The sequence below is a fragment of the Eublepharis macularius genome, chromosome 16 (genome assembly GCF_028583425.1).
Source record: "Eublepharis macularius isolate TG4126 chromosome 16, MPM_Emac_v1.0, whole genome shotgun sequence".
In the NCBI taxonomy this organism is placed as follows: Eukaryota; Metazoa; Chordata; class Lepidosauria; order Squamata; family Eublepharidae; genus Eublepharis; species Eublepharis macularius.
In genome coordinates, this window is record NC_072805.1 from 49,158,542 (window position 1) to 49,290,532 (window position 131,991).

General features: G+C 53.0%; 8 protein-coding genes across 12 annotated transcripts; 5 read left to right on the forward strand and 3 right to left on the reverse strand.

Moving 5' to 3' along the window:
* The first annotated feature begins 426 nt into the window (after positions 1–426).
* Positions 427–29,664, forward strand: PKD1L3 (polycystin 1 like 3, transient receptor potential channel interacting). The gene is made up of 31 exons (XM_055000285.1): positions 427–508; positions 6,251–6,349; positions 6,601–6,641; positions 6,756–7,160; positions 7,606–7,737; positions 8,345–8,521; positions 8,837–8,964; positions 9,073–9,205; positions 9,385–9,510; positions 10,567–10,792; positions 11,012–11,202; positions 14,144–14,374; positions 14,502–14,603; positions 14,846–15,024; positions 15,846–15,992; positions 16,349–16,545; positions 16,952–17,169; positions 17,564–17,732; positions 17,924–18,107; positions 21,597–21,871; positions 21,913–22,062; positions 22,320–22,466; positions 25,691–25,876; positions 26,056–26,371; positions 27,236–27,369; positions 27,517–27,641; positions 27,813–27,973; positions 28,148–28,358; positions 28,952–29,053; positions 29,227–29,358; positions 29,491–29,664. Exons 4-31 carry the CDS (start codon positions 6,927–6,929, stop codon positions 29,662–29,664), a joined length of 4,887 nt encoding a protein of 1,628 aa, XP_054856260.1. The 5' UTR covers positions 427–508; positions 6,251–6,349; positions 6,601–6,641; positions 6,756–6,926.
* Positions 29,522–35,064, reverse strand: IST1 (IST1 factor associated with ESCRT-III). Its single transcript, XM_055000299.1, has 9 exons — positions 34,910–35,064; positions 34,433–34,613; positions 34,244–34,331; positions 33,874–33,957; positions 33,586–33,696; positions 33,237–33,431; positions 32,984–33,076; positions 32,300–32,348; positions 29,522–31,660 (listed from the first exon to the last, which is right to left on the reverse strand). Exons 1-9 carry the CDS (start codon positions 34,995–34,997, stop codon positions 31,470–31,472), a joined length of 1,080 nt encoding a protein of 359 aa, XP_054856274.1. The 5' UTR covers positions 34,998–35,064; the 3' UTR covers positions 29,522–31,469.
* A 5-nt stretch (positions 35,065–35,069) lies between these two features.
* Positions 35,070–41,349, forward strand: ZNF821 (zinc finger protein 821). 3 transcript variants are annotated; one of them, XM_055000297.1, is made up of 7 exons: positions 35,246–35,318; positions 36,172–36,297; positions 36,390–36,506; positions 36,604–36,731; positions 37,225–37,329; positions 37,945–38,111; positions 38,343–41,349. In XM_055000297.1, the coding sequence occupies exons 3-7, from the start codon at positions 36,434–36,436 to the stop codon at positions 38,995–38,997; spliced, it is 1,128 nt and encodes a 375-aa protein (XP_054856272.1). In that variant the 5' UTR covers positions 35,246–35,318; positions 36,172–36,297; positions 36,390–36,433; the 3' UTR covers positions 38,998–41,349. The 3 variants fall into 3 exon arrangements, with proteins under 3 accessions (XP_054856270.1, XP_054856272.1, XP_054856271.1); XM_055000296.1 differs by lacking the exon at positions 35,246–35,318 and adding an exon at positions 35,805–35,891; XM_055000295.1 differs by lacking the exon at positions 36,172–36,297 and having other exon boundaries at positions 35,070–35,891.
* A 46-nt stretch (positions 41,350–41,395) lies between these two features.
* ATXN1L (ataxin 1 like) lies at positions 41,396–46,315 on the reverse strand. The gene has a single exon (XM_055000294.1). It carries the CDS (start codon positions 46,256–46,258, stop codon positions 44,312–44,314), a length of 1,947 nt encoding a protein of 648 aa, XP_054856269.1. The 5' UTR covers positions 46,259–46,315; the 3' UTR covers positions 41,396–44,311.
* Positions 46,316–47,370: 1,055 nt separating this feature from the next.
* Positions 47,371–81,091, forward strand: AP1G1 (adaptor related protein complex 1 subunit gamma 1). 2 transcript variants are annotated; one of them, XM_055000210.1, is made up of 23 exons: positions 47,371–47,516; positions 57,213–57,416; positions 62,233–62,357; positions 63,021–63,162; positions 64,436–64,532; positions 66,113–66,189; positions 67,847–67,942; positions 68,088–68,168; positions 68,295–68,393; positions 69,139–69,194; positions 69,667–69,780; positions 71,263–71,403; positions 72,162–72,216; positions 76,297–76,419; positions 76,551–76,640; positions 76,790–76,917; positions 77,252–77,356; positions 77,849–77,990; positions 78,188–78,314; positions 78,487–78,576; positions 78,710–78,870; positions 79,241–79,339; positions 80,009–81,091. In XM_055000210.1, exons 2-23 carry the CDS (start codon positions 57,216–57,218, stop codon positions 80,105–80,107), a joined length of 2,448 nt encoding a protein of 815 aa, XP_054856185.1. In that variant the 5' UTR covers positions 47,371–47,516; positions 57,213–57,215; the 3' UTR covers positions 80,108–81,091. The 2 variants fall into 2 exon arrangements, with proteins under 2 accessions (XP_054856185.1, XP_054856183.1); XM_055000208.1 differs by having other exon boundaries at positions 47,372–47,516; positions 80,006–81,091.
* A 3,490-nt stretch (positions 81,092–84,581) lies between these two features.
* On the reverse strand, positions 84,582–86,520 carry MARVELD3 (MARVEL domain containing 3). 2 transcript variants are annotated; one of them, XM_055000611.1, is made up of 3 exons: positions 86,286–86,520; positions 86,094–86,176; positions 84,582–85,576 (listed from the first exon to the last, which is right to left on the reverse strand). In XM_055000611.1, exons 1-3 carry the CDS (start codon positions 86,330–86,332, stop codon positions 84,966–84,968), a joined length of 741 nt encoding a protein of 246 aa, XP_054856586.1. In that variant the 5' UTR covers positions 86,333–86,520; the 3' UTR covers positions 84,582–84,965. The 2 variants fall into 2 exon arrangements, with proteins under 2 accessions (XP_054856586.1, XP_054856585.1); XM_055000610.1 differs by having other exon boundaries at positions 86,094–86,179; positions 86,286–86,515.
* Positions 86,521–108,450: 21,930 nt separating this feature from the next.
* TAT (tyrosine aminotransferase) lies at positions 108,451–117,506 on the forward strand. The gene is made up of 12 exons (XM_055000366.1): positions 108,451–108,697; positions 110,916–111,176; positions 111,275–111,379; positions 111,780–111,847; positions 112,054–112,212; positions 112,589–112,727; positions 113,049–113,101; positions 113,303–113,455; positions 113,902–114,030; positions 115,661–115,744; positions 115,941–116,039; positions 116,860–117,506. Exons 2-12 carry the CDS (start codon positions 110,942–110,944, stop codon positions 117,001–117,003), a joined length of 1,368 nt encoding a protein of 455 aa, XP_054856341.1. The 5' UTR covers positions 108,451–108,697; positions 110,916–110,941; the 3' UTR covers positions 117,004–117,506.
* A 7,530-nt stretch (positions 117,507–125,036) lies between these two features.
* On the forward strand, positions 125,037–128,688 carry CHST4 (carbohydrate sulfotransferase 4). The gene is made up of 2 exons (XM_055000367.1): positions 125,037–125,162; positions 127,184–128,688. Exon 2 carries the CDS (start codon positions 127,197–127,199, stop codon positions 128,436–128,438), a length of 1,242 nt encoding a protein of 413 aa, XP_054856342.1. The 5' UTR covers positions 125,037–125,162; positions 127,184–127,196; the 3' UTR covers positions 128,439–128,688.
* Positions 128,689–131,991: the final 3,303 nt, after the last annotated feature.

Here is a 131,991-nt window from a genome sequence, read left to right on the forward strand (position 1 = left end):
TTTACAAAGACGACTCCACAGGGCTATTGCCAAACAAAACTCAACACAACCCCCAAGCGCATCTGCCTGAGCTTTCCAAGAACCCCCAACAGCCCTAGGCAGGGACACTTGCAACAGCATTCACAGGTGAGGATGCAGAGGGCCACATCAGTGTGTGTGTGTGTGTTTCTCTCCAGACCAGTGTGGTTAGGAAACTCCACGGGGGGGGGGGGGGCGCTAGGCCCCTGGCCTTCCTCCCAGGGGGTGGCTTTCTGAATAATTCCTAATGCTTTTGACAGGTGGGCCACAGAGCAGCTTGGTGCAAGCCCACTGCCTGTGCAGCCACCTCTCCTTTTTCGGCAGCTCCTTCTGGGTGCCACCTGTCCTGGTAGATGTGGCGTGCTCAGCTGAGTACTTTGGACATGTGACCAAGAATCCTATCCTGGCGCTGCTGCTGGGAGCCCTCTGCACCCTCTGCCTGGTGGGGGTGGCTTGGGCCTGGTGGAGGCACAGGCACGGCCAGCCCCGGGTAAGTGGCTTAGGAGAGCTGGCACGAAGAAGAGGCTGCGGAGGGGGTTGCACCAGACACTGGAAGATTGCCAAGGGGGGAAGGGAGTGCTGTCAGAAATGGGGCTTGGGAGATGTGGCTCCATTTGTGGTCCTTAAGGGGCAGGCTGCCCTATAGGGCCCCGTTAACAACAGATAGGACCCTCGCTCCCTGGAATCAGTTCCCCCAACTGGGGGGGGCAGTGGGCTGGATCCCAATAGTTTTTTTCTATTGGGGAAAAAGGAAGCGGGGGTATCCTTTGACCACCTCAAAGGGCTATGCTGGGGAGCCTGGGACCTGCAGGTATAAAAGCATTGGGCCCATAGTAAGGGGGAGAATTGGGGAGATTGCGTGAAAAAGCTGGCTGGATCTAACCCCATGGGGGGGAGGCCCTCAAGGAGATCTACGCCGTACTTCCAAGGGCTACTGGGTCCAGGGCCAAGAGGTGTCTCTGATGCAGCCAATGACCATCTCCCTTTGTGGGCCCCACCCCTTAGGCACACAGCCAGAGGAGGCCCCCTGTGCCCAGTATGGCTCTCTGCTTCGCTTCTCTCTGCGTGGCTCCCGAAGCCCCGGCTGCTGGCCCAGTGTGAGTGTTCTGGCCAGCAAGGAAATGGGTGGGGTGGGTGAGGCCTGGTCTCTGGACAGCCGCTCATCCAGTCGCTGCCCGCAGGTCTGCTTCGGCTCCAGGGATTAGCCGCAGACAGCAGGACCTGATGTCTGCCTTCAGGCACCAGCATCTTCCTTCTGGATGAGCCCTTCCCTCTGGGGGAGCTGCAGAGCATCTGCTTGTGGCAGGAGAGCCCCCCCACCCCCCCAAGCACGGAGCCCCGTCAGTGCTGGGTGCTGCCTTTGGGTCTTGCCTTTTGCTGCTGGGCCAAGCAGTGTGTAAAAGAGGCAGAGGAGAGATCTGAGTTTGCAGGGATGGCTGCTAGGGGCTACTGCTTGTTGCCTAAGCAGCTGTTGGGAGGCTTGAGGGCTACCTGTGAGCCAGGGCTCATTGCCCTGGGACATCTGCCGGGTCCTTTTTCCAGAGTATCTGGAGAAATACTCAAGAAGAGAGCCCCTCTAGCCCAGGCAGAGAGTGTCCACCTCTTTCTTGCACACCTCTCCTCCCACTGCAGGGAGGACCTTTCCCATGGTGTGAATTCCATGCCTGCCTTGAGCTTGTGACTTGCAGGCACAGGGACTTCTGCAGTGCTGAGGGAGGGGCGCTTGGAGGAGCAGCCTCCTGCCTGACACACCACTCTTGCACCTCCCTCCCTCTCAGCTAGCTAGCCATTCATTCATTCATTCATTCATTCATTCATTCATTCATAGTCTGCCTTTCTCACTGAGACTCAAGATGGATTACATCGTGTGAGATTAGAACAATCAGTATCAAGGATATTTCCAAAAACAATGCTAAAGGGTAAATGAATACAAGTTTTCAAAGACAGAGCATTAGCAAGGATCCAATACAGAGTTGAAGAATTGCTGAAACAGAACATAAGCAATTCTAGGGCTGACATTAGACAGCATGAAGCACAGGTATTATATAGGAGTACATATTTAAAGCAACAGATAATATGTAAGGCAACGTAGTGGTGAAGTCTATGGCCCCTAACTCATTAGCAAAGCATCTGAGACCCCTCCCTACAATACCGCTATGTCACTCATGCTACCGTGCAAGACCTTTAGTGGAGGAGCTGCACCCATTTCTCTTGCAAAGCGTGGCTGCCCCCCCGGCAGAAGATGGGCCCTGCATCCCCCAGTACTTCCCAGCAGCTCCACTGCACCAACAGCCCACGTTCTGGTAGGCCCTGACGTAGTGCAGTAGCTCTGCTTGCAAGCAGGTCCGATGCAGCCACTAAGTCCACCCCAGAAGCTGGGAGTTCTGGCTGCGTCGGATCCTGCCCTGGAGACCAGGGCTCCTCTGACCTTGCGCTGGCTCCACCTTCCCCGCAAAAGTGACTTGGCCTGGCCCCTGGCCTTGGGAACCGCCTGTCCCTCTCTTTGCGGGAGCATCTTTCGGCAAAGAACGCCGCATGGCCTGCGAGATGTGCACACCTTCCTGGTAGCGCTGAGGTCCCGTCCCACATGCCCTTCCCCCGAGGGCCGCCTGCCTCCCGCGGTGCTCGGCCCTGGTCGGCCTTGTGTTTTGGGAGGGGCCACACAATGACCCTCCCCCGCTCATGTGGGTTGGTACAGCTGGGGGAGAAGGGCCATGTGGTCTGCGTGGTGGGGCTGGCCAGCTGGGCAGTGACTGGGTGGGAACTGCTGGCCGAGCCTGCTCCTGGTCTTCCAGCACACCGAGCTCTGCAGGGGCCAGGAGGCTGGCCACGCCCTCCGCAAACCCACGGCCCCTTCCAGCTCCACCAGTCTGGAGGCTGGCGTGGAGGTGAGCAGAGGAGCCACTCAAAGCCCAAGGCATCCCACTGCGGGACGGCGTCCCTCCCTGGCAACTTGGACTCAACAAGGGAGGGAGGGAGAGAGAAGGCGCGCACACACACACAGGCACTGGCCAGGACACTCCCCCTTTGACTCCTCCTGCCTCCCCAGGTGGTCACCTTGTGCATGCACTCAGCTGACACACTCGTGCTCCCTTCATACCCCCCTCAGGCAAGAGCTGGGGCAGGTCCCACTGGGCCACCTTTGTCTCCCCATCCTGCCTGCCTCTTCCCTGGCTGGCACTGGGCATCTTTGGGGCACAGCTCCTGTCTTGTCTCTCACCCGACTTTGCGCAGCATGATAGCGACTCTTGAGTAGAGCCGCAAAGCCAGCCACACCTCCAGAGCTCCTCCCGGGTCAAGTCCTGATGTGGACGTCGTCCAGCTTGTGCAGCTGGTGGCTCCTTTTATCCCTCCTGATCCAGAGGCAGAGGAGAGCCCCTCAGCAGTGGCTGTCTCCATGCAGCCCACCTGGGCATCCATGTGCCCTGACGGTGTCTCACGCTGCTGCTGCTGCTGCTGCCACTGCCTGCACGGTGCAGGAGCCCCCAGGATACCTGGCCCTGGCTTGCTGCACCAAGCCTGCCTTGCCTGAAGCTGCCATGTGTGGAGCACCTCCTAGCAGAGGCTCCTGCCAATGGGCAGTTTCATCAGTTTGAAGGGCTGAGCTTGGAGGCAGCCATTGGATCCCCCCAGCCTGGCTCATATTGGGGCCTTCCCTCAGCAGCCGTCGTGGCATCCCTCCAGGCCAGGCCTTCCGGCAGAGAGTGTGGTGGCCCAAAGGAGACTGGGTCAGTGGCTCTTCCCTAAAGGTGGAGGCCTGTAGAGGAAAGCTTTAGAAGGCCTTGCCTGATGTCCCAGGCTCAAGTTCCCCCAGGCTCAACGGCCAGCAGCCAGGGCGGCTCTTCTAGCAGACGGTCAGTCCTTGCAGCAGTCAACAACTTATGCCGCTTTCTTTCACACTGACTGAAGGTTCTGAACAAAGGCAGCACCACGTCCAGCACACTGGAGTCCTGACTGTGGCCAGATCCCCTTTTTTCATGGAGGGAGGCAGCCGGTGAATCGACCAAAGTGGCTTAAAAGCGCCACCTGCAGAATCGGTCTAATCAACCCCCAAGCAGCAAACCGGGGTCTTCCTGAGAAGGGTGCAACTCGTCTGGGGGGGAAATCAAGACTCATTAACAGTATGAAGAGGAGAGAAATTATTCTGGTAGATGCCAAAGGCCACATGCCGCACAGAGACAGCACGGCCTCTTGCCTCTGCCTGGCCACCCCACAGGCCGGGGGCTACACGGTCCCCTGCCCCTCTTGTGTGAGCCATCTTCCAGTGGCCACTGCATACTTCTGCTGCCTTGCTCACATTGCTGCAAGACTGACAAAAGTGAGGGGGGATGGAGGGGGGTTCCTACCAAAGAGCTGCGCCATCAGCCACCCCGTGGAGGAGACCCAGGGGAGAGATGATGGTCTCTGAGAGCGAGACATCAGCACAGTGTGCGACTGCCATAAAAAAAGCTAATGCTATGCTAGGGGTTATTAGGAAAGGGATTGAAAACAAATCAGCCGGTATCATAATGCCTCTGTATAAATCGATGGTGAGGCCTCATTTGGAGTACTGTGTACAGTTCTGGTCGCCACACCTTAAAAAAGATATCATAGCACTGGAAAAAGTACAGAGAAGGGCAACTAAAATGATTAAAGGGTTGGAACACTTTCCCTATGAGGAAAGATTGAGGCGCTTGGGGCTCTTTAGCCTGGAGAAAAGACGACTGAGGGGAGACATGATAGAGGTTTACAAGATAATGCACGGGTTAGAGAAGGTAGAGAAAGATGTGTTTTTCTCCCTTTCTCACAATACAAGAACTCGTGGGCACTCTATGAAATTATTGAGCAGTCGGGTTAGAACAGATAGAAGAAAATACTACTTTACACAAAGGGTGATAAACACATGGAATTCGTTGCCACAGGAGGTGGTGGCAGCTACAAGCATTGCCAGCTTCAAGAGGGGACTGGACAAATATATGGAGCAGAGGTCCATCAGTGGCTATTAGCCACAGGAGATAGATGGTATTCTCTTTGTGGGGAGGTGGTGCTCTGTTGTCTTGGTGCTGGAAGGAAGGCAGTGGGAGGGCTTCTGGTGTCCTGGCCTCACTGACAGTCCTTTAGATGGCACTGGATTTCTAGCCACTGTGTGTGACAGAATGTTGGACTGGATGGGCCACTGGCCTGATCCAACATGGCTTTGCTTATGTTCTTATGTTCTTATGACAGGAGGATTCAGGCAGGACCCAGGCATGGAGAGCTCCCCAAAGAGCCCGAGGGGGTGCGTGCCTTAACCGTGCACCCCCCCTCCTCATTGGCAGCAGCTCTGCAGGGCCCCTTTATTAAAAGGGCTTTATGCTGCCAACCTCTGCCAGGACCCCCACTGCTAGCGAGCTCTAAAGCAGTCTTTGGGGCAGGCCCCACCCCAGCCAGCCCATGACGGAACCTCCTGGCCATCACAGTGCTGGCAAGGTGACTGTCAGTGAGCACTAACAATGCCCCCAGCTGTACAAACAGGGCTCCACCCTAGCGACCTGTTCAGTCCCCATCAGCCAGCAGTTGTCTTGGCCTCCGTTCCACCTCCTTGTTTTGCAGGTTGTGGGGCCAGGCCTTGTGGTGCTGGGCGTGGGAAGGGGGAATATTAGGAGGTGGCTCAGGGCCATCATGCTCTGAAGAGCAGGGACCATGGAGCTGCACCTACGTCTCTGGCTCTGGCTCTGGGTTGCCCAGAGGGGATCAGCATGCGCAGGCCTGCCACACCCGCCCCTGACGGGAGAGGCCAACTACCAGCTGGTCAGACGGCCCCAGGGCTTCCCAGCAGCAGAGGTCTGGTGCTGGCTGCACGGGGGCTCCCTCCTCCGCTCGTGGGACGAGCATGCCAAAGGCTTCCTGCTGCGCAACCTGGACAGTGGGAGCAAGAGCTGGATTGGACCCACTGCACAGGTGCCTCGAGAGCAAGAGGAAGCCAGAAGCCAGGGTGAGCGCAAGCGTGCATGTCCTGGTTGGGCCAGGAAGAAGGCAAGTTCCCCATCTATTCTGCCACTCCGCTCCAGGCACCTCTGACCCACTCCTAATCAGCAGCCTTCGGCGGAAAGCTGGGTCCAGCTCGGACCCAGGACCAGTCTCTCCCTGCGGGGCTGTGGCTGCATTTACTCCAGGATCGGGGCAGAATGGGAACCAAGGAGGTGGGCAGAATCCTCTCCTGGAGTGCCCAGCCAGACAGACTGTTCTCTCCACCAAAACCTCCTTCCAACAGGGCAGCCGTCCGACTGCAACAGCATCATCCGGATTGGGGACCAGTTCTGGGCTCGGAAGGAGGCATGTTCAGAGAAGCTTTCCTTCATTTGCCAGCCCAGTGAGTGATCATCCCCTGGTGGTGTGCGGTCCCCCTGTGGGCAAGTCCCCAAGCAGGAGGACAGGTTGCTGTGGACAGCTGCAGGCCGCTGCACAAGGGGTGTCCCGGTGGGGGTCTTTTCCACCTCTTGCCCTCTGCCTGCTTGTGGCCCAGGAGGGAGGGCTACACTCTCTGTGCCTCAGCAGAGCTTCTTGCCCATCCCTCTGGCTGATCTCAGCCTCCTGGGTTTGCTCTCTTCCCCTCCTGCTCAGGCCTCCGTAGGCTGCGCAGAGAGATTTCCACGTCACAGCAGGTAAGTTGCAGCCAATTGCTCCCTGCCCTGGGTGCTACCCAGTGAGAGGCTGTGGCCACGCAGCACTGCTCGCTGGGTCGGAGGGGTCCTGTCATGCTCTGCCTGTCCTCCTAGCGACGCCATCCCTGCACAGTGAGGTGTGGCCCAAGAGGGAGGGCCAGGACAACCCCTGGGCTCACCAGAGAGCCAGTGACTGCCCCTCGCAGCTTTCAGCCAGGAGCCGTGAGCCATCGGCAAGCCAACAGCCCAGCAGACGCCAGCAGTGCACCCTGGCCACCCACTGGCATGCAGGATACTCCCTGGACCAGGCTGGAGCTCAGCCCCTATCCTCCGCTGGCCCCTTGTGGTGGAACCTCTGCTGTGCCAGAAGCCACTGTTCCCTCTGGCCCAGGACCTAGCACCCAGGCACAGCCCACCAGCAAGTCCACTTCCGAGGGAACAGAAAGCCTCCAGCCACCACCAGCCGAGGGATTGGCCACACTCAGCCCCCAGGATGTCCTGCCTGAGGACAGGGGACAGGTAGGGCAGCGTCTGTGCCAGCAGGCCGCAGTCCCAGGGGGCCCTTGCCAGCTTATGCTGATTCTGGCATCTGCCACTGCCTACTCTGCTCCCCGTCCCCGGGGGGGGGGGGCGCGCGGGGGGTACCAGCGGGATATGGGTGTGGCTGGGGCAGCCCTGCAGCAAGGCATCGGCGTCCCTGCTGGGGATGAAAGGCAAGCCACAGGAACGCAAGTGCTGTGTTGGGAAGCTTGGTCGGAGCCGCAGCTTTTCAGGAGCTATGAGGTCCCTTCAAAGGAAGGACTTGCCAAAGAGTCCCGCATCTCAGCCTTCTCGCCCCGGTGGCCTGAGGAGCCCAGAGAAGGGAAGGCTCCACTCTCCCCTGCTGGGTCCCTGCACGGGATGGGCAGGGGAGGCCTTCCCAAGAGCCAGACTTTCTCTCCCAGTCCCGGCTCTGCCCCAACAGGCCCTGGAGCAGCTGCTGGGCCAGTTCAACCAGATGGTGCAGACACTGGGACAGCCACTGGCAGTGGAGAGGGCAAGCCAGGCCCTGCAAGATTTAACCAGCTTCCCTGCCGTGCTCTCGGGGAACGACCAGGTACTGACTTGCTGCAAGCAGAAGGCCAACAGCTGTGTGTCCCAGATCAGCCCTAGACGGGCTTTCCATCAGCCCCCCTCCCCCCCGATGGACGCAGGGGATCCCCCGCCCCCCGCCTCCGCCCTCTGCCACTTCCCACCTGGTAGGCGGGGTGGGGGTGGGGTGGGGTGGATGGGAACGGGGCTGGGAACTGCAGAGCCCGTGGTCCGGACCACTACCTGTGCTGCGCTGGGAATGATGTCTTTCCCACATGACTCAGGAGCCAGGGGCCAAGTCCATAAAAATTGTCCCCAAACACTAAATCTGGGGGCAATTTTGACTGAATCAGCTCCCATCACAACCAATGGCTTCTGCATTGTGCCTGGAATGCTGTCATTTGCCACTCAACACGTGAGTTTCCAGAGCACACAGACACACAGTGTGCTCACAAGGCAAGGCCCCACCAGTGCACACCCCCCCCCATGAACCCCCATCTCCCAGTTTCAGCCCTGGGAAGTCTGGCAGCCCCAGTCCGGGAGGGCCCACAGCCCCTCTTCAGCCCAGAGGTCTCCCATATCCCGGCTGAGCCGGGGCAGCCCTCTTTGCACAGACTGTCTTGTTCCTGCAGGCTCAGGCCAGCCAGGCCCTCCTGTTCTTGAGCTCTCAGTTATGGATGGAGCCAATGGCAAGCAACCGCTCCTCTGCGGGCACAGCAACAGCAGCCTTGGCGCTCTTCCAGTCTCTCAGCAACCTACTCATGGCCATGGGTACTAATGCCTCCAGCACCAGTGGAAGCGAGCAACAGGTGGGAGGGGGCAGAGACTCTGCCACGCCCATCACCAGGGGATGATACCCACCTTCCCATGCCCCTTGATCACCTGGCCAGGTGGGCCAGACATTGAAGCAGACCAGCTTAGGTAGGGCTGGCGCCCAAGAGTTTTCCTTCATTGCCAGCGGGGTAGGCAGCCCAGGCCTTGGGCTCCCCTCCCACAACAGGCTCTGGGGATGGGACTCAGCCACGCCTGACTCGGGCAGTGCCTGTAGAGGCACCACCCCCTGAGGCAGCCCTCTGGCTGGCTCCAGTCCCTGCCCACCACTAACCCCGAACAACTTGTTGCAGCAAAGGGCAGCCTTGGTTGAGACACTGGCAGCCCTGCCTCTGGTCCAGTCGGGCCTTCTCCTGGGCAGTTCCTCCAGCAAGCCCTGTGTGACTGTGGACTCTCCGGCACTCAGCACCACTCTCAGCAGGTACTCCTCCCCTCCCCTTCCTCCTCCAGCATGGAAAAGGGAGCTGGGGGGGAGCAGGGGGAGGCAAGAATGAGCACATGTCCTTCTTCTCTCTCCTCTTGCTGGCAGCCTCGGGGCGACCTCCCTGCCTCACAGTTCCTTCCACCTGCCTCAGCCGAAGCCCCTGACGGTCACCTTCCCGTCCACTTCCTCTCTGTCACCGCTTCTGCACCAGCACTCCCAGAGCCTGCTGCAGGTCCAGGTAAGCGGCACGGGGCAGTCCCAGGACTCCAGATTCAGGCAGGGCGCTGCTGGTGCTGTCGGGTCGGGGGCTGATGGACTTCTCTCCTTCTCTGCAGGCGAAGATGGGAGGGGGGGGTAGAGGCACCAGCAGCTCACACACACACACACACACACCCTGCCTCCACATTCTTCTTGCAGGTGGCCTCTTTTGCACTGGACCCTTTCAGGCCCCTGGGTGGGAAGCCCATGGCAAGTGTGGCCAGCATCGCTCTCCGTGCCAATGAGGGGCCTATCAACATGCATGGCCTCTCCGAGGAGATTGAGGTAAGAATGGGGCTGCCTGTCTCAGGGCTGCCTACGCTGGAATGAATGCACTGATCCTGCACCTGAGGTCAACAGGAGCAGCCGCTAAGGAGGTGCTGCGCCAAGCCCAAGAACTGCAGGCAGAACCGTAGCTTGCCTTTTTTGAACAAGGGGCTAGTTTTGCCAGTATAATAACCCAACCTGCAGAGGAAGGGGGCGGAATTTCTTCTAGAATAATGATCTGACTATTTCTGCAGCCACAAAGAAGTTAGCTGCCATTTCCAAATCTCTCTGATCTACAAAACAATGCTGAGAGCCCACCAAATTACACAAACACACATACAGAGTGGCTTAGCAAGGTCCACACCACCCATCTGTTGAATCCAAAATAAGATGAACTTCCAAGATAATTTTTGAAAAATTTCCCTTGATTTCCTAAGATAATTTTCTTGGGATATGCTTCCAATCAGAGTACAAAAATTGTCAAGCAATAACTGCTCCCAGATCTTTTGGCCTCTCCCAAACAAAGAGTGGCTTAGGGAGAAAGCCCCCAAAGAAATGACCTCGCGGAGCCTTAAGGCCTTACTGTGGGAACACCAAGGGAGGGGGCTTTCCTGGGAGTTTCAGCTCCAGCTGGCCTAGAACCTCAAAAGCTGCCCAGATAGATCCCTGATTGCTCTGAAATGCCTAATTCTACTTGGTGGAGTCCAGCTGGGAGCCACTTTGGGTCCCTGTTTGGATAGAAATTCTGGGCACGACAGGGTTCATTGTCTTCCGCAAACACCCGCTCCTTCTCATCCCCTCTCCTTGGTTCCTCTGTCTCTGGTGGAGAAACACACACAGGCTGCTCTGAGGCCTGTGTGCAACATGGCCGGCAGCAGGGCCTTTTGCCCACGGAGGATGCCTCCCCAGGAGTTATCCCTCCAGGCTGTCGCTCTCAGAGGTGAGGGCCAGCCAGCTGAGCACACGTTCTCTGGCTGGAGACAGGGAGACCAGAGGTGAGGGGGCTGCCAAGGCTGTAGGAGGGGGAGGCCTGGTGGTTGTCTCTTAGCCGCCCCCCCCCCTTTCTCCTTTGAGATTGTTCTCGAGGGAGAAGAGGAAGCAGAGGACTCTGCCACCCAGCTGAATGGCGCCAGGCACTTCGGCGTGGAGGCAAACATCACATCCTCGGAGGATGCCCTGCTGGTCAGCGTGAGGCCTGCTGCACCACTCCAGATCACCCTGTGCCTGGAGTCCCCCCTGCAACGCCAGGGCAACAGCTGCCTCCTCAATACCACACTGCCCAAAGGCAGATGGCAAGAGGGTACGGGGCAGAGGGAGTTAACGGGGAGGGGCACGCAGAAGGGACAGTGGGGCAAAGGGCATTTGGGGTGAAGGCAGTCATTGGGGAGGGGTCAGTATAAGAAGCAAGGGCAGCACCGGGTTTCTGAACTGCAGAGGGCCTGGGAGGGGGGGGTCAGCAGGCAGGCCCTGCAGCTGCACATGACTGCTTGCCCCCTTTGACTCTTTGCTGTTCCTCCAGAGGGTGCGTACGTGTGGGTGGTACCCCCGGAGAACCTGTGCCACGGTCAGGGCACCTACTTCCTCTCTGCAGAGGTGGCACCACATCCACAGGGGGACCACATCCAGGAGGACCTCTCCATCTCCATTGCCAGCACGGGATGCTACTACTGGGCCAGCCAACACCAGGCCTGGAGAAGCGATGGGTGCCGGGTATGTAAAGGGCTCAGCAACTCCAGCTGGTGGCTGCAGGGCAGAGCGGGCTTCCATGCCCGAACAAAAGCATGACCAAAGACGATACGGTGCCACAGGAGAGGGGCTCAGTGGCAGAGCACAGGCTTGGCATGCAGAAGGCCTTGGGTTCCGGCTCCGGCGGCAGCATCTCCAGTTGCAGGACCCTAAGGGCCAAATAGGGCTGCCCTCTCTGCGCAGGAAATCCCTGCGGACTTGGGAGCGGAGCCTGGGGAGGGCAGGGCTGGGGAAGGGGTGGGATCTCTGTTGGGTATAATGCCATAGAGCCCCCCCTTCTGTTTCCTCTAGGGAACTGATCCCTGTCCTCTGGAAAGCAGTTGTAATTCTGGGGTCTCTTCAATCCTTACTGTTACAGATATTGATATGAATCAAATACACCCAAGTTGGACTTGTGTTTTTTTGTAAACTTCGTATGATCTTTAAGGCAGTTCACTAGCAGTCTATGGGAAAACACAGGTGCTTTTTTATCTTTGACAAAAATTAAAAATAGCTGGATTTTTTTTATTACTAGGAAAGACAATCTACCTTTTAGTAGCTTCCAAGCTTTATAAGCAATTAGTCAGCACAGTTTCAGGTGGCAGCCATGTTGGTCTGCAGTAGACTAGCAAGATTTGAGTCCAGTGGCCCCTTGAAGAGGCACAAGATTTCCAGAGTGAGAGCTTCCGAAAGGCAAAGCTCTCTGACAAAGGGAGTTTTGACTCTCAAAGTCAGAATGGGAATGATCTTGTGGGGCTCCACAAGACACAATCTCCCCCCCCCTCCCCCCATGTTATTCACCCTCTCTGTAAAGCCTTTAGGAGAACTTATTCGTCGCTATGGAATTGGAGGCCATCAATATGCAACTGGCACCCAGCTCTCTTTCTCACTATCCAAATTCCCTGGTGATGCTGTGGAGGTCCTGCATCACTGCCTGACTGCTGTTAATTGGCTGAAAGCAAACAGATTGAAACTGAACCCAAACAAGACAGAAGTGGTGCCGGTTGGAAAAACAGAGATCTCGGAGAACATTGTGCTTCCAGCCTTTGATGGGATTGAGCTGACCATGGCTGGCTCAGTGGAAAGCCTGGGGGTCATGCTACACTCAGCACTGCTGCTGAAGAAGCAAGTGAATACAGCTGCAAAAAAGGCCTCCTCCCAACTCAGGCGAGCCTGGAAGACGGCCCCCTACCTTGACGCGGCCCACCTGGCTACCTGGATTCATGGCACAGTAGCGTCGAGACTAGACTACTGTCACGCACTCTACATGGATCTCCCCTGAGAGTCAGAGACTCCCGCTCTGGTGCAGAGTGCTGCAGCTCCTTCACTCTCAGGAGCTAGAGGGGACCAGCGCATCACTCCCATTCTGCAGCCCCTCCATTGGCTTCCCAGCAGTTACCAGGCTCAATTCAAGGTCATGACGACCCTCACATTCGTGGCGCTTGGCCCCTCCTATCTGTGCTACGGCCTCTCCCCTTCTGTTCCACCATGGCAGCTTTACTCCTCTGGTCAGGGCCTTCTGCAGATACCACCCCATAGTTGGGCAAAATCAACGGGTACTTGCACAAATGCTTTCGCTGTGATTGTCTCCGCCTTAGGGAACGGCCTGCCTGAGGAGGTCAGGAAAGCCCCCACTCTCCTGGCTTTCCAGAAACTATGTAAAACTGAATTATTCAGGAGGGCTTTCTACCCAGATTACACGACTGTATCATAAGAAATAGCTCAGAGAAATGCCTTGGTAGGGACGGGGACTAAATGCTATGTGGTTGGGTACTGGCTGCTGATGTAAATATGTGCCTTCCAGGGAGTTTCCACACTGCTCAATGTGCCATGGAAATTAGTTCCGCTTTCTTTCAAATAGATTTCCACCTCTGTGCTAGGCCTTATGGTTGCTTAAATGTTTTCTGCTCCCATTCCCCGTTTTATCTGCTTCCCTGAATGCCCTGACTGTGGTTCATTATTGTACTTTGTTCAGTGAATCTTCTCATGGTTGATTATATTGTATTTTCATTCGCATTGTGTAATCTACCTCAGATCTCAATGAGAAAGGTGGACTATAAAGAATATTAATATTACTCTGAAAATCTTGTGGTCTTTAAGGCACCGCTAGACTCAAATCTTGCTAATCAGCCCAGATGGGCAATGATGTCGTAAGTCAACTTTCACAAAACATCATAGGATGAAAAATATGAAGAATCAGCTAAGACCAATGATATTTATATAACATAGTTACATGTTAAAGACTATAGAGATTTATTTATAAATAGCAAATATCAATGATTATGAATAGATGCCACATACATAAGGAATTAGGGTTTTGATGAAAGAAATTTTACACACAAATTGTTTGGTGAGAAATGTATGTGTGTGTATCTATAGAAATTCCAATGCATTTCATAGTTTATTAATTATGATTTGATTTTAGCATCACTTATATTTAGCTATGGTGGACAAAAATTAAGAGATTAAATTCTCATTGCTTGCACAGTTTCATTACTAGTAGGATTCTGTTTAACCTGTTGGGGGCTCTTTCTCATAGTCTCTCTACACAATACTTTTGACACGTGTTCTTCACATATTGGGAGAGCTGGGAAGACAGAGCCGGTGGAGATGGATGCTCTCACAGCCCTCGTCTGCCCCTAGCATGCCGGACTGCCTCCCCTTCCGGAGCTTTTACCCTGCCCTCCTCGCTACTTAAAACTTTGAATTAACTGAGCTTTGGCAGGGCAAAGGCTCCAGAAAGGAAGATGCCAGAGGCGGCTGAGGGGTGTGAGAGAATCCACCCCCTCCGGAGTGGCCTCTGCCAGCTCTGCCTTTCAAAACCGCTCTTCCCAACTCACATTGCATTTCCTGACACTCGACGAACACACGCCCAGGATTCTTGTGTAGAGAGACTATCAGGCAGTGGGCCATCCTTTTCTTCCAGGTGGGACTCAACAGCACCTTGCGCAGCACTCAGTGCCTGTGTGGCCACCTCAGTTTCTTTGGCCGCTTCCTCCTGATCCTTCCACACACGATAAACCTCCAGCGCACAGGACAGCTTCTCAGCAAAGTTGGACAGAACCCAGCCGGACTGGCCCTGCTGTGTAGCCTCTTGCTGGCCTATGGGGCCCTCCTGTTTTGGGCCCGCCAGAGGCAGAAACAGGATCGTGCAAAGGTGAGGCTGGAGGAGCCCAGCACTGCTACAGTGGCTATATATGGGGGTAAGCTTGGGGGGAGACTTGGCTCTCCAACTTGACCTTCCCGCCCAGGGCATGACACTGCTGCGTACTCTTCTGTCCCAGGTGAGGGTCACAGTCTTGGTGGACAACGATGCCAGCGCCCACTTCTACTACCTGGTTCAAGTCTTCACAGGCTACCGGCGAGGAGCAGCCACATCTGCTAAGGTAGGGAGCTGCTCAATTGCAGCCCGGCCCAGCGCTACAGGAGCAGCACACGCACACACACACACACACACACACACACACACACTCGCCGCTTCCCCCAGTCTGGGATGAGTCCCGCCATGCCTGCTTGAAAGAGGCCTGCTTAGGCAAGGGGCAGAGGGAGGGCCGTGTCCTGGAGAGCTGTCCTGCTTTCCTTTCTGGGCCCCGGGACATCTCAACTAATCTCCTGCTTTGGGCTCCAGGTTCTTCTGACCCTGTATGGGGCAGAGGGCCGGAGTGAGCCGCACCTCTTGCAGCAGCCACAAGCGCCTAGCTTTGAACAGGGCAGCATGGACTCTTTCCTCCTCGCCACTCAGAAGCATTTGGGCAACCTGCATGCCGCCCGTCTCTGGCACAACAACTCTGGAACAAACCCCAGCTGGTAAATTGTCGGGCTGGCCAGCACAGGGGCCCCATTCAAAAAGGGGAAGGGAGAGAGAGCTGACCAGACGGGGTGGGGCTGGCTGAATGGTGCTGGGATTCTGGGGGTGCTTAGCCTTGGGATTAGCAGCTGCTGGATGTCGGCAATTCCGCCCACCCTGGCACACCTGACGGCATGCATGAGCCCGTCCACAGCAGCAACCAGCAGGGATTTGCACCAGCTTCATAGCAGCTACAAAAAGAGAAATGTAACAGGTACGCCTCACCCTCAAACCTGTAAGGGCACACCTCCATAGCGCCTGGGCCTGCAACGGGACACTTCCAGATTCTCAGTTTCCCCAGTGACACCTCCCTCTTCAGTGCTCTGAGAAGCACATGGCACGTTCACTCCAGGATGGCAATGGGGAGGAGTGCCAGGTGACCGAAGGCACTGCGCCAATCCGTTCCAGCAGGACAGAGCAGGCACGGCACCGCTTGTCAAGAAAGCCCTAAGGGGGTGGGGGCATGCTCAGGCTCGAGAGGGCAGCCGTGGTCTGAAACTCAGTTGACCTCCTTCCAACAGCCAATCCTCCTATTCCTCCAAAGCAGCTGTGCAGGCAGTGGAGGAAATCTATAGGGGAATTCAGAAGGAAGCCCTTGCAGCTCCTGCGCTCAGGGTGGGGAGCTGTGGGTCTCGTTTGGGCCTCCAGTTAGTGAGCCCTGGGGCAGGGCACCGCCGGGGCGATGGGAGGGGACCTGATTCCTCGGCTGCTGCTGCAGCTGATGGGCATTGCACCGTGCCACTGTGTGGCAGTGCCCGCATCTGACATGAGTTGTCTGCAGGTTTGTGAGTCGGCTGGTTGTCAGTGACCTGACTGCCAGGAAGAAATGGTACTTCTTGTGTGACTGCTGGCTGGCGGTGGACATGGATGATGGCCAAGTGGACAAGGTCTTCATACCCGCCTCTGACCAGGAGCTGCTGTCATTTGGGTACCTCCTGAGCACCCTTCCTCCCCCAGGGACATGCATGGGCGTGTCTGCGCCACAGACCTGAATGTGACATGTGTAAGCACATTTGGGAGCAGCAGGCTTTGGCCCTAGAGCCTATTTGGAATGCTAAAGCTCAGCCACAGAACATTTGGAACATTCTCTGAGCATGTGCCAAGTGTTTTACTTTTAGGCCATTCAAGGCAACGCCGTCCAGAGCCTCCACTTCCCAAGCAGCCATGGCAGCAGCAGGGCAGGGGCCCCCAAAGGAAGCAGGGGGCCATCCCCTCCCCCCGCTTGGCCCCAGCTCCTCAGCAGCAGCAGCAGCCTGCCCCACACCTCCCCCCCCTTGCCTGCAGGAATCTCTTCTGGGGCGGGCTGGTGAACAAACTGACGCAGGAGCACCTGTGGCTGTCGGTGGTGACCTGTTCTCCATGGAGCCCCTTCACCCGAACGCAAAGGCTCTCCTGCTGCCTGGCACTCCTGCTGTGCTCCATGCTGGTCAACATCATGTTCTGGAAAGGGCCGGAGGAGGAAGGGCGTGACCCAGAGCCAGGTGAGGTCCTCCCGGCCGCCTGGGGCAGAACAGAGGCTGCCTTCCCATCATTTTCTGTGGGGTTCCCAAAGCAGAGCATGGGAGAGGAGGCGCCAGCCCCTCCCCTCCCGTATGTTTGGCCCACCTCACCCCAGGGTGCCTGTGCTTTAAGCACACGGGTAGCACATGGGCCTCGGAGGGATGCCAGCCCTTTGGGAGAGCAGAGGCAGGCAATGAGGAGGGATGCCCAGGGGGGTCACCAGCCCAAAAGCCTGGGGGGGGGGCTGCCTTCCTGAGCACCTGTCAACCCGAGGGATCTCTTTACTGGACCCTCCCTCCCAGGAGCCTTCTGCTCACACGGGGTGGTGGGATGGCTGGCAGCTACCGTGGGGGGTCTCAAGGGCTGGATCTGTGTCGCCTGCTGCAGGACCCTTTGTGGTGACGTGGCAGGAGGTGGTGGTGAGCGTGGAGGCAGCCCTCCTTCTGATGCCCCTTCACCTGCTGATCGTGCACATCTCCCAGGTGGTCCAGCCGCCTGCCCAAGAGCCGCCGCCGCCACCACCGCCTCCTCCTGTGGGCACCGCCCTCCCACAGCCAGAAAGAACTCTCTCCCAGCACCTGCCCACAATGACCCCCATTCGGCAGGTGAGGGCATCTGAGCAGCCTTTCCTGGCCCGTCCCTTGGCCCCTGAATCCAGCGTTAGCAGGAACTGGCTTGTTCCCTTCCTCCCCCGTGCTCACAGTGGGCAGTCAAGAGCAGTGGCCTGCCATTCTCTGCAAACCCTCCCCAGACGAAACATGTCAAATGTGGTGAAATTATGAATATTGCACTTTCATTTGTGCCTGTCTAGAAGACATCATGCATCATGTGTAGAACCGGGCCTTGGTGGGTGGTGAATCTCTTGGAGCAGCTGCCAAGTGGCACAGCCCTAAACAGGGCATGCCTGAGGAGGAGGAGGAGGCATCGCCAGCCTTGCCCACCCCTGCCCTGGGCAGGCAGCACAGCCACTGGGTGCCTTCCTGCTGACTCCTCTTGCAGCTGCTGACCGAGACCGTAGGCTTCTTGTACAAGAACCCCCAGTGCTACCGCCGGGAGCCAGCAGAATTCCCTGGGGCTTGGAAGCAAACGCCAGAGCTGGTGGTTGGCCTCTGCAGTCTCATCTGCTCCTATCTTCAGCAGCTGGAGGAGCCAGAAACATCTGCACAAGGTAACAGGGGGTGTCCATAGGGCATACACACACCCTTTGGTCCCGGTGAGACAGAGTGGGAAGCACCAACCCTGGGTCCAGCCCCTCACACACTTCAGCCCGAGTTCCGTCATCATAGGGGTGGAAAGCAAGGTCTGCCCCGCTGTGAGCTGAACCGATCAGGGCCTGACTCCCCTTTGCCCCCCTTTCAGAGCCATCCTGCAGCCTCCTCAGTTACCTGGGCCATGTTGTGCGCGACTTAGAGGCTCAGCTCCACCGCCGGGACTGGCACCGCCTCCAGAGCCCTTCTGGCCTCCGCCAGGCCATGGGCCAGCTGCAGCAACTCCGGCAGCAGCTGGAGCAGCAGAACCCCTGCCCTGGTGTGGAGCCACCCAGGTACTTGGGCCCTGCTCTCAACTCCCCAGTTCCCAAGGACATTTGTCGAAACAGAAAAGCAGGGCTGGGCCATTTGTTCCCCAGATGTTGAACTCAAGGCAGTGAAGATCCAGGTCCCTCCACCCCTTGCATGCCAACATGTGCCTTATGGTCAGAATGTCACCTAAACTGGAGCTTCTGGGAACAAGCCAGCAGGCTATGCACGATGGTGGCTATGCCGCTGCTCGCTCTTACAGGCCTGTTCCCTTGCATGGGGAGTCCAAGAAAAAGGCGAGAAGGAAAAACACGGAGCTCAGGCAGGGGGGGGGGTGCGCTTGGGACTCTTGGAGGCCGCAGAAGAATCCAAGTGGGAGACTGCAGAGAGGTCAAAGCACCAAAACTGAAGGGAGGAGTCTGTAGGCACTGAAAGGCAGGCGGCATTATGCCCACTTGCCGCTGAGCACGAGACTCCAGCGACCTACCCAAGGTCTTCCCGAGTGAAAGGAAGGGCCGTGGGGGTAGGCACGTTGTTACTCTTCAGGCATGTGGCCCATGATAAGTTGTGTCAGCCCTGTAAAATGGTGGGTGGCCTTGGATGAGGAGGAAGTGGAGCTATCCGAGTAGGGGCTGTAGAGAAGCTGGATGTTGTTGGCAGGAAGGAGGGGAGAACCACAGCTGATCCAAGAATATGGCAGGTTCCATTTCTCCCAACAGCCACAAAAAGAGAAAAGGGTCCCAACAAAGCCAATTACCACCAAGGGCAAGATGCCCTAGGAACCCAATAAATCAATAAATTATTTACTCAAAATCTTATTATTCGTGTCTTGCTCACCATGTGAATAAAAGATATACAATCAGTCAAATATTTACAATGTGTACATATACAATTACATAAATACACACATATGTCCCATAATAGCTGCAAAGAGACAATGATAATTCTATAACTTCCTATACAAATTTGCTGGAGTAATGACAGTTCTTGGAATGATTCTTCCTCGTGTCCTCACACTCCAACTGTGTGGTGATGCCAATAGGATGGTCAGTATAAGGTAAGTGTTCAAACACAGCAATGTCAGAAGAGCCTGATAGGATCCCTCTGGATCTCCAGGTAGGTGGCAACGAGCCCGCCAGCTTAGAGTTGCTCGTTTCGGTTTCCCTTCATCCTGGCCTCCTCTCTAACATAAAAGCATTAACAAATATAAACCACCCTTGCTTAGTATATTGAACATTGAATAGTATTCCTTACACACAGTGTAAAAACCTTGTATAAAATTCTTACGTACATTGCATAACATACTTACATGCACATAATAGTCCTAGTCACACTCTCCAGATAGAAACTTTCCAATTCCAATCAATGCTAATTTACAGCAGGTGCTTGTCTGTAGTAACGTGCTTTTTTTGTAATCCTGGCTACATGCCTGCATTCACTTCTCTTAAAGGTACCATACCTCAATAAATCTGTTAATTACAAAAATACTGCAAAATTGATCTCACTGTTTAATCCATATGGGGTTGTACAGTTCATTCTGAAAATCCATTTGGCTTCACTCTGTAATAGCCTCCTATTGTCATTATAATCAAATTGCACCACTTCTAAAACAGAGTATCTTAGTTCCCTTTCGTTGTTATGATTTTTAGCAAAATGATCCACTAAAGGGGCTTCCAGGTTTCCTGTGCGGATCTTGGAAAGATGTTCTCTTATTCTCACTTTTACTGGTCGCTTTGTGCTTCCCACATATACCAAAGGGCAGGGGCATTGGATTATATATACCACTCGTGGTGTAGAGCACGTGGAAAACGATTTAGAAGAGTGGTCTCCCTGTTTGAAGCGCAATTCCACTAGTAGTATAGATTTTGAGCAGGAAGCAAGGGATACGTGTGGAGCGTTTACATCTAGGGGCTACCCGAGGGATGTTGTGAACAGTGCCCTGAAACGAGCCGAAATTAGGTCACGGCAAGACCTTTTGCACCCTCAGAACACGCAGAGACATGAAGATCGAGGCACAGCCTGGGGATTAGAGTTCTCACATCTAGCGGGGGATACAGCCAGTGCTATTAGGAGGCACTGGCATATCATCAAAGATGTGCCTGGATGTGACATACCTCTGAGGGTTGGATTCAGACGTACTAAAAGTCTCCGAGATTCGTTAGTGCACTCTGATTTTAGACCAGTAGTAAAACAACCACATTTGCCTTTGGGACATCATACATGCGGGCACTGCAATGTTTGTGCCCTGAGTGTACCACTTGAATCTATAAAACACCCCACAACAGGTAGACCACTCTATTCTACCTTACAAAAAAAGCCCGTTACTACAGACAAGCACCTGCTGTAAATTAGCATTGATTGGACTTGGAAAGTTTCTATCTGGAGAGTGTGACTAGGACTATTATGTGCATGTAAGTATGTTATGCAATGTATGTAAGAATTTTATACAAGGTTTTTACACTGTGTGTAAGGAATACTATTCAATGTTCAATATACTAAGCAAGGGTGGTTTATATTTGTTAATGCTTTTATGTTAGAGAGGAGGCCAGGATGAAGGGAAACCGAAACGAGCAACTCTAAGCTGGCGGGCTCGTTGCCACCTACCTGGAGATCCAGAGGGATCCTATCAGGCTCTTCTGACATTGCTGTGTTTGAACACTTACCTTATACTGACCATCCTATTGGCATCACCACACATTTGGAGTGTGAGGACACGAGGAAGAATCATTCCAAGAACTGTCATTACTCCAGCAAATTTGTATAGGAAGTTATAGAATTATCATTGTCTCTTTGCAGCTATTATGGGACATATGTGTGTATTTATGTAATTGTATATGTACACATTGTAAATATTTGACTGATTGTATATCTTTTATTCACATGGTGAGCAGGACACGAATAATAAGATTTTGAGTAAATAATTTATTGATTTATTGGGTTCCTAGGTTCCATTTCTCCACAAGTCTTCCTTGCATGGTCTGTTAACGAGAGGACATTTGGGAGGTCTCTCATTCATAGGATTGCCACAGGTCGGAGGCAGCTTGATGGCACATCACACACACATTTCCTCGGAGGTCCGCTGAGAAGATGCTGGGCCTCCTCCTCACTGGCTGTCAAAAGAGGCTCAGGGGATTGGAAGGGGCCAAGGAGATGCCCTTGCTGCCGGGGAGGGAGGACTTGCCCCTCTTGCGAATTACCATGCGAAGGCAGGAGCTGGTGACGGGCCCCGTAACTAGCAGCGGTTCTCCAGTGTCCAGGGCAAGGAAGAGTTTGCTCATCCCAGAGGACCGTGACCTGCGGCTACTGGGGATGAAGCCCGGTGGGGCCTTCTGCATGTAAATCTTGAGTCGGTCTCTGCAGAGGCAGTGCAGATACCATGTCCTCAGTCCCTCCCTCCAAGCGTGTGCTCGCTTTCCCGGACAGCCAGCTGGCCACGGCCCTTCCCCAGCCTTTCCCACCTTGGCCTGCCATGTCCCATGTTACAGCCCCCCTTTCCCTTCCTCTTCTCCTGGCAGGCAGCCCAGCAGCTTCCCCACTGAGGCCTCTGTGGAAAAAAGAGGCCGCTGCTCCTTTGGAGGCCTGCCGAGGCGCTTCCAGTTCGTCTGCTGGCTCACTTTGGGCACCGTGAGCCTGGCCTCGGGCTTCTTCACCGTGCTATACAGCCTGCAGCTGAGCAGGGTCCAGGCTACCCATTGGGTCACCAGCATGGTCCTCTCCGTGCTGCAGGGCATCTTCTTCATGCAGCCACTGAAGGCAACATGCTCTGCACCGGCAGAAAGGGCAGGGGTGGGTGGGTGGGGGCCTCTCCTTCCCCACGTGAACCCCACACAGGGCCGGCTGCCCAGAGGCTTGCTGGTTTACTTCCCCTCCTCTCCCCTCAGGTGGTGGCCCTCACCTTGATCTTCTCTCTGATGCGGAGGAGGGAGCTGTGGCAGGACAGGGGTCAGGAGCGGGAGCTACAGCGGGCACTAGCCCTTGTGGGTGGGTAATTCAAGCGTCAAACCCCAGCAGCTCCACACCGGCCGACTCGCACCTCTGGGCTCATCCAGGGGTGGGGGGAGTGGGGCTGCTAGACGCCAAGCATTTTACAGAACTTTGGTGGCCTCCACCCCCAAAGACTCTCTTCTCTTGGGACTCTCTTCTTCTGCTGTACCTCGCCCTGAGCCTGCTTGAGGGAAGGGTGGGTTAGAAATGTAATAAATGATGATGATGATGCCAGGGCCTCCCGTTTCCTCCAGAAGGGCACCTGCACTCTGCACCCCCAAGCGCAAAAGGCCGGGCCACCGACGGCATCTACAGGCCACCCCCTCTCAAGCCGGCAGTGCAGCCCAAGGGAAGAGCCCTGAGAGAAAAAAGGCTGTACTCCTTGGCCCGAGAAATTGCGGGTAAGAAGCAGTCGGTGCCTGGGAAATCAGCTGCTCCCAGAACTGGCCCAAGAGGTTCTGGGCATATCTCAGTGTGGGGCGAAGGCGCCCAGACTGGAGCAGGGAGGAGCTCAAGCAATGGGCACTGCAGATTAGGAAGGGAAAACACCAAATCCCAGGGGAGACCCCCCCCCCACCCTTGACAAGCGCCGTCGAGGAAGCGTAAGAAGCAAGATGACTTCCTTGGAAAAGTGGAAGTTTCGCTGAAATGAGGCGAATGAGAAAGAGGAGAGGCTTTGGCAAGACAAATGTACGCTGAGAGTAAGGAAAGTAGGGAAAGAATACGAGGAGCATATTGTTAAAAACCCCAAGGCAAGAATTTCTCTAGAGACCATCTGAAGCAAGGAAATGGCCCGGGTGGCAGTGAGGCTGCTGGAGAGCAAAAGGGCGAAAGGATTGCTGCAGGATGAGGCCAGACGGAGCCCAGAGGAACTGAACCAATTCTCGGCATTGGTCTCCATAGCAGAGCCCTTCCCAATGGGGCTGCTGTTTCCAGGCCAGGAAGGCCCGAATTAGATAAAGGGGGTGAGAAAGTTCTAGGGCTGATGGACAGCTTCCTTTTACTTCATTTATACTCCACCTTTCTCTCCAAATCAGTTTACATTATTCTCCTCTCATCCGTGTTTTCCTCACACCAAACCCTGCGAGTAGGTTAGGCTGAGAGTTTGTGAGTGGCCCAGGGTCACCAAGTAAACTCCCATGGCAAAGTGGGGAATCGAACCCGGGTCTCCTAGCTCCTGCCCTGTCACTCTGGCCACTACAGTACATTGACTCCTAGGGTGGATGGGCATTTACATTAAAATTGAGACATCCCAGATGGAACTTGGCGTGTGAAATTGTTCACCTCTTAACCATGTGCTGCTGGTTGCCAAATTCAGCCTCCCTTCTAGAGGACGGGAAGGCCGTCAATGCGGCACCAGCAGTCCGGCGGCACCTTAGATCATCTTGGTCTCTAAGGTGATGCCGGACTCAAATCCTGCTGTTCTGCTGCAGACTAACACAGCTAACCACCTAAATGTAACACCCATTTTTCGTAGCGGAGATCCAGGAAATTAAAGGCCCATTAGTCTAATAGCTGCTCCAGGTAAATTGTTGGGGATTCCTAGTAAGGATAATGTTTAAGTAGATATAGGAACAAGTAGGTATAGCAATCAGCCCCACTGAGAAAGACTCAGCATGGCTCTGGTAAAGGGAAGTCCTGCCTCACCAACCTTTTGGAGCTGACGGAGCTAGCTAGCTTGCTAGCACACTAACAAGGATGGCCCCGTGGGTGTGATAGGCTTGGACTATCAGACTTTTTGGTAAGATCCCTCACCAAAGGCTCCTGGAGTAGACATGGGATGAAAGAATGTAGAGACTTGTGGCTTAGGAACCGGGTCCAGGACAGACAGCAGGAATCAATGCAGAGTAGGGAGAGGGACTCCCCTGGGGACCGGCATTGGGACTGGAGGTTTTTAACTTGTTCACAAACGATCTGGCATTGGGAGTGATCAGCACGGTGGCCAGGGTGGTCTTAGCCATGGGGCAACCAGGGCTGCTGCCCTGGGCCCAAGACTGGGGAAGGAGCCCCCGCTGCCTAACTACTGTGGGGTCACCACTGACCTCTTCTCTGGAGCTGTGGTGGCCAGCACGGGCACTAAGCTGTGTAGATGGCACGAAGTTATTCTGATGCTGAGGCCCATAGCAGATTGTGAAGAGCTCCGAGGGATCTCTCAGAAGTCAGTGGCAACGCAGCAGAGGAAGGGCACAGTCGGTGTGTAAACGGAGGCCTGTTTGGTCTCAAAACCGTAACTTGCCATGTGCACAAACAGGGCCTGAAGTGGAAGTGACTGAGCAGGAATAAGATCATGGACTTGTAAAGGATAGCGAGGTGAAAAGGCCTACTCGTTTACTTACTTCATTTAGACCCCCCTTTTCTCCTGAATGGGAAATCAGAGTGGCTTGCAATATTCTCCCCTACAGCAAGGGTGAAGAAAAGAGAGAAACTCCACACTAAAGATGACTAGGAAGAACATCGAGGGAATGGTTGGTTTTTCCTCCTCTCGAAATACTAGAACTTGTGGTTGAGGCTGTTGGGCAACAGATTCAGGGCAGACAAAAGGAAGGCTTCTTAACGGGCCTTGACTTGAGGGCTCTACTGCCACAGACTCTACTGGTGGCTACTAACTGAGCTGGAGATTAGACAAGTTCTTGGAGGAAAGGTCGGCACGAGGCACGAAAGCAGCCGAAGGATGACTCGGTGGAACCTGAGAGGCAGAAACGGGGGCTGCTGGCAGGCCCTCTTAGGGTAGTGGGTCAGTATCTGAAACACGATGCTGAGTTCAATGGACCTTTGGTGGTCTAATCCAGTACAGTGGCTCTTAATAACATTTGATTTATATACTGCCCTTCAGGACAGCTTAACACCCACTCAGAGCGGTTTACAAAGTATGTTATTATCATCCCCACAACAATCACCCTGTGAGGTGGGTGCAGCTGAGAGAGCACTGAAAGAGCTGTGGCTGACTCAAGGTCACCCATTGGCTTCAAGCAGAGGAGTGGGGAATCAAACCCGGTTCTCCAGATTAGAGTCCCGTGCTCTTAACATACTGGCTCTTGTGTTTCAAGGCTGGTCAAAATAGGAGGGGGAAAGAGGAGACCAACTATGTATACATGAGACACTTTTTTTAAAGCCTTTGCACTTCTCTCAGGGATGTTACATGTGTATATGTATTTTATTCCATGTATAAACAGAAATAGAACAGAAATAGAAAAAATGGGGAACCCACAAGGACTTGCCGGGAGTGGGGGTGTCACATCATTTCCCGCTAGCGGGGTAGATCCTATCCTAGCCCGTACCCTTACAATCTCTGTTTTGGTGCCCATTGAAAGCAGAAAGCCTGCAAGCAGCCAGCCCTTTGCTCTCAGATGAGCATGCCCTCTGCTCAGCTACCAGAGAAGCAATGGAAAGCGCAGCCCTGCTGCATTCATGCTGCATCTGCCAGCAAACCTTGGTCGAACATGCACATCTGTTTCTGCACTCCTGGCAGATTTGGCCCCCTCGCCTGCAATGCAGAGTCACCTGGGTTTGTCATCCAATGGTTCTGTTGGAACTGGCAGCTTTCAGAACCCCCCAGCACAGGACTGGTGGAAGATGGAGTCCTGATTTCTCCCTTCTGACACTTTTGCCACCCCCACCCCCCCAGTGCAGCTTGTGTTCCTGGCCGTGCTGATGGTCCTTTGTTATGCTGAGAGGAGCCCCAACGAGTTCTATCTGAATGAGGCCCTTCAAAAAAGCTTTGCACGCCAAGCGGGCAACATCCAGACTCTTGAGCATCTGTACGCCTGGGCCAAGCGCACCCTGCTGCCTGGCATCTATCGTGATTCTGAAGGTGAGAGAAGACAGGAACCTGGATGCAGCTGGCGGGGGAGGGGGTGTCAAAGGAAAGCCCGCCCCAGAGCGCCAGCCTTCTAGTCTCGTTCCCGCCCTCCAGCTTTTCAGGTAGGCATGAATGGCTTCTCTGCACTCGTGTGCCCATCCGAACAGCCCCTCCTTCTCTTGCTCTTCCAGGTTTTGCCACAGATGGGAACTCTTTCCTTGTCGGGAGTGTGCGGCTGCGGCAGGTCCGGGCCAAGGGAGGCCCAAACAAGTCTGGGCCAGCTTTCCTTTGGCCCCCAGAGGAACCCTGTGCAGCCAGTCAGGAAGACAGAGGGTGCTTTGGCCCCAACTGGGGCCCTGCTGACCCAGATGACAGAGCCCAGGCGAGAGCCTGGGTCTACCAGACTGGAACTGCCCTGCAAGAGTTCCCTGTCTGGGGGAAGCTGGCCATCTATCCAGGAGGCGGCTACCTGGCAGACCTTGGACCAAACGCAACGCATGCCAACAGGTAGGTGGACCAGGAGACAGACAGACAGCAGGTAGCGTCCAGCACTTGTCTCTCAGCCCTTCTGCTCACAGGGACTCTGTTCTCCCGTATCTCCTGTGGTTTCTCACGCACAGGACAGAGATTTTGTGGCTGGTGGCTGTGGGTGGAGGGAGCAGAGATGAGCAGCAGCTGACTCTCCCCTCTGGTTGGGTAAACTAGCATGTGTTCCCTCTGCCCACTTTGTAGCCCTGCAGAATCATCTTACTTTGCATTTCAAAGTTGTTCACTGGCACCACATACACCTTGAGGGCAACAAGAACCATGAAACTCTTTGCCTTCCAATCTGTACAAAATTCACAAGAGACATAGGGGCGCATAAGGACGTGCAATTGGCCGCGAGTGTAGCATTCTATTGGTCCATGCACAGCCACCTCTTTCCCTCTGGGGCAAATCCGATGCCTGGAACAGAATACGTTTTTTCCTGTCGTTTGGCCTGATATCTGGTATTCGGTGGTACCCTAATCTTGGATTTGAATTCCTCTTGGCTAATCTGGCTGTTGATAAATCTGCCCCCCCCCCTCGTGAATTTTTCTAACAGGCCCTCAAGAAAGCCAGTCCTTTGAAGCGTAATCTAGACTTTGCTTATTAGGCTAGCATTTGCCACCCAGAGCAGAGGAGGCGTCAGAAGGAAGCCAGCCAGTGAAACTCACAAGAGGGAGCTGGTGCTGGCAGACTGCAGAGTTGCCCCACCGTGGCTCCTTGTGCATCAAGCCCACACACCAAACAGCAGGGGCTTCTGTGCTCACTCTTCTGTTCGGCAACTCCCCTTCCCCTGCACCTGTCAATCCTGCAGTAAAGCAGGCGGCTCTCCTCTGTCTCCTCTAGCATCCTTCATGCTCTGGCACAGGACAAGTGGCTGGACAGGTGCACACGGGCCATCTTCATAGAATTCACCGTCTACAATGCCAACGTCGACCTCTTCTGTGCGGTCACAGTGATGCTCGAGACCAGCGGAATAGGCAAGAAGGGATGGGGAAGAGGGCAAGCTGGTGCCCTAGGACCCTATGGCTGGTGGGCACATGCCTTCCCAGGGAACCCCTGAACCCCAGCCAAGGACTGAATGGGGGAGGGGCCTGGCCCTGCCCTGATGGCTCTTTCCACTGCAGGGGCCTTTACCAGCTCAACTGCCCTGCAGATTCTTCGGCTCTATCCCAACAGCCAGATGCTTGTTCAGCTGGCCTGTGCCCAGATTGTATTCTTGCTCCTGCTCTTGTACTACATCGTGGTGCAGGTGAGTGGAGGGCTTCCTGGGGGAGTTAAGCCAAATCCAGTACGCTATTGGAGTCAGGGCTTCAGCCTGTTGGGCACCTCTGTGAAGTGAGGGGGGGGGATTCCTGCAGTAGCAGTGCCGGACCACTTAGGCAGTCCAAAGCTGCCTTTTCACAGGGCCCCTGTAATGTAGGGGCAGCGCCTGAAGGAGCAGAGGTGGAGGTACTTCAGCACCAAGAGGAACCTGCTGGATGCCCTCAGCGTCCTCATCAGCCTGACTGTAGTGGGCCTGTATGTGAAGAGGGGAGTTCTGGCAGCCAGTGTCCTGAGACGGCTCCGCCGGGACCGCAGCAGGTCAGGGTGCGCCGTGCAGTGCACGCCACGAGTGTTGGAGAAGCCCTCAGGATGGGTCCCTTGTTCTTCCTTGCCCTGCCCACGGCCACCCCGGCAAGGGCAGCCCAGCTTGGCACTGGGGCGCACGCAGTTCAACCACCGTTCCTCACCTCCACACCTGTGGCTCCATTGCAGTTTCGTCAGGTTCTCAGAGATGGCCGAAGCAGACGCAGCTCTTACCTACCTGATTGCCTTTCTGGTGGCCTTGACCACCATCCAGCTGTGGAATCTGCTTCGATTGAATCCAAGGCTGCATCTCATCACCCGGACACTGCAGGTGGCCTGGGACGAGATCCTGGGGTTCCTCCTCACACTTCTGGTGCTCCTCGTTGGCTACGCCTTTGCAGTAAGGAAGACGCATGCTCACAACTGCCCAGCCTGGGCAGCCAGCCTACCCCAGCAGGCTACAATGCACCCCAGGCAAGATGCTTGACACAGGGCCACTTGTCAGGCACCACCACCAGGGGGAACTCATGGCCACTGCAGAATACAGCCTCGGGAGCCAAGAGGATGGAGTGCTGCCACTGCCAGCCATGCCCACTCGTTGTGCCCCCACCTACTGCGCTGGGGAGCATCCCAATGGGGGGGGGGGCAGCCTGCCTGCAACCCTTCCTTCCTGCCCCTTCCCTTGCTTTAGCCCAACAAAGCACAGCCTGGGAGGAGAGCCTGGGCCACTCGCCTGTGAGGGAAAGGGGGCAGGAAAAAGCGCTACAACAGCTATGGTAGAGGCAGAGGAGGTATTTAGCAAAGGCAACCGTAGTGCTAGCAGCACTGATCGCTTTCAGGACATTCCGCAGCAGCAGCAGCAGGGGGTCTCCTCCAACTGCCTAGATGGAGACCTCGTAACGACTGCCAAGGTCAGGGCCAAAGTAGGAGGGGACTCTTGGATCCCCACACCCCCTTTTCCCTCTTCCCCTATGTGCTCCTGTCAACCAACAGTGTAACCTGATGTTCGGATGGAGCATCTTCAACTACAAGACCTTCTTTGATTCAGTGGTGACCATTGTGGGGCTGCTGGTCGGGATATTCAATTACGAAGCGGTAAGTGCCTGGCAGAGGCCCTCCAGAGGCGCTGCCCTATCATGGCACATTCTGGGCTGAGTGGGAGAGCCCGTCCCAGTTCTACTCAGCGCCAGCGGTCTTTCCGGGGCCAGCAAGGCTCAGCGTGGCAAGGCCTGCATCCCAAAAACCTTGCTCTGCTGTGCCTGGCCCAGGTCATCACCTTGGACCCAGTGCTGGGCTCCCTTCTGATTGCCACCAGCGTCCTTTCCATGGTGTTTGTGATCATCAACTTGTTTGTCTCTGCCCTTCTGACAATCTTCAGCAGGGAGATGAAGGCTGTGAAGGTAAGCGGGGCTCCGAGCGGTTCATCCCCAGCCAAGGGCGGGGGGGGGAGGCAGACTCCCTTAAAGGAAGCCGTTCCTGCCTGCTGCCTTCCGGCCAGGTTCACCCACCACTGCATTTCTCCCCTCCTGTAGGGCAGCAAAGAGGAGTCCATGATACAGTTAGTTCAACTAAAGATCTCCATTTTATTTGGAATCAAGCGGTGGGTCCCAGTACCTGCCCAGGATGAAGCTGCACAGGACTGGCTCCCGCCCCCGGGACAGCTCAGCACAGACGCTGCAAGGAGCTCGGCTTCAAGGCCTCACTGAAAAACACAACTTCGTTTTTTAAAAAAAGCTCTGCTGGATAGGGGAGCAGCTTTTCTCTCACTAAGCAGCTTGGGGTTGGCCAGTGTCACACCAGGCAGAAAAGATGCCTCTTCCCACACTGCCTGGATTCTCCTTGCAGTGCCTTAGTAACGTCACAGGGAAGTTTCACTTCCCTTGTAACAAGAACCCACCACAGCTTCTACTCTGCTCCGACCTTTGAGGCAGCAGTCCGGTCCACTCCCCAAAAAACAGCCAAGCTGCAAAAGGCGCCGTCCCCCTCCTCGTCGCGAGCTGGGAACGGGAGACACCAGCCCGCACTCCATGTAACTGTGGAAACGGGAGTTTCTTTTCTCTAGGATTTTATATGTTGCAAAATGGCGACGAAGCGGGCGTCGAGGAAAGTGGCACACGTTTCTTTACCAAATAAAACAAACCTCTCACAGCCAGGAGCTGGGACTACGAGACAAAAAGGTGGTTAAGTGACAGACAAGGAAAGGATGACCATCCTCCAACGTTTCGACTAATGTCCCGTATTTTCAGCTGACTGGACACTGTTACAGACCTTACGGAAGCACTGCCTGGCATCCAAAATAAAAGGCTAACCTCTGACTGTTCCTTTCGTTCATGGGCTTCCCCCTCACCCCAGCAAGCAGCACTGGAGTTACGCAATTTGAGCAGGGATGAAGCAACTGGGAGGTGACATTTTCCCCTTAACTCTTCAAATATTAAGCTCAGTGTTAGGTACGCTAAGAGGCACTACAGAGAACAGGAAATAAGCTGTTTGGCACCTGCACCCATATCGTGGGGTGGGTGGGGAGGAGACAGGAATCCAGCCCCCTTAATTAGCACACTTACTGCTGCCTCTGCTTCAATACCCCCCCCCAATAAACCAAAATAAACCAAGATGGGGTATGTGACCCCTGCAGCTGCCCCCAGAGACTTTTTATTGAGTTACTAGAGAAGGTACAAACCCACCAACCTAAGAAAAGCCGCTGAAAGTATTAGACAGATGTCACGAAGGAGAGCAGAGGCTGCCTCCTGCTGCCACACTGGTCCATTGCAGGAGGTGAAGTGGCAGCTGCCTGAAGTAGCTTTGGTCAGTAAGGCAGATGAATGACCAAAGAGGCGCGAGTTATGCACAAGGCAAGCGCAAGGCTCCAAGCCCAGCTAGGGCAGAGCCGCTATGGGGCCAGGCCTGCATAAAGCAGACAGGGGGCCTTACAGGAGGGAAAGAGGTCCTATTTCTCCAACAGCTGCAGGTAGGCAGGCCATTGAGCCAACCAGAACCTCGGCACAGTCTCGCTTCCCACACCAGTCCTACATTTTGTCATTGTTCTCCACCTCAAAGATAAAAGGAATGAAGGCCCCGGAGGGCTCCCTGAGAACGTAGCAGGCAAAACAAAGCAAACTAGGACCAACAGCAGCCCCTGTGAAGAGCTGGCTTTGTCACACAACTTTGTCCTGAACCTTTGAAGCTGTGCCCGGCCCCCCAACTTTTTCCAGAACCGGGGGGGGGGGGCGCTGCACATAGCAAGCCCATGCCCCTCCAATGCTCTACGCAGGAAGCACAGCTTCGCTAAAAGATCGCCCCAGATGCTCCCATCACAAAAAGGCTCCACGGTTTCCCTCCAGGAGCAGAGGACATCAGAAAAGCAGCGGCATTTGGTGTAAGGACAGCAGAAAGAAAGGCCAGGAGGAAAAAGGAGAGAGAGAGAGCATGTGTGGCCATGTGCTCCTTTCTCCATGCTAACGGGGGAAGCAGCAAGCCAGGCAGGCCGGCCGACCCCCTTCCAGGCTCCTCTTTCTTAGGTTTTCTTCTTCAGCTCCTCAAACCTTCGCGAGAGATCATCAAAGTCAATGTCTTCTGATGCAGAAGTGCTAGAGGCAGCAGGCAGCGTGTCTGGAACCGAGGGCAGCTCAGGCAGCACAAAATTATCATGTGAGCTGGATGGTCCTGTGGGCGCTTGTGCCACACCGTCTGGCTTCAACCCAGGCCCTGCAAGGGACAAAGAGCACGTTATTACAATCAAGTTCACAGGCAGGCCAACCAGATCAGAAACAGCTGTTGGGACTCTTGCGGCAAGAGAAAGCTCTAGGCTCAGAGAAGAGAGCAAAACGGCAGAGCCCTTCACAGCAGGAGACAGCAGTCATAGCAAGCTTGCCCCCCCGCCCCACTCCGCTACAGGGAGAGACACCTGGCCAGGAGGCAGAGGAACCAGCTGGTTCTAGCCTGATGGCTCTTGCACAGGAAATGAGTGACCCAGACTCTCTCACTGGAGGTCTTCAGGACAGAGGCCAGGCCTAGGCTAGTGATACCCTAAGTTGAGATTCCCTCCATGGAGCGAGGGCTTGAACTGGATGGTCTACATCTAGCTCTAATACCATGGTCTCTGGGTAAGAAGGACCCGCCGCGCCCAAATCACAGCCTTCTGGCAGCATGTGTAGGCACCCCAACCCTGAAACTACAAATGCCAGGGAGGCTGGAGCACCTCAATGGTGCACTTGCTGCACCACTGAAGCAAGGGCCCACCACATGCCTTCTTTCCCAGGAAAACCCCAGCAGCCTGGAGCTGATACCCAGTGCTCTTCTGCTAGCACCCCCCGTTCTTCCTCTCCAGCCCCTCCTTGGACTCACCAGCCACGTGGGAGGATGAGACTTCCTTGTCAGTGCTGATGTCATCAATCTGAAACAGGTATGAGCTGGTTTGGCTCAGAAACCTCCCTTCATCCCAACAGAAAACTCCCCAGGAGAACCCAGAATGGTCAAGGCAGAAAACAGGAACCAGGACTAATCTTTGGGCGCTTTGCATCTATTGGAATTGAGAGTGGAGGGGTCCCTCCTCTATTTGACCACATCACTCAAGCCAAAGAGCAGAGGGAGGGAGGAGCGTGTTCATTTTTAACCTGCTCGCCCCCAATTTTGTTTTGGGAAAGACAGCGAAGGAACTGGAGCTGGCTGTTATTGTTTTGGGCATCAACAGGTATCAAACATGCAGGCTGAACAAGCAACCTGCCAGCCAAGTGGTGTGATCTTGCTCCGAGGAAAGAGTTCAGAGTCATGAGAGATGCAACCAGGAAGAGGAGGGGGTCCTGCTCCTTTCCAGAGGCCGGGCGCTACGAACTGAACTCCCCATCAGTACCCCACCACACAGCGAAAAATTCAAGGCGGCTTCGAAATCTGTGATGAGCAAGAACCTGCTCTGACCCAGGGTTTTACTTGCTGGCCTCTGACTCAAGGGGAGGAGCAGCTCTGAGAGGCCTTGCTGGGAGCTCAATCTCTGTTCCTCGTGTGAACTCTAGGGGCAGCTCAAGAACTTACCGACTCGTATGTCGGAGGTGTGGCTGGAATCTGAGGGGGATGAAGGCCGGTGAAAGGCTGGTATGTCCCCACAGGCAGGCCATTGAAATTCTCCTGTGGGCCAGAAAGGAAAAAGAAGCTTCCCTCAGCAAGCAGCCCTGGAAGCAGCCTCTGCCCCTCACTGAAGAACCAAATGCCCCTTCCTGCACTCCCCTCCCCCAGCCCCAAAGCTACTGGGTTCTCTTCTCCCCACTAAAGAGAGACAGACACTTACCGGTCCTTTAGGAGGTGGGTATGAGAACGGGGGAGTGGGAGATGGCATCGGCATAGGCATCGGGACAACCCCATCAGGGCCAGTCAAAGGGGCCATGAAGCCGCCGCCGCCGCCACCTCCTCGCCCACCTTTCTTTGCTTCGTCCACGAATCCCACATCAATTAAGTTTGCTTCCACACCAGCAGGAGCTTCAGCCTGAGAAGACCAAGGGAGGAAGGGGAGGCGAAGAGGCTTACATCACAAGCAGGAAACAACTGGCATCAGGGGAAAGACGAACTGCTGCTGCTGCCGAGGATGCCACAGCAGGACCACCTCCCACATCCACAGCAAATCTCCCCATTCTACTCACCATAACCACAGAGTCTGGCTCATAGGGCACATTGTAGTTCTTTGCAATCTCAATGAGGTACCTCTCCACAAGGATTTTGGGAGGTGCCTCTACACTGAGTTTGTGCATCAGCTAGAAGGCAGAAAATGCTCAGAATCATTTTTTGGCCTGCGCAGACGAGGACCTCACCCAAAGCAAGGAAAACACATGTTCCTATGGGAAGGCCCCGGATCCCTCCCTTGCACACCACCCCAATGGCAACAGGTCTCCATTGTAGCACTTCCCAGGGAAAGCCCCTCCTCAACTCACCCGGTCATTGACAGTGCCAATTTGGTTACTCCTACATAGCTTGCCATATTCCTTGCTATACTTGGCACAGAGTTGGTCTGCGACCTGGTGAAGAAACAACACCCTAACACAAAGGTCCTCTCTAAGCAGCAGCAGAGCAACAGGCATGGAAATACTTGGCTTGGGCAGAGAAAGACTAAGTCCAACTTCTGGCTTAGCCAAGAAACTTCCAGGTGCCTTAAAGCAAACCCCCCCCCCCACTTCCTGGAAGAGCAGCGCCATTGACAAGCTACACTAAGCCCTGGAAAAACAGCCTGTCTCAGCAATTCAAGCATGTCCACCAGTAGCAGGAAGTGGCTCGCTTTGCCAAGGCCCAGGTAGCATTACTCACAATCTTCAGCTCAGCTACTTCAGACTGAAGCCGGGGAGCAGCCCAAATAAGGGTGGAGACAGCTTCTGCCAGTCCAGAGTCCAGCTCTCTGTAGGAACCATACAATGCTTAACCCCCGGGGAAACTCTGCCCCAGAAACCAGAGAAAGGACGAGACGCGGCGGGGGGCGGCTCCCTGACCAACACCTACTTCATAGACTGAATGAGGCCGAAGCGCGACAGAAGCAGGTCGCAGTAGAGCTCCAGGATCTCCATGGCCTCCACCAAGTAGTCCTCGCGGATGATGTGCTCCACGCGGATACGAGCCCGCTCGTCCTTGCCGGCAGCCAGATAGTCCGCGATCTCTTTCCGCGCCTTCTGGGCGAGCTCAGCTGCGGGACGAAGGGGCAGCGGGAGGGGGCCTCAGCAGCCGGCTCCAGCCCCCGGGGGGCGAGCAGGGCGCGGCCACGGCAGGAACCGAGCCAGGCCCGCTGGCCCTCGGGGCCCCCCAGCGATCCCCACCCACAGCCCCGCGCAGGCTGCCGCGGGCGGGGCTTCTCTGCGGGCCGGGCCGGGCCCCGGGAAAGCCCCCCGAGAGCCGCCGGGGCTCCAGGCCTCGGGCCCGCCCACCAACAGCCCCCTGACAAGAGGCTTCGCGGCCTCCTGGGAAAGCCCCCCCCCCGCTCACTTTTCTTCTTCTCCAGCAGCTTCAGGCGGTTGATGACGAGGCGGAGGTTCACTCGCAGGCGCTCGGCCTTGAACCCGGAGCCCAACATGGTGCGCAGGCCCTGCAGCTGCCCGAGAGACGGCGCGGAAGTCACTCAACGGCCCGGCCGCCGCCCTCCCTCCCTCCGGGCCGCCCCCGCGCAAGCCCCGCCCCGCCCCCGACCGACCCTCGCGACGGACGGACTGACGAGCAGCTGCCTCCGAGCGAGCAGCCAAGATGGCGGCGCCGGCGGGCGGGCGGAGGGATACGCGCGGCGCCGGAACGCCCTCCGCCAGCAGCGCCGCCTGCCGGGGAACAAAGCGTCCGGGAGGGAGGGAGACAGGGCGGAAGTGCGCTCTGCTGGCGGAGGGATCAGGCACTGCCGGCGGAGGTGCGATTCGACGCTTCCGGGGGCGGGAGGGACCGGCTGCTGCCCTTGCCCGTGCCCGAACGTTCCGGCCTCGGGGAGTTCCGCGCGGCGCCGGCGAGGAGGCCAAGCCCCCCCCCCCGGCCCCGCGCCCGCAGCAGCCCCGGCGGCACCAGGCCCGGCCCGGCCCGGCTCACCTGCCCTCAGGCGCGGCGCTGGGCGGGCGGGGAGCGCGCGGCCGAGGGGAGCGGAGCAGGATTGGGCTCTGCTGGGCTGCCCCGCTCGCGGCGCGGCGCATCGCGGCGCGCCCCCGTCTGCCTGCCGGTCCCGCCGTGCACGAGCCGGGCGCTCCCGCCGCGCCGCCATCTTCCGTCCGTCCGTCCATCCTGCTCGCCCTTTGTCCGCCTGCTGACACGGCCGGGCGGCGACGGGACCCCGGCAGCGGGCGGGCTGGCCGGCCTGCCGGCCGGGACAGCCCCCTCCGTCCCTCCCTCCGTCGCCCCTTGGCCGTGCGGGCTCGTGTCCTCCTGACCCGAGGCGGCCCCGGGCGGGGAACCATGTCCCGCCGGAAACAGGCCACCCCCAACAAAGTGCCCTGTGAGTAGCGGGCGGGCGCGGCCCCCTCCCCCTCCCCCTCCCCGGGCAAGGCCTCGGCCGCCGGGCCGCCTTCCCGGAGGGCAGCAGGCGGGTGGGCAGGCGGCTGTCCCGTCCCCCCTTCCTCCGGCGAAGGCCGGGCGCGCCTTGGGGGGCCCCGGCCGGGAGGCGAGGGCGTCGGCGAGGAGGGGCTGGGGGCGCAGGGCGGCCTCTCCTTCGGGGCTGGAGCGGCGCGGGGGCGGGCTGGGGGGCTCGGTGCAGCTGAAGCCCTTTGTGTTCCCAGGTCATGCTGGAAAGGCCGCGAAGGGACAGCTGGGTCGGGCCTCCGCTGCTCGGCAGGAAGGGTTTGGGGAGAGCTGTGTGGGGGCCGCGGATCCCCAGCATTAGTCCCGCCCCGGGCCTACTCCAGGTAGGGGAGAGCTTCGCCGGGCGACGCGGGGCGAGGAAGGCCTGCGCCGAAGGAGGCCGGGCTCTGAGGCCAGCCTGCCCTTGCCCTTCCAGGGAAGCAAGTCTTCGCCGGGTTGGAGGAGCAGGCTCGGCAGGCCATGAGGAGAAGGGACTTCCCGGGGCAGCCGCCGCCGCCGCCGCCGCCACGCCAAGAGAGGGACTCCAGCAGCAGTGAGTTCCGCCCCTGGTGGGTGGGGGGAGTCCCCTCCGGGGCCTTTGCGCGGCTGTGGGGTGGCCTTACTGGGGTTTCAGCCGCGTCTGTTTGCAGGCGACAGCGAAGGGGATGAAGAGACCACCCAAGATGAGGTCTCTTCGCACGCCTCTGAGGAAGACGGAGCCCCAGCAAAAGTCAAGCAGGAGCTGGAAGCTGATCAACAGCTTAGCCACCACGATCAGGTGACTGGCTGGGGGGGGGGAGGCAAGTGTGCCTCTGTGAGGGGGGCAGCCCCATCCACACCGGCACACAGGAGCCATGGTGCTGGGGCCAGGCCCTGGCCGCTGGGCCCTTCTAGCCAGGCGGTGGAGGGCAATGGGAAACAGCCAGGCACTACTTGTGCTCGAGTCCCAGCTGGGTTAGGGCTAAGGACTCGGACTGGGCTTTTGGGGAGAAGCTTGTAGCACAGTGACTCTGAGGAACCTGGGAGACAGCCACTTGCAGTCCCTTCTTCATGACCAAGTAGGCAGCCTCAGACCCTGTAATGTTGACCTTATTTGTAAGAGTTACGGTGAAAAGATACTTGAACCACTTTGAATGTTGAACACAGCTATGCAACTCCTGGGAAACAGTTCCAAATTCTCTAGCAGATGTCTAGAGGTGAGGGGTTGTACGACAAAGCCAAGATAGACCTGTCGCTGTGGCTTTCCTTACTGGGGGTTTGATTGCATTTAGATGGATTTGAATGTGAGCCCAGATGCCCTGATGGGACTCTCTCGCTGTCCTCTCTGTCAGCTGGAATGTGGAAGCAGGGAACAACTGGTCACTCATGTTTACCAGGTAATAGCTGGAGGTGGTGGTTGGGGGAAGCTGGGAGGGCAGCATACCAGAAGGCAGGCATCCTTGCCCATTTTGCACTTAAGACTGAAACCACCGTATGTTTAGAGAATGGTTATATACTTTTCTGGAGAAGTTGCTTGAGGCCAGCTCCTCATCTGGGAAGGAAAATTGCCATTTGCATCACTCCTGGTGAGTTAGACCACATCCCAGGGAAGCACGCCCTGGCGAGTATTTCGTCTTCTTTTCCTAATGGAAGAAGGAGCTTTTTGGTGTGATAACAACATAATAATCATATTTGATTTATGTATTGCCCTTCAGGACAACTTAATGCCCACTCAGAAAAGTTTACCAAGTATGTTGTTGTTATCCTCACAACCATCACCCTGTGAGGTGGGTGGGGCCAAGAGAGCTCTGAAAGAGCTGTGACAGACCCAAGGTTACCCAGCTGGCTTCAAGGGGAGGAGTGGGGAATCAAACCTGGTTCTTCAGATCAGAGTCCCGCTGCTCTTAACCACTACACCAAACTGCTTCAGTCAGGAGCTGTTAAGGACAGCTGAGAGGGAGTGGGTAGGGTAGCAGCATCCTTGCCTCACAGCATCCTTGCCTCATTTGCAGCACACAGCGGCTGTGGTTAGTGCCAAGAGCTACCTGTGTCCCGTCTGTGGCCGAGCACTCAGTTCCCCGGGCTCCCTGGGCAGGCATCTTCTCATCCATTCAGAAGACCAGCTGTCCAACTGTGCAGTATGTGGGGCACGTTTTACCAGCCATGCTACTTTCAACAGGTGAGAAACTTCTGGCCTCTGCACAGGGAGATGGCAGTGGGCCATTTGACAAGGACCTGGCCTACAATGGACTAATGAGATGATTTTGCTCCCGCGAGGTTCTAAAACAGAGTGGGAGGGGGCAGGGGACGGAGGGACTTGGGTTGCCATACAGGAAAGGCTAGTTGATTGGGAAAGGCACGTCTAAGTATGAGGACCAGGCAACTTTTCTCACCTTTGTGTCTTCCACAGCGAGAAGGTGCCAGAGGTGTTATGTGCAGATGCCCTGCCTGTTTCTCTCCCCGAGAGTTCTTCTGGCGCTGAAGAGAAGACTCCTGCTTGTAGTTCCCCTGTGTACCCTGCTGGCATTCTCCTTGTGTGTAATAGCTGTGTGGCCTACCGCAAGCTCCTGGAAGCGCAGTCTCCGGGCGTACGCAAGTGGGCCTTGCGACGGCAGAATGAGCCCCTGGAGATGAGGCTACAGCGATTGGAACGAGAGCGCACAGCCAAGAAGAGTCGCCGAGACAATGAAACAGCCGAGGAGCGAGAAGTGCGGCGCATGCGGGACCGTGAGGCCAAGCGCCTACAGCGGATGCAGGAGACAGATGAGCAACGAGCACGCCGGTTGCAACGGGACCGTGAAGCTATGCGTCTGAAACGTGCCAATGAGACACCAGAGAAACGACAAGCTCGGCTCATCCGTGAACGGGAAGCCAAGAGGCTGAAGCGGCGGCTGGAGAAAATGGACATGATGTTGCGAGCCCAGTTTGGCCAGGATCCTTCAGCAGTGGCAGCGCTTGCTGCGGAGATCAACTTCTTTCCGCTGCCTGGGGGTGGTGTGGAGCTGGACGGACAGTTGCTCAGCAAAATGGCCTTTGAGGAGCCGAGTCCCAGTGCCCTGCATTGAGGTGCTGCACCCTTAGAACCAGCCAGCCCTTGGACAACATTGCAAGCAGCCTGGGAGCGACTTGGGACCCGTGACATGGGAGCAGAGGGGAAAATAAATCAATTGCTCACACTTTGTGGGCTTGGCAGCAGCCTGAGTTATCCATGCTTCCTTGAGGGCGTTGGCAAAGACTAGCATGGACAAAGGCAGGTACAGCTGTGGCCAGCAATTCTTTCAGAGGCCTAGGCTATTTTAAAGCAGGGAGAGGGGCCCAAAATCTACCTCTGCAGCAAGGACCATGTAAGCACATGCAGCTGCTGCTCTTTTGAAGAGACCGTGGAGGGACAGCCTGGAACCAACAGCAAAACACGGGTACTGCTTGGCTAGAAGTCTTCGTCTCCCAGTCACTGGCTTTCCTCCTAGGGGGGGCCACAGAGTGATGTTCCTCTTTTGGGTCCTGCCTTTCTTCTGCAAAAGGAATTCCATATTGCCTTGTGTCTTTGCGTTGCCCTAATTGCCTCGGGATGAGTCCTCCTCCTCCTACTGATTTCTGGTGGGTAACCGTGTCGGTCTGCTGTAAGAGCAAGATTTGAGTCCAGTAGCACCTTAAAGACCAACAAGATTTCCAGGGTATATAAGATTTCCAGGAGTCAAGTTCATAGAATCATAGAGTTGGAAGGGGCCACACAGACCATCTAGTCCAACCCCCTGCCCAGTGCAGGATCAGCCTAAAGCATCTCTGACAAGTATTCATCCAGCCTCTTCTTGAAAACTGCCAGTGAAGGGGAGCTCACCACTTCCCTAGGCAGCTGATTCTTAAAAGCTCCGTACCCTGCAGTACAACCTGCTTTGGATTTTCCAAGACCAAAATGGAAACATTTGGCAATAAGCAGGGCTCCGTTCTGATGTTCCTGCAATTTCACAAAGCTTAGAGGCACTGTACACACCATGCTGTATAAGCATCAGGGGCAGTCAAGAAATTTGGACCCATGTGGGTGAAGAGCACCTCATCTGGGCACTGGTAGAAATAGTTCTGTTGGTTAGAACATCAGAGTTAACTAATCTGTTGCCATGTGTGCAAGTTCCTGCTAGGACCGAAAAGCCAGCCCTGCTTCATTTGGTCTGAAAGTGAACTTTCCACAATCTTAAAAGGACGAAGCTGTGTGAAGGGCAACTCAGGTTTGCCTCTTGATGCTTGTGTGATCTCTCCCTCGGTTACTTTACTCACCAAGCAGTCAGTGGCATTCCTGAATCACGCTGAGGATGTCTTTTCACTTTTCATTTGCTGGTAGAGCCTTCACCTGCTCCATCCTGCTGAAAAATATGTGGACTGGCTTTATACAGCCCTTTTCTCTCTTCATAGGCACATATATAAGAATGGGATTAGCGTGGGGGGGGTGTCTCTCATATTGGCACATCTGGATCCCCCTACCCACTTTGCTCTGTGTCCTCCTGTCTACTGTGGTGGAGAGGTGGGCAGTGGCAGGACAAGCTGGAGCTGCCTCCAGCTTTCCATCCTTGACAGCTCCAAGTATATGTCATTGCAAGTTACAACCACAACCCAAACTAATGCTGAAATGGCAGGATCGTCAACATCTGGAGAGGACAGTATTAACTGGGGGAGCATAACCCAATTTTTTTAAAATGTTACAAACCCGGAGGGCACCCCTGTATCATAGCTCTAGCTAGCCCAATGGTGCAGATTTGCTTAGCCCCCTGCAGGGCAGTTCTGGCCTATGAGATAGAGGGATATATTATCAGAGAAGGTGTGATTCAGCCACGAAGGGCACTGAGCAACACTGACCAGCCATTCTCAGCCTAGCCCACCTCACAAGAGTTGCAGTGAGGCTAAAATGAGAAGTGGAGAGGCACGTAGTCCTGGGACAAAAAATGAGAGATCAGAGAAGGGCCTCCTCCCTGTACTTGGTTGGGTGAAGACCACATGAGGGAGGCAATTTACTGGTGGTGTCACATTTGAAGGCCAAACACCCCAAGCTGATGGCCCACAGACAGGCCTCACGGTCTTCAGTGAAGGCCCCGTAGGACTCCGGGGGTTGCCTCACAGAGGCCAGAGGCACTTGCCAGTTTTTTCCCACCCATGGCTCCCTCATCATGACACTGCCCCCCCCCTTCCTTATCGCTATGCTGGCTGCGCAGTCAGAGCCTGCTCCCATCAGCTGCCGCAGCCAGCATGTGCCGCAAGGGAGAAGCAAGAAGCAGACACGGCAAAGGAAAAGCTATTGGTTTATAATTATATAGATATATATATATATGTGTGTATATATGTATATATACTGTGTTTACATAGTCAACCAGTTAAATGCAGTATTCATTAAGAGCATTAACAATAAAAATACAATCTGTGTTGAAAGACTTTAAATGGTAAAACAGGAAAAGGATCTCAGCCAAAGTACAAATATACAGTACAAATTGATTTATTCAAAACAGATACAAAAACACAACAAAATAGATTATCCTTAGACTCATAATGCTTCCTTAAAGATCAGACAGGAGAAAAGGGACTGGGTTAGTTCTAAGGCTTTAGATACGATGCAGTCGGTTACAGAGTAAGACAACACGCATTAACAGCTGGGTCACACATTCCGCCTTGCCAGCCACATCCAGGCCAGCTGCCCACTCTGGCTAAGGTGCTGTGCAAGGATTGCTCATGCTCCAATGGATCCCAGAGCCAGCCTGCCACCCTCCTCAGTATATCCCCTAGGTGACTGAAAGATAGGGCCTGCGTATTAGCAGGAAGTATCCCTGGGGATGGCGCTACAGAAAGGCACATGTACTCTTGTAGGCAGGGGCTAAGGAACCAAAGGAAGGGCAAAACTGAAGGGGGATGTTAGGGGGGGTGGCCAGAGGCAAGGGGCTCCCCTGTCCCTGCAGTTCAGCGTCCTCTCCCTAAAGGCTACCCCACTGCCAGGTCCCTACCCCATGGAATGGCAGTGGATGAAGGCGAGCCCCGTGGTATTGCACATCAGGGGACCCTCCTGAAAGCTTCACTAGGGCCAGGCACGAGGCTCCTCCGTAGTGTCTGCCAAATGAAGTAGCTTATTGCTCAGGGAGGTTAGGCCTCTGCGGCAGCCCTGCCAACACAGCCATGGCCCGCTGCCCATTATGTTTGCACCCAGTGTCCATACTCTGCCTAGAAACGTGTACACCAAATGCTAGTCGTCAAGAACCTAATCCTTTGGGGACTTGTTTAGCATGTTTATCATCTCCCAGAAGTTGTCCAAGGCAAAGCCATCCCCCCATCCCCTACAAGGCTCAAAAGCCAAAGTGAACTGGAGAGGAACACGCAGAGGGAAAAGGAAACAACCCCACAGGGTAGCCGGCTATATGCCCCTGCTCAGCCCCACCTCCCAGTAGCCTGCCCCGAGGGAAAAGGAGAGAGGCAGACTCGGTGGAAGGACAGCAGAACACGAAAGGCTCCAAGCCCAGGATGGAGCAATCAGAACAGGCCTAAGGTACACGTGACAGAGGATCGGGGGGGGGGAGTCAATGAAGAAAGTGGTTTGGATCCTATCACTATTAGGTGGATCTGTAACTGGTGGACAGACAGCACCCAAAAAGTGCTAGTTAATGGTTTCTCATCCTCTTGGAGAAGAGTGACAAGTGGAGTGCCTCAGGGATCAGTCCTGGGACCTGTTCTGTTCAACGTTTTGATAAATGATTTGGATGAAGGAACAGAGAAAATGCTTATTTGCAGCTGATACTAAATTGGAAGGGGTAGCAAATATAGTCAAAGACAGAGTCAGGATATAGGATGATCTTGACAGGCTGGAAAGCTGGGCTAAAACAAATAAAATGAATTCCAACAGAGGATGACGACAGCAGGACATAAAAGACTCCAGGCCCAGGGTGGGGCAATCAGAACAGGCCTGAGGCACACATGACAGAGGCCTGGGGGAGTCAATGAAGAAAGACAAGGGATGATGACTGACAAGCAGCTGGGAATAGTGTAAAGTGCTAGAGCCACTGGAAGAAGACAGCAAGAGCGGGGAGGGAGGCAGGTGAGAAAAGTAAATTCGGCTGTGCTTCATATAGAGGCGCTTGGGGCACACTGCCTCAACACAACTGTCAGTGCCACAACAAGCACCAGTCCAGTTTCCAGCCAAGGTGGAAGGCGGTTTCTAACAGCTGCTCTAGAGAAGAGTGCGTTGGGGGCACCGTCTCAATGGAGGAGGAATCAAGAAAAGTCAAGAACTTCCTTTCACCCTTCCACAGAGGTTGCAAGGCACCAAGCCGACAGAAATTCTCTAACTGGAGCCCATTCTGCTGGCATGCTATTGTAACCTTTAGTGCTCTAGACTCAAAAACGGTTGTTTTATTCTTCTGGACTCATCACTGTCTGTTATTTTGTTGTCTAAGGAACCGGAACACATCTTGTTAAGATGGCAAGTGCCACTCATACACATTGGGCTTCTCTATCCAAAGAGCTCAGAAATTATTGCAGTGGCTGCATCCTCAACTCCACAAATGTCCCTAAGAAAGACTTTAATCAGACAGGCCCCTAATGGTTGAATGTGTGGCAGGCTTGTAACCCACACAGAAAATATGTTTTCCTTGGGATGCTTCTGCCAGTCCACCATCCATAGTAGGTTTATGATATGCCCCAGGCTAAGACAAACTCCATAATTCAATGATAAACTTTTGGCCCAAACTGAGCTGCTTCAGGCAGCGAGTGGCTGAGTGGAAAAGCCAGGGAGGGAAGAGGGTGTGTATTCTTCAGCAGGGCCCTATTCCTAACTGGCTGCAGAGGCCAGAGGGCATGCAGTGTGTGGTCAGGGCTCTCGTTCAACAGGATATGAATTAACTGCTTCTTTTCAATACAACAAATGCTTATAAATACCATCCTGAGGAGAAACTCAGACTAGAAAGCCAGCCCTGCCTGCCTCGGCTCCATTTTCTCCTTGCTTGAAGAGAGCAGCTGCAGTTCCTATAGCAGCAAGGCTTTGCACCTCTCCCTAAAGCAGAGAAGCGTAACTTGTGCCTGAGCGGGGACCTCGCCTGCTTCAGCCCCCTGGCTTGGTCTCCGCGTCCCCACTCCGGGGAAAGCGCGCTCTGCTCTGTGTTTCGGCAGGTGCCTGCTTAAAGTGCTTGTGTGAAGAGAGGGGCGATGGGGTCCCGGTCCTCCCTCCACAGGAGAAGAACTCTGCTGTTAGAGATCACCCTGCAGACAGCCAACAAGCCCTGCAGGGAGTGGGAGGAGGAAGCCTCTGCCAGTGGAATGATTTCAGGCACACAGGAGGGGATGAATGGGGCACCTCTCAGGAGCCAAGCAAAAGCACAGTTCGGCATGGCCAGCAGTTCACCCACCAGCAGGGCTTCACTTCCCTGCATTTGACCGACCCTCAATGGACAGCTTGACCTCTTGGGGAATGAATGAGGGGCGAAGCAGAGGCGACTGGGGCTCCTCCCCAAACCTTTGGAAGCTGGGGCCAGCCCAGCCATGCTGAGAGGTGGGTTCAAGATGGGAGGACTCGGAGGGAGAGCCCACTGACCCCGCACCCTTCTGCAGAGGGCTTTCCTCCCCAGCCCTAGCTTGTGGCTCTCGGAGACTCTGGCTGGATCTTACAAGCCTCTCTCTAGTAGCTCCCTGGGGGCTAGCCTGAGGAGCAAGCCTACCATTCAGACTTTGTAAACTGATGGAAATACACACATCACCCACCTGCAGTCTGTGACAAGGGAGTGCAAAGAGCCGAGCTGTCCGCTCTGGGCTGCAAGACGACCAACCCTGTCCATACACAAAAAATGGGTGCTCTGGGGGGACATCAATGCTCACTTTGCTCTGCTGCTCCCCAACCACAAAATGTAGCATGACGAAGCCCTGCCAGGGGCTCTCCTGGATGTCCACAACTGTGCTGGAGTCAATCTTCAGGCCACCGCTCACCTCTGCACTGCGCACAAAGTCTTGGGTCTGCAGATCCTCCACCCGCTTCAGCTCCCCAGTGGCCAGCTGGATAATGGCGCCTTTCATGAAATGGGAGGGCAAGTGAGCCTGGGAGCGAGCATGGTCTGTATCAGGCAGCAACCCCTGCGCTGGCACCTCCGGGCTCACTCTCCCAAGGCCATCCTGAGCCGCAGGCAGAAGGGACCCTGATGCTGCCTTGCCATTGGCCATCGTCGGGCCTCTCAGGGCCGGGTTAGGGTGGTGGAGCTGTTCCTCTGCAGACAGCCTAGCAGCAGCTCGTCCTAGATTCCTCACCGATTCCTCCTCCTGCTCAGAGAGATCCCGATGCGATAGATTTAAAGGGCTTAAGCCATCCTTCTGCCCTGAGCAGGCAGGGTAGTCCTGAGAAGCAAACACACCCACCACCTGCTGCACTTCCAGGTCGGTGTCTGGGGTGCTGCGCTGAGAGATCACTGAAGCTTCTGTTCTTGCAGACTGACAGCTTGTGAAGAAGCGACTGGTGGAATCTCCTGCCGTCCTCGGAAACTGCCCTTCTGTGCTGCCGCTGTCCGTACCCAGAGCCTCACTTCGCTTGGGCCCCACAGCGGGCCTCTCCACCCCGTTGGCTGTGACAATTTTGGGGCTCGGTAGAGGGAGATCCAAGCCGGGATCCACAACGGGAATCTCAAACGCTGAATAGCCGGCTGGTACGGGAGACATCTGGTAATAAACCGGAAACCTGCTCTGCCCCGCCTCCAGCGGCTGGCCCCCACCCTGGGGCTGCACGGGGCCCGAGGGGGAAAGGGGGGCCGCAGGCTTGCCGAAGCCCGGAGCAGGCGGCGCGGCCTCTTCTGGCAGGAGAGGGGCGTAGGGCACCAAGTGGGGGATGCGAGAGGCGGCCAGGCCGGCAGACGCCGAGGTCGGCAGAAGGTGCCCAGGCAGGAAGCCCGGGGCCAGGGCGTAGGGCAGCGAGTAGTGCGAGCCCACGAAGTGCAGCGGGGCCGGGGGAAGCTGCGCGTAGTGGACGGGCGAGTAGGGGAGCCCCGGGTGCGGCAGGAGCGGCGAGGCCACGCTGAAGGCCGGCGGCAGCGGGCTGACGCTCACCACCGGCGGCACCGCCACCTTGTACAGCAACCCGTACTGGTCCACCGTCAGCCCCACCCCCGCACCCTCCGCACCCTCCCCGTAGCGCGACGGCCCGCGCGCCCACTCGGCCGGGGAGGCGGCGGCGGCGGCGGAGGAGGAGGAAGAGGTCTCGCCGCCGGGCCCCCCCGCCGCTCGCTCAGGCCCCCGGCCCGCCTCTTCGCCGCCGGCGGGGGCGACGGGCAGCTCGCGCTTCTTGGGCGGCAGGCGCTCCTGGCTGCGCTCCTGCGCTGTCCGCATGGCTCCCCCGGGCCCGGCCTCGGCCCCCGGCCTCGGCCCCGCGCCGCCTCCGGAGCGGCCTCCTCACCTGCAAAGACAGCGGGAGGGGGGAGAGGCGTCAGCGCGACAGGCAGAGGTGGGCCCCGGCCCGCCCCTCGCAGCCCCCCGCTCGCTCGCTCGCTCGCTCACCCGCCTCCGCCATGGCCCGGCTCCATCCCGCCCGCCGCCGCCGCCCACAGCTCCGCCCGACCCCGCCTGGCAGGACGCGCCGGAACGCCGCCGCCCATGACGTCACGGCGCCGCGCGGCTCCCGCTGATGACGCCACCGACGCCTGCCACGCCGTTGCCATGGCGGCGGGAGGCCGAGCCGAGCCGCCCAGCCAGGCCCCGCCCCCCACCAGACAGCGGCGTGGGCAAGGACCGGCCCCGGGCGCCCCGTTCACGGCCCCGGCCGCTCTCGAGCGCGGAACTCCAGTGCCGTAGCCGCGTGCAGGGAGGCCGCCGCGAGGGCCCAGCGGAGCCCTCGGCCTCCAGAGGTGCGCTTGGCCAGCGCACAGCCCCGCGGGGACTCACACCGGGAGGCGCCCGGCGAAGTTTGCTGCCGCTGCCGCCGCCGCCCCCCCCCCCCAAACCTCCAGTCAGAGCCACGCCGCTGAATCCCGCCGGGGCCGCCCGCACGCCCAGCTTTGACCCCCCCCCGCCCTTGGCCCAGCCGGTGGGCGGCGAATGCGGCTCCACTGCCTGCCCAGTCCTCCGCTGTGGCTCCGAGCCCCGCTTGCCCCGCCGGGGTGGCGAGAAGAAGCGCCGCTTGCAGCCCGCCCTCGGCCCCAGCGCTGCCCGCGGGAGGGGGGGCGGGACGGGCGGAACTGTCGGCAACGGGCGAGGCGCTCCGCCCGGACCCGCCGCCGGGACACCACCGCAGCGGTGACTAGGCAGGCGTCTGACGTCATCATTGTCAGTCAGATGCGTCGCGGTGGCGCTGTAATGACGCTATGAATGCCTCCGCCAGGGAAAGGAGTCCGGCGGCCAAGGCGGGCGGCCGGGAGCGTCGTGGCTTCTGGCGGGCGGTGGCGCCGGCGGGGCGTGTGGGAGAGGGGAGGAAGGTTGGTTGGCCGGCAGGCAGGCGAGGGAGGTTGGCCGGCCGGCAGGCAGTTAGTCCCCGGCCCGCGGATTCCTCCGCCTGCGGTATTGGTGCTGAGGCCGCGCCGCCGCCATTTTGGATGCCTGGCTCCTGCCGCCCTCGCCGCCGCCGCCGCCTTCGCCGCAGGGACCCGGCCCGGTGAGTGGCGCGAGGGGGGCGTGGCGTGGCGTGGCGGCTCTGCCCGGCGGGCCCCTCTCCCCGGCGCGGGCGGGCGGGCGGCCCCGGCTCTCCCCTCGCGCGGCGGCGCCGCCGCCTCCTCGGCCGGCGCCTGAGCCCGGCGGCTCTTCCTCCCCTGCCCTCGGGCTGCCCCTTGTCCTGGCCTGGCCTCCCGCGGCCAAGGAGGGCCGGCGGCCCGGACAAAGCCTCCTCCTCGCCTGGGCTGCGCGGCGGCTGCTCGGGAGGCGACGGGGGAGGCCGAGGCGCGCGGCCGGGATCGGGGTGGCCTCGGCGCGCCGCGGCCGAGCAGAAGCCCCGGGGCGGGCCGGGTGGCTGTGAGGGGCTCGCCTGGCCTCCGGCCCGCTGGCGGGCGGCTGGAGGCGAGAGGGGCCCTGGGTCCGCTGGGCAGCGCCGGCGCCGGCCTGTCCACGTCCCGGGGGGGGGGGGGCGGGGGGCGCGGAAGCAGGGGAGGGCCCCGCCCGGCTGGGAGGCTGTGCCGCCCCCGCGGAGTTCCGAGTCCGACCGGAGCGTGGCTGCGCGTAGGCCGCGGCGGCTGACGGTGCTGCCTCCTCTGCGAAGGCGTCGTGTGCTTGGGCTGCCCTGGGCGGAGGGGCGCGCTTGTCCCCTGCCCGCGGGTGCTGGCGAGAACGCCTCGTTGGGACCGTCCCTGCGGGGCTCGGTAGGGAGGAAGCGAGAGTGCGCCCAGCCAGCGCCGCCGGCTTCCTCCTCCCTGTGCTGCAAAGGAGCCGTCCGGGAAGGGAAGGGAAACGAAGGAAGGCGGCGGAGTAGAGGTGGCACCAAGGAAGGCTTGGCGATGCGGTTCCGTCTGCACTTGGTGGTGTGGGCAGCTCATGGCAGCTCCTGTGGTCCATTGGGAGCTAGCGTGGGCTTCGGCCGGGGTGCCTGGGAGCCCTGGGGGTCACATCCCCCCTCTTCCCAGAAGCTTGCTGGGCAACCTTGGGCTAGTTCCTCGCTCTCTCTCGTTTGCCTCACAGCCTTGTTCTGAGGGTAAAAAGCGGAAGGGAGAGTCATGTGCGCAACTGAGCTTCAGGAGGAAGAGCAGAATAGAAATGTGCTTGGTAAATACACAGGCATCTGCAAGGGAGGGGATGTCCCACTCCATCATTCCCGCCCCCTTACTCTGCTCCTCTGCTGCTGCCTTCTAGTACTGCCCTGTCCTCTTCCTTGTTGCCAACCACCCCCCCCCCCCGCCGCCGCGGCCTTTAACCAAACATTAATAATAATTTTTTTTAATTGTTTGGTTGACTTCTGTGTGTGCATCTTGCAGCAACCACAAGCCAGAGAACTTGCTTCACCAGACAAGTGTAACTGTTTGGATTTTTCTGCAAATTTGGAAGTTTTTTTTGGGGGGGGGGGGTTGTTGAAAAATACCTTCTATCTTTATGTGAACTTCTTCATCTTTATTCTGTGGCCATGTTTAGAGACGATATTGTGACTGTCTGGTAGCAGGAATGAGGACTTCTTTGCCTAGGGAGTTATTGTGAAAGTTAATGATTGTGCAGGAGCATGACTTTCATTCTTGCCAAGTTAGAGAGGTCAACTCAAATGTGGCTGAATTTCTCAAACACACTTGAAACCTGCATTTAATTTTTAATGAACATATTTATTTGCCTGTGACCTCTGCTCCCCTGGCCTTCTTGAAGGACTCTGTCATCTCTTTTATTTCCCTTTATGCCTGGCACACCTTCTAAGGATACTTGCATGTTTCTGCTCACTCTCCCTTCACCCTCCCATCCCCAAACTCACCTTCTCTGTGTACCTTTTGTTGAACCTTTTGGTACCCGTCCTGAATTGTAACAAAGTCTTAGGGGTCCATAACAAATACAGAACTGTATTTACCCAGAACCATCTCTGGGGATCACCCTTTATCACTCAGTTTGTCTCCTCTTCTGTCAGACTTCAGGTTGTTCCCCTGGGCATGGGCAGTTGACCAATACTGTGGGACCAGGAACCACCTGTACTGGACCTCTGACGCTGATACACAGCCGCACAGATTGTCAGTTTTCTGTGCTTGTTAAAACCTTTCTTGGAGCAGACTTGAAGGCATGGCAAAAGTGTTACAGTCAGCAGGTGGTGCTTTAGCTTAGGGTTTTTGCAGTCTAGCATTTGTTGTTTTGGGGTACACCTTAAAAGATTTGTGTTAAGGTGAGGGCAAGCTATTTCTCTTATGTCCAAACAATACTTGGTTGAACATTGCTTTAGTGTCATATAGTATATCTACATGACATTCAGAATTCCCTGTTTCAGGGCAGACCGCTTGCCTACATCTGAAATTCCACTGAGCACGTGAGGGTAAAAGATACAGATGCACAACATGTTGTTACTGCCAGGTACAGTCTACCTGTTTGTTCGTTGAAGTAAGCTGTATGCTCTTGAAGTTGGTTGAGGAATAGCTTGTGAACTCTTACCCTTGAAAGTTCAGTACAGGGCAGTAGCGGTAGTATAGTGGCTTTGACACAATTCTCTGATGTGTACTAAACATGAGGTACTTAACATGTTAAAGGGAAGTAACCCCTTTCTCTTTAACATGCTAATGAGGTATTCAGTTAGCATTTTCCCATTTGCTTGCTTGACTGTATGCATTTCTTCAGTTTTTATTATTTAGGAAGTGCTTGTGGTATTAAGTGGTCATTATGTTGGCAGTTATTATTTATCAGGGAGTGGTTTTATAGCTACTGAAGTTCTTTATCTCATTCCATTAAAGAAGGGAACAAGTTAAAAAAAAAATGCACAGATCCCTGGAAACTGCATTTTAGTTGTAAGGGATATTCAGACACCAAAAGTGCTCTTCACGGAGCCTGTTTAGTGTGGCTGTCTTCAGAGAGTTTCTGGAGCTGGCAAATCAAAATCAGTTTTTTTCTCAAAAGTTCCACAAAGCAGGTAAATCTTTGAACAAAAATGCATTCACTTTTTGCCAGGTAATACATTGTTTAGCGTAGAAGAGAGGTGGGGTCAATTAAGCACTGCAAGATAAGCCTTGAGAGTTCCAATCTGCTTAAATCACACTTGCCTGCATTGCTCATGAAATACGTGTGCTTCGTGAGCCATGCTGTGGAAGTTCTTTACTTCAGTTAACAGTGCTGCTGCATTTAACTTGTATATGTTTTGGCTTTACGCAGAAACGCATATGGGCCCCTTGCATTTCGTTGCCTTTTAACTCAGGTGTTCATAGGCTTTATATCCACTAACTGAAGACGTACTTCTTGCATCTTGTGAAATGGACTTAAGCTCTTAAAAGTTGTATCTGGAATACATCCATTATTGTTTAAGGTGTCACAGTATTTTTCTTTGCTGTTTTAATCTAACTCAACTGCCCTTCTAGAATCTGGCATTCAGAAAGAGTTAAATTTTATGCCCTCCCACCCAGTGTCACCTCTTGTCCTTCACATAGTTGCTGTAAAATGCTCATGTGCTGCCATGTTCTCTGTTTTTACATTTGCATTTATATAGCTGTAGTATATATTTTAAATTGAATGATACGTATTATTTATGCTTTTAATGGTGATGTTGATTAGTTGTGTGGTGTATTTTAAGTCTGTTGTGATCCGCCCTGAGCCCACTTGTGTGGGGAGGGCGGACTATAAATTGAAGAAAATAAATAAATAAATATAAGTACATGAAACAGCCTCATACCACAGAAGACACTGGTCGGGTTAGCTCAAGTGTTGTCTGCTGTGGCTGGTAGACTTTTAGCTTGAGCCTCAGAAGAGAAAAGTCTTCTTGCAAGTAGTAGTGGGAGAACCCTGTGCTGTCCTTGACTGAACCCACCTCCCGAAGGAGGGAGATGCGGACAGATTCAGTTTAGTGCTGGTTACATCTCAGTTGAAAGAAGTAAGGGTGCCTCACACAAGGCAACAAACGGCAATGGTGCAAATGCTTGGGCAACTTTCAAGGCAAGATAAGGTAGCAGGAACTTGATAGAATCCACATAAGGATGCATGGCTAGGCTAGAATGCGAGTGACAGGTGAATTGGGTGATCTAGTTCCCTGTCAGCACTCTTGATCAAACATTTAAGTCTGTACCAATAGGATTGTGCTTTTTACAGGGTTTTCCTTGGTCATGTATTCATTTCAGGCTAAAGGGTGTGGCTAGCAAAATTGAGTCATTCTAGTGATATTGGCAAAAAGTTGTTGATCAGATAACATGGCAAATAAGATGTCTTATCCCTCAGAATGGTCCAAAAAGAGTAGATTAAACCCATTGGTGTATCTAGGCGTATAAAAACGAGAGTTATGACACAGTAGACAATCTGTTACGAGAGTATTGGATCTTTTGATGTCTCTTTTTAAATAGATGTGTAGCTGTGTTGGTCTATGGCAGAACAGCAGGATTTGAATATAGTGGCATCTTAGAGACCCACACAATTTTCAGAGTGTAAGCTTCTGAGAGTCAAAGCTCCCTTCTTCATATACCCCTGGAGAAGGGAGCTCTGGCTCTTAAAAGCCTGTACTCTGAAAATCTTGTTGCTCTCCAAGTGTCACTGGACTCAAATCCTTTTTTTAAAATCTTTGCTTTTAGTTCATAAGGCTCAAGGAAAGTACTACTGGCCTGTTTGTTACTGAAAGACTGCAGCCTGGGAAGAAGCTCTGCTGAAGCGTCCCAGTAGAACTTACTTGGGGCTTATCCAGAGTGCTACTGGGGTAGTTGGTTCTAAAAGTCATCTGGCTGGTTTATCCATACCTCATTAGACTTACTAAGCTCTCCGGTTTGGAGATTTATATCCCCAAATCTGGATAGGTTCACAGCTTCAGATAAGGTCTGAAAATGGAGAGTTCTCTTTTTAGAGAATCTGCTTCTCAGTACAAATTATTTATGTGAGTTCTTCTCCTTTAACTCTTCCCCATCAAGGTATGCAGAGACTTTCTTTAAATTTTAAATCTTTATTGAAGTAAACCCCATCTTTTTAATTAAACAAGATGCCAAAATGTAAAGGCATATTAAAGTGAATCCAATAAGTGATGAACATATGCATGCAGTTAAAAGTAAATTGTTGTTCTACCTTTTCTCAACTACTTTTAATTATTGTCAAATAACATCTGGTTTTTTCCACAACCTGCTAACAAACTACATTAAAGATCATACAAATGTTCACCAAAATATATGCAGATAACTAGAGTATATATGATTAAAATCATAAGTAACTCTTGAATATCAGTTGCTGAGAACAGTACCAGGCTTTGATCTTTGTACCCTGCTTGTAAGCCCTGTTGGGACATCTGGTTGACTATCGTATGAAGTGGGATGCTGGACTAGATGGACCATGGGCCTGATCCAGCGCAGTTACTGCTAGGCTGAGCACCTCTTCTGGTGGGCTGTGGACTCCTCAATCTAGCAGAGGCTCAAGTTGAATATTGCAGTGGAGAACGAATGCCTGCTGCCACGCATACTGTTTTTGTCCTTCCTGAATTAATCCACCACACAGTCATCTGAAGCCGTCAAAGCCATGATGTGGCTCTGCCTGTTGTCTTCACAGTGTCTAATCATGGCAGCGGTTTCCTTTTCTGAGGGACCTGTGCAGAGTTGGAGAGCAAGTGGCTTGGAACAAGGTTCCATTGCAGGAAAGGTAAAAGACTGGGGAAAGGAGTAGTGTTACTAGAATGCTGGTCACGGGCCAGTCTCTACCAGCATACAGCAGCCATTGTCTGTGTTATGATAACTTAGTGAATCCTGTTACAGGAGGTGGCACAAACAGAACCCCTCTTCTTTTGTGAAATGAAGGAATAAATACTCCAATCTGGCATGGAGTGTACTAGTGCAGACTTGACCCCTGCCACTTCTTGGAGGCTCTAGCGTCTCTAGTGCCTTCAAAGCTAGAGGAGACTCTCCACTGGTGACAGTGTGCTGGAGCAGGGACCTCCTGTGGCTGGCTGAAGATTAGACCTCTCAAGTGTGCCTGGGATCAGTTCTGACATATTGCAGACTTTGACCATGCCCCAGCTTTGGGGAGGGACAGGGGTGGAGCCTGGTTATCAGGGAAGGCTGTCAGCAGGGCAGGCAGAGAGCTCTGTTCTGGAATGCTGGCTTCAGCCATCTCTTCTGCCTGCTGCTTTTCCATTGGCTTAGGGCAGCAAAGGCTTTCCTCCTATGGTTCTGCTGCCACCTTCTGCTTTGCAGCTCTGAGGACTAACAAGGAGCCACGTTCAGGGGCAGCACCATAAAGGCCATGACTTTGGTTAGCAGGAGTTGAGTGAAATCAGATATTTATGCAAGATATTCTGCAGCAGACAGGTCACCCTAGCAGCCTTAATTTGATTTCCTTGTGCATGCACCGTCGTCCTAATCTCTTAACGCCTGGCTCGCACCTAGGTTGGGGTATTCGACTAGCCCAAAAAATGGTTAATCATGAAACTTTATTACAGCACGTTACAAGGAAAAATATTTTGATTTAACAAGGCACTTAATAACAACAACAACGCTCAATTTATATACCGCCCTTCAGGACGACTTAACACCCACTCAGTTTACAAAGTATGTCATTATTATCTCTACAACAAAACACGGGTGGGGCTGAGAGAGCTCCTAGAAGTTGTGACTGACCCAAGGTCACCCAGCTGGCTTCAAGTGAAGGAGTGGGGAATCAAACCCGGCTCTCCAGATTAGAGTCCCGTGCTCTTAACCACTACACCAAACTGGCTCACTTACTTAAATTCACATGTTTTAGGCATCTGAAACAAAGAAATATGAAATTGAGAATACTTAACTGCAGAAGATCTGAGAATACTTAGCTGCAGAAGATCTGAACCAGGACTTATGGTGTCACCCATTCCAAACGGGGTTGTGCTCTCCTTGAAGGAAGAGGTCCGTAGCGTGGGGGTGGGAGTGGTGTTTGAATGCAGGTCTGCTGCTGTATAAGCAGGTGGCAGCTATAGGCATGAGTGTTTTTTTCTACCTTTGACTTGTTAGCTAGCTGCAGCCTTTTTGAGGCAGAAAGTATCTGGCCACTGTGGTACATGCCCTGGTTACACAGAATCAAAGAGTTGGAAGGGACATCCGGGTCATCTAGTCCAACCCCCTGCACAATGCAGGAAATTCACAACTACCCCCCCCCCACACACACACACCCCAGTGACTCCTGCTCCATGCCCAGAAGATGGGAAAACACCTCCAGGATCCCTAGCCAAACTGGCCTGAAGAAAATTGCTTCCTGACTCTGAAGTGTTGATCGGTGTTGCCATAGGTGTGTAAGAAGGGGCCACGAGAACTAAGCCTTCCTGCCCTCCCTCTCATGATCTGCCTAGGCTAACAGAATCAGCATTGCTGTCACATGGCCATCTAGCCTCTGCTTAAAAACCTGCAAAGAAGGAGACCCCACCACCTTCTGAGGAAGCCTGTTCCACTGAGTGACGACTCTTAACTGTCCTAATGTTTAGCTGAAAACTCTTTTGATTTAATTTCAACCCATTGGTTCTGGTCCAACCTTCTTGGGCAGCAGAAAACAGCTCTGTACCATCCTCTATATGACAGCCCTGCAAGTACTCGAAGATGGTTATCGTATCACCTCTCAATCGCCTCCTCTCCAGGCTAAACATTCTGAGCTCCTTCAACCTTTCCTCAGAGGACTTGGTCTCCAGACCCCTCACCATCTTCACTGCCCTCTTCTGGACATGTTCCAGCTTGCCTATATTCTTAAATTGTGGTGCTCAAAACTGAACAAATACTCTAGGTGTGTTCTAACCAGAGCAGAGTAGAGCAGTACCATCACTTTGCATGATCTGGACACGAGGCTTCTGTTGATACATGGGGCTGCCATTGAAAAGTGTTCAGAAACTTCAGTTGTATAATATGGACTGGAGTGAGTAACAGGACCTTACCAGTCCAGTCTGGGCCTGTCTACACTCGCTCCCAATCTGTTTCCAGTTAAAACTTAAGGTGCTGGTGCTGACCTTAAAAGCCCTCTCTGGTTTGAGATCAGCTTTCCTAAAGGGCAGTCTTCCTTATAAACTTACCCAACTGCTGTGGTCGTCTTCAGAGGCCTTGCTTTAGGTGCCCTGTCTTCTAAGATTGGGCAAATGGCAACTCGAGAGAGGGCCTTCTTGGTTGTGACATTGAAACGCTGGAACTCTTCGCCAGGGGGATTTGCCTGTCTGTTTACGTTGCTATCTTTCGCAAACAGATGAAAACTTTGTTTCGTTTGGGGCTCCCTCAGTGATCCCTCCTGCCGGGCCTGTGTTTTAATTGTTTTTATGTTTTTGTATGTGTTTTAGCTTGGCATTCTTTTTAATGATGTGTTTTTTTGATTGTGATGGTTTCTAAGATACGTTTTTATCATGCATGTTTTTAATCTGCTGTGGGGGGGGTACTTCTCCTCCTCCTGTTTCCCATCTCCACACTATTACTCCTTTCCCCTCTTCCTGGCAGCCTGTAAAGTTCTCCCAAGTAACTCTCAAAGACTTCACTGCGTGAGTCCAGGAACTGCGTAAGGCATCTTATGGATAAGCTGCTAGTTCATCCGCTGTTACGTTCCTTGGCAGGAATGGCCTTTCCCTACAAGCACGTAACGTATGTAGTAGGAGTCTGAGCCCAGCTCCACCCCTCTCCAGAGAACAGCTGCGTTGAATCGATGAACAGCAGACCCCAGCTGAGATGATGGGTCAGAAACTTCAGGGCCTTGCCAGGTGAATGGAAAACTGCAGACTGAGAAAGAGAGAACCGCAGGCTGCCATATTCCTGGCAGTGAACAGTTTCTGTCATCAGAGTCACACAGAACCAGACAGGCCTTGCAGAGTGCAAGCAGTTCACAGAGGCCTTGCAGAGTGTGACAGGAGACACCTTGACACAACCTTCACATGCTCACCTTTCCCTATGTCTCTCTTTCAAATTCACTAAACAACTTACCCTTTTCTGCCTCCTTCATCTTTACCTATATTTCTTCATTTACTTCATCTATATATTTCTCCATAGTGGGGACCCAACACATCTCATATTGTTCTCTTTGCCTCTATATTTTCCTCTCCTAGAACAGGCCCCCTCCTGTGCTGACACACTTCAGTACCGTATCTGAAGAAGGGGAGCTTTGACTCTTGAAAGCTTATACCCTGGAGAATCTTTCTGGTCTCTAAGGTGCCACTGGACTCAAATTCTTCTGTAAAAATGAGATTTCTTGACATAAGAGACTCTGCACTGGAACAGTTGGCCTCAGAGCTAACTGGAGGGGTAAATGAGCAAGATTTGAATCCAGTAGCACCTTAAAGATCAACAAGGAGTGGCTCGCTCTTGTCAGGCAGAGAAAGAGGGCCCTCTCATGCAAAGAAGGCACTCCTCACTGAGCATTATAGAATTATAGAGGGAGGGCTCTGGAAAGGGAGGGCAGAGAGAGATGTTCAGGGTCACCACTAGACAACGGGGCCGTTCTGACGCCCACAAACCTTGAACCGATTCATCAGCGGGAAAAGTTCATTTTGTTTTGCTAGTTTGGGTTCGGTGGCAGCAGCAAACCACGAACCACTGGTTCGTTAAATTTTTTTGGTTCGTGCCCATGACTAGTCACCACATGCAATACAGAATCGGGCAGAGATTCCAGTCAGAGGGGCACCTGCCACGGGAAATGTTTGTTTTTGAAACGGGTAAATATGCTGAAATTGGGGCTAGTTGAGATTAGGGTGTTTCACCGTAGGCAGAGACCAGCTCACTCTTTCTTTCTTGTCCCTTTTTCTCAGAACATGCCAGCCCCCATCAGACTCCGGGAGCTGATCCGGACCATCCGGACAGCACGGACACAGGCGGAAGAACGGGAGATGATCCAGAAAGAATGTGCTGCCATCCGGTCATCTTTCCGAGAAGAGGACAACACGTACCGATGCCGGAATGTAGCCAAGTTACTCTACATGCATATGCTGGGTTACCCTGCACACTTTGGACAGGTACGCTGTCTTCCTTTTGAGCAGTAGCTGGAACGGAGCACTGGTAGGGGCCTCTAGTCTAAGCAGAGCCTTTGCTCTTCTCTCAAAATCCAAAAGTCCATAGACTTGGTAGCAAACGATCCAGCGCTTTCCAAATTACAGGGCACCAAAAGTAGGTGTTAAAAACCTGCCCAGGCATTTCATGTTTTTGTGGACTGGTAAGAAAGTACTGGATATCCCTTCTAGAGGAGAGAGATTTTTCACACAAAGGAACTTGGCTTGCAGGAAGTAATGATTTATTTGTTTTATTTAGTTACTCTGGATTTCTATTCCGCCCTCCCCATGAAGGGCTCAGGGTGGATTACAACAGTTTAAAAACATATTACAATTAAAACTATAAATAGATTTAAAAGAGAATTTAAAAGAGAAATCCACTCATAAAATACCAACTAATTACAATCAGATGGCGGCAATCGATGGGCAGCGAGCACAGCTCAACAAGATAAGGTGGTGATTTCTCTGATTTAATTCCATCAAATGCAGCAAAACTCTGCAAGTGATCAGTCCCGTTTTTGTATTTTCCTAAGTGTTCTCCTGTGACAAATTTCTTCTTTGGAATTGGTAAGATTGTTGTGAATGGACCAGTATAATCGTTGTTGTAGGAAATGGCCTGTGGGAAGGCTTCCCGCGCATCTGAACCTCTTGGTCACAGGGGTGGATCTAACAAATAGTTGGCTTGTGGGCCAGTGGCTCCTCTGGCAGGTGAGTGCCTTGCAGGGGCACAGGATGGATGGATGGATGGATGGATGGATGGATGGATGGATGGATGGATGGATGGATGGATGGATGGATGGATGGGCAGGGTTTAATGTGAGTGAGCTGGGCTCTGGCTTCCCGGCATTTGTGACTTTCCCAAGAGAAGTGGGGGGGTCCTCAGCCGGCCGGGGGAAAGGCCTGCCTGTGCCCAAGGCTTGAGCTCTGCTGTCCTCTGCTGAAGCAAGAAGGCTTCAAAGAGGACACAGGGGCAGGCCTTTGTGGGCCAGACGTGCTTTAAACCAGCAGAGAATAAAAACGTTCAAATGGTGGAAACAAAATAACAGATCAAGATGGATCATGACAACGAATGGCTGCATTTTGAAGAAAGGAAATAGAAAAAGATTCTCAGACCAAAACTTCCTGGTTTAAATATTTACAAATTAAACACCTAACAGAAGATAGACAAATCAGTGAAAGTATAAAACAACCCATTACAGCCTCTGAGAAATTAATAAAAAATGAAAACAGGGACCAAAAAGGGTTAATCTCCAAATTATATTATATACGAATAGATCTCAAACAAAATAATGACTATCATCTTATCAGAAAATTTGGCAGAAGAATGCGATTTTGACACCTCTGAGGAAAATTGGAAAGAAATCTGGCGATCGTATAGCTTTACGACTAAGATGTGGGTTAAGGTTAAATTGCAAACAGTAAAGATCTGAACCCATTGGTACATGACACCTCTCAAAATACACTCTATAAATCATGCTTATTCACCTAAATGCTGGAAGCATTGTGGAGAAATAGGAAATGTTATGCATTGTTGGTGGGACTGTAGGTATATACAAAATTTGGGGGGAGGGGGGTTAATAATAAAGGCAATAAAACTCAACAGGATAACGAGGTACCTGAGACCCCAGAAATTGTACTGTTGAACTATTGGAATGATCAAACAATCCCAATGTTAGGAAAAATCTCATTATAATACTACTTTAAATAGCTAAGTCTGTTATCACTTCCAATTGGAAATCCAGCAGTCACAATATGGTACAATCATTTATTGGATTATTTTTGTTTTGGAAAAGCTAGCTAACCATATCACACAACTAGGAACTTCAACATATAACTCATCTTTCTTTGAACAATGGCTACCAGTCCTTGAATTCCTTACTGAAAATGAACCAATGAACCAAACAATACAAAATATGGAATACTGTAAAGCATTGAGATACTACTGAAACCATCAAAAGGCATATACAGCTAATATTGTGGATCATCAAAACAATATGCGTACTGACACTGAGAGATCTCTGTCTTTTGGTGCTACACCTCTGAAGATGCCAGCCACAGCTGCTGGCGAAACGTCAGGAACTACAATGCCAAGATTCGGTTTTGTTTTCTCAGCCATGTCGGACGCTCCTCTCGGCAGGTCCGAGAGGAAGCGCCCGAGCACCCTGACCGGGCGGCTGATCTGCGAAGATTAGCCCCCAAGACTCCCAGTGAGGGAGGCAGGGTCCGGGAAGCTGCGGGAAGAACCCCCCAAAACTAATGTGGGGGGTAAATTGCCCGTTTGTCCCTATGGAGGCCAGCAGACGTGCGCGGCGCCTCGAGTGCTGCCGGGCTATGGAAAACGGCAAAGAACAGAACTAGGCGGAAGCCTGCAAGTAAGCGAATCCCTTCTGTTATTACAAGCGTACGCGAAGGAGTGGTGGGATCTGAAGCTAAGAAGGCTTGTTCTTCCCCTTCGCTGAGTTTCAGAATTTGGGCTGGCGGTCCCCCCCCCCCTAAAATGGCAGCGAAAAAACAAAGTCCCGCTCTGGGTAAGTCAATCTCGGCTACCCTGCAGAAGGGAGAGTCGCTTGAGGAACTGGTACGCAGGGCGGTTGTTGAAGCCATAAAACCCTTTGTTGACAAGCTGAACGAAACAGATCAAAGGGTGGGCTTAATTGAAAGCGAAGTGAAAACCATTAAGGAAGCAGCGGGGGGGGGGCAGAGAAGGCTGCCCGGGAAAGTGCGTCACTCGTGAAGGCTACGAAAAAAGAGTTAAAGCTGGTGGAGAACCAGCTGATCGGGCTACAAGTGGAACGAACGCAGACAATTTTGCGCCTCCAGAACGTGAAAGAGGAGGAAAATGAGGATTTATGGGGTCTGGTCTGGGAACTACTGGCGACACCCGCGAGGACAACTAAAGAAGAGGTTAAAAGCGCCATTTTGGAAGTCCGCCGGGCTTCTTCAAAATATGCAACGAAGCGTCAGCTGCCTCGCGAGATCACCATCGATTTTTCATCTAAAAGGATCCGAGACACTATCCTATACAATTCATACAATGCGGATTTGGACTTTTTGGGTAACAAAGTTAAGATATTGAAGGACGTCCCATTTTTAGTTCGGAAAAGACGTTTTAAGTATAAAAAGCTCGCAGCTCTTCTGAGGGAACGTGGAATAAAGTACAAATGGTTATTTCCGGAAGGAATCTGGTTTAGTTACAAAGATCAAACCTATAAGATATTATCAGAAGATCAACTAAGGGATTTTGAGGATAAAAATCCGGAATTTCAGTGCACCAAGCAAGAAGAAAGGGAGAAGTCTGAGGAGGGGGGGGGAGGAAATGAGCACTGCGGCTGCAGTTGCTCAGAGAGAACTGCGTCCGGGACCCAGGAGGGGGAGGAAAATTTAATTTGAATTCGATTGTAATTTGTATTCTGTATGATCAACCACTCCATCATTACTTTATTAAGCTATTTCTTTATCATGGCAGTATGAAGGGAAAGCATTGAAGTGTAGTGTTTAGTGTTTGTAGGTTACCTTCCCTTTTTTTTCCCACCCCCCCTTCCCCTTTTCTTTTTTCTCCCTTCTTTTCCTTCCCTCGTGTTATTGTAATCTTTTGTAGTTACTGTTATTGTAGTTTGTATGTTAGGTATTGAAAAATAAAAAAACTTTCAAAAAAAAAAAAGGAACTACAATGCCAAGACCACGGCAATACAGCCCGGAAAACCCACAACAACCATCGTTCTCCGGCTGTGAAAGCCTTCAACAATACAATATGCGTACTGTGATTGTCTACTCCAAATGTTTAATGTTAAAGTTATAAGTTGTTGTTCAAAGGTTGCTTGTTTGTATTATTAAGAAATATATTGAAACAATAAAAAATTATAAATAGAAAAAAAAAGAGGACAGGGGCAGGCAGGTTCTGGTGCGTGTCTCTCTCTCAGTTGAAAGGGACGTGCTGGTGCCAGGGTCTGTCCTCCTTAACTAACTAGATGGAGGGATCGCGTCAGCCTGCTCAAGTCACTCTGAGTCTAAGAGGCAGAGAGACATTTGACAGCAGTGCAGGCCGGGGGCGGGGGGGGGGGGCGGGGAGCATTTCCTCCCCAGGCCAAGGATGCTGCTTCAGCATTTTCTTCTGGCGGGACAGGATGGCAGTTTATTCCATATGTTCAAAAGGCTACTGGAAAGGGGGGGGGTGTCCCTCCAGGAGGGTTTTTTTACTCAGGTAATAGACCTGTACTGCAAGAAATGGCTTGTACAAATGTCTTGATAAAGGGACAGGGACTGTTGACAATAATGCTGAATACTGTCTCTTGGTGTAGATCTGCTCCTACTGGGAATTACTGCATCGTTTAATATGTCATACCAAATTACTTCCATTTTGTTTCTGCAGTGCATTTGGATCTGTGCTTTGTTTTCAAATTTCTACAATCCATACCATATTGTATTGTTGGGTGAACGCCCCAGTGTTGATCATATTGATTTGCACTGTGATCTTCCTTGAGTCGCCGTGAGAAAGGAGGGATTATAAATAATATAAACTAAAACAGAGGGGGGGGGGCGGGAGACTCCTTGCCTTGGGTTGGAGTCTGGGGCTGAGGCCCCCACAGGGACTGCCTTCTCCAGCCTTGGGTTTGCAGCAAGCCTCAGAAATGGGAGGGCGAGGAGTCTGAGTGCATCTTGGCCCCCTCTCCTGGTGCAAGGCTCTGCCTGCTCTCGGCTCGAGGGGGGGGCGCTCATCCTCCCTCCCTCCCTCCGTGGGACTGGAAGTTGCTGTGCCGCACCATTTCTCTGTCCCTTCTTGCAGTTGGAGTGCCTCAAACTGATCGCCTCTCAGAAGTTTACGGACAAGCGGATTGGGTACCTTGGAGCCATGCTGCTGCTGGATGAGAGGCAGGACGTCCACCTTCTCATGACCAACTGCATCAAGAAGTAAAGCAACTTTCTGTGTCTTCGCTGGGGTTGTGGGGCTATTGCTTGTAGTGGAGCTAGGGAGTTTTGCAAAGGCCTTATTCAGATGGCAGCACTCAGAAGGGACCGGAGGAATTTTGAGGTGCAGCCATGTCTTAGTCATGTGTCCCCTCCAAAGATGGTGGCTGGGATGCAGAAGCTTCTAGAGAGCCAGGAAGGCATTCGTGGTCTGCCTGCCGACGGAGCAGTGAACAGGGGGATGCCTTGCTGCCGTCCGGTCCAGTCCGCGGTGCTGTATGCCTCTCGAGCCATGTTGCCTGGCCTGTGGGGTGACCATGACTGAGCTTCAGGAATTTGCTGCATGTTTGCAGGGATGCTGGGGTCCGCCGCTGTTGCGTGCTGAGTAGGACAGTCGACCCACCTCGCTCGGTGCTTTCTCCTGGGGCTGGTAGTGGCTCTCTAGGGCCTTGGGGGGGGGGTGAAAGGCTTTCCTGGCACCTCCTTTCAACTGGCAGAGCCATGTGCTGAACTTCCATGGAGGCTGTGGCAGGCAGTACAGCCCCACTTCTTGCTGGACCCTTTCCCCAACTGTTTGAAGAGCAACAAGTCTCTTCGGCTCAGAGAGCCTTGTCCTGTGTATTGCATGTGTTTGTGTTTACTTAGGCTGCTTTCTTTCTCTCCTAGCGACCTTAATCACAGTACGCAGTATGTGCAGGGCCTTGCACTCTGTACCCTGGGGTGCATGGGCTCCTCTGAGATGTGCCGTGACCTAGCTGGGGAGGTGGAGAAGCTCCTGAAAACTTCTAACTCTTACTTGAGGAAAAAGGTATCCAGCTGCTGGGCAGAAGTTCTGGTGGTCCCCTGCTTGGAGCCCACCCGGTAATAGGGGAACTGCAGAGACCCACCCAAGGACTTTTCCCCTTAGGGCTGGTGAAACGAGTACTTTCCCTCCCTTAAGGCAATCTTTGGCTTACTCCCTCACTGGTGTTGGCAGAAAGAGCCAGTATCCTAGCAAGGTGCCTCCACCTGGCTCCTAGGAGTGGGTCTTTCTCCTGCACAGCCTTAGCTCCTGAGTACTGTGCCAGGAGCCCCTCCACAGCCTCCTTGGACTCTCCTCGGCCCCATCTGGTAGAGAGCGAAGCGGAGAGCTGCCACTGTGGAGGAGCACAGCAGTGTTGAGGTTGCTTCTACCACTGTCCCCAAGAAGCAGCTGTCAAGTGAGAGCATTGGTGAAGCTGCTGGTAAGGTCCAGCCATGCCAGAGGAAAGACTTGTCCTTATGTGTACCTGGATGGAGCTGGGAATATGGGCAGGGGGGTGCTGCTGGCATGGCGGGTCCAATAAACGCAGAAACATGGAGCTGGAAGTGATCCCAAAGGTCATCTAGACCACCACCCCCTGCGCTAGGCAGGAAATTCACAGCCATCCCCCAGTGACTCCTGCTTTATGCCCAGAGGAAGGCAAAAAAACCTTCAGGATCCCTGGCCCACCTTACCTGGAGGGAAATTCTTTCCTGACCCCAGAGTGGGGATCGGCATTACCCTGGGCACCTAAGAAAGGGCCATGAGAGCCCAGCACCGGTTCAGCCCTCTCCTGATCTGCCTACATTCTTACTAAGTCAGAGAACCACCCTAGCTGTCAGTAGGGAGAAGGGATCATGGGAGAAGAAGGGAGGTGGGGTGTGGGCCGTAAGGCAGAGGAAGGGCAAGCGGGGGTGGGGGTAAGGGAGGAGGAGGAGGAGGAATGGCAGAGGCAGTGGAGAAAGAGGCTCAGGAGCACCTAGAGGGCTGTGAGAAGATGAAGGTGGGGTGGACTAGCTGGAGAGAGGCAGAAGTGCTCCCGGCTGTGTAGGACTAGCCTTGAGAAGCTGGTAAGGTCAGCCAAGAGCCTGTATGCTGTGTGTTTTATGGTCTCGCAATAAGCAGCCTCTCTTGCCTTCAGCTTGCCTTTGGAAGGGAGAACAGAGGGCCCCTCCCATTGGAGGCTCTCACCGACCCATGTTTAGATTTCCCCAAGTGAGGGGGGATGCCAATAAGGCGGCCTTTGCGGGTGTTTGAGGAGTGTTCCGACAGACTGCCTCCCACCCCTGTTCTTCTGCAGGCAGCCCTGTGTGCTGTTCATGTCATCAGGAAGGTGCCTGAGCTCATGGAGATGTTCCTACCAGCCACAAAAAATTTGCTGAATGAGAAGAATCACGGTAATGCCTGCAGTCGGGGGCAACAGGGGAGTCCCCCTCCATGTGCTGCCTCTCCTCCTTTCTGAAGGAGAGAGGGAAGAAGAGCAATGAGAGCCCCTAGCAGAGAAGCGGGACTGGTCTGGGTGGGGGCTTCTTTGTCTAGCTTACAAATAATGGGGCAGATGCATGTCGTGGGGTCCGAGTGCTGCCTTTGTAGTCTTGTGCCCTGACCGTAGGGGGGCAGGGGAGGTCTTGGTCTTGCGTAAGTAGCAGAATGAAGCCAGCCCGGAGCGCAGAGGGTGCAGCCAGCCTTAGGGCTTGCAGGCCTCTGTCATGTATGTGTGTGTGCACGCGCACGGCTGGTCTGCCATAGTGCGAATGTGAATGCGACACTCAAGTGGGCAGCACTGAAAGTGACTTCTGCCATGAGGGGAGAATGCTGCTGGCCAAAGCTGCTTTTCTCCACAAGCTTTGCTCAAAGGAAGTTGGCTGTGTCGCACCGGGTACTGGAACCCCTGGCTTCAGAGTCCTGAGGCCTTCTCAACCTGCCCAGAGCTGTTCCCTTTTATCATGGCAGAATTAAAATGCCTGGTCAGTCTAGGCCTGGCATCGCCCTACTCGAACAGCCCAGAGTGCCTTTGGACTCCTGTGAATAGGGCTGGACCCACAGAGATTCTGGTCACACATTCTGGCTGTTCAGAGGCCAGGGCGCAGACTTGGAAGTGCTGCCACCTCTGGTTTGTCTGGTTTTTTAGCCCCAATGTGCTGAAAGTGCCAAGCTTATAAAGTGTAGTAATGTAATACAATCAGATTAGTCCTATATCCTCTATGAAGTATAACACTCAGTACAACTGTTTTGTACTAAACCAGCTTGGAGATGAGAATGTAACTGCTTACTGGGCTAGACTACTTATTGAATAATATGTTCGTCTTTGAAGAAGTTTGGTTTGAAACGAGGCTGGGGCGGGGGGGGGGGGTATCAATATGCTGGCAAAACCTATTGGCTTTTTGTTACTGTCAATTTTGGCTTTTTGTTAACGTTGAATCCTTGTGACTTCTCTGGTGAAGATCCACTCATCTGGAGGACACACACTTACAGAAACAGAGAAAACAGAACAAGTCATTGAGGCATTTTTGCATCGTGAAATATACTTACCTTCTTCACTTCTCCGTCTCTTAAAGGAAACATGTCTGGTATTGAATGAACTCTCACTGGTTGAGTATGTGTTAATCTTACAGGATTTTTCTTGATTAGTCCTGTGATATTTATTCAGAGATATTTATTCATTGATTGAGCTTTTTGTATTGAGTGTTGTACTTCATAGAGGTTATAAAACTAATCTGACTGTATTATATTACTACACTTTATAAGCTTGGCACTTTTAGCACGCTTGCACTTTAAAGAAATCTATTGATTTTGTAGCATTGCCTTGTTCTTACTATCTCTGGGCGGTTTGTTCCCTTTGGTAATAGCCACGAGGCGCCCGGTGGAGCCCCTTTTTATGTTTTGCATGTTTTTTCGCCCTGGCAAGTCCCCAGGGCCTGAGTGTGGGATGGCTGCGTGAAGAGGCGGTCTCCTTGTTTCCTTTTTCTCCTGGCAGGCGTTCTCCACACCTCTGTTGTCCTCTTAACTGAAATGTGCGAGAGAAGCCCAGACATGCTTGCCCACTTTCGAAAGGTGAGTCCAGCCGCCGCCGCCGCCCCCCCCCCCCCCGCTGCCCATTGCTGTTTTCCTGTGGGCAGAGCTGTGGCCCAGCTTGGGGGCTGCTTGCTCTCATTGCCAGTGGCTTGGACTTGCAGAACAGCAGCAGGTACTTTATCTCAGCAAAGAGCAAAGCTCTCATTTGATTGACCTGTGAGCCTCGCCTTGGGAACAGAAGCCTCTTGCATGTACTGAGATCTGTCTCTTGCTTCTGCTCCTGGACTGAGTGGCATGGAAATATGCGGATGTCTTCTGCTTTCCCAGGCTCCATAAGGCCCAACAGCGAGGGGAGGGGGGCTTTGTTTCCTCCAGTCTAGACCAGTGGAGCGCTGACTCCTCTCCAGTTGCCTAGCCTCGGTGGGTCTCCTTTGCCCTCTGGCAGAGAGCAGCTGTCAGATGTGGTAGAGGAGGACGTGAAGCCATTGGGTGCAAGTGCGCCTCCGGTGTCGTCTCGGTTGCCCTTCCCGCCCAGTGCTGTGGTGGTGATGGATGCTGCAAGCAGCCTCCTCCTCGCTCTAATGCCAGCTTCATCTCTTTTGTCCCTTTTGTCTGTTCGGAACCCTGCTGTGTGTTAGAATGAAAAGGTAAGTGTTGCTCACTCTCCTCCCCCCCCCCCCTCCGGTGCATGCTAGCCTCAGGCTTTTGCTTGTGTCTCTAATGCTGTGGCTTGGCTAACGTGCTTGTGCTCCGCTCCATTAATGTCCTGGTTATGCCTCCTGCTCAGGGCAGCTGTGGACCTCATTTACCATTGTGGACTGGCTCTTTCAGGGTGGGTGTCTGTGAGGTCTCTGGCATCTCATTGCTTGAGCAGGGGAAGCTGCAGTTGGTTGATGCTTAAGCAGAACTCTGAGAAGGTCTCTTTTAGAGGGGGGCATGAAGGTGTCTCTTCCCTGGGGGGGGGGGTGAGTCTCTGGCCTTTGAGAAGACTGCCTGGCCGCCATACACTTTGCTAGTCGCCATGCACAGAGCATCGCCCCCTTTTTCCTCTCATTTCCTCTCAAAGCCCCCTGCCTGCTAGTCCACATTTTATTTATAAAGTAAAAATATTTTTATCCTACTTTTTAGGTTAAAAAAAGTTTTCAAATGGCACTGAAATATAAGACCATAATACAAAAATTAACATCCACATAAAATAATATACCCTGTTACAAGCAAAACTGAACTGCAAGATGTAGCGCGTCTTCCAGAGAACTTTAGTCACCTTTGCTCGGAAAGAGCCCAGTTGCCCTCCAGTGGTGTTCCTGGGCTCATCCCTGCCACGCACAAGAGCACTGGGGATGGGGGCGGTCCCTAGGCTGTCTGTCTGCCGGGAGAAGCAGGCAGGAGAAAGACTCAAAGCTTCATGGATGAGTCCAGCACCAGCCAAATCATTCATCATCATGCAAATTCCCCATCAAGCTGCCCATAAACTCAGCAAAATGACAGGCGAGGGGCATCTGTCTTGGGCATCTGCCCCAAATGATACTGGGATGAGAGAGGCAAGCTCTGAGAGTGCCCCCCCCCGCCTCATAGGAGGGAAGAAGCTGGGCATAGACTTTTTCCTGGTTAGATTCTCATTCTTGGACACCTCCTGCAGTCTCAGGGAACAGCCACATCACAAACTGGGCATTTGACAATACCGTGTTCTTTGCAGCTTGTCCCTCAGCTAGTTCGTATCCTAAAGAACCTCATCATGTCTGGCTATTCCCCTGAGCACGACGTCTCTGGGATCAGTGATCCTTTCCTACAGGTAAGGTCTCTGGGGCCGGGGGGAAAGGGTTCCTAGCAAGCCTGGCAGGAGAGAGGGGCTGTGGGTGCTCAGCCTCTTCTCTCAGCTACGGAGGGATTCTGTGGCCAGCTTCAGCCTCAAGTGCTGTGTGTTGTGGTCCTCACAGGTGCGAATCCTCCGGCTGCTGAGAATTCTAGGGCGAAATGATGACGACTCCAGTGAAGCCATGAATGACATCCTTGCCCAGGTGAGTGGATCTGGGGACTAGGACGTAGCCAGCCAATGCAGGTAGGTGGGTGGCTGCTGGTGCCTGGGGTGGGGGTGGGGTCAGTCTTGCAGAAGAAGAGTGGCTGACTTCCTCTGTGTTCTCTAGGTGGCCACAAACACTGAAACAAGTAAAAATGTGGGAAATGCCATTCTTTACGAAACCGTCTTAACGATAATGGACATCAAGTCTGAGAGCGGCCTGCGAGTATGTATTCTTCCCCTGTCAGATCTTCTGCTGTGTTTGTGGGATAGGAGAGTTCTGTGTTCGTGGGACAGAGAGGTGGCTGGCCCTGTGCCTGGCAGCGCTCTGGAAGCCCGGTCTCAGCAGCATTCTGGCCAGGTATTGCTAGAAGCAGCCTGGAAGGCCATGAGCCCCCCCTGGCTCAGTGCAGAAATCCAAAGCCTCCCTGAGAGGCCAGCCTAGCCAGCCTCGGCTTGAAGGCCTTAGCAAGGGAGTCTCCATCCCTGCTGTGCCACAAACCCTTGCCAAAAAGCTCTTGGAGTTAGGGCTTTTCTCCTGATCTTCGCCTGTAATCTGCCTTCACCTAATGTAAGCCCGTTGGATCTAGCCTTGCCCTCTGGAACAGCAGAAGAGTCCGTCCCCCCACCCCATCTATGTGATGGCCTTTCAGGCACTGCTTCCCCAGTTGTAGCCAAACTGTCTTCCTGGGAACCAACTGGTAATGAAGTCACCACAGGATATCTTCAGCAGGGGTTACATAAGCCAGACTGTGACCTTGGGTTTTTGTCAGGGTTAGGGTTAGGGATGTGTGGGAAATGGTTTCCTTCCCTCCAGGAGGATCCTGAGCTGCAGCGTAGTTTCGTGAGGGCAGCTAGCCAGTGTCTGCCCTGTGTTTGGTTCTAAATCAAATTATTGCTTGTTTGGCTGTGGAAAAACCATAAAAGTGCTGTGAACACATAGATGTGTACATGTTTGTCTCTCTCTTCAGGTGCTGGCCATTAACATCCTCGGCCGATTTTTACTCAATAACGACAAAAATATTAGGTGAGTCCACAGTCTGTTCCAGGGTGGGGAAACCTGTGTGGCTGGGACAGGCCTTGGTCTCCTGACAAAGACTCCAGTTCCCCAGGGCCAGCATAAACTCATTCTGAGGTTTGGTGGCCAGGCTGCATTCCTTCTAGAAGGGGCAGGTCAGTAGATCTGGCCAGACTGCCCGAACTCAGACATACCCGGACTGCTGTGGTGAAGTGTGCCATGTGGGAGCTTGGGCCACATTCCTGTGGAAGCTGCTAGTAGCACCAGAAGACTACTGAGCCAGACTCAATTCTCATAGGACTAAAGCTTTAGTTTCCCGTATGCCAAGCTTTAGATGAGTAGAACGTTAGAACACATCACCCAAAAGCTGGCAGTAGCTATTTGTGCAAGCTCCACTACCTGCTACTCCCTCCAAAGCAAAGCGGCAAAAGTCTCCCCCTCAGCTGTGAAGCAGAACAGCCGCTGTGCTCCTCTCTCTTAGATACGTAGCTTTGACTTCCTTGTTGAAGACGGTGCAGACTGACCACAATGCTGTGCAGCGGCACAGAAGCACCATAGTGGACTGCCTGAAGGATCTGGATGTCTCCATTAAACGGTGAGTAGGGCTGTCTTGGGAAAGCGGATCTTGGCATGTGCGGTGGCAGCTGTGTGAGGTCCAGGGCTGCTGGCGTGTGTTCATCTCTTGCACCCACCTCTGACTTTTCTAGTGAGCCCGAACATGCAGCAGATTCATGGCTATCCCTTATGGAAGAACTCCCCAGAAGCATTTAAAATTAGGTTGCATCTGTGTGTGTGGTGTGCCGTCAAGTCACCTCTGACCAATGAAGGAAAGACCTCCAGAATGTCCTATCATTAACAGACTTGCTCCGATCCTGCAAATTGCAGGACGTGGCTGCTGCTGTTTTTTTTTCTTTTTTTTTTGTCTGCGACTAGATGCACTAGGTTGCATCTAGTGGCAGGCATTACCTTCACAGCATGTCACGTCTTCGGGCTCATGGCCACTTGACAATATTCTTCCCGCAGCAAGAGAGCCAGTCTGCTTTGCATCACTTGATGTAGTTGCTTTTGGGTAGTCTGTGAGAGTTGGGGGTGGGTGGGCTAGGGCTCCCTGTCTAGTGACTGGAAAGGCCCTTCTCCTGGAATTCGCCCTCTGCTTGCCCTCCCTCCCACCCCCACCCCCCCTTGCTGTGACTTTTGAGCCTTGCCTAGTACGTCTGCATGTCTGCTTCTTAATTCTTGATGCCTTTCTCCTGGGATTGTATCTTTGGCCCTGCCTAACATTGCACAAGCTTGAAAACCAGGAAAGCAGAGATTATTCAAAGAGTTGTGATGCAGAACGTGATTACATTCAAATCGATGTATTGTCCCACAACGACCATACATTCAAATCAATTGTACAAATGTTCTAATTTCTGTGACTTTATTCTGGATTCAGTATTTGCTATAAAATCCAGCATTTCAGTTGTAGAATGGTGGGGAGGCATTGCACGGATGTAAGTGAGAAAGCACAGAGAAGTGACAGAGTTGGTAGGGAAGGAAACCTGCAGCCAGCATCAAGGGCCTGCAGTGTCTCCTGAGGGGTATGAGATCCAGCCCTCCAGAATTACCAGAGAGGGGCAGGTGTTTGCTTTCGGAGATTATCAGCCTAGATAGCAAGAACCACATTTTCCATAGGGGTGCCTGCAGAAGCGCCTGTCACACAGCCGCTCTTTCCTTCATGCTCTTTGGTATAAAAGAGTTTCCGAAAGTACCTTGCCTCCAACTTCCCCTTCCCAAATTCCCTTGTGTCTCTTTCTGTGGCTGCCAGGGTTCCTGAATGCAAAAAGATGATGGAAATGTCCGTCCCAGCAGCATCTCTGGTTGTTCCACAGCATCCGGGAGGGGTCTTGGCTGGTGCGGTTGTAGGACGAAGCCTGAGAGCGATCCCTCCGCAGAGCGCATGGCAGCACTCGAGCAGCTGGCCAGCGGCATCCATGCCCCCCCCCCCCCGAGAGGCTCTTGCTGCCAGGGACCAGGTCGGCTCTTGCTGCCAGGGACCAGGTCGGAATTACAGATGTCTTCCTCTCTCCCCCCCCAGGCGAGCAATGGAGCTCAGCTTTGCTCTCGTGAACGGGAACAACATCCGCGGAATGATGAAGGAGCTGCTGCACTTCCTGGATTCCTGTGAGCCGGAGTTCAGGGCAGACTGTGCATCGGGGGTATTCCTTGCGGCAGAGAAGTAAGATATCCTGAGGTCTGGGTTGTTTCATTGCTTGTGAGTCTCTCTGCTTGCTGCTGCCCAGCTTCAGATCATTTGGCCACCTTGTTTTGCTCCCACCTGCTCCAGGCTAGCTACAGTTTGGGAGGGGCTGTCAACACCCCCCCCCCCACACACACACACCTAGTGTTTTTGTGCATGGAAGTACTGCTGCTTTTGATGTGTTTGCGCATAAACTACTGCCTGGAGAAGTTGTAGGTGTTACAATAAAGGATTTGACTGGATTGTTTGGGCTGCTCCACAGAGGGGGAAGGAGGCGGCTTCCTTACTGCCAGTGCCCTTCCCACCTGCTAGGCTACCACCTTTCTGTCCACATGGTTCCCTCCAAGCCTCTTGTCTTTATGGGACAGGCAGCTGGGAGGGAGGGATCCTCACTTCCCCTGGGTTCCACTTCATTTCCCCTCCCATGCAGCAGTTGTTATCTTTAGTGATGGTACTGTTTGGACCTTGGAAGTAAGCTGCTCTACTTCGAGGCTGCTGTTTGTGGGGAAAAGCAGCGTAAAAGTTACTACATGAATGCTTGAGAATAAATGCAAATGCAGTCAGGACATGTTGCCCTTTGTTCTGAATTATTCCATAAGGCACTATGAGGAAATTAAAGGGCTATTATGTGGCCTTCCACAGCTGGGGGAGTGGGTGTCCGGCCTGTGTAGCTGCCTGGGCTGGACATTTGGGGCCGGGACGTCCTCCCTCACCAGTGCTGTCTGCTGCTTTTCCAGATACGCCCCTTCCAAGCGTTGGCACATAGACACTATCATGAGAGTCTTGACAACGGTAAGTGCTCCCGCCTGCGCCAGTCCTCTGTGTCCAGGGGGGCTGTGTCTTTCCTGGTCTGGGTGGGTTATCCTCATGCCTTTTCTGGGGCTTGGATTAGGACTGTGGGCACCCAGCTGTTCCTTGGCCCATCAGTCGATATCAAGAAAGAGTCCAGCTGAGGGCAGTCAGTGGGTTTTTGGCATAATAGGATATGTTATGTGTCCACAGGGGTCATTTCATAGAAAAAGAGCTGGAGGAACTCATTAACAACTCATTAGCAAATGCCACGCCCCTTGACATCACCGGCAGTGTGTCATTAGCATAACTGATTTGCATATGCCATGGCCCCTGACATCACCTATCCTGGCCGTTTTGGACCCAATCCTGGCCATTCAGGGCCAAAATTGGGCCCAAAATGGCAAAAGGGGGCTGAAAATGGCCCAAAAGGGGCCCAAAATGGTCAGGATCGGGCCGCTGATGAGCAGGGGAGTGATCTACCACCCGTCAGAGGCCCGATCCAGGCCGTTTCAGTCCCAATCCAGGCTGAAACGGGCCCAAAATGGCTGAGAGTCAGGTGGGCGGGGCCACCTGTCATGTGACCTCTTTGAGGAACTGCCGGAACTGCGTTCCTGCGCGTTCCCCCTCGAAATGAGCCCTGTGTGTCCATAACATAGTTGTACAGTAATATGTGTCAATAACATAGTTGTACAGTGTTGTCCAAACAATGGACTTGTGTGGGCAGTTTCTTGTTGGAGTGAAATTCTATCAGAATTCTCTCCTGAGAGCATCCTTAACATGTGTGCAGAACATGTCATTAATAAGTTAGGAGATGGGTCAGTGGGAGCTGAGAATGCATTACTATAAGTTTGCCGTTAATATATTCACTTACTATGGAGCTGTGTTGTTCTTGTCGCCGTGTCTTTAACCTGAAGGTATACACTGTTGTCAAATCTGAAATAATTACGGGCGAGTGCAACGTGGCAAGATGTATGGTAGTATTACCAGGAGTGATGTTCTTGGTGGGCTGTAGCCCATTGTTGTGGGGGATGTGGATGTATAGAGCCTCGGCTTCCATATTTTCCAGGGTCACATCCTCTAGGTCAGGGGCCCCTCCCTGACCTCTTGGGCCCTGTCAGCACCTTCGGAATGATGACTGAGTGTGCCGGGCACAACCCCACACAGGTTGCCGCAGGATGCAGAGCCAGTCGCAAAAGAGCAGCGGGTTCTGCATAACTCTTCAGTAGTAGAGCATCGTTTTAAGCAGAAGCTGTCTGAGGGGGGTGCCTGTATTTTCTCGCATACACACAATATTGAATACATTACAAAACATGTTGGAAAAAGCTAAGAAACCCCCTTGTGGCAGTATTTGTCTTCATTGTGCAGGCATCTAACACACCTAGGCCAGAGGAAGAAATCCTGCCACTCCTGGCTGTCCTCTTTACATGAGCCCTTCCCTCACGCACCCAGCCAGTTTCAACCTGTAACGACAGCTGTTGTTGAAGGGCTGGCGAGAATGCCTTGCACGTGTGTACAGTAAGAAAGATTCTGGCCAAGATCTTGATAGGAGAGTAAATGACTTTGGGAGAGTGACCAGCATTTGATGTACTGATGTCATCATCACTTTCCACCTGAGTTCTAAAAATACATTCAAACTGGAAATGTCTGACGGCTTCAGTAGAAGTTACAGTTAGGTGCCTTCAGCATTTGAGCCATGCAGTGCTATGATGTTTTGTCAGAAGCAAGTCCCACTCTGTGGACTATCACCCCACTATTTGCACAGGTAAAGTCCTTTACATAAAGCCACTCTCTGCATTATACCATGAATATCAGTAACTTAGTAAGCCCCACTTGGCCCCACCCACTTCCTGAAAACCCATGGTGGGCACCGGGAAAGGTGTTGGCAGGTGCCATGGCACCCGTGGGCGCAAGGTTGGGGACCCTTGCTCTAGACTGTAAATGGATTGTGGTTTCTCTGGGAGTTCATAGAGTCTTGCAAATAACTGGGTTGCTGCCGGCATACAGCCTAAGGGTAATCCACATAGCCGCAAACCTACACCATAATCATGTCTGCATCAGAGGCACCAGGCAGAAGGTTCCTTGCTGAAGGCCCTAGTATGTGTCCATGTTCCTCTGTTCCTGAATATACATAGGAAATGCCTTCAGTGTTTTTCTGGTATTCCTTGGTAGGTTTGTGGCTAGTGGCCTGTGAGGAGATTCTTGGCCACAGGTATGCAGTCATACTTGTCCCTGTTGGCCTCAGACCCTCCTCGTCAGCCCCTCTTAGTGTTTGGTTGTTTTGAGGTTGTTGACTGTGTCCTCTTCCACGTGGTTGAGGTATGACAATGAAAGTATACTCTAAAAGCTCAGTGAAGTTAGTTAAGCATTCTGGCAGTTGTCCAGTGGTGGTGCCCCATAAGGTTCCGCATTGTTGCCTGTGTTGCTTCACAGCTATGTGAACCCCTGGGAGGTGCTCCAGTGTGTCATGTCTGCACCCTGCATTCATGTCATTGTCTTAAGTTTTGCACCATTGCTAATACTATGCCTTTATTTCAGGTTACAAATGCTTTAATCATCACTTTCATTTCTCTCCCTCTACCAGCCTGAGAACACAGCTGTGTTATTTCTTTCTTTGAAGTTCACTGAAATGACATTGTACTGTCTGAAATGTTGCCGTTTCTCTGTATGCCTTTTTGTCCTGTCGAGATGTTTGAGTATTTAAAACTGTATTTTCCTCAAGTCTCCATTCTTATCAAGGAAACGTGTACTGCTTGGATGCTCTCTTGCTTCTGAGCAAATCTATGGACATATATATGGAAAGAACTGGATTTCTGAATAAAAGCCATTTAACCAAGAACCTGCGTCTTGCTGTGATGGCCCAGGGATCTGTCTGCCATATCCTGCCATCCATAGCCTGGCACAGAGCTCTGGAGTTGTTACCCATCTGCTGACAGCACCTGGCTCCAGTCGCCATTTAAGCTTCTAAGCCTCTGCCTGGCCACCTCAGCAACTGGCTGAGGTTAAAGACGCTAGCAATAGATCCAGATGCAATGGAGGCAGGGCTGGTGGGCGACTTGGGGCTGGGGGTGGCTCTTGGGCTGGGTGCAGTGGTGCTCAGCTTGAGGCTCTTCTGGTGAAAAGGTGGCAGCAGCAGTGGGAGCCAGGGAGCCTTTGGTAGCTGGGCTACTTGTGCAGGTTCTGCACTTTGTAGAGGAGAGGGATCTCTCCTCTTTTGACTGTGGCTGTCGTGAACAGGAACTTGGGAACTTCTGCAGCTGGTGAGTGGTGATGCTGAAATCCTAACAGGTTTGGGGTGCAATGCAGCGTAGCAGTTTTGTGGCATCCGTGCTGGCTGCCCTCCCTTCTGGGCCCAGCTTTAGGTGTTGGTGTACCTACTTCACATCCATTCATGGCCTTGGGACCAACGCACCGCGAAGGCCTGCCTCTCCCTCCCACTAGGTCCAGACCTCCTGATCAGGTCCTCTTCCAGTGGGAGAATGGCGCATATGGAGTGAGGACCAGCCTGACGGATGACGAGGCGTGCTTGTTTGCGGCGATGTGTAGAGGCTGTGCCTGCTGGCTTCTGAATTGGTGGTTTTTGTCGTCGTGTGTTCATCATGGCTGCAGTTTTATGCTAAAGCATCCACAGCCTCAAAAGCAGGATACAGATTGACTGTTTCTATTTTGCCCTCAACCAGAAGTTTGTGGAGAAAAATATAAAGCAATGTATAATAAGCTCCAAAATCTGAACGTCTTAAAACATCTGCTCTACCAAAGTAGCAAAATATAATAATACAGCTTTGAATGTCAAAAGAAGCTAGTCACAACTTTTAAAAGACTTTTCAATCCAAAAGGGTAGGAGGACAGCCTCAGGAAATGGTGATGGCAGCATGAATGCCATTAAGCGGTTGAGGGTGAGAAGAACCCTAATCAACCAAATGTCTAGAAGGCCAAACATGATTGGCGTTGGCACCAGTGTTCACGGGGAGGGCTGAGGCAGCTACTGTTGCTTCCTGCCACTAACCAGCTCTTGAGAATCATCCCCATGGCTTTTCTTGATGGCTTGTCAACCCCTTCTGTGTGTATGTTTCTTTTTTCCAGGCAGGGAGTTATGTTCGTGATGATGCTGTACCGAACCTTATCCAGCTGATCACCAATAGTGTGGAGATGCACGCTTACACTGTGCAGAAACTCTACAAAGCCATTCTGGGTGACTACTCACAAGTAAGAGCTCCGGGTGTTGCTGCCTGCATTGCCACAGAGAGCATGGTGTGAACTGTGTGGCTGCAAGAGAGTACGGACTTTGAGGGGTTGGTTGATTGGGTCGCCTGAGAGCTGTCTCTTGTCTCCTCCAGCAACCTCTGGTGCAGGTGGCTTCCTGGTGCATAGGAGAGTATGGAGACCTCTTGGTGTCTGGCCAGTGTGAGGAGGAGGAGCCAGTCCAGGTATTTTTGCAGGAGGAGGAATGGGCCCCACCTGGGGGGGGGGGGGTTCTCTGCCTACAAAAGCTGCTTGCTGGGCCCCTACCCCATAGCTCTTCTCCCAGGCTGTGGAGGATGTGCCCTTCAATGCCTTTGCCTCTTGGCTTGGTCAGGTCACAGAGGATGAAGTCCTGGATGTTTTGGAAAGTGTCCTCATCTCCAACATGTCAGCACCTGTCACACGAGGCTATGCTCTCACTGCTATTATGAAGCTGTCCACGCGGTTTGCTTGCACAGTCAAGTGAGTTTTTTTGGGGGGGGGGGCACCAGCAGGGGGCAGCTCTAGGTGTGTACCCTGGTCTTGATTGAGTACTCCTGAAGTTCACATTGTGAAGTGTGAAACCCTGCGTGCCTTCCGTGTTTCTCAGGAATCCTCCTTTCTTCCTGAGCAGATGTGCCAGTGGCTGATGGGCAGAGAGCTGTGCAAATGTGGCTCAGAACTTCTCAGGGACCCAAGAGGGAGTCCTCTCCCAGGGTGGGCTGCCCTGGGCAGGGGCTGGGATCAGGGCACTGTCCTGGCTAGAAGTCCTGTCTGGCATTTCTGTGCACAGCTCAAAGGCTGTTGTTCTCTCCAGCCGCATTAAGAAGGTGGTGTCCATATACGGCAGCAGCATTGATGTGGAGCTCCAGCAGAGGGCAGTGGAGTACAATGCCTTGTTCAAGAAGTACGATCATATGAGGTGAGTGAGGAGGGGGGTCCCTCGTCAGACCGGATGCCTGGGTCTGGTGGCCATGAAGAGGACGGACTCTGGGCCATCTTCAGCGTGGAGCCAAATCTACTCATGGCACACCTCATACTGCCCCCCCCCAGTGTTCCCTTTCCAACACGTATGTTAAAATATAAGTAAATATTCCTGGGGGAGATTGCAATCAGATCCCTTCAGAATGCGTTGGTGACTTGGAATTCAAGCCACTTGTCCCACTGAAAGGACACCCCATTAAAGGAGAACAGTGTCCTTGACTAGCCTCTGGGAATTGCCCTGGGTGCCCCGCTAGGAGAGGGTCAGTAGGTGGCTCTTGGTGTGCCATAGCTGTGCCATGGAATGCCATTCCTGATGAGGAACGTTTACGTGGAACCGGTGAGGTTGCCTGTGGCGCTGTCATGCCCAGTCCATGATCCCGTGAGGCAGCGACTTGCCTCCATGGACAGCAACCCTTTCGGTGTCTTGCAGGTCAGCACTCCTTGAAAGAATGCCCGTTATGGAGAAACTCACCACCAATGGCCCCACAGATGTCACTCAGCCCAATGGAGAGGCAGAGCCAACAAGCTTGGAGACCAAGCCTCCCCCCTCAGGCCTGCAGCCCGCCAGCCAGGTAACGGACAGGGCAACAGCCTCCTCCCCTACAGCAGGCAGAGCAGGTTGGGGGCAGGTCCTTCGAGAGGAGGGCCGTGTCAGGAATGGGGGGTAAGGAACTCCTGTGGGATTCCTTCTGCCCCTCTGGGGCACAGCGAACAGGGCCTCACAGGTGGCGCTGTTAACCAGTTGGCCTGGCTGGTTGTTTCTGCTCAGGCAAACGACTTGCTGGACCTTTTGGGAAGCAATGACATCACCCCCGTGATCTCAACGGCCCCTCCCCACAAGCCAGCTTCTGCTGGTGGGGAGCTGCTTGACCTCCTGGGAGATCTCGACCCTACAGGTGAGGTGCTGAGTTGCTTGGCCTGGGTGGCTGGAAGGGAGCCCCGCAGGGAGCAGACTCTTCTTCCCCAGCCTTAGTTGGCTGGAAGGAGGTTCTTAGCAGAGGCCTGCCTGCCTGCCTGGCCTTTGGGGGCTCAGGCTTAACCCTGCTCTTGCTTTCTCTGCTTCTGCAGGCACACCAGCCCCTGCCCCACAGATACCGCACCCCCCTTTCCTGCTGGATGGACTTTCCTCGCAGCCCATCTTCAATGACGTAGCTGCTGGTAGGAATGCCAGCGTGCTCCTTGCTGAGGGCTGTCACCCCCCAGTGTGGAGGATGGCAGACAGCCAGGGCTTGGGACAGGGTGTGGAAAACGAGAGAGAGCTGTGGGTCTGAACAGGGCTCTCTCCCTGCAGGCATCCCAGCAATCACAGCCTACAGCAAGAATGGACTGAAGATAGACTTTGCCTTTGAGCGCTCAAACACCAACCCCAGTGTCACCGTGATCACAATACAGGCTGCTAACAGCACAGAGTTGGACATGACAGACTTTGTTTTCCAGGCTGCGGTACCAAAGGTGAGTTGGCTTTTCCGGGTGTGGGTGTGCTTGCCTCTGCACCCTTCAATGCTGCAGCCAATCAGGGCCCCTCTGAAGTGGGGTAGGAGGTGACTTCAAGAGGATCCCTCTTAGCGGGCCCAGGAGCAGAGTGTGCTATAAGAAAGCCACGTGCTAAAAATGGAGCTCTCCCCCCAATGTTTGGTGTTATCTGGCGTTCAGTTGGGACAGGAAAAGGGGACAGTGTTCCAATCAGACCTGAGCCCATTGCTCCCAGTTGGCTTGAGGCAGAGGGCTGGGTGAAACACATGTGAGCCTTGGGCCCTTCCTCCCGAAGTGACTCCACTGATTGCAGGTTGGTGTGTCACCCTTTTCTCTCCTTCCTGCGCAGACATTCCAGCTCCAGCTCCTGTCTCCCAGCAGCAGCGTCATCCCAGCATTTAATACAGGGACCCTCACACAGGTCATCAAAGTCTTGAACCCACAGAAGGTGAGCGAGTGACTTGCTGCTCCAGGAGAAGCTTGGCATGTTTTGTTCTGCTCTGCACACTTCTCCAGTGGCAGCAGGGTTCTGACCTCATTTGGCTGGAGAGAGTGCTTTGATCTAGAAGTCCTTCATCAGTACTCTTTGTTGCTCCGAGCCATACTTGTGGGCGGGGGTGGGGGGTGGGGGGAGAGCAGCAGAATCTTCTCTCCCCTGACCAGCTGTTGGAAAGGGGTGTTTTCGGATGGCTAGTCTATTGGTTCCTGTTGAGCGCTGCAGTCCTCTTAATAATAACAACATTTGATTTATATACCGCCCTTCAGGACAACTTAATGCCCACTCAGAGCGGTTTACAAAGTATGCTGTTACTATCCCCACAACAATCACCCTGTGAGGTGGGTGGGGCTGAGAGAGCTCTGAGAGAGCTGTGACTGGCCCAAGGTCACCCAGCTGGCTTCAAGTGGAGGAGTGGGGAATCAAACCCGGCTCTCCAGATGAGAGTCCTGCTGCTCTTAACCACTGCACCAAACTGGGTCCTGGTGTCTTGGGTGCTCAGCGGGCTGAAGGGAATGTCAATTGTCCTGCCACTGCCGGGGCATGTCTCAGCAATGTTTCCTGTTCTGAGCGCTCAGCAGGAAGTGCTCAGCTCTCCTTATTCTTTTTTCATTGTAGCAGCAGCTCCGCATGCGGATCAAGCTGACGTATAACCACAAGGGAGCTGCGATGCAGGACCTGGCAGAAGTCAACAACTTCCCTCCTCAGTCCTGGCAATGAGCTCTGGCCTGGCCCTCCTCGCACCCTGAAGGAACTCTGGGCAGGGCACTGTGACTCCAGACATTCCCCCCGCCCCCCTAAGTGCACCGTGCCCTGGGGAGCTGATGAGAGCCGCTGCTACAGAGCAGGAGGACTTGGTTTGGCTCTCCTGGAAGCACCTCTCTCAAGACACTCGCTCTCTCTCCCCTCTCCTCATCGGGCTGTTGAGCTGCCCCTCCTCTGAAGCCATGCTCCCTTTGCTCGGAGAGGGGCGAGGGGGCAGGTCGCGGCACGTGTGCTCTCCTCTCCCGTCTTGGCCACAGGGGAGCAGCGGTCTTCTCTTCAGTGGGGGGCGGGCGGACAGGTGTGTGTGTGTGTGTGTGTGTGTGAGGGGGGGGGGTCAGTCCTTGGTTTGGTTCCTTGCTAGCTGGGTTACTGTCTTCAGGCACTTTCATGTTGGAAACATATTCCAAGGATGCTGATGATCCTTTTTCTTTGGGGTTCCCTGATGTTGGGCGCCTTTTCTACGCTTGACTGCACACCCCATGGGGAGGGGGAGCGGCTTAAGCCTGAGCGAGGGGGAGTGTGGGTTGGTGGGGTCTGCTGTTCTGGACAAGTCGTCCTGGGAGGTGAGCTTGACCCCAAGCCCTGGTTGTGGTCCTGCAGCCAAAGCAGCCGGATGGACAAGATGGACTGCACCAGCCAGTCGCTCTTCAGTGTGCCCCACTAAACATCCTGGAATTCCTGTGGCCTGGTCCAGATTGTCAGCTGTGGTAGGTGGGTGGGAAGGAAATGCTCGTTGCTAGGTGAGGTGCTTAGAGATGGCAAGGGGCACCCTTTGCCTGCAGGAAGACTCCTCTCCAGATGTACTGCAAAGCCGCTTTCCCCCTGGGCCCTTTTCATTTCCTGTCCAAGTCCTGGATTCCATTTGAATTCGTTCTCCTGGGACGTTTGTGTTGTATCTGTAATATTGGCACTGAAATAAAGACCATGCGGTTGAACGAGGCTTCCTGCTTCTAGTAGCTGGTCTTGTAAGCCTTGGGCGGGAGACCAGGGCCGAAACCTGGTGTTTTCCTGAGACAGTGATCAGCCACATTTGTATCTCATGGTGTTTAGGGTGGCATCCCCCCCCCCTGCATGTATCACAACAACCCTGTGAGGGTGGACCAAAGGAAATCGTTGAATTCACTGCCAAGGGATATAGTGGTGGCTACAAGCATAGATGGCTTTAAAGGGGGATTTTGAGAGATTAATGGAAGACAGGCACGCCAGTGGTGACTAAAGGGAGCCTCCATACCCAGAGGCAGCATCTCTGAACCTCCATGCGAGGAGGCCACGTTGGGGAAGGCCCTGCCATCCGTGTCCTGTCCGTTGCCCTCATGGACAGCTGGTTGGCTGCTTTGTGAAGGAGAGTGTTGGACTCGATGGGCCAGCAATCTGATCCAGCCAGACTCTTCTGGTGTTATTTAAGCCTTATCTCTGCTGCCTTCCTTCACACACAGTGAACCCAAGTTTGTTTGCATGCAGTGAATTCTAAAGCCTCAACAGGTTCAAGGCCAGTGCCCTCAAAACAGGGAAAACAATCTTTCAACTGGTTAAATTTAAAACAATTCAGACAGAGCTGCGGAAGACTGAAGTGGCCTGGAGGGAGCTGCAAGGGCAGCAGCCCCTCCACAGCCCCTGGGTCTGTCACTGCAAGCGCCCTGGACTGGCAGACTGACCCCAGCTCAAGCTCTCGGCCTCCCCACCCAGCACCTCCTGGATTCAGTTGCAGAGGAGATGAGCTGCTTCTGGCTCTTCCTCCTCTTTTGAGACTGAAGGGAGGCATGCTTCGGCTGTAGTTTCCACACACCCGTCCCATGGCTTTCCCCTTCCAAGCCTGACGGGCGCTTAGCACTGTTCTGGGTCCAGTTTGGGCATGCAACTGCCGTACCGTGTCAGTGGCACCTCTGGGCAGAGACTCCCTGCACTGCATGGGGGAGGGGGAACTTTGTATCTCTGTAATGGTTGCACAAGTGTCGATGGCACTTAACCTCAAGGCCTCTGAAAGGGGGGGGGAGGTCAGGTGTCCTCGAAGGCTTGGCCCTCAGAAGCCACTGCCGCTTGGATTCGTTGTTGTGGAGGGGAGAGAGCAACGTGAGCTGCTTTGGGCGCCCATTTGGGAGGAAAGATGGGGACAGAAACAAACTAAATATGCCAGGCATAAACAAAAAAGGAGTCTTGTGGTCTGTGGGAAGTAGGCTTTATTGTTGGAGCAGCTTTGTTAGACAACGGTCCACTTCAGATGTATGCGACGGTTTCTCACTAGGCAGGTGGTTTGCATACAAGGTTATAAAGCGGCGGGGGGGGGGGAGAGTTCTCGGCGGCATGACGGCAGCTGTCCTGGATCAGGCCTGCCCCCTACTTCGCGCAGAGGCTAACTGGTTTCTCCAGAAAGTACAGGCTGAGACGACGTTCCTTAAAACTCCAGTGCTGTTCAGATCCTGCCATCGGCATTTTCTTCATAAATGTTCATGGGCGAAGGACCAGTAGCTGCCTCTGCAGAAGTGGACTCCAGCCCACAGCAGCTTCTGCTCAGATAAAACCTTGTTGATCTAGAAGGTGCCCAAAGCCGCCACTTTGTTTGCTGCAACAGGCAAGCACTGCTACCCCTCTGGAAGGGGGCCCCTGCTGCTGCTGCTGCTGTGCGTGCTGGGAAAGACCAACAGAGCTCCTTTTCTGGAGGAATCTGTATGCTTCAGGAAGCCTGATGAAGACCAGAGTTTCTTAAGCTTTGCTGGCTCAAAGGCTCCAAGGCAGTTCAAAATCAAAGAGTCCAGTAGCACCTTTAAGACTAACCAACTTTATTGTAGCATAAGCTTTCGAGAATCACAGTTCTCTTCGTCAGATGCAAGTGGTCCACCAGCTGGCACGTGAGCTCTGGCACGTGAAAACTTCCTCCCAGCTCCAGGTGTTGGTCTTTTGAAATGCCACAGGCCTCTTTTTGTTCAGAGCAGGAGCATTTTTTTTCTTTGCAACGAGTGGGCGAATGGCTTCACCTTTCAGAGCTATGCTAGTTAAAAGCCTTATCTCCCCAAGTTTAATAATCTTACGGAAACTTTTACTTGGTCACCTCTCAATCTGCTTGGCCTCTTGACTGTTCTATACATGTCCCGAGCAGAAGGAAATCTCTCACATGAACAGCACCAAATGCCCAAATCTCATCCCTGCCCCGCCCCAATCTCACCGGTTTTTAATTCCCTCCTTGCAAAGCAGCTTTTCCGGGAGAGGGTGTTGATTGCATGCAGCAGTTTGGGATTTATTTAGGTACTTCTATCTTGCTGGCATTGTTCTTCCATTTTCACGTCACAGGAACAGCCCTGTGAGATAAGCCGTGTGTGTGACTGGCCCAAGGTCCCCCAGCAGGCTTCCACAGCAGAGCAGCTCTTAAGATAATCAACACTAACCACTGCACCATGCTGCCTTTTGGATCATTTTGCCCTTCATGTGGAAAGCACCAGACTTGACCATCTTAGACTGAACTAGATGCTCTGTCCCAGTATGCCCGACTCCTTCCCCAGCCCTCTTTCCCCCACTAAAGTAGCTTTAGGAGAGACAGGGTGGAAGTCCCCCCCCTTCTGTGGAAGCAGTGGTAGGAAGGCATTGAGCTTGAAGCTCAATTCAGTCACCTATGCAGCTGGGTGGGAGTTGGCCAGGTAAATTTACCATCCTCTTCCCCTTTTCCTTTTTTGAGGAGCTAAGCTCTTGACCTTGAAAAGGAGGGAAACACAGAAAATGCTCACAGCAGGTTTCCTTCAATTCTGACTCATACACAATTGTGCCACTGTGATAAGGGAGTGATCACTTGCTAAGCTTATAGGGTAGCTTTGGTTGTCCCCCCCCGCCCCCCATTATGGTGTCATAACCAGATATATTCTGCAGGACCAGTTATACAGAGTTTGGAATGTAGTGGAGCTATGCACAATATCTACAGCACTCTTGGGTGTGCAAACCATTTCACAGCAACCCTGTAAAGTAGGACCACAACATTCAAGCCCAGGAACACCTTAAAAGATCAATTTATGCTGTATAGTAAAAAGGGATTGGGGAGTTGACCATATGAAACCGTTAAGTCAGGTGATTATTTTTTCCAGCTTTTAACCGGACAGAAGGTGAGGTGCAGTGCGTGTGCATGCTCTGAGGGAACCTCGCTGTCCCATCTTTTGACCATCAAACCAGCCTTCAGCCTTACATTATGGGCAGTTTCTTATCCCACCCAAAAGAACTGCAGCTGTTTCGTCCGGTGGGGATATAGCTGCATAATACACGCAAGTGTGTATGTACACAATCGCAAGCCTTGGGCTGCTGTTCTTCCTCTAATTTGTAGCGTGCCTATGAGCAAGCGGTGAGGGGAGCTGCAGAAAGGAGCTGTAGAGTTGACGACTCTGTGTACAGGTGAAAGAGGCCAAGTTGTCTGGAAGGGCGTTTTTTTTAAACACGGGAGGACAAGGAAGCGGCCAAGATAGAAGTTTTATTGTTCAGCATAATACAAACTTCTGTATTTTTGATCCAGATGTACAATAAAATACTGAAAAAAACCTGCACAACATCCGATCCCAGAGAGAAGGCGGGGGGGGGGGCCGGCCCAGAGAGCCGCCTGTCCCAAGTCCGCCTCCCCGCCAGGCTCTCTGCTCCCAGGAGTGTGCAGGCGAGCCCCAGGGGCCCAAGAAAGGCCGGGGGTGGGGTGGGGGGGGGAGTCCCTCTATTCCCACCGCAGGGCGCCTGGCTGGCGGGCGCAGGGAATCCTTCCTCGAGCGGTCGGGCTGGGCGCAGTGGAGGGGGGCTCTCTCCGGCCCGCGGAGCAGCGACTGCAAAGGCATAGCTCGGCCGGAGGCGCCCGCTAGAGCTGAGCCAGGCCGGCGGGCTTCGCGGGGAGTCTGCGCAGGGTCCGGAAGGCCCGGACGGCCAAGGCGGCGCTGAGCGAGTAGGCGATGGCCGCGGCCCCCGCAAAGACCCCCGCCGCCACCTCCGCCCCGTGCACGCTGCAGCTGAAGCCGGCGTAGCCTTTGCTCCGGTACAGGCGCTCCCGCTCTTGGCACACCGGCGAGGCGTAGGCGCTGCCCAGGCGGTCGTAGTAGAAGTACAAGCCCGGCAGGAGGCCGAGGGCGGCGACGGCGTCCAGGCAGGCCTCGGCCAGCAGCCAGGCGGGGCAGCGCCAGGGCAGCCGCAGGAGCCCGGCCGCCAGGGCCAGGCAGGCCAGGGCCAGCAGCGCCCCTCCGACGGCCATGGCGGCCTGGGCCGGCGGCCGCTGCAGCCGGTGGAACTGGGCGTCCAGCCGCTGCGCCGTCTCCCCGTCAGCCCCGCTGAGGCCGCTGTAGGCGCCTCCGTAGTGGTAGTAGTGCTGGCTGCCCAAGCTGAAGAGGCCCGTGTAGCCGCCCGGCGAGCCGTAGGAGACGGAGCTGCAGGCCACCAGCAGCACGCAGAGCAGGCCCTGGAGCAGGCGGCAGCAGCCTAGGAGGCGAGCAAGGGCCAGTGAGGCGGGCGCCCGGCAGGGGCTCCTGGCCGGGGCGCGCCGGCCGGCCGGCAAGCGTCGGGGGGCCACCTTCGCCGGCGAGGGCCCTTGCCGTCGGCTCGCCCACCGCCTGCCTTCGCTTGTGCGCCTGCAGCGCCGGCCGGAGCGCGGCGAGGGCGGGCTTCGCCTGGCTCGCCCCGGGCCCCGGCCTCTCCCGGGCCCGTCCTCTGGGTATCCCCGGAGCCAAGGCCCGCTGCTCGCCGCGAAGCTGGCAGGCCAACCCGTCCCCGTCCCCGTCCGCCAAGGCCTCGCGGAGAGCGGGCCGCCTGTCCCCGCGGCGGACCGGCTCTTCCTGGCCCGGGGCGGTGGCAGGCGCTGCGGGCTCGGAGCGCCGGGGTTGCCACGGGGCTGGCGCCGCACCCCAGCGCCCCGCCCAAGGCAGCGGCCAGGCGCGGGGCAGGCCGCGGAGGCCTCAGCGCGCCCGCCTAACCCGTCCCGCCCGCGCCCTCCCCTCACCTCTGGCGGAGCACAGGTAGCGGCAGCGCGGCCCGTCCAGCAGTCCCGCGCGCGGCGCCGGTGGCGCGTCCGAAGGGGCGGCCCTGCTGCAAAGAAGCACAGGCGGCGGCGCCGGTCAGACGAAGGCCGCGCTCCGGTCACCGCCGCCCGCCGCCCGCCGCCCGCCCGGCCCGGCCCGGCCCGGCCACTCACCTGCCGGCCTCGCGGGCCCAGCTCCGCGCCTGCCCGCCCTCTGCCATGCCGGCGCGCCGCGGAAGGGAAGGGGCGCGGGGCGGGCTGGGCCTCTCGCCGTCCTGGGCCGCGGGCCGCACCTGCCGCTGGGCCGGGCTTGGCGTGGGCGGGGAGGGCGGCGGCGCAGTCCCAGGCGCGTCGCGCCCTGCGGCGCTTCAGCCTGACCTTAGAACCGCTGCGCCCCTCGGGAAGCCGGTCGCAATTCTGGGAGCGCTCCAGCCCCCCCCCCCCCGCGGGACTGCGTGCTGATCCAAACAGCCCTGGATCGTCTTCCGAGGCCTCGGGTGCCTCCGTCTGCTCTGCCGTGTTGCGCATCGTGCGGGCCCAGCTGGCGCTCTGGGGAGGCGGCACACACACCATCGAAGCCCTTGGAAGCCATTGCTTGAATTAAAGGAGCGGAAGGACGTGCAAACGCGCCCCACAATTCCCCCCCCCCCCACACACACACAGGTCTATTTGTTCCTAGAACTGTACGCTTTATTGCACACGGTTCCCGAACCATTTAACGGACCTCTTGTGTTGTCGCCCGTAGGCAGCTGGGCCAGGCCCTCCCTGCTTCTAACCACAGGGAGAGAGATGGAGGCTGTGAGGGGTACAAGGCACTTTTTATTGAGGGGGGGGGGAAGTGGTACACAGGCCTGTGGGTGCCGAAGAGGAACCCCAAAGCTTCCTGAGCAGGCATTTTTATAGACTGCAAATCATCACTGATAATTGACAGGTTCTAAGCCTCCTAGCCTATCCCTCTCCCTTTCCCCATTTGCTGAGGTACCTGGGAGTTACACCTTTCCGGTTTTCACCTAAAACTCTGCCTTAGTTTACATCTCCCGTTACTCTGATGGCGAAACCCCTACTCATACTTGTTTTATACCATACATAGTTTGTCACACATTAGTACACACGCACATGTCTGCAAGTCTAACCGCAAAGGTCATAGCCCTTGGTGCGTCTGTTACCTTTCTTCCTAGTTTCTATGGCTGAGCACAAGTATCTGCTACTTCCTATTTTCTATGGCTGAGTGCAGCTATACTTATCTTGCAAAAACCCACGTACTTTTCCTGTTTCAGTGAGACAGAAAACAGCTATGTATAGATTTCTTTATAATCTGTAGGTAAGAAAAGGCAAGCAAATGGTTACATTATCTAAACCCCCTGCACACACACATATATAATATAGCCTGAGTTGTAGCTGAACCTGTAAGCAGGGCAGGGGTCTGAGCTATATCTAGGGTGTGCAGGCAGGGTGAGGGCCTGAGACAGGAGGGGGCAATCATGGATTTTCTCTCTAGGTGCTGGCTTACAGTGTGTTTGCAACTTGAAGGAGTGGGGCTTGTGCATCCTCGCCCTCCCCATGAGAACAGGCTAGTCCGGGAGCACCTGATTGTACAACCTTATATTGATGCTATTCAGGAGAGGGCTGGATCCGTGCCTTGGAGGAGCGACCGGTGGGAGCAGCGCAGCAATGGAAAGAGCAGAAACTGAATACCTGAATGTTTGGGGGGGGGGGAAGAGAACAGCTTCAGGATTCTACATTGCTGCCCTATTGGCTTGTGAATATTTTTTCCCAGGAATCAGTCGTTTCTGAGCTCTGTGTCCTGCATTTTATGACTGCCCATTAACCCATCAAAGTAAAATGACTCCGTTCCTCACAGCATGCACTGATGTGTGTAGAAGCAATTGTTACAGCTTCTACACACACACACATTACAGCTTATTGTAGCTTCACTTGCAATCCGCACCGTGCTTCACTGGAGAAGCTCATTTACAAAACAGTCGCACAAGGGCACAAGTGCCTGTCCCTGGATAACAAACTCTCAGCCTGATCCTGCCATGCCCCCAACTGTATTTTATGCTCACCCCAATCTACCTAGTATGTGTATATCCCACAGTTTCTCCAAGAACTCGTACAGAGTGGCATGCATAGCTCTCCCTCTTCATAGAATCATAGGGTTGGAAGGGTTCTCTAGGGTCATCTAGTCCAACCCCTTTGTGGCTCATTTCCACCTTGAGCCATGAAGAAAGACAGGCTATAAATATTTGAAGCCTTACTTACTTATATTTATAGTCTACCTTTCTCACTGAAACTGAAACAACTGAGATGGAAACAACAGCTCAGATATTACACTGAAGCATCACAACAATTCTCTGTGGTAGGTTAGGCTAAGAGAGCCGACTGGCCCAAGCAAGACTGATGGCGGTGCGAGATTTGAACCTGGGCCCCCAGATTGTATTCCAGCATTTGGACCACTACACCACACGGACTCTCACAAACGCAGTGCCAGGGCCACCAGTGCTATCCACATACTGTGTGGCTGTACCATTCTTTGATGCAGAGCCTGTCCCTAGCATGTGGCTGTCTTGACGCCATCTGCCTCTCTGGCTACAATAACCCTGTTCTGCCAGAGGCTTCTGCCACCCACTTCCAATCTTATGCCTGAGCTTCTGGGGCCTTGCAGTCGGGGTGAGCCAAATCTTGGCAACAGGAAAAAAGGCACCATTGCCGGCCCGCCCGGCCACAGACGAGAGAAGGTCTTGCACTCCTGAGTATCCCCTGCAGGCTGCCCAGGAAGAAAGTGCTTTGCAAAATGGGACTTTTCCATCTTTCTCCACTTATCACAGCCTGTCTGGAGTTTGGGAAGGTGGGCTTTGAATCTCAGCTAGAGGAATTCACCTTAATCCTCTGCTGGGACTCCTAAGAACTCATGTTGGAAAACAATGCTCTCTCTTTGGATGATGTTGGTGGCTTGGAAGTCACATGTCCAGCTGTGATTTTCCAAAAGTGAACAAAGAACGAGCTGAGACAATGAACAAATGTTATCTGGCAGTCCAGTCCTGGGAGGGGTGGAGGGAAATGAAAGTACTCAGGGAGCTGAGTAGCTGCTATGTCAGCACATCTCGTGAGACATGTTGACCTGGCCTGCTGGCAGGTCACCAGTGCAAATCCCTGCACTGGCATGGAACTGGGTGGGCCAGGAAGAGGGGCATAGTGAGAATTAGCTGGCTCCACACACACACACACACACAGAGAGAGAGAGAGAGAGAGAGAGAGAGAGAACAGGGACTGGGAGGAGGCTGGTCTTCAAGTCCTCCGGCCCCAACCTTTAAAGGTAACAACCAGCATTTGAATCGTGCCCAGAAATAAATGGACAGTCAGGAGTATTGCCTTCCATCACTTGATTTCTCTTCCAAGGACTGATGTTTAGGAAAACAAATCCTGGGCTCCTGATTGTGCTAAAGGGGTCGCCACTGTCCATATTTTGGAATAAACTTTGCAGGTAAGAACCCAAACAGATGTGATGAAGATGACAGAGCTCTGGAAGTATAGAAAAGGCCATTTTTTAACTCTCCAGTCTCCACTTGGTTTTCCTAAGGGCAGGTAGCCTCCCTATGCTACATTTAACAGCTTAAAGGGGAAACAACAGGACTTAAAATGACTCAATGTTGATGCTTTCAGAAATTTTGAGGCCATTGCAGAAAAATGATTAGAGAGAAGGAGGCTGGGGGAACGTCTTGGCAGCAGCGTAGCATCTAGTTGAGTGTCTGATCCCTCTCTGTCTGCCTGCTTCTGGATCAGAGTGTGCCCCTGGTGGGTTCTTTACCTGGCACCTGAATGACAGTCTGGAGGCACCAGGGTTACTTCACAGTGGAGGCTGACCACAAGATGCCTTGCTGGATCAAACTGGTGGCCCATCTATTCCTGCACGTCATCTCACAATATGGTTAACTGGTTGCCCTGGAAAGCCCAAGACACAGGCCAGAGGCAAAGGCCTTCTCCTGTTGCCACCTCCTAACACTGGGATCCAGAGGTATACTCCCTCTGGATCCAGAAGAGTTAGCCGTGTTAGTCTGTAGTAGCAAAATAGAAAAGAGCCCAGTAGCACCTTTAAGACTAACCAGCTTTACTGTAGCATAAGCTTTCGAGAGCCACAGCTCTCTTCGTCAGATCCCTCTGGATGTGGGAGGTTTCCTGCAGTCTGCATTGCTAAAAGCTGCTAGGATGCCTGTCCTCACTTTGCATCAGTTGGTGGAGGGACCCAGACAAGGGTCTCAGTGAACGGGAAGGTTCCTGCGAGAAGAACAAGCATCCATTCCGACTCTCAGTTTAGGACTTTATAGGATGGGACAGGCACTTTGAAAGCACCTGAAAATAAATCCAATATTATTGCTGGATAAACAAGTTAATGCACAGGTAATAAATGCTCTCTTCCATCTTCATTTAGCTAGGAAGATGGCTGCCTACTTTGACTTGGCTGATCTGGCCATGTGGATCCAGCAACAGTTACCTCACTCTCCATGGGTCTTCCCACAGACTGCAGTTGGTATAGAACACTGCAGCCCGGTTACCAGTGGGCACCAGGTGAAACATGCATTTCACACCCATTCTAAAGGCACTGTCTTGGGTTACTGATCTGTTGCCAAGTTCAAGTCAGGGCTCTGGTTACCGCATACGTGGTCCTTCCTTAATAGCCTTGGGCCCACATACTATTCCTGCTATGCCCTCCCTGACAAGATTCATTCAGCGGAGCGGAGCCTCCTGAAGGCACCACTTTCCAAATGGGTAAAATCGGCAACCGCTCATTGGTGCACCTTCTGTGTGGTGGCTCCCGCCTTGTGGCACAGCCTTCCAGGAGGTCAGGAGGACCTCTTCACTTTCATCCTGTCGCAGAATGTGCACAGCAGAAATACTCAGGGTAGCATTTTTCCAAGTGTGAATTAGAACTGTGATAAAATGCAGCAGCTCAGCAGGTTGCTTCTGCAAGAGAAGGGGACTCTAGTGTACGACAGCATCCATCGCATGCATTGTCAGACTGTGGCTTGCTAAAAGTTGCAACTCAGCCCACCTCTTACAATGAGACAAAAGTCCATTGATTTCAAAAGGCTTTACTGAAGATAGTCAACCATTAGAGTACACATTCCAAGATACACGGATCTTAGCTGAACTATGAAATTGTTACAAATGCCAAGCAAAGGATTAGGTACAGAAGCAGTTCCCCTCAGGCCCCATCCTCCCCCACAGTTCTCAAAACAAATGGCCCAAGGGTGAGAAAAGGAAAGTTGTTCAAGGGCGGTAGGAAGATGGACACATGTAGACATAACAATCCTCTCTCTCTGTAAGGCTTCCAGCAGTAGTCTTCCCTCCTGCAAAAAGCACACTTGATACACTGACAAGGTTAACATGGAGTCTCTTTGGCTTAAACACAATCCAAACCTGACATTCTGCCCCGTCTAAGATGCTCCTCCCCCAGGTTTATGAGGATATTGAGTGTGGAAAGCTTTCAGTAATCTGGGGGCACGAATATGGATAGATTCTACCCATTCATTATGTCCAGGTTCAAAGTCCTTCCATTTGATAAGGTAAAACAACTTGTTGTGTCGGATTTTGGAATCTAGAATCTCTTCAACTTCATAATGAATCTGGTCATCAATTAAAGTAGGAATTGGTGGAGTAGTGGAACGCCATTGATTTGGAGGGGGAACCTTTTTTAATAAACTAATATGGAATGTCGGGTGGACTTGACGCAAGTTCTTTGGTAAATCTAGTGCTACAGTCACTTTATTAATTACCTTACGACCAGGAAAAGGTCCCAGAAATTTGAGAGCTAGTTTACGACTGGTTTGAGCAACTCTTAAATTCTTGGTGGAAAGGTACACAAGATCTCCTGGATGTAATTCCCATCTGGCCACACGATGGCGATCTGCGTATTTCTTATAATCCTGTTTGGCTTTTTCCAGATTTGATTGAATCAGAGTCCATTGTTGTGCGGCGTCCCCCCCCCCACTCTGTTACATCTTTGGACGCTGTTTGAGGGGGGAGAGCGTCAAACGGGAATGGCTTAAAGTCATAACCATACACTACTTTAAAGGGTGTTTCTCCCGTGGAAGCATGTACACTGTTGTTGTAGGAAAATTCTGCTAGAGGCAAAAGATCGGCCCAGTTATCTTGCTGGAAATTGATATAGCAGCGGAGGAACTGTTCTAATATTTGATTAGTTTTTTCCAATTGTCCGTCGGTTTGCGGATGGTGGGCAGAGCCAAGACCTTGTTCTACTCCCATAAGCTGTAGAAGCTCCCGCCAGAAGTTGGCAACGAACTGTCCACCGCGGTCAGAAATCACCTTTGATGGAAAAGAGTGTAATTTTACAATATGCTTCATGAAAATGTCTGCTAATTTCTTTGCAGAAGGCACTGTGGTACAAGGGATGAAATGAGCTTGTTTTGAGAATAAATCCACTACGACTAGTATGCATGTATGGTTTTTGGAGGGAGGAAGGTCAGTGATAAAGTCCATTGAAATGATTTCCCAAGGTCTGCTTGGGGTTTCAAGGGGTTGTAAGAGTCCTGGAGGCTTTCCTTTTCTAGTTTTGGCGCTTAGACAAGTTGGGCAGGAAGCAGCATACTGAGAAACGTCCTTGCGTAGACCTGGCCACCAAAACTGTCTTTGTATCAAATGAAGTGTTTTTAAATAACCATAGTGGCCAGCAGTCGGAGCATCATGGCAACACTGTAATACCTCTTTTCTCAGGCTAACTGGTACATAAAAACGATCGTTCCATAGCCATTCCCCTTGCTCAGATTGGGATAGCTTTTCTTTGGGTATATTCTCCCCCTCCTTTTCCACTTCGCTTTTCAGTTTCTGTCTCCACCCCTGTTCCGCCTGAGTATGCTGCGCCGCAGGGCTGCGCATTGTGACCACGCCTCTGAGTTGTGTTGGCGAAAATACAGTGTCTATTGTCTCCTCCCACTTGCTTTTTAGTTGGGGCATGCGCGACAGAGCATCAGCTAAAAAGTTTGTTTTCCTGTGCAAAAACTTTAAGGTGAAATTGAATTTGGAGAAGAATTCGGCCCATCTTAATTGCTTAGCGTTTAACCTTCTGGGGCTATGCAACGCTTCTAAATTTTTGTGATCTGTCCACACTTCGAAAGGATGACGTGCCCCTTCTAGCCAATGCCTCCAAGAGGAAAGCGCTGCTTTGACTGCAAACGCTTCCTTTTCCCAGACATTCCAATTTTGCTCCGATTCTGAGAATTTGCGTGGAAGGTAGGCACAAGGCTTAAGGCCATTGTCCTCTCCGTTTTGCAGGAGGACTCCACCTATTGCTGTATCGCTGGCGTCTACCTGCACAATGAATGGGCGATTTTCATCGGGATGTTGCAATACTGGTTCCGACACAAATTGCTGCTTTAAAAGATTGAAAGCAATTTGGCATTCTGGAGTCCACATTAATTTGGATGTGGGTTTCTTAGCTTGTTCCCCTTTATTCTTTGTTTTTAGCAACTCTGTGAGGGGGAGGGTTATCTGGGCAAAGTTTTCTATGAATTCTCAATAGAAATTGGCAAACCCCAGGAAAGATTGCAGTTCCTTATGGGTAGTGGGGGGTTGCCAGTCTTGTACAGCTCGAATTTTGGCTGGATCCATTTTTAACCCTTCCTTGGAGATGCAGTATCCTAAATAATTCAGTTCTGTTTTGTGAAATTCACATTTGGATAATTTGATGGGTAATTTATTGTACATGAGGGTGGTTAATACTTGTTGTACTAATTTCACATGTTCCTCTTCAGTTTCTGAATAAATTAACACATCGTCTAGATAAACGACCAGCCCTTTATATAAGAAATCATGTAAAACTTCATTGATCATGGACATGAAAACCGAAGGTGCTCCAGACAGGCCAAATGGCATGACTAAGTATTCATACTGCCCGAGGGGCGTATTGAACGCAGTTTTCCACTCATCCCCTTGTTTTATACGAACGTGGAAGTAATCATCTTTTAAGTCCAATTTTGTAAAGATCTTACCTTGGGCCACGACGTTGAGAATATCTCTGATGAGAGGAATTGGGTATGCATTTGTGGAAGAAACAGCATTGAGGCCTCTAAAATCAGTACACAGTCTTAGTCCTCCATCTTTCTTCTTCACAAAAAGTACAGGTGCTGCGTGAAGACTGTTAGCTGGCCTGATAAATCCTCTTTCCAAGTTGGTATCAATAAATTTGCGTAGTTCCTCCCTTTCTAGGGGACTCATTGGATATAATCTCCCTTTGGGTAGAGTGGCTCCTGGGAGGATTTCTACTGCACAATCTGTCCTCCTATGGGGAGGTAAGGCATTTGCCTCTTCTTCGGTGAATGCTTGCAAAAAGGCTCGATATTCCTTTGGTATTTGGTTGATTTCTTCTTTGGTTAACAGGGCTTCCTCCATCCGGGTAGGATTGGTACCCCAATTTTGGTTCCATCGGTGGCTTTTGCAGCCGTCTTGCCGAAATGTGATGCTCCCGACCGGCCAGTCAATGTCTGGGTTGCGATCCCACAACCATCGGCTGCCCAGGATTAAAGGGTATTTGGCGGTGGGGCTGATTACAAACGATCTCATCTCCCAATGTTGTCCCAGTCCAGTGATTACAGGTTTAGTTTCGGTGGTTACTGGGTTCATGTTGGAGCCATCCATTTGTTAAAAAATGACAGGTATTTCTAGTTCTTTCACTGGAAGCGCTAGTCCATTGACTAGAGCGGGTGCAATGATATCTCTGGAGCATCCGGAATCAATGAGTGCTTGTACACGAATATGTGTTTTTCGATCTGGATTGACTAAGGTAACTGGCATGAATAAAATGGACCCTCTTGGTCTTTCCACCATTGGAATGGATGGGTTTTTGATCTGCCGTTTGGGTCCGTTTACAACAGATCCATCTCGTTTCCCGAATTCGGGCTCTCTGGTTCTTCCTCTCCAATTAAAGCTGTTGAGTCTAAGTCCATGACTTCTTCTAATTCCAACCCTTTCTCTAGAGGGTTTCTGCAGGCTGCGCCACGTCCTGTAGTAGTTCGGGGAGCGGGCGTTGGGCGGTACAGTGGGGGAAGGACGGCAGAGGTTGTACGTACTGGCGGGAGTGGAGCTCATTGCACAGGCCTGAGTGGACATTGTGCTGCGTAATGGCCGCTTTGGCCACAATGTAAGCACAACCCTTGTCGTCATCTAGCTTCTCTCGCTCCTCTATCTGCGGATCCTGCTCCTCTTCCCCCTCGAACAATCACTGACGTTCTTCGGTGCCCTGTTGCCTGCTGTTGCTTTACAAGACGTACTTCCTGCATACGGTTTTGCACCTCACAGGCCAATTGTATCCAACCCAATAAGGTCGGGGGATTGTCTTGCATGAGTGCCCGATCCAGCAATTTAGGATTCATGCCTTGTTTAAACAGAATTATTTTTGTTGATTCTTCACATCTAGGGCATTTAGCCGTTAATTGCCGGAATTTGGTAACATAGTCTCTGGCAGACAGATTGCCTTGCCTTATATGGTTTGCAATTCCATTCGGGCTCTATCTTCTTCTAACGGGTCCTCATATTGCGCTCTGAGAGCTGCCACCAAGCCTTGCAAGGTGTCTAATTCCGGGGGGCCCAATTCATATAAAGTTACATACCATTCCGCCACTTTTCCTTGCAATCGGGATCCCAGGTGTTTGATTTGACTGGCTTCGTCCTTGAACAAATGTCCCCAATGGTTGAAAAACTGTAGAGCTTGTACTAAGAAGAATCCTAGCTTTGAAGGATCTCCGTCGAACATAGCTTCCAACTTCACCCACCCCATTGGTAACTCCTGTTGTCGAGCGACTGGGGCTGGTGCTGGTAGAGGGTAATACTGTAAGGGCACTGGCCTTGGTCTGGGCTGTGGGTCCTGTTGCCTCGGGATAGGTTGTGCGGGCGGTATTCGTTGAGGTCTCAGCTGGGGAGGACGTAGCGGGCCCGGAGGTACTTGCTGAGGTCGGAATGGTTGCAGTGCCAGACCTCTTGGAGGGGGATGACGAGGCGGTTGCTCTTGCGGCGGCGGGAGTCTCGGAGGTTGCTCTTGTGGTTGAGGTGGTAAGGGAGGAGGCTGCTCTCGTGGTTGAAGCAACGGTCGAGGCTGTTCCCGAGGTCTCTCTTGACCCCTGTCTCCCGGGGGTCCTGCTGGGTGACAATTATCGTCTTGAGGAGGTGGAGGGGGCCCCTGCAGGAGATCATCTGGCAATATGTCTGGTGGAGGGTCGGGCGGTGGCGTCGCTGGCCATTGCTGATCATCCTCCGGCGCTATCGGTAGTTCTATGATCGTGGGGGGACCTGACCCTGTGCTGGCATTAGGACTGGGGGATTCCTCTGGACGGGCACCGATTGTTGTTGCATTAACTACTGTAGGGCTGCTACCCCTTGGCTCACCGAAGCTCCAGGACGCTCCCCAGCCACTTGCTGCAGCCCCTCAACTCTCCTTTCCATAACTAGCACCGATAGCAGATGAACTGCATGGGCCAGGCTCTCCTCCATCGTATTGATCCTATCCTCCAGTCTCTGGACATGAATTGGCACCGAGGTATCGACATCCTCATATGGCATTTCCTGGGGCATTTCACTCAGGAATTTTACTGTATCCACATAGTCCTCAGAGTATGGGACCAGGGTCAAATCGCACCCATTCCGGTAGCACCTGCCATCTCACCTTCCTCCAATATTCCAGTGAGGATTCCTTTAGCTAGTCCCATTACTGCTGAAATTCCCGCATCTACAGCTTGAGTTCGGCCCTGTAGTTGCTGCCAGCTTTGATCGGTTGATCCCCGCTGCCCCATCCACATAGCCACTTTGGCATAGTCCCAGCTCATTAAGTCATGCCGAGTGGTCTCCCAATCCTGGGTATTCTCGGCACCCCTGGGGTCCCATTCTTCCAGTTGATCGGATTCTTTATTCCACATAAACCATGGTTGTGTCAGGTTCAGAATGCTGTATTGTACTGCTTCGCTTAACCGACTCCATCTTTAATCCTTTCAGTGTTTAAGTGCTCTCTTCACAGGTGCCAAGGTTCCCAGGCAGCTATCTCACAGAAGAGGATTGTTTTGGCTACCGACGTTCCACCAAGAACCAGCCTTGGGAACTTTCGCTATCCTGACTTCAAAGGGGTTGTTTTGAGAACTATGGGGGGAGGTTGGGCCTACTGTGATCTGTTACTTTGTACCTCATGCTTTGCCAGTCATTGGTAACAATGCATATGTACCATCCTGAATATTGCATTCAGGCTAGTGGACTATAATGAACTATTTTTCCAGTAAAAGCCTTTTGGAAACAATGGACTGTTGTCTGATTGCAGAAGGTAGTCTGGAGTAAGGACATTATCTAGCCACAGTTCTGACAGGTTGGTTACTAGCCCGTGCCTCAATCGGCGTTCGGGATTGTTTGGGTAGCTCCCAAATGATGCTAGGTCCTTCTTCCATTGACAAACCGACCGTCCATCTCACGGTCGGTTCGTCAATGGAAATGTCAGAATCTCATATTCAGAGTTCTTCACCTAACCAATGTGGTGTCTTTCTTATACCTCATGCCTAGAATTTGCTATGTTTAACTGTATAGCCGTCTAGTTCATTCCTTTCCAATATCTAGATATGTGATACCGGATCTACCGTGTTTTAAGTACTAAACCACACGGACAGCTGCAGAAGCGGGGCAAATAGATGGGAAAACCACATTCCCATCCAATCCAGTCCTGCGGGATACCCTGGCGCAGCCTGGGATCCAACAAACCTCAGGCCAGAATGTTACACACCGAGCATTTCCACCACCTTCCCCACAGCCGCCTCTAGGTTCAGAAGAAGAGGAGCATCCTCTTCCTCTGGAGAAGATGGATACCAAGCAAGACTTGATTGATCTGTCTAATATCGGTACGAAGGGGAGGGAGCTTACGAACCCAGTCCAACCTGGCCCTGAATCCAACGACATCGCTGGAATGGATGGAGGAGTGAATCCTGCGCAAGACAAGGAGTCTGGACAAGGGAGTGAAGCAGAGCCTCATTTGGAGGCGCCTGTACCCGATAAAAAAGAGCAGGCCCACCAGCCAAATGTAGGTGCACCACTCATGAGGCAAAAGGCATCCGAGCGAGAGGGACTTTTCAGTTCATCAGGATCGCAGTGGCTGCCGGGGACAGCATCCGTCCAGCAGCCATGGCCACAACCAATCCATGGGCTGCAACCACCGGCGCCCAGCGAGTCACCAGAACTGAGAGCGGGAACTGGGGGTGAAGCCCCAACGCAGGACCAGCCCTGCGAGGAGTGGCATGAGCTTCAACTTCTAAACCAAGCTTCGGAGGTGCTTACCGTGCAACCGCAACCACCGCCAACCTCTCTGGGAGGAGAGGGGCAAATCCTTCAGCTGATATCCCTGCTACAAAAATCACCAGGCGAAGAGGTGGTAAAGGCACAAGCCCAGATAGGAGCACCAGTGCAGCAGCCACGGAGGAAAGTACCGGCCCAACAGTCGCAGCTGCCGCCGCCTAGGGAGCAGCCAAAGCCGAGAGAACGAGCCGGGGCTAAGGCCCCAATTGTGCACCAGCATGGGGAGACGCCTACCCCTCAGTTGATACCACGTCCTGGGGGAAAAGAGAGGCCTCATTCGTTTCTACAGATACCTTCTCAACAGCCATCGCTGAGTTCAAGAGAAGAGGAGCAAGTTGCTCAACTGGCACCCATAATACAACCAGTACAGGGGGAGGAGAGACCTCTTGGCTCATTTGGGACGCAAACCAGAGCAAGAGACCCCGTGCAGCACTGGTTTGGCAGGGCGCCTGCCCTCCCGGAGCAGCAGCAGCTTACCCCTGGCCCGTGAACACACCCGCCCAGGGCGCAGGCAGCACAGAAGGAACAGGTCGGGGAGGAGAGACTTCTAGTTTTGCTAGCTGGCCTTTGATGCTCATGACTGTAGGTTTTTATCTCTATTTATTTATTTATTTTTTTAACCCGCCCTCCCCACTAGCGGGCTCAGGGTGAGGTACAACATTGATTAAAATACAGCTTAAAATCAATTATAAAAACAGATAAAATACTGTGCCCCTTTTGGGGCAACCAGAGGGAGTGGACTCTCCATACCCCTTGCAGAGGGAGACCGGTGGAAGGCTCGGCAATGATGGGCTAAAAATTAGCCTCCACCATATGCCTGGTGGAACATCTCCGTCTTACAGGCCCACCTAAATGATACAAGATCCTGACAGGCCCAAGTGTCCTCAGACAGAGAGTTCTATCAGGTTGGGGCCAGGACCGAAAAGGCCCTGGCCCTGGTATAGGCCAGCTGAGCCTCCCCAGGGCCAGGGACCACCAGTAGATGTTTTCCTGATGAACAAAGTGCTCTTTGAGGCACATACGGGGAGAGATGGTCCCTTAGGTATGCTGGTCCCAGTCCGTTTAGGGCTTTATAGGTCAAAACCAACACCTTGAACTGGATCTGGAATTCTACTGGGAGCCTGACCGTTGCACGGATCACTGTCGTTACGTCCTGGGCCGAGAGGTAGAACACCAGTTGCCAGGCCTGCCGAAGGTGGAAACGCACAACCAGGTGAGAATGCCCATGCAACAACCAACAAGGAAAGCATCTAATAGTCAGTTACAACCGCAACTGTGGCCACGGCAGCCCCGAACACAGCCCGTACCGGGAACACAACAAGTCGAGGCTGGAACACAGAGCCAGCTCGGAGAAGTGCCTGTCTTGCAACCTCCGTGCACCCTGATACTGGCGCTATTGCCACCCGTGTCTCAACCAGCGTTTGGAGAAGACAGACCTCCCAGCCCTACGAGACCGCAAACGTGGGCAAAAGGCTCCACGCAGCGCCCATCTGGCAAGGCGCACGTAAAGCAGCAGCAACAACTGGGGCCAGCGCTGGTGAAAGGGAAACTTCTAATGCCGCCGAGAGCCTCCAGCCCCGACCCAAGCGGAAAAGGGAGAGACACTGAGAAACTCTTTTAAGTTGAAAAAGACTTCGAATGAAAAGACCTGCATAATAGAAATCTTTCTAATTGGATTCATGATTATGCAAGTATTCCAATCTTTCCTCCAGTGGGAGGAACGCTTCCCTAATGGAGAAAGCTTTGAGAAGTTCATGGAGGCTAAGGATGCCATGCAAAACCACGGAGTTAAAAAACCTCAATGGAAGCAAAGTTTTTATGTGGAAGGGGGTCAGTATAAACTGTTAGCACTACAACACACGCCGAGCAACACACGCCACGGTCTCCCCCCCCCCCCGGCGCTTCCAGTTCAATCACCTCTGTCTCTGCGCTGGAAGCGAGGAAATGGGGTGCGAAACGAGAAACATCCGGAGAAGGAACTGAACACCACTATAACAAAGGCAACGCTGGATTTTCAACTAGTGAAACAAAAGCTCATTGCCAGAAAACAAGCGGAATCCAACCGGGTGAAGCTTCAACAGCAATTTCTAAGGAAACTCGCAATGGGAAAGGTGAGGGGCCTGATGACTGTTGTAATTATACCAGGGATATCCCCCATATCCAAACTGAACTCTCAAATTGTTGCAGAACGAAGGTCTAGCCCCAATGCACGCCCATCCATATGGAACATAAGGAAAATCCTAATAAAAAATTTAATTTCCCCACCTGATTTTCCCCAAGCAATAACAAAATTGTATGTAAAGGGAAATAAGGGGAGAATGGGCCTTAGACCGGAGAGGAACATCAATTACTTTACCAACGATTTCCCCGTCTCCCAAAATCCAGATCTGGCAAAGGGTACAATTTGGAAAGCAGGATTTCCCACAGCTAACTTGAGTTGGCAGGGCCACCTGGCCGAAATACAGGAACCTAACATAGAGACTACTGCTTTCCATACAATTAGAACCGTGCAAACTTCCCTTACTCGAGGGCGAGGGTGACTTTTTGTGATCTCGACTGATTGCGGTAAGCCTTTTACTCCTTCCTCCTTTATGTGGAACAGGGGCGCCCCACTTACTAACTCACTCAAGCAAGAAGGGAGGGGGGAGCTAGCAAATGGAATTTGCGAATTTGCAGGGGTGTCAGACGGCACTGCCTTTGTACAAATCCTGCAAGCTTTAAGTGGAAGCAATAAATGTAACCAGATTGTGTGGAAACACAGAATTTTTATGGTTAAAAGAGCCCTAACTATGAAGCTGGAGGAGATATCCTACAATTGTGAATTAAAACAAAATCTCAAAACCCAGGGGGTTCTGTATACGAACCAAAAACTTCATTATAAACAACCTCCAACCAAAGTTCTTTCAAGAGTTAATTTCCCCCTCTCATTTCCTCCAGGCAAACCCAACTCTTTGCACATGCCCCAAAGAGGGGAAGCGAAGACAATCACTATTAACTTCTCTGTTCGGGCAAGGGAAGGAGGGGGCACGAGGAGTAACCAAGCAACCCTCAAGCCAATCAGACAGAGGAGGTGGAGAGATTGAAAGAAAAACAGCGTAGGGAAAAAGGGGGAGCGAATAACCACAAGAAAGAAATCCCAACCGGCAAGAAGAGACTGGTTTAGGGGAGGTACTCTGGGGAGGTACTCTGTCGTGTAGCAATAACCGCCCCACGAATCACTTTCATTCTCAACAGACTCTACATTTAATTCAAATGCAAACCTGGAAGTCAAAAATGCAAGCGCCTGACTCACTTTATGGGTGTCCAATTTCCTATATCTCTGAAGGGGTATGAGTTTGGCCGTTAAGAATTCCTCTTCAATCCTGGGGGAACTCCATAGTCTTTGACCAAAAGCGACCCCTTTCAGACAACTATACCCCCAATGCTGTTCTGACAACCTTTACAATAAACCAGAATGAGCCTCGTTTTCATATATGACCACACAGCAAACAAAATGACAACCTACATAAACCGTTCAAACAATGGACTATAATTCAAAAAGCTATAATCAAGGCAACGACAGACTGTGGAATTTCTGCTAGATACAGCCGTCTGGAACCAAACGCGTTGTCAGCTAAAACCAAAGTGTGCCTCCACAAAAACTTTAACTCAAAATACACCTCCACCAGGATAACCATGAAATGCTGAAGATCATTTCCAAACAAAGTAACAAGCCACAAGAGATCTGCAATCCTACACATTACACAACTGCAAAAGGACAAGAAAGACCTTGTGACCTGTAACCACATACACCAGAGATCTTCTGGTCTACCTAACTGGAAAGACATTTTACGGAAAGCTATCCAACCCCCCCCCCCCCGGAACGAACAGGGAGAGGATGAGGTGGAAGGAGATCTTAAGGGGGGGCAGAATGTCAGAATCTCATATTCAGTGTTCTTCACCTAACCAATGTGGTTTCTTATACCTCATGCCTAGAATTTGCTATGTTTAACTGTATAGCCGTCTAGTTCATTCCTTTTCAATATCTAGATATGTGATACCGGATCTACCATGTTTTAAGTACTAAACAATAGTTATGCCATGTTAATATCTTAGTTGTTGGCCTCTCCTTCCCTCCAGTTTGAAGGCATAGCTGGACGGCTCCTCCCGTGGGAGAGAATGCAAATTTATCTTATGTCTGCAGCTCCTACCTTGAGGCTCCCGCTTCCTCGTCTCCGCACTCTCAGCACTGGGAACTCTGAGGGGGGAGGATGGGAACCCAAGGGTTGAGATGTAATTGCTTTCATCAGGTACCTCATTCCCAGCAAAGTCTGTGATCAGCTAGGACTGTCTAAAGTCCTGGAATGTGGACCCAGAGCCTGGATGCTGTCTTTCTAAATAAACCTTTTGAAATCAAGAGACTCTGTCGTCTTGCAGAAGGGAGGAGGGCAGTAGCTGGCCGACTGGAATGCCACAGTCTGACATCACTTTAATTTTGCCGCATTGTTTCCCAGTTTTGTAACCCCATTTCTAAATTATGTTATGTCAGGCCTTCTTAGGCAGTTTGGCGTTTGCATCGTTCCCCAGTTCTGCAATCCTAGCCTTACTGCATTGTTCCTTGGATGACTTATGCTGTCTGGTCACATTTTAAACAATATTTTGTAATTCGCTTTGAGACCCGGTGAGAAAGGTGGACTATAACTGAAATCAGGAAGTAATTACATAAGGAGAATGGCCATGCAGATCTTTTAGGAAAGGGTTAATGCCGTGGTTCATTGCAGCATGCCTCAGCCAGCAAACTTGCTGCCATGTTGTAGCCCTCTTGACCTTCCGGAGAGGTCTTCAAGGCAGCTCCCCTGCCCTGACCCCGGAACATTCACTGCAGTTGTCTCTTATGGTAGCCAGGGGGCTCCTTGGCAGGGGGGGGGGGTAGGGGGACCCTTGATGTGCCTGGTGGTGGAAGAAAGAGGGAGGGATCAGGAGTCAAGCCTCATGGCCAGAAATTTGCCCAGGCCGGGATACTGATCTCTCTGCCAGTCAATGCTTACAGGACAGTCTGGTTATGTGTCAGCCGCAGGCCTGCCAGACTAGATGCGCACAGGGAGTTCAGCATTGGAACTTATTTCTCAGGTGTGTGCGGTTTGGATCAGGGCTCATGGTGCATACAGTCTGGGGGCCTAAGCCTTCCCTCCATGCCGTTTCCCTGCCTTGGAATGGCTCCAGGGAATTTTGACCCTGTTCTAGTGGGCACGCACAAGTCTCCCCAGGGGGGCAAATAGAAGCCTATACCATCCTGTTGAGGTGTTTATGGACATAAATGGGCATCAAAGGATGTGCCTTGGACTGGTTGAAATCTTTTTCATGGAACGGACTCAAAGGGTTGCTGCTGGAGAGCCGCTGTCTCCAGAATGGGGTTCCGCAGGGTGTAATCTTATCTCCCATGTTATTCAACCTCTACATAAAGCCTTTAGGAGCTCATTTGCAGCTATAGAGTTGGATATCATCAATATACAGATGACACCCAACTCTGTATCTTGCTATCCAGGTTCCCACAGGATACAGTAGAAATCTTGGATTGCTGCCTGATAGCTGTGGTGAAATGGCTGAAAATGAACAAATTGAAATTGAACCCAGACAAGATGGAAGTGATGCTTGTTGGGAAGGCAGAGATCTTGAAGGACATTGTAGTCCCCACTTTTGATGGAGTTTGTCTGACCCTTGACCACAGACTTCACACTATGTTGCCTTATGTACTGTTACTTTAAATATGTGCTCCTGTATATTACCTGTGCTTTATGTTATCTAATGTCAGTCCTAGAATTGCTTATGCTGTTTCAGCATTTCTTCAAGTCTGATTTGGATTCTTGCTAATATCATGTCTTTGTAAACTCGTATTAATTTACCCTATGGCATTGTATGTGGAAATGTCCTTGATATTGACTGTACTCATCTCGTACTGTGTAATCCGCCTCGAGTCTCAGTGAGAAAGGCGGACTATAAATGACTTAAATAAATAAATTTCAGATCAGGGAAACACTGTAAAGGGGCAGGCTTAAGTCTCCTCTCCCTCCCATGGTCATGACCCACACTGGGCCCCTGCAGGCCTAAGAGCAAAGTTTTTAAAAATCCCTGGGAGTTCTAACACATGGAATCACAAGGCGGTTTCCACAGGACCTGCGGTGGCCGTGGAATAGACCCACCAACAGTGGGATGTCTTTGTCAAGCTATTGGGCGTTTCTGGCTCGTCCCAGTGAGAAGGCTATCAGGAACCGGGGAGCTCTAAACCATGTACTGTTCCAAAGAGTCAAAGAGGGTTGCCAACTCTTGGTGGGAAAAATCCTGAAGATTGGGAGGGGGGGTGCACTGGGAAGAGTGAGGTTTGAGGGGGGTCCACCCTCTGAAGCTGCCTTTTTCCCCAGGGGAACTTATTGCTGTCCTCCAAGGGTCACGAATTCTGGAAGAAGTCCAGGCCTACCTGGAGGCTGGCAACCATAACTGAGTGGCAATACCAGCTGGACTCCTGCAGGCTGGATCTGTATGTCTGGACCCCTATGGCTCGGGAGGGGGGAGCCTGTGAGGCCTGCCTTCAGTCCTCCTCTCTGCCCCTGTGCCTGTGCATTGCCGGTCAGGGTAGCTCTTCCTCCATCCAGGTTCCTGCGAGGGCCTTTACTCTGAATCAATCACAGCATGTTCTGGCAAGTGCCCCCCCCTGCCCCTGGTGTTTGCAGAACGCTCTGTTGCTTCAAGGCCATGGAGCTAAAGAGGGCAGAGGCCGGACGTAACAGAACATGCAAGAGAACGAAAATGTGAAGTCACAGATCAAACATCAGTGATGCAATGACCCAATATTGACTTTGGCTTCAAAGCAGGAGGGGGGCTTTCTTCAGGTGGGGGAAGGAGGCTTCCTGTCAGACCTGCCTTCCCCCGCTGCAGACTGTTTCCAAGGTAATGTCTGGAAACGCAAGTCACTGTGTCCTTCCTGTCTGGCAAGGAGCAAGCACAGAACTTGCCCCAAGATGAGGAATGGAAGGCAAACCTCAGTCTTGTCTGTTGTTGGGTGCTGCTTGGTGGCTGATAGAAAGGTGGAACAAATGTCTCATGGCATCCCAAACCAAGAGGTAGAAGGAGAATGCAGGTTGCAGGGCGGGGGGCGGGGGGCGGGGCGGCTGTGTTGACCAAGTGAAGCAGGCAGCCAGTTCAGGCCCTGGAAGCAGAAGCCCTGTGCCTGCACACCTGTGATAGGGAGGAAAGAAGAACCCTGTGAGACTCTCAGGGGGCTCTTGAGTACCCAGCCTCTTTCCCAAAGGATCAAGGTGCGCGCTAGTCATGTAAAGAATGGTGGCAGCAGCAGCACTGGAGCCCCTGGTGAGTGCCTACTCATGAGGCCTCAGGTGGGAAGTGGCCCGTGTGTCGTCCAGCCCTGCTCATGCCACCTCACCCTCCCTGCCCCCTGCCCCTTCTCTCATTGCCCAGCCCAGCAAGGCTCGGTGCAGTGGCAAGGTCGCAGCTGTTCCATGGATGAAAGGGCGAAAACCATGCCTAGCCAAAGGAATCGCAGCAGCTGCTCTACACCCTCCCATGTGGTGCCCGTTTTGGCAGGCACCTGGGTCTCAAGGGATGTGCCTGGCCCATGGCCAATGTCCCTCGAGAGGAGGGTCTGCTGGCATCTGGCTGAAGAGCTGCACCGCCATTCTTTTTAACACAGCTAATGTCCGGGAGCATTCCAGTAGGTTTCATTGCCTGGTTCACTCTACGCACCATACTCTGGCTGTGTGGTCCTAATGTTGTAGTCCCTTCTACAACACTATTGACTGTGTGCATTATATTGCTTTTAATTTTGTGATGTGCCCTGAGTGAGAAAGGTGGGCTGGGAATCAAGTAAATATATCTTTCTGAAGGACAACTCTTTCACCCACTGCCAGGAATTCTACCCAGAGAGCCAAAGACACTTAGGGGCTTGGAAGGGACAGCAACAGTTTGTTGCACACGTTGCAAATATCGTGGCAAGCAGCTATGTACTCAGTGAGAACTGTAGATCACTGGTTCTGCCTCTCTCCAAGAGCTGCAACCACAAGCAGGCATGCACTGAAGTCTGTCGGCTCAACTACATGTGATGCTGCAAGTTCCCTCCATGGGCATTTTTTCATTTAAAAGTTATGGGTGTGTGTGTGTTTTGATTCCAACCAGGACTGCATAAGGCTCCCTTGGCATGGTTTCCCCAGGAGCTGCTATTTGCCCACTGCGGCACACATCAGCAGCCTGTTCTACCTCAGGCGGCCATCCCGTGCACCGGCCAGCTGAGGGCCTTAAGAATGAGCTTGAAATCCAAGCCTCAGGGCCAGATGCTGACGCCAGGCAACACCACCCGGAGGATGGTTACTTGCCATGGTGTCCTTCAGCATGTGGGGGTGGGGGTGTGCAAAAGTCTCTCCCCTGCAAAAGCATTGGGGATACAGTCAGACAAGACTGGACTGCCCATGCAAGGGCTCCGCTGCGTGGGGCAGGAGCCAGAGGCCTGCAAAAGCACGATGGGGGAGCTTGGCACTGCTGGGGCAGGCGTGCTCAGAAGAGGGGTGGGGACCAGGGCACCTGGAGACGGCTGGGGGCCCATCTTCTCCTCCCTTTGCTGGGCTCTCTGCCTTCCTGCTGGGAGAGAGCCAGAAGGAGCCTTCTGGGAAGTTGGTTTGCCACAGAGGCACGCTCGGCGTGAACAAAGCGGGTGTGTGTTTGCCCAGGGCTGCACCTCTGGCCAGACCTCCCTCCCAGCCTTGTGCAACAGAGGCTGTCGCTGGACCCAATGCCCACCATGCCCCTGCGGGAAACACCCCTCCGCATTGGGTTGCGTCACCGGGGCAGAAGGGGAGGGGGTACGATGTGTTGCCAGGCAGACAGACTACAGCCTGGGAGGGGGGGCAGGAGCGTGCTCAAGACCACGTTCCCTCTTCCAAGGCTGCAGGTCTCATGCTTGCCAGGAGCAAGTGGGAAACAGGAGCACTGGCATCAGCCCAAGGCGTGCCTGGCAAGGAAGCATGCAGCACAGCCTGGGCCTCGGAGATGGTGGTCCTCTGGGGGAGAGGGGCTGCCCTTTAAGTGAGGGGTGTGGGGCAGGGGGTGAGATGGCACCTGGGCACTGCCCGAGGCTCTTGCCTACGTGCGGGGCAAGCCCAGGGAGGCAGCAAAGCGGATTGTTCCTTGGTTGGCCTACGCCCCTTGGTTCATTGGCCAGCTGTCAGTGCCAGGATATAACGGTGCCACAGAGGGTAGCCTTGGCTGAAGAGGCAGGCCTCCACCGGGCAGCAGGGCCACCCGCCTCCCTTTGCCCCTCAGCTGTGACGGCTGCCAATGCCTCCTCCCCCACCCCAACTGAGAACCTGCCACGCAGGCCTGATCCTGACTCGTCCAACGGCAGGGGTGGGGATGGCAGAGAGCCGACGGGTGGAAGAGGAGCCCAGCCAGGCAGCTGAAGCAGGGCCTCCCTTCTGGCTTGGATGCATTTGTGCATGCGTGTGTGTGGAGGGTGGGGGGAGCACATTTGGAACTCATTAATGCTTTGCAACGTGGACCTGCAGCTGACGGGATGGATGCTGAGGTTGCATCAGGGTCCAGGAGCTGCAAGGCATGTCCGAGGGTGCCTCGGCCCTGCAAAGTTAACCATGAGAGTCTATCGGAACCTCCGCATAAGGATATTGTGCACCTATCTGGCTAGTGGCCAAGGACTGAACCACTGGTAGATGTTTGCAGCTCCTGGTACTGGAAGCCTGGCCAGCCACGGAGATCCTCACCCCAATGTGACCTTGGAGGGCTCAAGGGCTGGCGCCTGTGCACTCCTTGATGCCATAGGGTCTTTCAGACAAAGGGTATGTTCTAGAGGCTAGCCAGGAACAGAATAGAGGCCTTTTCTGAAAGAGTTAATGTGCAGGCAGGGTTTGCACCAGATGTCTGGAGGCAGCCCACTGCCTGGGCTGGGTGTGTCTCTAGGTTAGGAGAGCTGTCCTCCCCAGCAGCCAATAGCTATTGGCCTCCAGGCAGACACCCAGTTCTTGGCTGGAACTCGGCAGCGGGGCCGCTGCTTGCTGCTCCCTGCCTGTGAGACATAAAAGGCTCGTACACCACCCACGCAGTGTCCGGTCTCTCTGCTCCACTCCACGTGTGGAATACCTCTTCGCTGCAAGAACAGCTGTAGCAGCAGGCAAGGAGGGGCGCCAGGTGCTTCAGGCCCCATCTCCCACTACTTCCCCTGGGCAAAGCTGCATCTGCCCTTTGGGATTCTTCAGGTAAGGTGCTTGGTGTTCTGGGAAGTCAATGTGGATCTGAGTTCCAAGGATAAAATAGAAGAGGAGAGAACCATTTATGTTGTTCTGAGCTACGTGGAGGAAAGGAAGGATAAAAATGAGACGGATGTATGGAAAGCAAGAGCACCTCAGTGTGCCTGGGATGGTGAGCCAGTGGCGGAGTCCTGTGAGGGAACCAACGCACAGACGTACCGAGGGCTCCAGGTGGCACCGCTCATTCAGGGGAGACTTGCACGCCATGTCTTTGTCTCTAGATCCCAGCAGTGTGAAACGCTGCCTACGCTGACTAGATGTGCGGGCAATGCCGGGGAGGGGGCCGTTTATGCAGGTGCCTTTTTCTGAACCAGGTGGCTCAGTCTTGTCTCCTCTTATTGGCAGGAGTTCTCCAGAGTCCCAAGGAGAGCAAGGGCTTTCCCCACACCTGCTCATTTTGGGATTCTGTTTAACTAGAGGTGATCAGGGTTGAGCCAGAGGTGACCTTTGGGCAAAGCAGGTGCTCTGCCAATGAGCCACAAAGAGGCTACTTGAAGCTTCTCAAACAAGAAGCTGTGATCTGGCGAGCTGCAGCAGAGTGCTGGCCAGGCGGTTGCGTTTGGAACTCAGGATGGTCATGACAGGAGGTGGCCCCAAGCTTTGAGTGGCAGCAGGCCTGGCCCTACAGACGGGAAGCTTTGGAGCCTGGCTGGAACTGACATTTCAGGAGATGAGGAGATGTTTGGAGACCCCAGCTTGAATCCTCACTCTGCTGTGGAAGCTTGCTGGGGAATCTTGGGAGTCTCAGCCTAGCCTAACATACAGGGTCGTTGTGAAGATAAAATGGAGGAGAGGAGAATGATGCAAGCTGCTTTGGGTCCTCACGGGGGAGGAAGGCAGGTGATAAATGCTGGAAATAAATGTATAAACACTGGCCGTAGTCCTGGGAGGTTCTTGTTCTGTGTTTCTGCCCTTTGCTCTCTCCTCTTGCCTAACCCTGTAAGTGGCTTCTGTTCTAGCTTGGTTCCTGCCCAGTGTTCTCTCGTACTGTGGAGAGATGAAACGTCTGAGGGAAAGAAAGACCTTCCTTCCAGCTTCCTTCCACCCATACCAAAAATGGTGGTTACTGATTAAGGCCAACTGCCTGTCCAGAGCCGGTCCGGCGGCCTCAGCCACCTTTCAGGCACCCGGAGGGCACCAGGAGCAGTTGGGAGTCAGTGCCACGTACCATGCCTAGCCCTAGAAATGTTTGAAATATTAAAGAGATGTTTTAAAAGTATTTATCATCACATCCAATTATTTCCCTTTGTTCTGAAACTGTCAATTTTGTCAATTAATTTTGTTATTTCAAAGGTTAATACTTAAAATTGTTGGTTGTTGTGGCTTTTCCGGGCTGTATTGCCGTGGTCTTGGCATTGTAGTTCCTGACATTTCGCCAGCAGCTGTGGCTGGCATCTTCAGAGGTGTACACCTCTGAAGATGCCAGCCACAGCTGCTGGCGAAACGTCAGGAACTACAATGCCAAGACCACGGCAATACAGCCCGGAAAAGCCACAACAACCATCGTTCTCCGGCCGTGAAAGCCTTCGACAAAACTTAAAATTGTGTTACGGGATTCTTCCTACCTCAAAGTGATCTTTTCTGGGTGCTCAGAACACTTTACATACTTTATCTCAGTCATCCTTACAACAACCCCAAAAGGCAGGCCAGCAGTATTATTCCCATAGCACAGATCCAAGGGTGAGAAAGAGTGGTTGGCCTAAAATCACCTCATGAGTGCATGGCCAAATACAGCCTGCGGTGGTCCTGATGCGTAGGACAGAGGGATTCCCACACCACTCTTGAAAGGGGCAGATGTGCCATTTCATGCCTGTGTCCATTCCCCAAAGAAGCAGCCGGCTATTCTCAGCTGTGAGCCCCTTCCAGAAAGCTGGATTACAGATTGTCAGTGAAAATAAAATTATTTAGATTTTTTTTTTTACCGTGAAATATATGTATACTCAGGGGGGTTTTGTACTGGCTGTGTACCGGCATTTTTCTTTGGAACTCTCCGAAGTCCTGATCCTGGAGTGCTGGCCTGTCTTACTCAGCCAGAGCAAGAGTGTGTGGCCCAAAGGCCTTGTGCTGTGCCCTCCAAGCGTTTGCTGTGTGTAGGTGGAGCCTGGTAAGGAAGAGGACGGGTGGGGTGTGGAGGGCCCCCGCCAATCTTCTCCTTGCCTCTTTCCAGCGTGGGCGTGGCTTGCCTGACCAGAGATGGACTCGTACCTGATCCAGGTGAATGGGAAGGCCTCCCTCCCATGCCTCCGGGACGTCCACGTCTGCCTCCACGGGAAGAGCCCTTCCTCAGGAACCACGAAAGGCCGCAAGCCCCACTGGGCAGTCAGAGCCTCAGAAATGTCCAAGAGGACCTTCAACCCCATCCGAGCCATTGTGGATAGCATGAAAGTGGCCCCCAATCCTCAGAAGCCCCTGATCTCTCTGTCCATAGGTGAGCAGGAGGCAAGGTGGGCCGGGGGGGGGGGTTGGCTCTGCTGGGCTTGCCCTCCCCCACCAATTCAGATGTTGTTATGCTTCATTTCTCTGCAGGGGACCCAACGGTGTTTGGCAACCTCCCTACTGACGAGGAAGTCATGCGGGCTGTGAAGGAAGCCCTTGACACAGGGAGCTACAATGGTTATGCTCCTTCTGTAGGTACGTTTGCAAGTTCACAGCAAGCGTTCCCCCCCCCCCACACACACACATCTTCCTGCTGAATGGGAAGGCTTCTGTCTCCAACTTCTGGGAACACAGCGGTGCAGGAGATCTCTGGGGCAGGATCCCAGCCTCATGAGTTCCGAAGGGCAGGGCAGCCAAAGCTTTGCTGTGTCCCATCCAGCTTTGCCCAAAGGGGAAGTAAAATCAACCTGGGGGCACAACTCACTGAGCCAAGCCACACGACCCAGAAAAGAGCCTTTGGGTGCCTATTTAGCCTGCACGTACAGGTATTGGGAGGAGATCTCCGTCTCTTTTTCATTGGTACTTGGCACCCTCCAGTACGAAGCAAGGGTGCCAAGGATGCTCAGGCATTTTCTTCACTCCCACCCCCCTCCAGGTTACCTGTCTTGCCGGGAGGTGGTTGCAGACTATCACAGCTGTCCAGAAGCTCCTCTAGAAGCACAGGTGACAGAGCTTATTGCTGCCTGGGGGGAGGGGGGCACCAGGCAGCAGCTCTCCTGCATGCCTTTTCTGAATCTTTCCCCCGTGCCTGGAGTCACAGTTTCAGAAGGGGGCTTTTGTTGCCAGCCATTGCAGTGTGTTCCCCCCAACGTGCTGCAGCCAGCCACTGCCACTGGAAGGCTCACAGCTGCCCTCTCTCTTCTCGGCAGGACGTCATCCTGACAAGTGGCTGCAGTCAGGCCATTGAACTTGCCCTGGCTGTGCTGGCCAACCCTGGGCAGAACATCCTGGTGCCGCGCCCTGGTTTCTCCCTCTACAAGACGCTGGCACTTTCCATGGGGATCGAGGTGAAATTCTACAACCTCTTGGTAAGACAGGGGCACAGGTAGGCTCAGAGGGCACCCCCCCGACCCGTGGGCTGGAACCTCTGGCAAGGGCTTCTCTCCCCTCTCCTTCCAGAGAGAGCTGGAGAAGGGAGGGAGGGAGGGGGAGCAGCAGAGGTGCTGTATGCACTGCTAAGGGACTGGTCTGCAAGGCTTGGGGACTGCACTCCACTGCACCTGCCTGCACTTTGAACTGGCCCCAGAGCCGAATCCTCAAGCAAGGAATGCAGCAAGGAGGAATCCCTTCTTGCCTGCCCAGCTCCTAGGCCAAGTAAACTCAAGTGGTTTCCTATGCCAGGCCTGAGCAGAGGGAGCACCTAACCCGCCCCCCCACCCCCCGCCGCCCTTTTCTCCTCACTAGCCAGAGAAGTCCTGGGAGATCGATCTGAAGCAGATGGAGTCCTTGGTGGATGACAAGACAGCTTGCTTGATTGTGAACAATCCTTCCAATCCGTGCGGTTCTGTCTTCAGCAAAACTCACCTCCAGAAGATTGTGGCAGGTGGGCCCCACGGGCTGGTTGGGTGTGTGCTTCTGCCTCAGGCCTTGCTCACCTGGGCTTCGAGAGCAGAGGCGGCTTCAGGCTTGCTCTGCCAGAGAGTCACTGGAGTTTGGGACAGCCCTTCCAGCTGTTGCTCCTCCTCAACCATCCTTGGGCACCATCGCACGGTCCTGCTGGAGTCCCCTGTGAGGGAGCCTCGGCGGGGGGCGGGGGCTTCATTCAGGCTGGGTCACCTGCTATGATGGAGAGTCAGGGGCTGGAGGTGTTTTCCCACTCTTCCTCAAGTGACTGACTGGATGTCTCCTTTCTTTGTCTTGCCAGTGGCCTCCAGGCAGTGTGTCCCCATCTTGGCGGATGAGATCTATGCAGAGATGGTGAGTGACAAAGAGCAGGGCTGCGTCTGGCCTGAGGGGGAGGAGGAGGAGCTGCCTTTGAGCACCTGAAGTCTTCAGGCCTGTGTCCTGGCTGGGATGGAGCAGCCTCTCTCCATGTGTGTGTGTGTGTGTGTGCACGTGCGTGCGTGTGTGGTTGTGTTCCGTTGTTGCCGAGTGAGGTTCCTCTGCCGCTGTCCCCAGGTTTTTGAGGACTGCAAATATGAAGCCCTGGCAAAAGTCAGTGCCAATGTGCCTGTCCTATCCTGCGGAGGCCTCGCTAAGCGGTGGCTGGTTCCCGGCTGGAGAATGGGCTGGATCCTCATCCACGATCGCAGAGACATCTTTGGCAAAGAGGTGAGTGAGCAGAACTCTGCCTGGCCCTGGCCCTGGCCCAGGAGCTGCACTGGTATAGCAAAGAGCAGGCTGGAGCAGCCCCAGCTCAAGACCGCTTTCTTGGCTCCCCTGCAGGCACTGCTTCCACCAGGCAGGGGAGCAGGGAAACAGCTGCCCTGGCCTGGGCCCTCCAAGCAGCATCCCACTGTTCTTGAGATGGCTGCTCCCAAGAGTACCCGGGCACACCTGAGCATGATAATTGAAGCCCTTGAGGCTGTTCAAGAGGCAGCCATCACCAGGCCAGCTGATGGGAAGCTGTTTCCCGGCCATCCTCCGGGAGTAGAGTGGGGGAGCAAAGGCTCTTCCCCCGACCCATGGAAGGGAAGGGGGGGGGGCTACTCTCAGCTGCCCTTTGTGCCATCAGATGCTGCCCCTCCCCACTGACCTCTCTTCTGCATGTGTTCCAGATCCGAGATGGGCTGCTCAGGCTGAGCCAAAGGATCCTGGGGCCCTGCACAGTGGTCCAGGGAGCACTTGGAGGCATTCTTCGCCGGACATCCTCCGAGTTCTATCACAACACCCTCAGCTTCCTCAAGGTACGTCCCGTCAATTTTCATGGGCTGGGCATGGTCTGTGCCCGGGAGGCCCCTCCTGCTTATATCCCTTGGAGAGCCAGTGGCCTGTGCTGCCTGGGAGGAGTGAGTGAATGGGCACGGGAGACTTGTACTCGGTGAGGCAGGATCATACACACCAGATTCCCAAAGACTCACACACACACACACGCACACAGGTGGTTTCCACATAGAAGAGTTGTGTGATCCCCCCATTGATTGTGCAGCTGCAGATGAAGTGCAGCAGCAACAGGGATTCCACATGGCAGGATTCCGGCAGTGTCTCTGCCCCATCCCTCCAGAGTGGCTACCTCCCCTCCCCTAGGCCACCAGAGCTTTTGCAGTTTTTTTAAAAAATCAGCACAAAAATTGTGTTATATTAGTATGATGATGTAATGGAAGGTGCAACAAGTTCTATGAATTCCCAGCTTTCATTTTTAAAGAAGTCTTTAACCCTTCCATTGCAAAGGTACATCTTTCCTCTTCTGCTCCCTGCCGTTTTTTGCTCCTTGATCTGGTTGGCTGCTGATTCATCCGTCAGTTGCCCTGGGGCTTTATTGTGTTGTTTTTAAATTGTAATGTTTTGATTGTGAGGTGGCTGCCCTGAACCATGGGAAAGACAAGATATAAATATGTTAATTAGATCAGTTAAATAATTATATTGCACAGTAACAAAACTCAAGAGGAGTGTTTTCAAAGGTTTCAAAGAGGAGAACAAACATACTTTCTGTTAAGGGTGGGATAAGTTACAGATACAAAGACAAAAAGCTGGCTACCATTAGCCGTTAGAAGGAAAGATTATATTTAAAACTTTATCATCACTATATGTAATAGCAAACTGGCTGGCCCACGTGTCAACAATGAAAGTTATGCAATGGGACCAGTAAACAAGGGGGACAAAACTAAAACAGAAAAAATATTAAGAGCAAAGCTATTCATAAAATTCACATTTCCTTTTGAAACAAATATGATCTAAACAAACTTTTCTAAAATTCGTATTTCCTCTTGAAACAAATATGATCTAAACAAACTTTTCTATTAAGTATATGCTGTCAAGTCACAATCAACTGATGGCAACTCAGCCAGGGGCTTTCCAAGGCAAATGAGAAGCAGAGGTGGCTTGCCATTGGCTTCCTCTGCAGTGTCTTCCTTGGTGGTTGACCCTCCCATGCTTAGCTTCTGATATCTGACGAATTTGGGCTATACCATGCTGCCTTCCACTTGCCTATTACAGACCATAAAAGACCAAAGTTGGTTCAACACATAGTCTTTGTTGGTGATCTCTTGACAAAATATGATAAATACAACTGTTCCCTAATGAAAGATATGCAGAAACCATACACACGATACACACAGAATTAAAATATCAAAAGTGCAGAGAAACGGTCAACATCTGGCTTGATTATTAAGTCAATGTTTGCTTTATGGTGTATTTCGTTTTTCCTGTTGGTGTTTTGTAACAGTTAGATCCCAGTACTACAGGGTTTCTGCAGGTCTTCCAAGGTGTTTATATGTTTCAGCAAAGGAGCTGGCCACCCTCCCTCCCCCTGGTTCCAAGAGGCTTGAGTCTCCTTTGCCTGGTCTGACCTGCTCTGCTCTACCTCCTTTTCCCCAGTCCAATGCTGACCTCTGCTACAGCGCCCTGTCTGCTGTCTGTGGCCTGAAGCCCATCCAGCCATCAGGGGCCATGTATCTCATGGTGAGTGCTGGGGCCACCTCTCTTGGGCTTCCACTCAGTCCCTCCTGGCCTGCAGGAGGCCCATAAAGCGAGCCTTTCCCTCCTAAGGACGGGTATGGGGGGGCGGGGAGCTCTGGGAGGCAGAGGGCACGTCCCAGCACCCAAGCAAAGGCAGCCAGGCTGCCTGGAACTCAGCACTACCCCTTTGCTGCTGCAGGTGGGGATCCAGATGGAGAATTTCCCAGAGTTTGAGAATGATGTGGAGTTCACTGAGCGCCTGATTGCCGAGCAGTCAGTTTTCTGTTTGCCTGCTACGGTGAGTGGATTTCCAAGGGAGCTCTGGGGCTGGTGGGAGTAAGCTGAAGATTAGCACCTCCTGCTTTGGATGTCGTGGGGTACCAGACCCTCTGCCCAGTCCGTCTAGTCTCACATATCTCTGGCTGTTGGAGAATGAGAGGTTGGCATGTAAGGCTCTCCTGGACTCCTGCCCCTGTACCCACAGCCATTTCTTCCACACCAGTTAGCCTCCCCATTCCAGTGCTAACGATACCCTCATCCATTGTTTTTTAAGAATCCAGTGGATAAATCTATTGGACAAAGTCTAGCCCTGGCAGACTAGAAGGAACCTCACAAGCCCTTCGAAATGAAGCAGGAACACCCCCCTCCCCATCACACTAGGCTGGGGTGCGGCTGCCTACATAGAACAGCTCAGAACTGGAACTAGAAACTCAACAGCCATTTGACCAAGTCAGGCAAATGTGCATTGACTTCCCTGGATGCGTGGCCTGCTCTGGCTTTTTGGATGGCACCAATAGGAGGAGGGGGCAAAGGAGGAGAGGGAAGGCCTGATGAGAGACTTTTCAGCTGTGATTTCTCTTTCCAAGGGTGTGCGGGGGTAGCAAAGTTACTACCATTTTAAAACCAATCTACAGACATTCAGATGTGATCAACAAAAGAATTGTATTCCAAAAAAGATGAGAGGGAGGAGCTGGAGTTTGAAAGGCTTGGACCAGAAGATCTTGGGGGCCATTTGCTTCTAAGGGAAGGAAGTGGCCCTTAACACTGCGTGGCTAGCAAAGGACTGGACCGGCTTCTCAGACTCTAGACCAACTGTCCTCTCCCGCTTCTCTCTGCAGTGCTTTGAGTACCCCAATTTCTTCCGTGTGGTGATCACTGTTCCAGCAGACATGATGATGGAGGCATGCCAACGCATCCAGCAGTTTTGCGAGCAGCATTACCAGGGCGGCGAGGGGGCCCAGGAGCTGGAATGTGACAAGTAGCCGTGGGCACCTCCTGTGCTCCGCCTGCCGTCAAGTCAGGCCACCGAGGCTGTGCCGTGGCTCCTGGCCCTCTTGATCGAGCCGGCAGCAGTGCTAGGTGCTGCAGTTCCCAGCAGGCCCCTGTGGCCTCTTATCCAGATGGAGCACCAGATGCAGTACAGAACTTGAATGGAACTCTCAGAGACACTCCTTCCCTCTGGTGGGCTGCCTGTCAGGGCCCAGAGCAGGCTGAAGGGCATTGGCAGGTGTCATGGCGTGCGCATGTGTGCTCATGTAGCAGGGTCTTTTCGGCATCCTCTGCAGGGGTCTGGGGAATGGTTGACAGAGCCCTAGCCACCAGCATGCAGACTGGAGCCAGAGCTGAGGGCCTGGCTATTCTGCAGAAGGAGGGGTGACCCTTGGTGTGACACATGGGGCAAGGGATGGCCCCTTCCTTCTGATCCTGCTTGAGGTGCGTAAGTTATTGTTCCTTTTGTATAGGTAAATAGCAGACCTTGTGTTGAGATCTGGCTCCATTTCTTCTGTGTGTGGGTGAGAGAGTGAGAAAATGGGAATGAGCAATCACACACATCCCTCATCCTTAGCAACAGAAGCCCTGGCCTGAGAGAGGCACCCCCAGCAAAGCTCCAGCAGAGAGCCACAGGACTTCACCCCTTTGCATGCCAGCCCAAGGCAGTGAACTTCAAGAGAGCCCTGCGGAATCAGGCCCCTTTAGACTAGCTTCCCGTTTTACACAAGAGTAGGGATGACGGTTTTCTACAAGTTGACTTCATGTCCAGGCACAAGCTGGGATGTGGCATCGGCACATCAGTTGGCACTCTGGATACTCTATGGCACAGTTCCACAGCATCCGGTGATGTGGTCAAGTCACACCTGGGTTTTTCCCCAGGCACGACACCTGCCTCTGGTTTCCTTCTGCACCCCCCTCGTTCTCCCACCAGTCCCAGAGGCAAAGGTGGTTGGGAGGGCCCAGTGGCAGAATTCCCACCTGAAGTGGGCAAACAGTTTGCCTTTACAGTGGACAACTAGAAAAGGCCCTGCAAGCCAAAGGGGGACAACGTTTACCAGTTCCTTCCCATGGATATTTTGATAAGCCTCTGTGTCTTGTCTCTGAACTATTCTCCCAGCTCATTGGGAAGGTGTTCCACCACCTCTTGATCATAGAGTCATACACGCATAGAGTTAGAATGGGCCTTACAGACCACCTAGTACAACCCCCTGCCCAATGCAGCAACAGCCTAAAGTGCCCCTGACAAGGATTTGTCCAGCTGCTTCCTGAAGACTGCCAAGGAGGGGGAACCCACCACACCCCCAGGCAGCTGATTCCACCGCTGGGTTACTCTTAAGGTGAAGAGGTTCTTCCTAATGTCCAGTTAGGACCTTCCCTCCTGCAGTTCGAACCCATTGCAAGCGGGTTCCCTCAACCTCCGCTCCTCCAAACTGAACATTCCCAGGTCCCTCCATCTTTCTCCACAGGATTTGGGCCCCTGATCATCCCGGTTGCTCTCCTCTGCACCTGTTCCAATTTGTCCACATCCCTTTTGAAGTGAGGCCTCCAGAACTGCACACGATGCTCCAGGTGGGGCCTGACCAACGCGGTGTATAGTGAAATAACGTCTTATGATTTAGATGTTATGCCTTTGCTGATACACTCCAAGACTGCATCTGCCTTTTTTGCTGCTGCATTACATTGACTGCTCATATTTAACTTCCCATCCACCTGCATCCCAAGTGCTTGTTTGTACACACTGCTACCCAGACATGTATCCCTCATTCAATAAGCATGCATTTACCCATCAGAACATCATGAGGAAGCTTGTCAAAAGCTTTACTAAAAACCAGATAAACTACATTGACAGCATTTCTGCAATCTAGTAAGCCTGTAATTCGATCATAGAAAATGAGTTTGGTCTGGCAGGACAAGCTGGGGACAAATGCATGCTGACTCCTCCAAAATACCATGTTGTCTATCAAATGCTTGCAAATTGGCACCTTTAGTATCTGCTCCAATATCTTCCCTATGATACTTGAAGATTGGGATGACATTTGCCCTCCTCGTCTTCTAGCACATCATCTGTCCTCCAAGAGGCCTGAAAAATGATCAACCAGGTGTCTGCATGCACTTTTGGAAGTTCTTTAAGCACTCTTGTGTGCATCCCATCTGGCCCAGGGGTGTGTGTGCGGGGAGGTATTGTGCTGCCACACGTCTGCACAATACCTCCACGTGCAGCAACAGAAATGGGAAAACTCACCCTGCAGTTCTTGCATATGGAAAAACACTTGGGAGAAAGGCAGGAGTTTCCCCTCCCCTGGTGGCAGCTTTCCAAGTCCATTTGGACTCTCCTTTTTTAATGCAAGCCATTCCCCAGAGCTGCTGTGCATATGTGCAGAACCCGAGTTGGCTCTGTGCTGAAGGAATTTGTGAAGGAACATTTAGAGTGACCCTCTGAAACCTCTCCCTTACAGCACAGCCCTCCTATCTGAGTAAAAAAGCCCTCTTGAATGCCCTTTTCAGTGGATCTGCAATGGGGAAGGCTCTTGTGGGAGTAGGCAGGCTGAGTGTTGCCATAGTCTCAGACCCCTTGAGCTTATTGGTCCAAACCAACCCTCTGGGTTGTGCCTGGGAAGAAACAGGCACCCACTGGGTGCTGCTGAAGCCGTCAACTTGTTCCCATTCATAGCCTTGCCTTTTGTAGACTGGGCCTTCTGCAGCTTTCCGCTTTCGTGGGCAGCCTCACATAGGCGCACAGCGGGAGGCTCACGAGGTTGTTACAGAGGTGGGTCTGAGCAACTGGGGCTCGCCCCCGCCTTTCTGACAAGGGACCACCAGACAGAATAAATTGAAGGTGCTTCAAGGAACGGATGGTCCAGCTGCTGGGCCTGGTTCACAAGTGGGAGAGCAGCTGCTCACAGGACTAGCCGATGCCAGTCGGTCAGTTAATGGTATCGCCAGTCTGGTCTTGTCCGGAGTTCCGTCTTCAGACCATTCCTGCGTCCAGAATTCATAGACTTTGCCAGGACTGGTAATGGGCCAAGAAGAGAAGTTCACATCAAGGGGTCTGGATTCTTACTTGGCTCACCCTTGCAAAGCATCCTAAAGTGGGCTGGTGAAAGAGGCCAAATCAGCCCCTTTGCTGATTCCATTCCCCTTGGACTTGCAGCCACGTGCTTATTGTCGTACCCTACAAAAACTGCAAAAGGGGTTTGCTTCTTTCATGGTGAAACTGGGCACTGCAATTCTCATGAGGAGAACACCAGGCCTTGCTAGGAGACGACTCTGCTCTTGTCCTTTCTGCTCTCTCACTCGTCTCCTTATAATAATATTCAATTTACACACCACCCTTCAGGGCAACTTAACGCTCTCCGAGCGGTTTACAAAGTGCGTCATTATTATCCTCGTGACACACCCTGTGAGGTGGGCGGGGCTGAGAGGGCTCCCAGAGAGCTGCGACTGACGCAAGGTCACTTGCCTGGTTTCAAATGGAGGAGCGGGTGAATCAAACCTGGTTCTCCAGATTAGAGTCCTGCCGCTCTTAACCACCACTCCAAACTGGCTCCTTCCCTGAGAATACTTTGCAGACCAGCATGCTGGCAGGTGACAGTAACCCAAGGAAAGAATATATGTAGGGAAACACCTATTGCTTAGGACCCGGAAGGACAACAGAATGACATCAATGGCCTGGGCCATGCGTGACCAAGAGAACGGGAGAAACAGCATGCGCACGGGGGGCGGGGAGGTGCACTCCTCTGAGTCAGGGCTCCCACATACCCGGGCACCCAGTCATCCCAAACCAACTCGTGATCTAGCAGCCACTCTAAGACACTACAGGCTTAAAAAAGGAAGGTTGCTTTTGATCCATGTGGTTTTTTTCATAACTGAATAAATTAGCGCTTGAAAGACATAAAGTGACAAACATTACCATGTTACAGATAGTTACAAACACAGTCATGGCACCAAGCAATGAAACTGGGAAGCATCATTCCAGGTGAATACTGCTGTGGAATCAGCTTTTAATTAATGGATACCCTTAGCAGAGCTCACGCCCTTTGGGATGCCGGTGTCCAGACCCGCCTTTGGCGTCCCGAAGGCTCTTCAGGGAGAAGGTGCTCCAGACGGGCCCCTTATGCCCAGAGCTCCCCACCGCAGCCCAGGATCTTCAGGGCAACGAAGACCTCTGCCCTGCCTCCCTGCCACAACTGGCTCCAGAGGCACAGGCACATCAGGAGACCCTCCGAGGGGCCTTTCCTTCTGCCTCCAGCCCCCCCCCCCGTGCCCACCTCCAGAACCCCAGGAGCAAAGGAGGCAGAGCGCCAGCGACAAAGCCTACACCAGGTGGAGAAGTGGGGCATGCCTGGCGGCCCAAGGCCCTCTGCAGTCTGCTTGAGCTCAGGAGGAAGCCACAACTCTCTATGACTTGGGAGGATCAGGACCCCAACTCTGGCCACAAGAAAGAGAGCCGCCACCAGCTCCCTCCCTCGAGCTTCAGCCTTACAGTCCACCTTGTTGACGGGCCCTGTACTTGGGCTTTGGTCACTCTCCAGGCTCTGCTGCCTCCTTGTGGGCCTCCCTGTTTCCTGCATGGCCCTCAGCTTCAGCTCTGACCAAAGATCTCCACTTGGTCAGCTAAGCTGGCTGGTCATGTAGAGGGCAGGAGTCGGGTGCACAGCCACCTCTCAGAGCATTGCAAAGTCTGGCTGAAGCAAACCTCTGGAGGGTGGGACCATTGTACCCAGTACGGTACCGCTGGGTCTGGGAGACACCCTTTCTCTGCATCTGCAGCTGAGTGATTTGCAGGGGCCAAATGCTGCACTGTGGCCAAAGGACACAATCCAAGGTCACCACCTCTGCCCAGGCAACACTTGCCTGCTAGGTAGTTGCAATCATCAGCTAGGAGCAACCTTCCTGTCAAGCTGCTGGGGCACAAAGGGAACAGTAAGAGGCTTTCAGTAAGAGGCATCAAAGCCCTTCCCACTCTACGGGAACAGCCAGCAAGCCCTTCAACAGCCTGGTCCCAAACTGACCACTATTCCTCATGTGCATGGTCCCTTCCTAATGTCTTTGTAATTGGCTTGATGTTAGGTTCTTTGGGGAGGGGCCCCCTACTAGAGCCCTACCTGGTATGGGGGAGGCTCTGGCATTGCTGCTTAAAAGGTTTCAAGACCTCTTTCTGCCTGAGACCCCCTGGAGATGACATAAGCCGTGTGGATGGAGCGTCTTGACTCCGCTGATGGCAGCTTCACCACGTTGCAAGTTTGCCTGTGGTTCCTGTGAATCTCCCATGTGCTTGGCCTGAAGCGTCGGAGCATCCATCAGAGCTTGATAGACCCTGCCCCCCCGCAGCAGGGTGGGCAGACGTGAATTTCTGGGAAGAATGAGCAGAGGGGGAGGGCAGCCAGGTAGGCAGACAGACACACACTGTAGTGAATTGGATGAAGCAGCTGTGGGTGTGGTGCAGCCCCCCACCCCTTGCTGTCTCTGGCACCTGAAGTGGAATAGCAGGTCTGCTTTTCTGTTGAAGTGCCCATCCCTAATCTTTAGTATATTGAATTCTCAACACAGTCAAACCAAAGACTGGAGCCATAAATAAACTTGACAGATCTTTCTACAGACCTGATAAACACCTCAAATTGGTGGGAAAAAACCCCTCTAAAAATATTGGGGGTTAAAACTTGCCAGTTATAGAAGTAGCACCTGTATCTTTAAGAAACATATGCCCCCAGTGGCCATTGGTAGGTGACACGAACAATACTGCCAGCGTTAAAGCTGTGGTTTTGATCAGTATAAAGAGGAGGGAGCGGGCAAGGTCCTCTCCAGGACTGTCCCGGCCTTTCAGGGAGAACGCATCAGAGCCAGGCCTGGCAGCAACTACCATCCCACTTGCATGACTCATTCAGGCCTGGCTGCTTGCTACTGTTCCAACAGCAGCCACCACATGAAAGCCACTGTTGTTTAGGGGTTAGCATTTCAGAATCGCTACTGTGCCGTGGAAGCACACTAGGTGACTTTGATCCAGTCACACACTCTCAGCCTAACTTACCTCACAGGGTTGTTGTGAGGATAAAATGGAGGTGAGAAAGATGTGCTATGAGTCTCCATTATGGATAAAGGCAGGGTATAGATGAAGTAAATGAGTATCAATTAAGCTGCAGATAGGAGGACAGGCAGATACATGGTAGGTTGCTTGGTGGATGGGAAGCAGGGAAAGAAGCAGGGAAAGGTGAAAATATGGGGTTGCCAGGAGGAAGGAAAGAGAAAAGAGTGGGGAGGGGGCTAAAGGCGAAAGTGAGGTGCCCCCTGCAAGGCCTTACAGGTTGTCCACTGCACCACTAGGCCACAGATTTCAAAGGTAGAGACTGCCAATGGGAGGGAAGGTGGGAAAGCTGAAGAGAGGGGGGGCGGCAATAAAGGTAAGTTGGCCAATAGATGGGAAGGACAGAAGGAAGCAGGAAAAGGGGAGCGGTTACGGGGGCTGCCAAGGAAGAGGAAATAGTGTGGAGAGTTAAATAATTATGCAAGTCGTGGCGTGTCCTCTGCTTATGTGATAGACATCAGCCTGCCTTGTTCTTTTCCAAAGCAAAGCAGCCCAAGTAAATGCTGCTGTTGCATTCTTGTTACTCAGAGGTGTAACAAGACACCCTTTTTTGACCTCCCCATGTGGCCACTCCCATATTTGCTAATCCTAGTCTCTTTGGAGAATGGGAAGGGCAGCTGCAAGGTCCCCCAAACTCAGTCAAAAAATACCACTGGGCCTGTTAGAGATGAACGACCCAGGAAGTCAACTGCAAGAGCCGACATTTAATTTCAGTATTATGGCTTCCTCCAAAGAATCCTGGGAATTGTAGTTAGTAGCTTCTCCTGCTATTCTCCTCCACCATAACAGCTTTGCTTGTCTGAGCAGTGTCTTCTGAATGCTTTGGTGTGGGCCCAGTTCTTCTTCTCAACAGCAGTTCCCCAGTCTCTTGGCCACAGTTCAGCCCCCACCCTGTAACCCACAAAGCATGGAAGAGATGGAAAGAGGCACAGAGGGTGGCAGCCAGAGGCTAGGTGCTGCGCACAAATGACAAGCAACACAGGACCCCCACCCCCGGGGCAAATCCTTGGCAAGTGACAGGTCAGCCCAAGGGCTTCTTGATGGAGCAGAGGTAGCAGCACCCCCCTGGCCCCCGTCAGCCAGTCTCTCCCCTCATCCCTACAGAAACGGCAGGGTGGAGGCCCCATCCTCACAGCTGAGCCCTGCAAGAGCCATGTTGTGCCCAAGCGCCTCAGCAGGCTCCCTGCTCCTGGGCTTGGCCTGGCTGCTTTCCAGCAGGAGGATGCTGTCTGAGAGACACGGATGTTTCAGCAGGAGTGGCCCAGCCAGCCTGCCAGCTGTTCCCATAAATCTTTTGTGCCCAGACCCACCCACAGGTACCTCCCTACAGCTTCTTCCAGTGGCAGCTCCTGAGCAGCTTTACATAGATACTGAAAAACATGAGGGTCAAGATGGAACCTTGTGCACTCCAGAGGTCAGAGGCCAAGGCTCAGAGCAGCAGTCCCCCTGAACACTTTGAGACCTCCAGGCAGGACTGGAATCACCACAGAACACTTCCAGCCTCCCAGTCCTGATCTCAAAAGGTAGTCCATATAGAAAACCACATGACTGAAGATATCAAACGTTCCTGAGATGTACAGGAGAATGAAGAGGGTCACTCTCCCCGACTGTCTCCCACTGCATGTCATCCACCAGTTCAACCAAAGCTTTTCCTGTCCCATAACCAGGCCTGAAAGCATATTGGAATGGGCCCAAACACGGCCACTTGCCAGCATAGTGTCAGAATGCACAGGCCCTCCAGGTGTGGATTTCTGCCCAGCTTTCCTTTGGGATCTTCCTGGTCCTGCTTGGCCAGCCATCCTTCCCCAAGGCATCTTTCTTTCTTTCTTTCTTTGCCTCAAGGCGGAACCCAGTCTAGTGGGACCCCTCCCCTCCCCTCCCTGCAGGAAGTTATTTGTTTTTCCTCCTGGTAGCTCCCGTCCTTTTCCAGTGCCTCCGGCACCCTTGACTTGCGCTCTCTGCTGGGAGCTGGGCTCTTTCTGGCAGTGGCAGGCAAGGAGGCACAGCTTCCTCAGAGCCACACAGCAGAAGGCTGGCTCTTCAGGGTGGTGGAGAAAAACACAGCGGGTAAGGCAGAGGCTGGCTTGAAGCTGGTACACCGCAGCAGTGTGTGTGTGTGTGTGTGTGTGTGTGTGTATGAGCATCAGTTATGGGCTATGTACGTGTGCATGCATCTGGATCCTCTGGAAGGGGATAATGAACCATGTTACCAAGTGATTCACCAGGCGAGAAAACGATTTGCAGAGGGCTGAGTGAAAGCTTGCACGCTGTTCTGTGTCGCGGGGTTGGTAAGGTACGACGTGGATGGCGTTCTTCACTTTTTGAGTTGGATGTGCCAGGCTTCCTGGACGAGAAGGACCTTTATCTATTGTGGGCTTAAACACGCCAGAATGGCTCAAGGATTTCTTTCCTCCCCATTTATCTAGACGGTAATGATCTGGCTGTTCTAGTCCTTGCTACTGTAACCTCTGGATTGGACTACTGTAATGTGCTGTTTGTGGAGCCTTTAAAGATGTCTTGGAAGTTCCAAGCTGGTACAAAACGGAGCTGCTCAGAACCCAGCTCTAGTGCTGTGTCAATTGCATGGGCCACCTACTCGAGTCTGAGTCCAATTCAACATGCTGGCTGTCAACTTCAAAGCCCTTCATGGCCTGGGGGGCCTCACACTTATGAGCTGTTCTGCATATTCTTTTGCACCAAGCAACCAGCCCCTTCCCTAAGGTGCCCTCCCTAGGGCTGTCTGCACAACTCCAGTGAAACTGCAGGCCTTTCCCTTTTCCACTGTGGCTCCAGTCCTTTGGAACAGCTTGGCAGAGTGAGAGAGAAAAGGTACCTTCCATTCCATTGCTGCATTCAGAAAGGCACGGAAGGCAAGTCTTACTCCACAGGGCCTTTGGGTGGAGGGTAAATTGTTTCAGCAGATTCAGCTGTGTTTGTTTTACTGCTTTGTGTATTTCACTATTGTGCGTCTTGACTGCTTTTACATTTGTAATGTGTGCGTTTTAATTCATCTTTTACATTTTTTAATTCAACTATTATAATTTGTGTCCTTGCAACCCAGTTGCTGAATTGTTAGCCAGCGTGAATCCAAAGGGATAAGGTGGGATAAAAATATTTTAAACAAATAAAATTAAATCAGTGATGCAGGTAGGTTATACTAGACAATGCGAAACAGAGTGCAGGATGCACTTCGGGCTGGCCCGGACTGTTCTGCTTTTGAAAGCACAAACTCCAATAGCTGCCTCTCCAGGGAGGCAGTCAAACACAGAAGGTGCTCTCAGCTCAGCACCGCTCCCCTTGGGCCAGAGGGGGCCTCCTGTATCCCTTGCTAGTTTGTTGCTATGAGGAACAAGACAAAAGAAAATCCATCTAAAAGACAGAGTAAGTTGGGAGGGAATATGGCACTAAAAACCTGCCCGCCTAGGAGAAGGAGGCCAGCTACCCCCTTGGCTGCTTCTGAAATACACAAGCATCTCGAGTGACGTTGGTTTTCTATTAGATTTCATTTCTTAGCTGAAATGTGTCATCCCTTATGGTACTTGCTCAGCGAATATCCTGGCTGTTGATTACATTGTATCTCACTTGCACTGTAAAATCTGCCTTGGATCTCAATGAGAAAGGTGGACAATAGAAGAAGAAATAACAACAATTTCTGAATTACACAACCCTTCATCCACCTTGAATGGAAAGATACATATGTTCTCAACAGGCATTTATGCCAATCGGTTGATTTCTGCTTTTGTGAAGGTGGAAGGGAGCAGAAAGCAGCCGATGAGCAACGAGCTCTGAAGGGAACGAGCCCCAAGGACTCACGGAGACACCAGAGGCTGCATGGATGACGGGCTTTGCTCTTCCTTGTGGCGAAGGAGAAAACGAAAAGCACATGTTGCTAGCTGCTCTGCCCCCTCCGAGTCTTGCAAGAGATGCCTTTGCCATTTCCCTGGCTCTGCTCTTAGCTTCAATAAGATGCCAGAACAACAGATGTGGAGAGCTGGCAGCACCAACAATAATACCGGGCAGGCAGAAACATGCCGGCTCAGCACTCTGAAACCTTCTCTTTCTCTCCTCCTGCCCCCTCCACCTCCCAGGCTCCTGGTTGCCATGTTGAAGGTAAATCGGCTGAAAGTTCTCGTGATGATGGCCTTGCAAGCAGCACTGCTCGTCTGCTTCTCTCAGCTTCACACCTGGAACAACCCCGTGAAAGAGAAGCCAGCCCAGACGCACATCCTCATCCTCTCCTCTTGGAGGTCGGGGTCTTCCTTCGTGGGGCAGCTCTTCAGCCAGCACCCGGATGTCTTCTACTTGATGGAGCCAGCCTGGCATGTGTGGGTGACCATGCGCCACAACAGTGCCCGGGTGCTGCACATGGTGGCACGAGACCTTGTCCGGTCAGTCTTCAAGTGTGACATGTCAGTCTTCGATGCTTACATGTCTGAGCAGAGGAACCAAACGGCACTCTTCCAGTGGGAGGCCAGCCGGGCTCTGTGCTCTCCTCCTGCATGTGACCTTTTCCAGCGCAGTGACATCATCTCCAAGCGTGCTTGCAAGACACTCTGTGGCAAGTACCCTTTTGTCAAGGTGGAAGAGGCCTGTAAAACCTACAGCCATGTTGTCCTGAAGGAGGTCCGGTTCTTTAACCTCAAAGCACTCTATTCTCTCCTCACCGACCCTTCCTTGAATCTCAGAATCCTCCACTTGGTCCGGGACCCCAGGGCTGTCTTTCGGTCCCGTGAGAACACGGCAGGCGAGCTGGCCCAGGACAGCCGCATTGTGGTGGGGCATGAAGGTGATGGGAAAGAAGCAGAGCCTTACACGGTGATGCGGGCGATCTGTAAAAGCCACATGGAGATTTACACGGAAGGGAGCTGTTCCCTTCCCAGCTTCCTCCAGGGTCGCTACTTGCTGGTACGTTATGAGGATATTGTCAGGGATCCCCTGGCCAAGGCTGTTCAGCTGTACAGGTTTGCAGGGCTCCAGTTCACTCCCCACCTCCAGAGCTGGGTGCACAACATCACCCACGGGCAGGGCCTGGGCACAGAGGCCTTTGACGTTGGCTCCAGGGATGCAGTGAATGTGGCACAGGCCTGGAGGAAGACCCTTCCTTATCCCAAAGTGGCAAAGGTGCAGGAGGCATGCAAGGGTGCCATGGAGGTGCTGGGGTACAGGCTGGTAAGGTCTAAGGAAGAGCAGGAAGACATGTCTCTGAGTCTTCTGCATGCTCAGAAGTCCTTTGCCAAGCCGGGAGAAAAGCGGAGCTCAGAAGGTTCACCTCCAGCATCAGGCAGTTGGAGCTTTCAGAACCAGGGCACGCTATGGGCAAGTACCAAGCAGGTCAAAAGGTGAGTCCAGAGACTGTTCCTGGGCTGCATGTGCTGTGCTGAAAATATTGCAGATCACCCAGAAGTTCTGTGGGACCAGCTTTACTGTCCAGTTATTCTCAAACCTACAAAACTGAAGTGTGCAATTTCTGAAATTTTTCATATTAATGTGTTTATACACAACACTGAAGTCATTATTCCAAGATAAGTAATGACATCTGGGCACCACTGAAAATATCAATTGGCATGTACACTCCACGATACATTTCCTCCCAGTGGCATCAACTCAGATTTTGTCCAATTAATTGAATAGCCGGACAAATCACCAAAAGTATTGATCATACTCATTTACAGGGATGGAGGTTCTGAGGTAAACAATAAAAGATCATCTGCATAAAGGATAATTTTCAATTCCAGAGAGTTATGTATAAAGACATGAATATTATTATTTTGTCTGATGGGACACCAGAGGTTCCAAACTTAGATCAAAAATAAGAGGAGAAAATGGGCAACCTTGTCTAGTCCCATCTCAAGAGGGAATGACATCGAAAAAATACCATTAGTCAGTAACCTTAGAGCTGGGTGATGAATAAAGAATTCTAATCCTTTTCAAAAATTTGTGAGGCAATCCAAATTTAGTCAAAGTAGCAAAAATAAACTTCCAGTATATTTTGTCAAAAGCCTTTTCAGAGTTGAGAGAACAGCAACTTGATCAGATCTGCAATCAAATGCAATCAAATCAGTGACCGGCCTATCAGAACCCTGCCTACTTCACATGAATTCTACCTGGTCTACATGTACCAAGGTAGTAACCACCTTTTGAAGTTTGTTAGCAAGAATAGCAGTTAATATCTTAGCATCTCCACCAATAAAGAAAGAAGCTGAAAATTTGCACATTGAATATGGCCTTTGCCAGGCTTTGGAATAACTGCAATATAACCTCATAAAATGACAATGGCAAGGAACCAGGCTCAAAAATCTTACTGTGCAATTGACATCATTTTGGAATTACAAAATCTGAAAAGGTTTGGATGCCATTCAACAGGCAAGTCACCCGGTCCTGGAGATTTGCCAGTGTTCATATTCATTATGATTGTCTCCATATACAAAGATTCAGCAAAAACTGGTTGCTGAATATTTAAACATGGAAGGTCAAGTTGAGAAAAAACACTTCCAACACTTCGTTTTGCATCTAGGAATATGAGATACTAAGTATATGATTAAACTAAATTTCAACAAATTGATTGCTGATATGTCTTTGGATCTAGGCATATGGGCAATTACGTAATTATGGGGTGAATACGCTTAAAATGAATATTATACCTAGAATTATATATGTTTTGCAAGTAATTTCTTTTCATATACCTTGTAGATATATTCATAAAATTAACACTTTACTTTGGAAATTTGTGTGGGTTTCTTTACTGCCTCAGATCCATTTAAAAATGAAGCAAATTCCATTTAATGAAGGAAGATTTGGTGTTCCTGATCTTCATTTATATCATCAGGCATAGCTGTTAACTTGTGCTAATCATTGGGATTGTTCCTTTCAGTTGGGATTGTCCATCCTGAGCTCTTTTGGAGGCTTCTTATCTGGTCCCCCCTTTTAAATGGGGTACATTAGGATTTACAGTGCAATCCTAACCCCCCAGGCTGCACCGTCACTCGTGTGCCAATATAATTGGGGTGGTGCTGGACGGCACCCTAATGACTTTCGCAGGACAGTCCTGCCAGCGCCCGAGCGTGGCAAGGCAAAATGCAGTGGCCCCTGGGAGGTCCCCCCCACTGTTCCCCTGACAACCCCGCTCACACCAGCCAACGGCCACACCCCTCCCCTCACATCCTGGCGAGAGAACAGCACCAGCGTAGCCAATGGGGAGCTGCGATCGCCGCCGCCACCGCTGCCAATATGCCCGTCAGAGCGCAGGCATCCCAGTGAGGGTCCAGATAGAACACACACACCCTCACCCATCCAGCCCCCATTTCTGATGAGGGCTAAGCCAGTAGCTGCAGCTCAGTGCCACCACCAAAAGAAAAAGGTTTTCCCCCATGAAAAGTAGGGCCAGACAGTAGGGAGCTGATCTCTGTTGCTTGGAGAGCAGTTGTACTTCCGGGAGATCTCCAGCTACCACCTGGAGACTGGCAACCCTAATTAGTTCCCCAGGTTCCAGAGAAGGTAGGGGGAGGCGGGGCCGGCAATGAGTGACAGGAACGCCCATTGGGAACCATGTGGGAGGCCAGGAGGCCATTTGGAAATGAGGGGAATGAAAAGCGCAGACTTGCTGCCGCGCAACGAGAACACATCACTCCATCTCTACAAAGCGAGAGCGGGGGCTGGGCCTCAACAGCCACGTCCCAGTACTGGGGAGATGCCCCCCCCAGTGAACTGAGAGACCCTCCCCATGCCAAGCCCATCCCTGCTTCCGCAAACACAACCCCCACCCCCTGGCAGCAGCTTTCCACCTGCACCCCGTCTTCCTGGCTTATCAGATGCCAGCCACTCAACCTACCAGAGAACGAAAGTCCTTGGTGCCTCCCCCCTCCTCGCAGACATTCCTGGACCATGGTTCAAGTCCCACCCCTCTGCCTGACGTTACATTGAGGGAAGGAAGGGGGCGGGGAGGCTGAACGGGGTCTGCTTGATACATTTGTAGGGATGTGTGAGTGGAAATATGTGATGGGGGTGTTGGGGGAGGGGCTAAGGACAAAGTCAGGCACGCAGACACAGAAGTTAGTTGTTTTTCAACTCGTTTTATTAAACTGGAAAAAGCGCCATTGTTTCTAGGCTGGAAAGGGAGCCAAGGCATTTCACACAGCCCTCCGTCTTGCTCCCAGGGGCGAGGCTGAGATGTGGGCTGCTGTGAGATATTGCTTCCTGGGCTGGATCCGAATGTCACTCGCAGAGGATTGGGGAGGGGGCGGTGCGGGGAGCAGACATACTCGAGACGTGCCTGCAAGAGAAAGACACGCATGTCGGCTTTGCCTCGGTCCACAGCCAAAGCAAACCCCACACTCCAACATCTGAGAAGATGCACATAGTAGAGAGCAGCAACAGCAGCAGCGACCAGCTGATGCCAGACCGTCTGGCGAGGATGCACTCTACCTTGGGGTGCTTTTACCTTTAAGGGAGGAAACGAGCTGGTAGTTACAAACACCTGGTCAAGAATAGCTTTCTGGGCAACTGCCTCTGGGGCGGGCAGGGACGGCCACCACTGCCCCCTCCCCGGCTGAGCCTCATCTGAAGAGGCTAGTGGTCAGGTGGGTTCAGGTGAAGGGGCAGTTAGCACTAATCAGCGTGTCAGATCCGCCGTCACCCCATCTCCTCCGTACCTGTCAGCATTCCCTTGTTCCTTACTGACTGGAACTTCAGAGTCAGGACACCTGCAAGGAAACAGGAGTGGCTGCTGTTAGTTAGCCAGATATTCTGGACTTTGTCCTTCTTTCCTTCAGCGAGTGCAGTTCTCCCACTTTTCTTGCAAAGTCCCCAAAGTGCGCCCAGTGCCTGCCACTGTGCGACCTTCTCCACCACCTCATGTTCAAAGTGGCCACGGCACACAGCAAACGGGCAGAGATTCCTG

What these genes read in the sequence shown, in the direction of transcription:
- PKD1L3 (XM_055000285.1), top strand. Translation starts at nt 6,927, where the DNA reads ATGCAGGATACTCCCTGGACCAGGCTGGAGCTCAGCCCCTATCCTCCG. An exon ending in TGCCTGAGGACAGGGGACAG is followed by an intron (nt 7,161 to 7,605) that starts GTAGGGCAGCGT and finishes CTGCCCCAACAG; the next exon opens with GCCCTGGAGCAGCTGCTGGG. An exon ending in CCAGTGGAAGCGAGCAACAG is followed by an intron (nt 8,522 to 8,836) that starts GTGGGAGGGGGC and finishes AACTTGTTGCAG; the next exon opens with CAAAGGGCAGCCTTGGTTGA.
- IST1 (XM_055000299.1), bottom strand. Translation starts at nt 34,997, where the DNA reads ATGTTGGGCTCCGGGTTCAAGGCCGAGCGCCTGCGAGTGAACCTCCGC. An exon ending in ACCCACCTCCTAAAGGACCG is followed by an intron (nt 33,077 to 33,236) that starts GTAAGTGTCTGT and finishes TCTGGCCCACAG; the next exon opens with GAGAATTTCAATGGCCTGCC. An exon ending in CTCATCCTCCCACGTGGCTG is followed by an intron (nt 31,661 to 32,299) that starts GTGAGTCCAAGG and finishes TGTCCCTTGCAG; the next exon opens with GGCCTGGGTTGAAGCCAGAC.
- ZNF821 (XM_055000295.1), top strand. Translation starts at nt 35,165, where the DNA reads ATGGCGGCGCCGGCGGGCGGGCGGAGGGATACGCGCGGCGCCGGAACG. An exon ending in CACCCCCAACAAAGTGCCCT is followed by an intron (nt 35,892 to 36,389) that starts GTGAGTAGCGGG and finishes TTGCCCTTCCAG; the next exon opens with GGAAGCAAGTCTTCGCCGGG. An exon ending in AGAGAGGGACTCCAGCAGCA is followed by an intron (nt 36,507 to 36,603) that starts GTGAGTTCCGCC and finishes GTCTGTTTGCAG; the next exon opens with GCGACAGCGAAGGGGATGAA.
- ATXN1L (XM_055000294.1), bottom strand. Translation starts at nt 46,258, where the DNA reads ATGCGGACAGCGCAGGAGCGCAGCCAGGAGCGCCTGCCGCCCAAGAAG.
- AP1G1 (XM_055000208.1), top strand. Translation starts at nt 57,216, where the DNA reads ATGCCAGCCCCCATCAGACTCCGGGAGCTGATCCGGACCATCCGGACA. An exon ending in TTCTGGGTGACTACTCACAA is followed by an intron (nt 76,420 to 76,550) that starts GTAAGAGCTCCG and finishes TGTCTCCTCCAG; the next exon opens with CAACCTCTGGTGCAGGTGGC. An exon ending in CGGTTTGCTTGCACAGTCAA is followed by an intron (nt 76,918 to 77,251) that starts GTGAGTTTTTTT and finishes TGTTCTCTCCAG; the next exon opens with CCGCATTAAGAAGGTGGTGT.
- MARVELD3 (XM_055000610.1), bottom strand. Translation starts at nt 86,332, where the DNA reads ATGGCAGAGGGCGGGCAGGCGCGGAGCTGGGCCCGCGAGGCCGGCAG. An exon ending in TGGGCCCGCGAGGCCGGCAG is followed by an intron (nt 86,180 to 86,285) that starts GTGAGTGGCCGG and finishes GCTTCTTTGCAG; the next exon opens with CAGGGCCGCCCCTTCGGACG. An exon ending in CTACCTGTGCTCCGCCAGAG is followed by an intron (nt 85,577 to 86,093) that starts GTGAGGGGAGGG and finishes CTCGCCTCCTAG; the next exon opens with GCTGCTGCCGCCTGCTCCAG.
- TAT (XM_055000366.1), top strand. Translation starts at nt 110,942, where the DNA reads ATGGACTCGTACCTGATCCAGGTGAATGGGAAGGCCTCCCTCCCATGC. An exon ending in AAGCTCCTCTAGAAGCACAG is followed by an intron (nt 111,848 to 112,053) that starts GTGACAGAGCTT and finishes TCTTCTCGGCAG; the next exon opens with GACGTCATCCTGACAAGTGG. An exon ending in CAGGGGCCATGTATCTCATG is followed by an intron (nt 115,745 to 115,940) that starts GTGAGTGCTGGG and finishes TTGCTGCTGCAG; the next exon opens with GTGGGGATCCAGATGGAGAA.
- CHST4 (XM_055000367.1), top strand. Translation starts at nt 127,197, where the DNA reads ATGTTGAAGGTAAATCGGCTGAAAGTTCTCGTGATGATGGCCTTGCAA.